Genomic DNA, 144,179 nt, shown 5'->3' with positions numbered 1-144,179 from the left:
AGTGAATCTAAAACAACGAGGTACCATTTTTAAAAGTCAAGATTAGTAAAGACCAAACATTAGACAATATGTTGAGGTGGGAAGGATTAATAAAAACAGCCATCTTTCCTATTGTTTGTGGGAATGTAGAGTGAAAAGTTAGTGATATTGCAGCAGAAGCTGTTGGTATCTTGGCTATATCCTCCTGCCGGTACATTTCAGTGCATGCTGGCCTGATTTCCAAATGTCACCAACACCTACTAAAATGGGTTGGGGTGTGGGATAAAGACCAGGCATTGGCTTATGCAGTATCTTTAGAATATAAGAGATAGGGGGTAATGGGAATTATAAGGAGAGTGGAGTTAGCTAGCTGCTGTTAGTGTCATAAGTATACTGAGGGGAAAAAATGACAGGCTCAAGTGTCAAAGAACTGTTTATCATTCAAAAAGCAGCTCTTGGTTTGCTACTGAACCTACTAGAAACTGAACCTGATCATGGGACACCAAGTGACAATGTTACCAGAGCGGCTTAGCATAAGCTGGTTATTGGCAGATCCTCCAAGTCATTAGGTGGGATAGGCACAACGTTAACCCACAATACAACGCATGGGACACATAGGCATGAACACGTCCGGAGAGAAAAGCTAACTAAATTACATGAACCGACAATCCAGCCCTCCGTGCTCCCTAACTTGTTAAGCCAATGAATCTCCCTCAGGCTGTACCGGTGACTTCACAGAGTTCCCTTGACCAGTTTTCAGAAGACAATAAAACCAAGGTCTGACTCATAGGTGGGTTGGCTCAATGTATCATGTGAGCTGAAAATAGACGGCTTGAAACACAGCTCCACTCCAGGTGGTCATGAAAGACAGTAGTTAGGAGAAATTCTCACTACTATGGGCTCTCCATGGAGTGGGTTCAACTCTAGCAGATGCTGTTGGTACACGGACCATAGCCTCTCTTCCCTGCCCATTAGTGCTTGCTGGCCAGGCTTCCAGTGACTGTCAGCACCTGCATTTCTTTCCTTCTCTGGACAATAAAACCTGCTGTGCCTGCCTGTGAGTAGGCCAGAAATGTCGGGGAATTAATACCTCCCAGGAAATAGGGAAGCAAATCAAGGAGTGAAATACTCCTTGAGGAGAGAAATACTTTATAACTAAGGGTATGGAACAGGGGTGGGCAACCTTTTTGTGAGTGCGTGCCAAAATCAGCAAAATCTCTGACTCAAAATTCTTCTGCATGCCAACCCTAATTTTTTGAGAACATGTTAAGCCTTCTTGATATCTCTTAAAGTGTACGTATGTGAAGAACCTTGAAGAAATAATAAAATTCATTCAAGCGACAAAAACACAGTATACGATGATGAAAAATACATTTATTTTTTAATGTATATATGTACACTGATAGTCTGATAGAAACCTTTATGACTCCATTTGATATTATCAGTGGGACTTTTGCTGCTGCATCACTGATGACAGAGATTTTACATCAGGTTTATATTTCTTGACCTTCAGAGATATGCACGAGCTACTACTTTCATCCGTCAGGCTACTCCTATTACGAGACTTAACAAAATTCATCACTGAGAACAAAGATTCACAAGCGTATGTGGATGAAACCAAAACACTGGTCGGATCTAGGAAGGCAGGGAGAGTTAAGGCAGAGGCATAGAAATTGCTCTTCCCCTCTCTCATCAATCCATGTCTATGGTCTTTAAGATAACTTGTTATGTAAAATTATTTATTTATCTAAGATGCACCTACACTGAATTTATCTGAAAAATGAAAAAGTCGATATTGAGAAAAAAAATTGTAAATGGAAGATTATAAGAGAGGGTTTCGTGTGCCAGAAAAAGTTACTGGTGTGCCATGTTTGGCATGAGTGCCAGGGGTTGCCCACCCCTGGTATAGAGAATTCCCAGCACATCATGATGATGAAATTAGAATGACTTTTAGTCAATTTTGTTACTATTTATTTATATATTTATTATTTTAAAATTTGTTTTTATTGATTTCAGAGGTGAAGGGGGAGATAGAGAGAAAGAGAGAGAGTGAGCAAAAGAGAGAGAGAGAAAGAGAGCGAGCTACATCAATGAGAAAGAATCATTAATCAGCTTCCTTCTACCAGGGATCAAACCTGTAACCTGGGCATGTGCCTGACCGGGAATCAAACTGTGATCTTCTGGGTTCATAGGTCGATGCTCGACCATTGAGCAACACTGGCCCAGCATTTATTTATTTTTTTAATTTTTATTGTCGAAAATATTCCATATGTCTCTTCTTTCCCTCCCATTGATCTCTTCTAGCCAATGCCCACCCCCACCCCAGGCCTTCACCACCCTATTGTCTGTGTCGTGGGTTATGCATATGTGCATACAAGTTCTTTGGTTTATCTCTTCCCATCCACCCACTGCTCTACTCTGCGATGCCACTACTCTCAGGATTGCACAGTGGCCCTCAGACAATGATTGTTGGCCTGTCAAGGCTGGAGTCAGTATACCAATAGCTGCTCCCTCACCCCCTGAGTAGGAGGGATTAAGCAGGCTCCTGTCAATACTCGCTCCTAGAGTTTTCTAGAGCTTCCACAGGATGGAGCTTCAAGCACCTGAAGTGGTGATGGGCTTGATAGTCCACCCATTATTGGATGCCTTTCCTTCCCTGTCTTTCACTCCCAGCCCCCTATTTGGTTTTCCTTCACCACCTAAATAAACTATTTGTTTTTGGGTCTTTGTCTCATCTATTTTTACAGATACTCAATTAACATGGGCACCTATAAAAATTGTCAATGCACATACCCTTTGTCCCAAGAATTACACCCAGGAATTGATCTACTCAAATATGTGCCTGAAGACATATGATCTTTATAATAATAGTAGTAAACACCATTGAGTGCTTACTATATACTAGGCATTAAAGCTCTTTGCATGCAGTAATTCAATCCTCAGAAAAACCTTATAAAATTATCAAATTCCCATTTTACATACAGAGAAACTGGGGCATACAGAGGTTAAGTAACTTGATTAAAAATATTAAGAGCTAGTAGTACAGAACCAGGGTTCAAACCCAGGAAATCTGACTGCACTCTTCTTTTATCCTCTCCATATAAACATACAAACAAGAATACTTATTGCCGAAATCGGTTTGGCTCAGTGGATAGAGCGTCGGCTTTCGGACTGAAAGGTCCCAGGTTCGATTCCGGTCAAGGGCATGTACCTGGGTTGCGGGCACATCCCCAGTAGGAGATGTGCAGGAGGCAGCTGATCGATGTTTCTCTCTCATCGATGTTTCTAACTCTCTATCTCTCTCCCTTTCTCTCTGTAAAAAATCAATAAAATATATTTTTAAAAAAATATATATTTTTTTAAAAAAAGAATACTTATTGCACATTGCTTGGAACACCTAGAAACCATTCAAATGTCCATCATAGGAGAACAGTTAAGTAAATTATGGTATGTCATATTAAAATATTTAGAGCTATTTAGAATAATAAGGTTTATATACTAATATAGAAAGAAGTCCAAATATTTTAGGTTAAGAAAAAAAGGCAACGTGCAGAACACTGTGTTGTTAGGCTTCCAAACGTGCAAAACGTGAAGAGCTCTGTGTATGTGTTTCTCTCTGTGTTAACTATCAGGGGAATAGTTACTGACTTAGGAAAGGCCTGTGCATCAAGCATGAGAGGTTTACTGTACATTGTAAACCAGGTTTTTACTGTTTTAATTCTTTAGTATTGATTACAAAATACTAAAAATGCTGTGCAATCAAGATATATATGAACTGACATGGGATAGGAGAGGAAGAGCAATTCATTCTGCCTGAAAGAGTCTCAAAAGGCCCATAACAGGTGCTCATGCATGAGTAGATACGGAAGAAGGTTGCTGACAGAGCATATTTGAAGGTCCAGAGGTGTGAGAGCTCACAGGATGTCGGGAACTGTACACAGTTAAATGTGTATAATTGGCAGGAAATGAAGCTGGGAAAAGGTCGATATCAGATGGTCTGTAGATACATTAATTCACAAGTGAAATAAAATATTCTGGCTCGTCAATAGCCACTTGACAAAGGTGGTTTGTTGTAGGCTTTTAAAAATAGCTTTTAATGTCATGTGTGACACATAGTTTACTACAAGGAAGGAAAAGAAAAAGATCTCAAGTTAAGGAAGACTTCCACAAAAAGTATTAATCTTCTTTGTTCTTCTTAATGCAGAGGTTCGGCAAGGAAATAGATCCATTAAGAATCAGAGGATTCATCCATAAAATATAATGAAATCTTATCTTTTTTTACAGCATGAATGGACCTAGAGGTTATCATACTAAGTGAAATAAGTCAGATAGAGAAAGACAAATACCATCTGATTTCATTTGTATGTGGAATCTAATGAACAAAATAAACAAACAAAATAGAAACAGACCCATAGATACAGAGAATAGACTGACAGCTGTCAGAGGGGAGGGGTTGGAAAACTGGGTGAAAAACGTGAAGGGATTAAGCAGTACAAATTGGTAGTTACAGAATAGTCAGGGAGATGTGGATATGGTTAATGTCATGATGAATATGTGTAGGGGCAGGTGGTTACTTGAACCAGTGAGGGGATCACTCGATTAAGTGTGTGATTTTCTGGTCACTTTGCCATGCATCTGAAACTTGTATAGAATGGTATTACATGTGAATTATAATTGAAAAATAAAAAAATAAAAACGATCCAGACGACTAAATTGAAGTCCCCACTTCACCACTTACCAACTGTGAGCTCAATGTCTTCATCTGTACACACATTAAAAATAGTTCAGCTTCATAGAATTAATGTGGGGATCATTTGGGATAATTCATGTAAAGCTATTAGTATATTGCCTGACATTTTAGTGGGCACTCAATAATTATTACCTATTATCATCGTCAGTAAGTGCTAATAAATAACAATTTCAACTTGAACACACTCTTAATGATACTAAAAACATTAAAATGGAAGCACTTCTCTAGGGAAATGAAGTTCTGCAGTTTGCATCCAAAAGAATGTCCCACACTCACATTTGTCTCATTAGTCTTTCTGCTCCCTAAAGCCACATGTCTGACTGGAAGTGTCACAGCTATGGAATCTATCAGCTCATCTTCAATACATGCTCTGTCCCACCAGTTGCTTCCACGATACTACTGACTGATGGCTGGAAGTGTTTGACTGTGGTTTTGAATAAATACCTTAAAGATTCAGAACATAGCCCTAACTGGTTTGCCTCAGTGGATGGAACGTCAGCCTGAGGACTGAAGGGTCCCAGGTTCGATTCTGGGGAAGGGCATGTCCCTTGGTTGCGGGCACATCCCCAGTAAGAGGTGTGCAGGAGGCAGCTGATCGATGTTTCTCTCTCATTGATGTTTCTAACTATTTTTCTCTCTCCCTTCCTCTCTGTAAAAAATCAATAAAATATATTTTTTTTTTAAAGATTCAGAACATAAGTTTGTCCAGGGAAATACAAGGATCTAAAAGACATTGGACTCAATTATGTCTTTAAAGGAGTATTTCACCCATGCTTTCTGCTGAGAACGCTCATAAAGAGGTGACATTTACAAAACGGAAGAAACTAATAAAACAAGCACTGGTTTAAAAAAGTCATAAACATCCTGGCGGTAGGATACTAATTGGCTATCATAAAAGCCACCAAAAAGGATGTCAAAGACATAATATTAATGCTTCTAAATTGCAGCCCAAATGGGCTTAAACTGAACAAACTTTAGATTGGTAGAACTATAGAGAGACAATAAAACAAGCTAGGTTAGAGGAACTTGTAGCTAATATTTTATTGTGTTTTGTTGTTGTTGTTGTTAATCCTCAACCGAGGATATTTTTTCATTGATTTTTAGGGAGAGTGGAAGAGAGAGGGAAAGACAAAGAAACATCAGTGTGAGAGAAACACATCGATTGTTCGCCTCTTGCATGAGCCCTGACCAGGGCCTGGGCCGGGGAGACGTCTGCAACCAAAGTACAAACTGGAATGGAACCCGGGACCTTTTGGTCTGCAGGCCGACGTTCTATCCACTGAGCCAAACCAGCTAGGGCTGTATCTAATATTTTAGACTTTATGACTCACTGTACTTCTTTTTTAATACCTATCTTCTGACTTTTCTCTCATACTCAGTCATATACACCCAAGAAATTTCCCTCTCCATAAAGCTCATGTTTCAACAGATTTTTATTAAGGAACCTTCAGGGAAAAGAGAGACTCCCTATGCTTTGTAGCAGAGCTATAAAATTTATTAATACTTTCATGATCCTAAATATTCATAATCCTTATCAGAGAAAAATGCATTCCTTAAGAGATAGATTATAATAACATCAAAAATGGCTCTAATGTTTCTTTGAGATCTGAACACATTGTACAGACTCAAAGAAATATTGACCATGGATCAAAGAACTCAAAGTTTTTGGTGATTTGGGTGTTCTTCTGGAGAAAAACATAATTATAAGATGCTACAAAACCATGAGCCATTTTCATATTTTCTCAACATCTACACAGCTTTGAACTCTGATTAAGGATCCAGGAGACGCTTCCCTCTTCAGTGTAACACCTAGCTCTTTCCATCTTATGAAAGAACACACAATAGAAAATGTCTCTGCTCTATGATCCTTAAAAACTGTAACATAATCAAGAGCTTATTTATTGGATTGGTTTAAAAGGAATTTGGTAGAAGATGTTTATATTTTGAAAGGTAGAGATTTTAGACTCTTCATTCCTTAGTGATGGCAACTCTAAGTTTTACCTGGGTACCTGGTAGCATAGTTAAAAGATTCGATCTCCTGGCCTCCTTTGGTAAATTGTGGTCATGTAGCTCAGTTCAATAGGATGTCAGCAGAAGTGATGTGGTCAAAGTCCAGTTTATGGCCTTAAAAGAAAGACTGACTTTGACTTCTCTTTCCCACCAGCTATCACGGACATAATGGAAGTGGCTGGAACAGCTATGTCATATTGCAAGATAAAAGCTGCATGTAGAGAATTTCTGAGCAAGAAGATAGTAAAAGCCTGAGTCCTGGACACCACATAGCTACCATATCAGCCCTGCAATATTTATGTTCGATCTGAAATTTGAGAGAAAAGAACCCATCCATTTTATCTTCTTTTTGTTTTTATTTTCAAAATTTATAGTTTCATTGAGGTATCAGCAGCACAAAACAAACTGTACAAATTGATGCATACAATTTGATAACTTTTGACATAATCTATATATACATGCATACATATATATAGATATATGTATTTACACATACATATATACACATCATACTTCCATATGATCAGGAAGTAGAACAGATACTTCCGTACAAAAGTTTCCTGTGTCCCTTTGTAACATTTCCCTCCATAATCACCACCTTCCCCAGTCAACCAGAGAGCTTTGCTTTCTGTCATTATAGATTGCATTTTATAGAATTTTATACAAAGGAGTATGCACTTTTTTTTTGTCTGGGTATTTCATGTACAGTGATTCTGAGACGTATCCATACTTTTGTGTATATCAATAGTTTGTTGCCTTTTATTACTCAGTAGTATTCCATTGTATGAATATGCCACAATTTGCGTCTTTATTAGGGGCTTTGGAGTTATTTCCAGTCTTTGGCTGTTACAAATAAAGCTGCTAAGAATATTTGTGTACCAGTTGTCGGGTCAAGACAAGTTTTAATTTCTCTTGGGTAAATAACGAGAATTAGAATGGCTGGTGATCTGGTAAGTGTATTTTGCCTTTACCTTTTACTGGCAAACTGTTTTCCAAAGCTGTGTTTCTATTTTATATTTCCATCAGCAGTGAAGAAAGTTCCAGCTGTTCTATATCCTCAGCAACATGTGGTACAACTAGTCTTTGTTTTTAGTCATTCTAGGGGTGTTTAGTTACTTTCATTTCCCTAATGACTAATGGAGTTGTGTATCTTTTCAGGTGCTTATTTCTCATTCATATAACTTCTTAGTGGTTATTAAATCTTTTGTCCATTGTTTATTAGAATATCAGTCTTTTTATTATTGAGTTATAAAATATTTTGTATGTTATAGACACAAATCCTTTGTCAGGTATATGTTTACACACCTTTGCTCCCATGCTGTATCCACCTTTTCATTTAACAGTGTCTTTGGAAAAGAAACATTTTAATTTTGATGAGGTTCAACTAATGGATTAAAAAATTTTAATAGCATGTATGTCTTATGTCCTTCTTAAAACACTTCGGCCAAACACAAGGTGTCCATTTGTTCCACTTGGACCTTCCTTATGCTGTATTTCCCCTAGAGTTTTATGCTTTTAACTCTTAAATATTTGTCTGTGACCCATTTTCACTTACTTTTTGCATGTGGTATGAGCTATGAGTAGAGAGTTTTTGTTTATTTTGGTTTTATTTTATATTTTTGCATATGTCTATTTCATTGTTACAACATCATCGTTAGAAAGTTATTCTTTCACCACTGAATTGCTTTAGCACCTTTGTTGAAAATCAGTTGACTATTATGGGACTATTTCTGAATTTCTATTCTGTTCTATTGATCCAAATGTTTATCATCATTTCAATATACTGTCTTGATATCTTTAGCTTTATAATACATTTTGAAATCAAATCATATAAATCTTCCAGTTTCACTCATTTTTCAAAGTCATTTTGACAATTCTAGGTTCTTGGCATTTTCTTATAAATTTTATTAACAGCCCTAGTCGGTTTGGCTCAGTGGATAGAGCGTCGGTCTGTGAACTGAAAGGTCCCAGGTTCGATTCCGGTCAAGGGCACATGCCCGGGTTGTGGGCTTGATCTCCAGTGGGGGACTTGCAGGAGGCAGCCAATCCATGATTCTCTCTCATCATGGATATTTCTATCTCACTCTTCCTTCCTCTCTGAAATCATTAAAAATAATTTTTTAAAAATTTATTAACAGCTTATTATTTTATAAAAAATATCTGCTGGGATTTTTTAAAAAAATATATATTTTATTTATCTTTTACAGAGAGGAAGGGAGAGAAATAGAGAGTTAGAAACATCCATCAGCGGCTTCCTGCACACCTCCTACTGGGGATGTGCCTGCAACCAAGGTACATGCCCTTGATCGGAATCGAACCCGGGGCCTTTCATTCCGCAGGCTGATGCTCTATCCACTGAGCCAAACCGGTTAGGGCTCTGCGGGGATTTTTATTGCAATTACCTTGAACTTATAGATAAATTTGGAGAGGATTGATGTCTTAACACTACTCAGTCATCCATTCTGTGAACGGGGTATATCTTCATTTATTTAGTTTTTGTTTAATTTCTCTCAGCAGTGTTTTTGAAATTTTCAGTGTACTCATTTTGTGCAACTTGGATTAAATTTATTACTACTTCGCATTTTTTATGATATTATAAGTGGCATTGCTTTTTAATTTCCATTTGTTCATTCCTATGCAAAAATGTAATTGATTTTTAAAATTTAATCTTGTATCCTACAGCTTTGCTGAAATGACTAGTTAGTTCCAATAGCTTTTTTAAAAAATGTCTTAAGATTTTATACATACATGGTGCATCATCTGTGAATAAAGTAAATTGTATTTCTTATTGCCTTAATTCCCCAGCCGTGATCTCAGTACGTGTGAAATACAGAACAGACACCTTTGACTCATTCTTGATATTAGGTGAAAATTTTTCAATTTTTAACCACTAAGTACGATCTTAAACTACCAAATTTCATTGATGCTATTTATCAGATTAAGGAAGTTCTTTTTAACTTCTAGGTCACAGAAAGATTTATCAGGGATGAATGTTGGTTGTTTTCCGGTGGTGTTTTTTTTTCCTGCATGTATTGACATAATTGTATGTGTGTTTTTTTTCTTAGACTGTTAATATGATGAATTACATCAATTAATTTCTGAAAATGTTTACCCACATTGTTTTTCTAGGACAACTCCACTTTGTCATGATGTATTATGCTTTTTAGAGTTGACTGACACTTTTAAAAGAATTTTTGTATCAGTGTTAATGAAAGATACTACTCTGTAATTTAAATTCTTATGTCTTTTTCTGAGTTCTGTATCACAGTTACATCAGCTTCATAGAATGAGTTGGGAAGCATTCTATGGCCTTCATATTTTGTTTAATCAACTTCAATATTAATCAACTGCCTAGTCTTTAAGTCCCAGTTACTGTCCAAATTTCTGAATTTTTCCCCCCAGCAATGAAAATATTTGGACAGAGAAAGATATCCCTAAACGTAGTTTCTGGGTCTCTGATGAATACCCCCATGCCTGCTAAAAAGAACATTCATTTCATATAGGCCCCAGCACACCTTATTTCCAAGTGTGGAGAAGGAAAAGGAGCTGTGAGGCTAGAAATTCCACATGACACGCTCACACCCAGCTTCCCTGTAATGCATATGTAATGAAAAGTTCTCATCGGCAAAATATTTTTTCTCTCTGGAACAAGGGCTTCTTTTGCCCATAAGGTTTAGTTCACTTTGAGGTAGCAGTAAAGTGTCTGGAGTTGAAAACTATCTACTGACTTCCTGTGTCTGTGAGCTTTGCGCGATGCGTTGCATCCTGTGTCGGTGGTCATGCAGAGCTGTGGTCAGCGGTGATTTCAAGACACACGAGCACATGTCTAAATAAGCTTGTCCAGGCTCGAAAGCTTGCTGTGTGTTTGGGCCGACCTTGATACCTCTACCACCTCAATGCCATTGGTGTCTTCCGTGAGCTCTGCTGCAGGGCTGCAGGTACCGACAATTGGTGACGATACCCTGGGAATCTGCCCTCTTCTTCCATATTGCTTAGCAGTGGTGACTTCCTGACAAGGATTTTGAAGGGAAGGATTGAACCACCCAAATAAATTAAGAAGAAAAAATATTTTCTAAATAAATACAAATTCAGAAAACAAAACAAAATAAATTCAGCTAGCTCCTCACCCCTACCTACCAATAGGATTGTGTACTACTGTGTTGACATTCTAAAGTCACCACTGTTGTGACGGTGTGGGACCGTGGCAAAGAAAATAGTGTATGGAGGAAACACAGTGCCTACATCATGTGGTCACTTCAAAAATTAAGTAGATCAGTTATGTATAAATGTAGTTATTGGTACATATTAAGTATTATGTAAATACTAGAGGCCTGATGCACGAAATTCATGCAAGGGCCTAGGCCCTGGCCCCCGCCCGCTGCCACTACCGTGTCCAGGGGCCTCTGCCACAGCCCCTGCCTGCTGCGGCTTTGTCCAGAAAGAAGAACGTCAGGAAGGACATCCGGTCTAATTAGCATATTACCCTTTTATTATTATAGATTATCCATTATTATTGTTATAAAACATTCATCATTATTACAATTCTTATTGTCAACATCATAGTTATTTCTAGTTAAAATGTTTCTATGGTAACCATTAGCCCAGTAAAATAACCCAAACTTCAAAGTCCTTCATAATCTGGCTCCAATTATATAGGATTATCTATGGTGAATTGTCCTTATTAGCTAAAGTTGGAAAGAAGACAAATATCCATCAATGAGAAAGTGCATAAAGAACTTTTGATGTATTTGCAAAGTGGAATATTCTTCATCAGTAAAAATTAATGAGCTACAGTTTCATGCAACACTATAAATGAATCTTTAAAATGTAATTCTGAGTAAAAAGCAAGTTATAAAGACCAATCACAGTCTGATACCACTTTTTAAAAGCTCAAGAATAAACAAACTAATATATTATTTCCAAATAAATATATATGCCAGAAACCAATGAAAATGTAAGGAATTATAAAAAATAAAATTTAACTTGGGTGGGCTGAGTTAGTGGAAGCAGGGGGAGGGGAGAGGTGAAAGTGAAGGCACATGAGAGTTCTGGACATATTCTAGGGTGCAAGTCAGTATTGAGTTCACAGCACTTATTTTATTATTATACTTTACCACTTGTATGTATATCACATTCTTTAGTAAAGATCAAATATGCTTAATAAAACCAGAGTAAATATATTTAGAAGTGCCAACATTTTCTTCCTAAACCTTAACATAATCCCTGAGTGCTGCTAAATGAGGCAATGGAGTGGCTGATATTTCTCTAGTAGGGGAATGCTCTTATTCCTGTTTTAAAAAGAATATATTTTAATGAACATTGTAGAAGATAGAAAATCCATGTGAGAGACCCAACACAGTGACTTTGGGAACAAATTGTATGGAGTGAGTTTGAGAACTATTTAAGAGGTAGAACTAACAGGAATTGGTGGTATGTAAAGAAGATGGCAAATATTTAAAAAACCATTAGTTTTTAGATGAAACAACTAATGCCATTAACCAAGTTAGAGAATACAGTAAAAGAAGCACCATTAGGGAGTATAAGAGAGGACAGTGTTCTGTATCTGAGAGCCTGAAGCATCTAAATAACATGAAAATGAAGTTGTCGGGCAACAGTTAGAAATACTTTCTGGAACTCAGGCGCATGGTGGACTCTGGAAATAAAGGATGCAGATGTCACCAACACACTAGTAACCAAAACCACAAAAGTAGATAAGATCATTTTTAAAAAGAGCATTTCAAATTAACAAAACAAAACAGGAAGCTATTCAGGGTTCCCAGAAGTAGTCCCCATGAAGGAGGTAGAAGAGACACCCTCAGGGATGTAGAAGAGAGCCAGAAAAGAATGGGAAAGCCAAGTGATGTCAAGTGGCCCCGATAAATCAAGTGAAATAGGGATTATAACCGAAACAGAGAGGCTTTGCGAAACTCAAACCTGTAAGTCAGATGGCTTAGCACCTTTGTGGGTACCCTGTCCACAATCTTCTGGTTTTCAAATTGTGTGCCAGGAATGCTAGAGCTACTTGGAATGATTAGAGGTATATTACTCTTCATTCCACAAATATGAAATAACTTTTCGCTATCAGATACTATCTAAGGTTATGCTCCTTTAGTGCTTAAGGACTAGTTTATAGTTGCAAAAATTAGTTATGAAATACTATCTGTCAATGAAGGGACCACTTCATTATCATTATTTATATATAAATTAATAGGATTAGCACTGGGCCAGAGACTACTGATAATAGAATGATAGTGACTCTCTTTGCCATAAGGAACTGACAACATTTAACCCCCCAAATCTCTCAGGAATTAATTATTAGTCTAGTTTATGGAATAAAAATGACTTCCCAGGGGAAGTGACATTCAAGTTGAGACCAGTCTTTAAGTGCTATCATTTTCATAAGAAATTTAATTTGTAAAAAAAACGAAGAAGAAGAAGAAGAAGCATTCTGCTATAAAATGGTTAAAAACCACTACAGGATATGGAAATTCCAGATTAGAGATCATGTTGGCTATTAGAAAAGCATCTGACTTTGATTACTAACGTAGGAGGATATATTTTAAAAGTTGTGGAAGGATACTTGCTGTTCTTAGAAAGGAAGGACTTGGAACTAAAGAAACACGATAGTATTTTTCTTTACATGCTTCTAGATTGTTTGGCTTACACCGACTGGATGCACTAATATCACTTATAAGTCAAAAACAACTACTCAGTAGAAAAATTTAGAAATTCACATTGTTTCACTGCCCTGGTATTTTATGCCAAGAATTCACAGATACAGTATTTTTTAACACACATAGTGAAAATCAAAGAGTTAGGGAGCCCAGGTCTAAAATTAGATTTAAGCAAAATTTCTGCTAGTTGCTTTGAGAAAGCCCAGATCACAAATTTTGCAGTCTCTCATTCCCCGGGAGTCCTGCCAAGGAGAGCTTTGTAAATTGGCCTTTTATATAATTTTCTGTTCAGATGTAGAAAACATATGACCCTTTGGCATTTTTAATGACTAAACCAAAGTTATGAAATAAAGTAGCAATAAAGACTAATAGATGCAGCTGTGCTTTGATTTTGCACTTTTCACATGAAATCCACTCTCAGGGTCATTTTCTCCATATACCTTCAAACTGTAAAAGCTGTCACATCTCAATATAGGTTTATTTAAAAGTTTGAAAGAAACTGGCAAGGTTTTTTAAAAAGTCAAAGTAGTGGTTCTGAAAGCATTTTTTTCCCTCTTTTTTTTTAGTGCAATCAACATGCTTAACTGAATGAGGCTAGGTACAAGTTTCTGATAAAATATGATTTAATCTTTGGGCTACCTTTTGCAAGTTGATTTTATAGTTGAAGCACATTATTGTAAAACATCAGATGTGTAGATGAGAAGACTAGGAAAATAAAGTAATCAGCAACAAAATGGGTAATAACAGAAAAACCTAGTAAAATATTGACCAAATAATTAACTTTGTTTTTGGCTACCCTGGTTAATCAAACACTTTGTGACACACATCACTCTGTACAAAATGACATTGCTTTCACCCTAAACCAGGTTTCTCTGAGCAATGTTTATATCAGAGTGGTGGACTGGGAAATGAGTAGAACAATAATATGTATTTTCCCAAATTCCCAGAAGTTCACAAGGAAGGGCTCTTCAACTACTCCTTCAATTACTGGCAACTCTATGGAGAGATACATCATACTTTCAACTTGTTCTTTTATGTCCAATGCTTTATTTGATTTCAAAAATATCCAGTAGAAAGGGAAGGATAAAAAATATTTGCAATAATACTTTTACCAGTGGGGAATGTTAGTGAATTAAATAAATAAATAAATAAAATATGGGCAAATATTCTAATGTTCCAAGAACAAAGAAAATTAACTATTTTAGCCTTAGCCAGTTTGACTCAGTGGATAGAGCATTGGCCCTTGGACTGAAGAGTTCCAGGTTTGATCCCTGTCAAAGGCATGTACCATAGTTGCAGGCTTGATCTCCTGCCCTGGTTGGGGTGCATGTGAAGGCAACCAATCAATGTGTCTCTTTCACATCAATGTTTTGCTCTCTCTGTCTCTCCTTCTCCCTTCCACTTCCTCTAAAAATCAATGGGAAAATATTCTCGGGTAAGGATTGACAAAAAAAACAAACAAAACAAAATAACAACAACAACAACAAAAGAAAATGAACTATTCTAAACAACTCAAGATGGAGGAAACCATTCCTGAACTATTACTCAAAAAATGTAAATTTCTCTTATTAGGTTAAAAAATGCTTTCACCTATAAAGCCCTATTTTATGTCTCTTGATTTTCAGACCTAAATTATAGCATATATATCCAAGATGAAGCTAATAGTTCTGAACTAAGTAAAAGGTTATGTTACCAATATATTTCAAGCGCTATCAATAGATATTGGCCTCATGGCTCCTGAAATTGAGGGTACATATTTGCATGATAGCTAGCTGGGAGTGGGAATGAGGGGTGGCTGAAGCTGGGCATAGATGAACCAGACTACACTATGATGACCCAGATTCACTCATGGTAGGCTCAGCCACTTGGCTAACCTCAGCCACCTCAATGACTTCCTGTTGCTTAGTAAAAACCTTTTATGATCTTGTCCTTTTCTGCGTTTTAGCTTCTTCTCCTGTATGTCTAAATCATAATTCACATGTTTGTTCCCACTCCAAGCTCTCACTTCCCATCTCCTTATACTATACTTCATACATTCTCTTTGCAATTTCCTAAGGAAATTTAGTTTCCTTTTTTCTCCCGAATTGCTCCTATGTCTCTGATCTGTAAGGCAGCCTGCAGAAATCCTCCTTTTCTTCAGTGAGACTTAGTTCAAATGTCTTCTCTAGGAAGATTTTCCAGATCCTCCTTCTATACACATTTACATAGACACAAACATATACGTACATATGATTGTAGACCTAAGGTAGAGTCAGGGATTCCCTCAGTTATATTATATTATAAACATATATCAAATAACAAATTAATTATATTTTAATATTATCCTATATAATAAAGAGGTAATATGCAAATTAACCCTCACGCTCTCACAAGATGGCTGCCTACAACCAGGCCTGCAGTGGGGTTAGTGAGGGACAACCAAACGACTGAACAGCAGGCTGTGTAGGGCGACCAAACTGGTGGGGGGCCATGAGGGGCGACCAGGCTGGTGGGGGGAGAAGTGGGGACAACCAAGCTGGCAGGGAGGGGCAGTAAGAGGCGACCAGGCTGGTGAGGGTGGCAGTTAGGGGTGACCAGGCCTGCAAGGAGGGGGAGTTGGGGGCAACCTGGCCGGCATGGGGGGCAGTTAGGGGTGATCAGGCTGGCATGCAGAAGCAGTGAGGGGCAATCAGGCTGAGGGGGGCAATAGTTAGGGTGACCAGGGAGGCAGGCAGGTGAGCGCTAAGGAGCCAGCAGTCCAGGATTGTGAGAGGGATGTCCGACTACCGGTTTAGTCCCGATCCCCGGGCCTAAACTGGCAGTCGGACATTCCCCAAGGGGTCCTGGATTGGAGAGGGTGCAGGTTGGGCTGAAGGGACCCTCTTCCCCCCGTGCACGAATTTCATGCACTGGGCCTCTAGTAAATCTATAATATTGTAATTATTTGCTTACATGTCTGTCTCTTCCATGACTAGAGCATGAGCTCCTAAAGGGCAGAGCTGTATCTTCTATGTGTCTCAGAAACTTACCATATAGTAATGATTCGACAAATGATTGAGGGCTGAGTGAATGAACTTATTCTCATCTTTCAAGATCCATATCAGTTTCCCTTGCCTAATTTAAGCCTTGCAGATTTATCTAAGGAATAAATTGGGGTTGGTTTTTTCTTTTTTTTTGAGTTTTCATAACATTTTATTTATCTCTTGCTCATAATTAAGAAGGTAGGGAAGCACTAACTTTATTGTTTGCTGCCATATCCCTTTAGATAGTCACAACACTGCAAGCAGTTGGAAATAGGTGAGACAGTCTCTTTTATGGCAGCTGACTGAGAAGTTGAAGTATGCTTTAAGCACTGACATCATAGCCATATAGAAGAATGGGATGGCTCTAGTTACTGTGAATAAAAAAACTTCAAAGACCTCATTGTTCTCACAATGCTAATGTAGCCTCCATTATTGAAAACTTTTATATGCCATCCTTATGCTAATCTCTTCATATATTCTGATTTAATTAACTTGACAATTCTGTAGACAGACCAAGCATCATTACCTTCTTCTTTTTTTTTTTTAATATATATTTTATTGATTTTTTACAGAGAGGAAGGGAGAGAGAGATAGAGAGTTAGAAACATCGATGAGAGAGAAACATCGATCAGCTGCCTCCTGCACATCTCCCACTGGGGATGTGCCCGCAACCCAGGCACATGCCCTTGACCGGAATCGAACCTGGGACCTTTCAGTCCGCAGGCCGACGCTCTATCCACTGAGCCAAACCGGTTTCGGCGCATCATTACCTTCTTTACACAGGGGAGAAAACTGAGGCTCAGAAAAGTGCATCAATTTACCCAACATTATGTAGCTGCTAGTGGCCCAGTGCACAAATTAGTGCACATTGAAAGAAAATTAATTAGAGGAAATATTTTAATATCGCTATTTGCCCTTTCTCTATAATAGAAGTGTCAACCAAATTCATGATCCACAATGACAGATGGAAACATATGCATGCGATTGGCGCCAGTGAGAGCTTTATATGTGTCATGCATGGGCGAGTCAACTTAGCTTTTTATGTATAGAGAACAAACTTGCTAAAATAGACCTGCTTTCTGATTTAGCTAAACTTTTTCCAGCCCAGTGAAGCACCCCAACTTCTCTTCCAGGTAATTGTCAGCAACACAGCAGTAAATATCAATACAAAGCAGATTATTGTCATAGATCACGCAGGGAGAACCAAGGGTAAAATATTTAACTGCAACAGTGTTTGACTATATTCTGAGCAGTGAGAAAACCTGAAGTCATTTTCAAGGTCCACCATTTCTTACTTCTTTTCAGTCAGGTTAAGTTTCTAAGCTTTTTAAATCTCCGTTTTCTGGCTAATGAAAAAAAAAATAGGGGAAGCTGAGTATTGCCTTGTGGGTGCCAGGTTCTTGGTGCTGTTTATTGTTAAATGGCCTGTTGCTAGGGAGAGGAAGCTTGGCATTGCTGCGTGACATCATTACCTGGTGCCCACAGCCACCATTTCTGGGCTGGGCTGGGCTGTGAGCCGCGTTTTGCACCATGAAGTCTTGGCAGTGTCAGCTGTGATTTGTTGGGCTGTCTCTCCTGAGTGGTGGCGTGGCCTGTGTCCCACTTGGGGGAAGCCAAGTGTTGCTTTGTGGGCACCAGGTCCAAGGTGCCGTTTCTCTGTAAATGGCCAGTGCATGTCACTGCAGCTCCTGCATTGAATGTCTTCCCCCTGGTGGTCAGTCAGCGTCATAGCAACCGGTTGGATGGCCAGACACTTAGGTTATTAGCCTTTTAGATAGATAGATAGATAGATAGATAGATAGATAGATAGATAGATAGATACTGCCTTTATCACAGGATGTATTTCATTTCTGATCTGGTTGGAAAAGTCTTTTTTGACTTTCTCTCAGGGCCATATTGTGTTTAGTAAGTGACCCATACATTTCTCTATGACTTAAGAACAGAATTTTATTACCCTAGTTTATCAGAAGGACAGATAAGTCTTAGAAAACTTAATTCTTCATTACCAGGAAAGGGGGATACATTGACCTCACATTGAACTATCCACAAGGCAAAATGACCTCAACCAACAACTTCACCCAATACATTTACCAAATGTATAGACCAACAAAATAGGCCTTTTCAGTTCTATTTCTTTTTTTTCTTTCATAGTCATGTGTCTCTAAGCATACACATGAGTAATATACTTCACTGTGAAGATGTTGCACCATAAATAAAACTCATATCTCCCAAAGTGACTGGCTTCACTTCAAGAATTCAGCTACTTATACCAAGGAAAGTTATTTGGGAAAAGCTGAGCTTGTTTTTAATCTTCTATATCCTCTGACTCCATAGTTCACATTAACTTTATTTGTGCTTAAGAAAGTCGGTAATATTTACCAATCCTTGCATTTGTATTTGCGTTATCTACTAACATGGCAGTTATGATAACTAAGATAGAAACGGCATAGTGATGACATTTCCAAAGAAAATGTCCTCTGAGTACTATATTGTAAAGCAATACATTTTATTTTTATTTTACCGATTGTTAAACTTTATTTTTATTAACTGGAATGTATTAATATACAAGGGCTTGGTTCTGAATAAATTAGGGTTCCTTATCATATTAACAGTGGGAGATTTGAGAATCCTTTGAAGTTATTTTGTGTGTATGTTTATATTTAAACTAGAGGCCCAGCACACGAAATGCATGCACTGGAGGGGGGAGGGGCCCTCAGCCTGGCCTGTGCCCTCTCGCAATCAGGGATCCCTCAGGAGATGTCAGACTGACTGCTTAGGCTTGCTCCCCGCCTAAGCCATCAGTCGAACATCCTTAGTGCTGCTGCAGAGGTCAGAGAGGCTCCTGCCACTGCTGCTGCGCTTGCCCGCTGTGAGCTGGCTTCTGGCTGAGCGGCACTCCCCAGTTGTTCCCCTGTTTGGTCGATTTGCATATTACCCTTTTATTATATAGGACATTTGTAAGAATAGAGCCCATAATTGCCATCAATATTCCCAAAGAGGTCAATGAGTATCTGTGCTGCCCACCAAAAAACAGTGAAGGGCTATGAGTTTACAGTAATATTAAAGTGAACATAGTCTCTGGTGGTTACAAAATAGTCACGGGATGTAAAATACAGTGTATGAAATGTAGTCAACACTATTGTACTAACTATGTGCATGGGTCATTTGGGTACTGGAAATATCAGGGGAAATTCTTTGTAAAGTATATGATTGTCTCACCACTATGTTGTACACTTGAAACTAATACAAAATAGTAGTAAATATAAACTGTAATTGAAAAAACATATTGTAAAATTTTTTTTAAGAAAAAAGGTGAACATTGCCTCCCAAGTTAAAAGGTGTTATTTTTGTTACTATATTAAGTAGTGTTTCCTTCTTCTCTTAAACTAGGGTTCTTTTCTCCCAACGCTATTCCATTCATGGGCTTTTCCAAATGTTTTCACTACCTTTTTCTAACTCTACATATTTTTACATCTACCTATTTGTCATTTGCCATTAAGATATTAAATTCCTCATTTTGCACATTTTTGCTACATACTCCATGTTATATTTTCTATATTTACAAAACACACTTCCTTACTTCTATAAAAACTTTTAAGTAATATATATGAAAACTTGTATGCCATATGTACGAATAGCCAAAATAAAGAATAAAAGATATAAACAACCAGGTACAGAAAAAAGGAGGAAAATCTCCCAGGAACAAGGAGGAGATACACAGCTATTAGTTCTTAGGTTTTGGCAGCCAAGGAAAAACAGAAACATGAGTGATTACATAGCTCTCCATATCTGATAATAAAAAACAAACCTATTTTTCAGAACAGAAGAATTTTCTGGCACAAACTTCTATGAAGAATATTTCCCAGGCCTCCTGGACATTGCTGACACTCCTCTCAAGAAGTTTATTAGCCTCTCTTCTCTTCTACCATGGCCCTTTCTGTCACACTAGTAAACACTTGACTGGGTTGCAAATTATCAACAGTTTTCAGAACACTATTTCTTTCCCACAGGTTCATGGATACCACTAAGATCTTTCACTGATCAACTCGTGTTCCTGATCAAGTCTTCTTGGCCATCCTCCTTGATAGATGAAGAGATGCTTCACCTGGGAATGTGGCCTAGGAAAAATGAGTTTGGGAAATATTATTAGTGAGAGCATATATTTCACGTGTCTCTTTTGCTTATTACTCATCATGCACATCCTTTTTTTTCTAATTAGGAAGTAACAGTCATATCAACAGTGAGCTTTCTGGAGACTTCCTGAAATGTATACCTTCAAGGATGTTGATTAGGAAGAGATTTATTAAACCAGTTAGGGGCCAGTCAGTTGGGAACTGACATTCTGCTATGAAACATAAGAAAAATGACTTGCATCTCAACCTAATAAAAGACTATCATGTCTTTACCCAAAAGTAGATGGCCAGAAATTTACAATCTCTAATGCTCTTTCATGTTCCTGTTAAATTTCATTTACAAAAGTCATCTCTTGGCCACCCACTCCAAGACACTGAATATACCAGGCAAAATTTCTAAAGTGTTTCCCCTCCAATGATGCCCTGCCTTAATCCCCTGAGAATATAGAGATTCCCATGATTATGTTGCCATATGACACAGCAAATTATAAGACAGGGAGATTATCTATGTGGGCCTTATCTAATAACACCATTTAAAGCAAAGAACTTTAAAAAATGCTTAAAAATATATTCTTATTGATCTCAGAGAGGAAAGAGGAGGGAGAGAGAGAAACATCAATGATGAGAGAGAATCATTGATTGGCTGCCTCCTGCATGCCCCCTACTGGGGATCGATCCCTCAATCCAGGCATGAGCCTTTGACCAGAATCGAACCAGGGACCTTCAGTCCACAGGCTGACGCTCTATCCACTGAGCCAAACCGGCTAGGGCAAGAACTTTTTCTAACTGGTGGCAGAAGAAATCAGAGAGATGTGAAGTATGAAAAGGATTCAACAGGCTATAGTAGGTTTGAAGATGGAGGGGGTCATGTGAGAAGGAATGCAGGTGGTCTTAAGGTGCTGAAAGAGGCCCCAACTGAGAGCCAGCAAAGAAACAGGACCTCAGTCCCACAATAACAAGAAACTGAATTCTGCCAATAACAGATACAAACATGGGAAAGGACCTTGAACACAAGATGAGAACGTTGTCAACCAATTCTTGATTTCTGCCGTGTAAGACCCTGAGCAAAAATTCTAGCCACGTTATCCTAGACTTTCAACCTGCAGGAATGTGAGAAACCAAATGGGTGTTGCTTGAAGCTCCTGAATTTGTGATAATTACTTACACAGCAATAAAAACGAATGCATTGTGGCTTGTGTCTTTTTTCACTGAAGTCTAATCTCATGCCTATGCGCTCTGCTATGGAGGGTACATTTATGGAACTGAACAAAGAATAAAATAGAGGGATAAAGGGCTGCAATTATTAAGGGAAATATATGTGGTGCTTATAAGTTTGGAATTTATTCTAGGACAAGTGAGAAACTATTAAAACTTCCAGTCAACAATGTGCCGAGGTTATGTGTGCGCTTTGGAAATATCTCTCTGGCTGCACCGTGGAGAACTGGTGTGGAGGAGAGGTTACTTTGGCTGCACAGTGAATAGATTCTGGTGGGGGAATCTGGGGCAACAATAAAACATTAGAATAAGCTGTTGGATAGGGTAGCTTGGACTAATTTAGCTGCAATGAGGAAAGAGACAAATAGATTGATTCAAGGACATCAAAGAGGCAGAACTGGTATGTGGATATAATGACAGGAAGGTCTGTTTCAAACTGAGCCTTTCCCCTACCCTGTCCCCCTCATTCATCTCAACACTCCTTCCACCACTCTGTTCTACAGGAGCTATTTCCAGAGACGTGAGCCTGCTCTAAACGTGGAGGGGTCAAGGTTCTTATACAGCTGTGGGTCTAACCCAGTCTGTATGTCACACTTGGTTGGACTGGGGTGGTCACTAGATCCAAGTTTTACTAATAAGATTCTGTTTCATAAGTTTTGAATTGAGAGTAAGAGAAGCTAATCTTGGTCTCTTTTGATTGGTTGAAACTGAGGAAATATAAACTCCAGAATTGTGGGATAGTCATGTGTGTTGAGAAATGGAGTCATTGGACTGAAGAGCAAGGTATAGCCAATATATATATATATATATATATATATATATATATATATATATATATATATATATATAGAGAGAGAGAGAGAGAGAGAGAGAGAGAGAGAGAAAGAGAAGAAAGAAGAGAAAAAGGAGGAGAAGGGGAGGAGGAGGAGGTGGAGGAGGAGAGGGAGAAAGAAACAGAGAGGTAGCTGTGAGCCCAATTAATTTTCTTTCTTTTTTCTTTTATTTCCCCTGTGAGATGCCCCTGCCCTAGCCCCTCCTCCTGCACTCTGGAACAGTCTCTGGTGTCTGTCCTGGCTCTGCCCGGAACTGCAGGTCTAGGATGTCTCAAAGCGACCCCTTCCCCCCTCTGTCTTTAGTGTCCCCAGAGGGCTTCCTAGGAGAGAGGGCTTCCCTGTTTCCAACATCCCTTATGGAGGAAATAAGAGATCCAAGTTTCACTACATCTTTTCAGGGAGCTTTGTTTCCTGCCCTGGGGCTGGAGTGGAGGTGAGGCCTCATTGCTTTTTCTTCATCAGTCATTTGGGGGTGGGGGGTGTCGGAGTCAAAAGCAGTCTTGGGGAAGACTGAAGCCTGAGGACTGAAAAGCCTTAGTGCAGATGAGCAGGGTTAGAAAGCCCATTTCTTGTCTGCTGCGTTCTCGGCCAGCCGTTTAGTCAAGATCAAGGTGGAATGTGCTGTTCAGGGCTCTCGGAGCTGTCCCTCACCCAGCAACTTCCTGAGTCCATCACTGATCTCGCCAAGGTGCTGAGTGAAGTCAGGCCCATAGAGGGCTGTGAGAGGGCCTAGGCCAGAGAGGTGGTGGAACCCGCAGCGGCTGTGGCTGTGTGGCTTGGGCATGAGGTGGTGCTGTACCAGCACCAGCAGTATGTCCTGGCATCACTCAGCAGGCCAGCCAGCACCGCGGCCCGAAAGTGAAGTCCACCTCGCCAAAGCTGAGCGCAGTCAAGGCGGGTAGCCAGGGCCAGCTCACTGGGGCCAAGGCATCCACTCCTGGGCAGCTCGGCCACCTTGATGAGGTCCTTGATGACCTGCTGGGCCTGGGGCCGGCTTTTCGTGTACTCTCTGGACACACGGTAGAGCTCATCTAGCACCTCTAGCACCTTGCTGCTTGTCTCGTGCATGAAGAGATGAGCCACAGACCGACCTGCCATCTTACTCAGTAGCTTCTCTGCATGAAGTGCCAGACTGTTTGAGCTGGAGGACTCCATGGTTCCTACTCTGGGCTCAACCTCTGGTTCTTCATACAGTCACCAAGAAAGTGCATGGCCCCAGAGCCTCCTAGAAGTATGACACAGGTCAAAAGGAATAGATTCTTTGAGATGATAAGGAGGGGTTTCATATGCCCTGTTCTCAAATTGTCTGTTTCTTTGCTTGCTGCCCAGTTCCTTGAAATTTTGTAAAGTACAAATGGCTGGTGTGTGGGATCAATGGAGAAAGTTCTGAAGATTGAATGAACTTAAAGCTGGAGAAGCCAGAGGCAAGCCAGAGACCAGCAGACCTGAGTGTGTTCCTGGAGTCTCCAGGGAAGGGTGGTACATGAGGCAATGTTACCACCAGCATATGCTTCCAGTGCCGAAGGCCATTCATTTTCATTTCCCCATTTCAATTCCTGGTGAGGTCCTATTGCACTCCCTCCTCTTGGGTTGTATGAGATTCTTATAACAAATCACATGTGGGTATAGAAATGGATTCCTGTTATTTGTAACAAAAGGGGGCCTTGCTTGAATCATTTTGATAGTATTGTTGTCATCTTTAATTTTTGATCACTCAATTCATCCTCTCATGATTCTAGCAATAACACTTCAATCATTTTTTTTTTTTGGAGCCTCTTGCTTTTATTCTAGCCCATAAGGTTCATCGGGGCCCATCCCAAGCCATAGTAATTAGGTCAAGAAGGGAAATATGATCCAAACTCCATCAGCAATATTTGCTAGAACTATTGAGAGGTGTGAGAAGTTGAAGCATCTTGCCCCCCGCCCCCCCGCTACCCCCCTACACACACACTGAGATCACTTAACTAGTAAGGATGACAGCCTGGTGCAGCTACTGATCATTTTGCAAACAGAAACAGAAAACCCTCCTGAGAATTAAACCAGTACAGAAGGCAGAACAAAAGGCAGAAAAAGCAAACACACATTCTTCATACATCACTTGTTCACCAAGATCCATGTTTCTAAAGCTCTTTAATTAATTAATTCATCAATAAAAGTTCCTTTTTTTTAAAGCTAGTTTGAAGTGAGTTTTTTGTTATTTATAACCAGGATGTTCAGATAAGCATGGATATTATTTCTCTGTATACCTTTGAATTGGTGAAGTTTTATTATATATACCTAGCACCAAATGCCTAGCACTCTATGCAATCTAGTAGATGCTCAAGGAATATCAGCTGATGCTGAATGAAGACAAATGCTGCCCCGCATGTCATTCTTGGACATGTCTTTTTACAGTCTTATACCTCTTCATTAGAATAGTCTTCCCCATCAGTGTCCCATCATCAGTGGATTTCAGTCAGAAGGACTAGATGAAAATGGTTACTATTTAAGTTCTTGATATTTCTTGCTACCATAGCCAATCAGTTACAGCATTTATCCTCCAAATGCCAAATTCTAAGTAGTGTTTCTTTCTCCATCTCCCTGGCACCAGAGTAATGAGAACGCCCCAACTGAATCAGTGTAATAGCCTCCTGATGGATCTCCATGTCTCCAGACTCTTCTCCAACCCATTTAACACGATGTAATAAGCAACATCTATCTAGTCATGGTTTCTGGCTGTGATCGTTACCCAAATTATTGATTAAAATTAAAATCTCCACATCTGTGAAATAAGCACAGTAATATTAACAGGTACTTACATTTATTTTAGTACTAGCTTTATACTTGGTTCTTTATCTAATTTAATCTTTTACTTTAAAAATTTAAGGACATATATATATATATATATATATATATATATATATATACTGATTTCTGAGAAGAAGGGAGAAGTAGAAAGAGATAGAAACATCAATGATGTGAGAGAACCATTGATAGGCTGCCTCCTGTTCGTCCCATACTGGGGATCGAGCCCACAACCTGGACATGTGCCCTGACAAGGAGGCGGGGGGTAGGGGGGGAGAATCAAATTGTGACCTCCTGGTTCATAGGTCGACCCTCAACCACTGAGCCATGCTGTCTGGGCAATAATTTGAGGTACTTTTAAAAGTAAAGAACCCAAAGTTTAGAGAGCTTAAATAACTGAACTAAAAGTCACATAGTTAGCTGATGGCTGAGATTATATTCAAACCCGGGTGCCTGACTTCAAAGTCTTTGCTTAATTCCCTTGCCATTACCTATTGCATCCCTCACCTACATAATTCTTGTATTTTATGAGCTAGAAGACATACTAAATATGACCCTTTTAACTTGGAGAAATTGATAACAGTGAGTCACAAAAGCTGATTAAAGAAAATGCCCCAACACCCTGCTGCAGATATTCCACATACTGTTGTTTTCACAGGTTTGCAATCTTGTGAAAAGTAACACATGAGAAAGTTTGCTCTCAGAACTGTGGGATGTGGCCTTTACTCCAAAATGCCTGCTCTCAAATTCAGACCGTGTCTCTGCCCACCAGGCATGTGTCTATGAATATGAAATCCAGAGAAGGTTACTCCAATGGACTAAACTGGGATGCTTTCCAAGGACTCAAAGTCATTGGCCTACACATCTTAGACAGCCTAATTTGATTTGATTTGGCAGAGCTAAAATGTTTTTTTTTCATTCAATATATGAGTTTATGTTCTCATATAGTGGTGAGACTGAGCAGATCTAGCTATGTATTGCTATTATTCGCTTCCTGCCCAGTTAAGAAGAAAAAACTCACAAAGCAACAATTCCTTTTTCACAGAAAAAGCTATATTTATTTCTTAAAATACCTGATTTTTGGAAGTTCAGGGAGAAAACCTGTAATGGCTCTTTGAAAATCTCATTTCATGATGTGAGTGTAAGGCATGTTTCTTATCATGGAGAAGGGATTACTGGTGCAGACAAACTCAACAGGATTCTGTATATTCTGACTTAAAAACTCTGGCTAGAGTCCACCATTATTGATTCCTCAGAAGGCAGAGGGTACTAAGTATTATTAAACTTTGATGGAGATGAATTCAGAAGTGGATACAAAGTCAAAGATTACAAGTGCTCAGTGGACTCTGGAAAGGGTCTTGGGCAAAGGAGATTCTGAAATGAGTTTCAAATATGTCATGATTTCCATTGAGATAGTAGCCAAGATGGGATGAGAGAAAAATAAAAAGGAATCCTGGGATCATGTTGATATCTGCTTTCCCAGGTCCCCGCACAGATGAAGTTTCTGTGGTGTCTCATGTGCAGAAACAGACACCTCTGCCTGATGGTACCGATCCATACACCCGCTAAGCTGGGCTGTGAGCGTGGGCTCTGGGCTCATGTCATCTGTTCTTGAGTCTCAACTTCGTGTATTCCTTTAATGAATTCGTGCAAGTGGCTCAGTCTCCTTTATTTACCAAACACTTGCCTAGCAGTTACCCTGATCCAGGCCCTGTTTGAAACTCTTCATACTCTTCTAACAGCCCCCAAACATTGTTATCATTCCCAGTTTACAAACCAACTTGGTCATAGAGAAAGTAAATTTCCCGAGATAGAGGGTGACAGAGCTAATGGGAGCCCACAGTCAGCCCAGGCAGTTTGGCCTGGAGTCCAAGCCCTTTACCACCATGTTGAACTGCGGCACACAGCCATTCTTCCCCAGGGCCGCGTGAGGCTTAACTGCGCGAATGCACACAAAACGTCCTACAATAATAAGCACGCAGCCACTGTCAGTGTGTGGGGTCTGTAATTACTCTGTTGAGGTCTGGAATTACTCTGTTGAGGTAAAGCTACGTGTCTGCTAGGCCCTGGGTGCCACTGAGCTTTTTCAAACAGTTCATCCAACTGGCCCTGTCCGCACACGTGGACTTCTGCTTTAGTTTTCCTGTTTGACATTTCTGTTTCCAATGGGACGGTGACCCAGGCCTGACCTCCAGTGCATTTGGCTGGGCTTCCGACTGTTTTTGTCCCTGGAATCAGGTGTGCGTGGTCACAGGTCTGATGTTCCAGGTTTAGCTACACTTCACTTGTTGATTTACCCCTGCATGTCCTTGAGCAGGTTTATATTATTCCAGGTGTAACTACATAGGAAGGTTTTCGGTGACCTGAAGTAGCCTGGTAAATTAGAAAAGAAATAAAGTCAAGAGTCCCAGACGCAGGTTTGAATCTCAGCCTCAGCAGTGTGTTCTTGGGAAAGCCAGTTACCTGCTTTGGGACTTGGTTTTCTCATTGGTAATGACAGGAATAAGAATTTCTATTCTCCGGGTCATGGTTAGGAATTAAACATGATATCGTATGTGGATGGTGGATATATCTAGCACTGTGATCAACAAATTTCCATTCTCTCACCTTCTAAAAGTAAAGAGGAACTCAAATCTGGAAAAATAACTTAAGTTAACCTTTGCATCAGACAATACACTCAGGTTCTCATACTGCTATAGACTGGGATTGCTGAGCAATGCTGGGGGACTCACCAAAGCTGATGGGTCATGCATGGCTTACATCACTTTTGAGTACTTGCAACTAAAATATTTAGAAACCATTACACTCCATATGTTTGTTCATTTATCTATGTATATGTGTTCTGAATGTTTATACTTATAATGCTATTGTTTGCTTTGTTTTGATAAGATGCCCAGTTGTTTGTGCTTGGGAATTCTAAGAAACAAATTGTTCAAAAGAAGTCCAAGTAAACAAAACATAGCATAAATGCCACAGAACACAATCATGGATTTCATCAGGGCTGAGAACATGGTGAGAGTAATGGAATCGTAGGGTTTTCCAGTGATGCCTGAGAAAGAGCCTGGGTCACAATTCACTGCTGGCAGGGGGCAGGGGAGGGGGCGTTCAGTAACTGCAGTCCTGCAAAACTGAGCAGGAACCTCTGAGCTTTACTTGTTGCCATTAATCTGAAAATAGCTCCTTACTAATTTACAGTCATTTTTTTGGTGATATTTAAAGAAAGTAGAGAGACAATCTAATCACTGAGACTGGAGACTGGCATATCTCCATGTGCAATTGGTTTAGTGAGTGTGTCTGACTATTCTTTATGTACTTCGTTCTTTGTACAAGATATTTCTTAATTATGCAGAAACAGATAAACATGCTTTATGGAAGCTGGCCTTACATGAACTGAGAAGGAAAAATGATCAGTGGCACCTAATCTGAATTGCAAATACAGTAATTCCTCAAGTTGGTCTACATTCTTTTATAACTAAGATTGTGAGTTCTTGGTTCAAGTGCCAAAAAATTGAGGTGAATAGTCTGATCTTGGTCAAATTAGGTTCTATTGAATGGAATTCATGAAATCTTTGTTATAGTTACTGAATTTTCAGGATGATATTGCAACTATAGGTATTTTATAAAAGTTAAGTTTTCTGTCCATTTCCTTACCAATTTGAAACATGTGCATCAGGTTCAAATTTCAAGTCTTGAGTAAAAGTATCAGGAGGGGGTCCTTGTATTTTTATCATAAAGACATTTCCTGCAGAGACTTTTTCAGTCTCTGGACCCAAACAGGGAGACAGGAAGACCAGGGGAAGATAATGAAGCTTATTATGTGATATCCACTCAAACATATTAGTATGAACATATTTTAGTACTAGGAATTCTCTTCTATGAGGGTTCCTCAACTCTCTGGCATTCTTTGCTACAATTCAGCTTTGTCTTTAAAGGCTCCTAAGCAAATTGGGGCCAGGTGTGAATTAAAGGAAGGACCAGAGCCCAGATGGAAGCTGGGCTGCTTCTGACAGTCTTGATCTTGTTGTGGGTGGTTCTCCTTCCCAAATGTTTCTTCTAGATCAGTGATAGTGAACCTATGACACGCGTGTCAGAGGTGACATGCGAACTCATTTTTTTGGTTGATTTTTCTTTGTTAAATGCCATTTAAATATATAAAATAAATATCAAAAATATAAGTCTTTGTTTTACTATGGTTGCAAATATCAAAAAATTTCTATATGTGACACGGCACCAGAGTTAAGTTAGGGTTTTTCAAAATGCTGACACGCTGAGCTCAAAAGGTTTGCCATCACTGTTCTAGATGATCATAAAGAAAAAGAAACAATGAATTAGAGGATGTCTCTCAAAGGCTCTGCTAGTATTAAAAGACATTATTAGAGTTAAGTATTGGAATAGAATCAAATATAGTTTGTGTCTTGTCCACTGAGCTCTTCCATTGTCCCTTCATGTGTGGGGTAAAGCCATTGAGACAAGTTCTTAGTGACGGGGAGGAAGTCACAGACACACACACACACACACACACACACACGTGTGTGTATGCATGTCTACCGATAAAGATACAAATGGTTTGCTTCTTACAAAACACTTGGACAGTTTAAGTCCCCCGGGTTAATGTCTCTTCCCTTAAGCTTGGTATTTCATCATTTTCTATGTACAAAATACAGTTTCACATTCTCCCTGTGCCCTACATTGCTTTCCAATATTGAATGATATGAAAAGTCAAGCAACATTCAGTTAACCCACATCTCTAAGTTGTCCACAGGGATTGAGCACCTCCTCTCAAAGTGCCCCACAACACAGAGCATTCTCAAGACGCTGACTGGGAAGGGAAGAATATTGCAGACAAAAGGAATAGCAAGTTTTCAGATGGAGTCAAGAAAGCAAAGCAGTTCAAAAACGTACAGTTCAAGGCAAAGAGGAACGCTGACGTTAGTTAGACAAATGGTACACCAAAGGTCATGATGGATTTTTGTAAGCCTAGCAAAAGAGTCTGGAAAGCAATGAAATGCATCATTAACTGAAAAAAAATGTCAAGCACATTTGTACTGAGACTTATTTTACTAAAGAGTTGTGTAGTCATTGATGCATTCCAACCTGGGCTGTTTTGATCAGGTGGTCATTTGTTGAGAGAGGGGCTGGTGACACAGATAATGAAGATATGGACACTCCAGAGCAGTGCTGTTTGCACACTTCTATACTGTCAGTAACCATCCGTCACATGCCTACTGAGGACTTGAAATAAGGCTCCTGCAAAGAATGGTGATTGCCTTAAGAGCAGTGGATAGTGAAGGAAAAACAGAGACAGCTGTGTTGGGAATAAATGTAAGAAATATGGCAGAATTCCCAAATACATTGTGCAAATCCAGAGCAATATTACGAAGTCCAGTGCCACAGACACACCAAATCTACAAAGTAAATGTGTCAAAGTTCAGAGGCATATTCCAGCACAAGCTGGCAAGAGTTAAGAAGCAGGGCAGGCTTGTATAAGAGTCAGAAAAAGTCTTTTGGGACTGATTCATTAAAGCAGAGTTGTTTTAGAATCACAAGTTGTACTCCCATAGTTTTATCTTTACTGGTCTTAAAGGAGAAACAGACTAAAGTAAACACCCTTTTGCCTATAGGGGAATGAACTAACCAAGAGGAAAACCAACTAGAAGATACTTTGAGTGTCTTACTTCTTGTGCATCTACAACTGCTGGCTGTCCACTGGTAAATATTTCCCACCCCAAAATGAGCACCATTTATAAATGAATATGAGTCAGAACTATAAGGGGAGTATATGTGTGTGTGTGTGTGTGTGTGTGTGTGTGTGTGTGTGTATATATATTCCAGTTTACATTCAATATTATTTTCAGCATAATAGTTAAACAATTATGTACTCTACAAAGTGTTCCCCTGATATTTCCAATACCCACCTGACAATACATAGGTATTACACTATTATTGACTGTATTTCCAATGTTGCACTTTACATCCCTATGACTATTTTGTAACTACTTCTCAACCCCTTCACCTTTTCACCCAGTCCCCCAACTACCTTCTCCTCTGGCATCCATTAGTCTGTTGTCTGTATTATGAGTCTGTTTCTGCTTTATATGTTTATATTGTTTTTTAGATTCCACATATAAGTGAAATCATGTGGTATTTGTCTTTCTCTGACTGGCTTATTTCACTTAGCATGATACCTCTGGGTCCATCTTTGCAGTGGCAAATGATAAAATTTTATTTTTTAAGGCCTAGTAATATTTCATTATGTACATGTACCACGGCTTTTTAAATCACCTTGTCTATTGATGGGCACTTGGGTCGCTTCCATAGCTTTGCTATTATAAATAGCACTGCATAAACGTAGGAGTGCATATATTCTTTCAAATTAGTGTTCTGGGTTTCTTCAGATATATACCCAGAGGTGGAATTGCTGGGTCATATGACAGTTCCCTTTTTAATTTTTTGAGGATCCTCCATACTGTTTTTCATAATGGCTGCACCAATCTGCATTCCCAACAACAGTGCACAAGGGTTCCCTTTTCTCCATATCCTTGCCAACATTTGTTGTTTGTGGATTTATTGATAAAAGCCATTCTGATGGGTGTGAGGTGACATCTTATTGTGGTTTATGTTGCATTTCTATGAAGGGTTCCTTTTAAATAATTACTGGTGTTTTTGCCTGTATACCTAGACTCTGAAATATTTCAGGCAACTGATCAGGAAGAATTGAGGCAGGCCTGTAGAACTAATTCCTTCTCTTCATTGAGTCAAAAGTTCCTCATAAGCAAACTATGGGACTGGGTTTGTTAAACTTTCAGGAGGAAAAAGGAGCACGTTCTATCAGCAATTGAGTACTTTTAGACAAAATCAGATAAAAACACATTAGAAAGTCAAATCTGCTAGAGATATATTTTAGAGTGGGATTATGTTTCACAGAGAGCTAAAACTGATATAAAATTCTTAATCAAATCACTTTTAGACATAATACCTGATGATAGATTCCAGCATTTCCTGTTGTTTTTAAATGTATTCTTTTCAATATAACCATAAAACTAAATGTTAACCATCTATTGCATGCTTACTTTCACCTTTGCCCTAATTATAATGTTTCTTATCCTGACTTTTAATCATTGGTGTATGGATTTTATATTTTTATTTTTCATTCATTTTTAAATAATAAGAGAAAGTGGTAAAAAATATTCAAATAATTTTACAACACCATTGCTCAGGATAAATTTAGCAATATTGCATGACCTATAAGAAGAGATAGTAGAGAACAAGTGTTTTCCAGTTGAATACAAATCCCTAAATCTGGTCTAGAAAGGTCATGTTAGGGTGTCAGTACATAGTTTACAAAACCACAGATGTGTTAAAAAGCAATATATCAGAGTCACGAGCAACCTCTTCTGTTCTCTGTACTTCAATATATTTTGACTTTTAGTTTAGATTTCTAAGACATTTGTATGTGGCAGGAATTAAGAGACAGAGGGTAGCTAGGCAATCAGGAATTGGGACCATGGGGGAGGGAAGAAATAAAACCAGGAAACACAACTAGGTGGAGTGACTAAGGCACCTCAACTGGGTGGGAAAGGAAGGGCACACATGAAGGGCATGAACTTTAAAATCCTATCTAATAAAGAGGTGATATGCAAATTGACCATCACTCCAACACGCAAGATGGCCGCCCCCATGTGGTCAAAGATGGCCAGCAGGGGAGGGCAGTTGGGGGTGATCAGGCTGGCTAGGGAGGGCAGTTAGGGGCAATCGGGCCGACAGGGGAGCAGTTAGGCATCGATCAGGCTGGCAGGGGAGTGGTTAGGGGGTGATCAGGCAGGCAGGCAGGTGAGTGGTTGGGAGCCAGCAGTCATGGATTGTGAGAGGGATGTCTGAATGCCCGTTTAGGCCTGATCCAGGTGGGCCTCTAGTGTATAGATATTGCTAAGACAGGCAGCATGCAGATAACCAATCAAAAGGCAGTAAGGCTTATAAACCAATCCCAAGGATGTTGCTAAGGCAGAATTCTTTAAAAAGACCAATCAGGAGCTAGCACAACTGTATCCACCCCCTAAATTAAGAAATGCAGACTTCCTCTTCAGCTCTCTCTTCTCCTGGCATGCAAGGGGTTCCTGAGGTTTCTGTGGCAGGGGAGCACATCCCTGTGCCCACGTGGCTTATGGCCATGTGGGACTCTACCCATGGACTAATAAACTTTAATTCGCATGGATGCTCTCAATAAACTTTGGTTCTGCTAACCGTTTTTGTCTGCGACTTCATTCTTCGATTTTGAGAGACACCGAACTTGGACTCAACTCCCGACATTTTGGTTTCAGGGAGACAAACCAGGGGATCTTCAGTAGGGGATGTTTGGGTTAAAAGAGGTGGATATTGATTGGGCAGCACAGGTAAAGGAGCAGGGAAGAATAACAAGGATTACTGAACACCACCTGGATACTTAAAGATGCACCTAATTACCTCACTTATTCCTCACAGCAGCCCCTTCACTCATCACAGAAATATTCTTTATGCACCTTTAATGTGCCAGGCACTGTCCTTGATAGAGACAAGGCTGGACAAGACCAAACCAGTTTCTACCCTCGTGAAACTCATATCTAGTATAGACAACAAACAAAGAAGTAAATAGACAAACAAATTACAAATTAGGATTGGCACCATGGAGGAAACGAGTGAGTTGAGGTAGCAAATAATACGAGGAAACTACTTTCTATAGGAAGATCCAGAAAGACTATTTTTGAGAAAGTAACCAAAGGAAGACCACCCAAGAAGTAAATAGAGCTGTCCATGCAGGACACAGAAAAAGAGCAGGATGGCATGTGCAAAGGCCCTGGGATGAGAGAGATAGTATGTCTACTGAGTAATGAATGGGGTGGGGACTAGAGTAAAAGTGGAAAGATCATTAGGAGGCTGTTGGTGTAGCTGAGAGATGAGATTTGCCAGATTTAGAATAGGAGTATTAGAGATAAAGAGAAATGAACACTATTACTGAATATATATTTCCTGGTGGTACTTGCCCATATACTTATTAATATCGCCTGCATAACAGTTGAGAAACAGCCTAAAAATTGGGAAATAAACAAAACTCCTATAGTAAGTAACTTCCTGATGGGTTATGAATGCTGCCTTCCTCAATCCCTGTCCACTGCATCACACTCCCTGGCTTTATTAATTCAAAATCAATGTTGGTTTTATAGAGTTCTAAAAGTGAAAGCTTTTGGCAGTCTAATGATTTTGAATTATAATTTGCTTTATTAACCAGGACAGCTTATCGATTTTCATTTCGTAAATTCCTAGCTTCATTCCATCTGAAAGAGGCACCCAATCCTAAAAGCTCTCCAGATACATTTCTTCTGTCCAAAATGTCAACACGCTTTTGCATTTCTTCCAGAAAAGTGCTGTGTTATCACCAGCAATGAAAAAGTTTGCATTGGCTAATGCAGAAGTCTATAGCAACTCTGAACCATACGCTGCTCTTACCATAAATCTCAACTGGGTTACTTGAGTGACCAACCTGCTTTGTCAGCTTTGCTAAAATTATACCTGGACCTGCCCATGTTTAAAGTGGCCCCAGGGCTAGTAATCTTCCACCTCGCCAAGTAAACCAACACATGGAAAAGGGTTGGAGTCAAAAGCTGAGCTGGAAATTACCCTGCCCTTTTTAAACTCAGAACTTCTGTAGTTAATTTCTTCCCTTTCATTCTGTTTACTGTTGAGACTCTGGGGCGTGTGCTAGTGATGCTCACCAGGGCTTCCATTTCTCCTTTTTCTTGGCTCATGGCAGGATTGTACTTCCTCACGCTCTGTGATTGGGAAGGCACACCACTTGTTCTAGAAGTATCTAGGAGCTGCTGGACAACTCCCCTTCCCCCCTGCCTCCTGCTCCTGACTGCTGTACAACCTGGTCTTAGAGAAGCATGATCATCAGAAAGGGAGGAGGTGAGATACAAGTGGACCTGGTTTTAATCATTCTTCACACCTTACTCCCTCTCTCAGCCTTCTTTTGTTCAGCTGTAAAGGAGACAATAGCAGAGTTTGATATAACAATGTAGTATGCCAAGTGCTGAACAGAATGCCAAACGATAGATGATGTTCAATGAAAATAGGTGGTTTTGTGATGGATAACGATAAATATACTAAAAGTCTAGACACTGGTTCTCAACCTGTGGGTCGCGACCCCTTTGGCAGTGGAACGACCTTTTCACAGGGGTCGCCTAAGACCATCCTGCATATCAGATATTTGCATTACGATTCATAACAGTAGCAAGATTACAGTTATGAAGTAGCAATGAAAATAATTTTATGGTTGGGTCACAACATGAGGAACTGTATTTAAAGAGCCAGAAGGTTGAGAACCACTGGTAGGATATGCTATGAGGCAGAATGGAATCTGAAGAGACTACAGAAATGAGAAAAAAATTGTCATTGATCCCTTCTCACTTCCCTTTTCTCCCCGCACACTTCTTCCTCGACACTGCCCATCCCTCAGTGTACCCTGACGCTGTCTCTCCTCTCCCCACTCCTCTGTCACAGCCGCTCCCAGGAAAGCATGTCTCACTCATGAAAGCACTCATTAAAATAGCTGCATTCTAACAGGATTTAAGTGAAAGGACTAAAGCACCAACATAATGCATATGTTTAAATATTGTAGACATTCTTTGTAAATTTTTAAAAATGTCACTTCTCTTTCCCGTTTGCACCATATGTATTCACATTTTTCTCTGATTCCTGCACCCAAGTAACACACAATCAAGAGGATTTCATTCACTGAATACGTAGAGGAGGAAAGAGAGACAGAGAAGAAAGGAGGGAGGGAGGCAAGGAGGGAAAGAAGGAAGAAAGGAAGGGAAAGAAAAATTCCTATTAAGAAAAACAATTCTAAAATCAGGTAGAGATACTTACCTTTCTCTGAATGACCTGATAGTGTTCTAGCAGCAGAGATTGGGAGGTCTTGGAGTTATTCTGTCCTTGTCCTTTTTCTCAGTAAGTACAAGGGGGGGCAACAGTAGGTTTACAAGTTGTGAATTTGCAGAACAAGAGTTTAGTCTTGAATTGCTATTTATTTATTATTTTCCATATCCACAACTGCAAACCTACTTTTGCCCACCTTGTATAGAAGGGATGGGAAAAATTTTTATAACACTTCTTATAACATCACTAGAAATTGGTCATTTATTCCCAAAGCAGAACCTCCTGCTTGAAAGAGTTTAGCTCTATTTGATTTTGTCATTTATTCATGGGTAGAATTATTTCAGAAACATATTTTAGGACCACTGATCTCATCACTAATGAAATTGTACTTTTGTTCTTTGAACAACTAACCATATATCTAATGTAAACCAAAGGGACAAAAGAATTTCCTCATACTTAGTCTAGGATTGGTCTTAGCCGAACTTTTCCTGCTTATGCCATGTCAGGTAGCCATTTTCATCCTCACCTGAGAACTAGTAGGACCTCTACTAGTTTGGGCAGCTATCTCCCTCATGGGAGAGGGTTCATTTTTTATATAGTTGCAGAGTCTGGAATGTAAAATGTAAAATTATTAAGTACATAGTGTTATCAAATAGATCATATCAATGCAGTCCCTCTAATTCCTATAATTATTAGCATATAGAGATATACCCTAAGTAATTATAGGCATTTACATTTAGGTTTCATTGTGAAACAATTTCTAGAAATTGATTTGTTCAACTGTGTACCAGATGAGTAATAAATAACTGGGTGCTGGCAAAATCTCCCACCGTGACTGTGAAAATGCAGCAAGAGTGTTGATACAAAAATAACTTTAGAAATATGTTGAAACATTCACTATTTTTCCAAAAACAATTGCATCACTTCCTAGAAACATAAGTACATGGCTTTTCAACCATTGTGTGTGTGTGTTTTTTATATAAAGTATGGGAGGAGTCTTTAAATACAGTGATGAAATGAAAAAGTAGTCAATGGAATTTTGCTAGCACAACCTAGAAGTCAGGATCAGATCAACAATGTATGCACAAGAAACAAACACTGAACGTTGTTCTGTGTGAGCCCTTGGAAGCCGCCAAAGCACAAACTGGAATTGCACCATATGTATTCACATTTTTCTCTGATTCCTGCACCCAAGTCACACACAATCAAGAGGATTTCATCCACTGGACTGGACATCAGAGGGACTATGAGAGACAGTTGACCTGAAACCCAAGATGATACTTTTATTAGCAGATAAAGCAGATTCTTATGCCCTTTTGTATATTTGGTTTCCCAACTTACGGTATTCTTATGCTCTTTTGTAAGTTTGTCTTCATATAGGCAGAACACTGTAAATAAAAGTCCCAAATAAGCAAGCCTGACTCAAGAAGGCAATAACTGGACCACCACTACCATCTGTGTTCAGGAGTACCATCACATACCTGCGTGAATGCCCTCTTGTTCAAATAACTTTAAAAATCCTTAATCATCCTTTTTCAAATGGGTAGCATCTGGGTCCCTTCAGATTTCAACCATTAGATGAGTTTATTGCTGGGATTTAAAAACTACCAGAAAAGAAATCTGAGTGTTCAAAACAGTGAAATCAACCTGTGTTCATAATGGAAGTGTAAGAATTCCTAAAACCTCTTGCCCAACATAAATAGAGCAATTTGGTTTTAGTCAAATTTGATTATCGTCCCCACCACTTGCTTTATGAAATGTGTACTGTTTGTTTATTTGTTTGTAGGAAAAACTTGCAGCTATTTCAGCATTAGGAATCTGACCACTTTTGAGTTATCTTTCTTAATTGGAGCCAAGGGTTGTGTGCATCATTGAGATTTTTTTATTCAGTCCATAAACCTGTTAAATCCCAGAAGCTATATCATGTTAGATCTTATGATTTTGGAGTTTAGATTTGGCTTCCTCCCTAGATCAATCAACCTTTCTGTAATGAATTGAATTGTGTTCCTCAGCCCAAACCAAATTAATATGTTGAATTCCTGACCCCCAGGACCACACATTGTAACTTTATTTGAAAACAGGGTCTTTGCAGATGCAATGAATTAAGATGAGGTCATACTAGAGTTGAGTGGGCCCCTAAACCAGCATGACTGGTGTTCTTATAAAAAGGGGACATTTGGACAGGAGAGAATACTATGTAAGACGATGTGACTTGCCTAACAAGCCAATGAATGCCAAAGATTGTGAACCTCTAGAAGCTAGGATTCTGCTAAGTTGGGAAACAAAATGGGATCCACAAACTCAGGCTACTCCTTAGAAAATAGAAATGGAGGTAGTGATGTCAGGGGAAGAACAGCAGTCAGCTACTGGATTGAGTGATGTCTTTTCTAGTCCTAGGAGAATAGGAACTAGATCAGTGGTTCTCAACCTTCCTAATGCCTCGACCCTTGAATACGGTTCCTCATGTTGTGGTGACCCCCAATTTCATTGTTACAAATTGAACATAATTAAAGCATAGTGATTAATCACAAAGCAATATGTAATTATATATGTGTTTTCCGATGGTCTTAGGCGACCCCTGTGAAAGGGTCGTTCGACCCCCAAAGGGGTTGCGACCCACAGGTTGAGAACTGCTGAACTAGATGAACTTCCTCCACTGCAGCTACATTCCCAACTTCCAGCTCTCTGGGCCACATTTGACAAATGTAGTTCTCAAGCTCTAGTGTGCATTACCAGGAGAGTATCTAAAACATAGATTCCTGGGCTCCAGCTCCAGCTCCAGGGTTTTTGATTCAGTAAGGTCCAGAGTGGGACCAAAGATTTTGCATTTCTGCCTATTGAAAATTATTCCTAAGTGATGCTAATGTTGCCAGTCCAGGCATGATACTTTGAGAACCACTACACTACACAAATGTTGTCAAGCCTCCCTGATGAAACAAATCACCTGGAAGGAACTTGTTTTTAAGAAATACAAAAACCCGCCCTAGCTGGTTTAGCTTGGTGGATAGAGCGTCAGCCTGCGCACTGAAGGGTCCCAGGTTCGATTCTGGTCAAGGGCATGTACCTTGGTTACGGGCACATCCCCAGTAGGGGATGTGCAGGAGGCAGCTGATTGATGTTTCTCTCTCATCAATGTTTCTAACTTTCTATCTCTCTCCCTTCCTCTCTGTAAAAAATCATTAAAATATTAAAAAAAAAAGAAATACAAAATCCCAGGTCCCCTGCCAGATTTTTTTCTGGCTCATGACCTCCAGGGAAAATACCAGGATTTTCTATTTTTACAAACGTTGTGCGATTAATATGATTAGGCAAGCTTGGGAAATGCTGCATCAAATCTCCACGAGTTTCATTTTAGCATCTGTCATTTTCCCACTTACCAATGGGTAGGTTTTGCAATATGGTATAGTTGTGTGATAAGTTAAGAGTAGCACAACCCCTGGGTTCTGTAACCCTAATATGCTGGCCCTATACCGACCAAAACCCCCCACTCTTCATTTCATGAACAGGTTCTCTGGGAGACAGTCTTAATACCAACTGGTCCCAGTAGTCCAACTCAGTCCAGAGACCATCCTGAAACAGGCTCAGATGACCTAGCCTTCACTGGCAACTCTCCTACTTCTTTTCAGCTCCTTCTTATCTCATAGCCCACTTCCTGCTCTGAATATTAATGGGGGCTCTAGCCTCAGGCTTTTTCCTCTTTAACTTTGCAAGCTCTTGCATGTAGGTTATGCTCTAGGAAGTTTTATTTCAAAATCACCTTCTCATATTTTGGCAGAAATAGTCTTGCTGGCACCTACAGAGGAAATCCCATTGGTTCAGCAGCTGGCTGATAATAATGCAAGTTAACCCTTTAAAGGATAGTTGGAGATTTGCAAAGAACTGGTAGTAAAACTGCTTGGGGCTCTTATACCATGTGCTGCTTTGGCATATGCATAATTCCTGTCTCTCAGATCCAAATTCCAACCACTTATAATTGAGGCGTTCTGTAAATGACTTTTTTGGGGATCATATTTTACCTCAGGGAATTTATAGTGGTTTTAAAATAATAATAGCATCATACATATCATCTTTATCCTTTGCAGCAAATCTATAAGGTAGGCTTCACTCTCTTTTATAAATAAGGACATGGAGGCTAAGTGAGATTAAATATAGAAATTTTCAACGTCACTCTCAGTAGCTGTGACATTCTTTCTCAGTTTTGTCTGCTACATACACCTGTGGGTGGAAGGTTGAGATTCAGCTCCCATGCCAAGATAAGAAATGACATCATTGACTAAAAGACACGTTATTTTATACACAGGAATATATTTATCTCTTTTATTTTTTTTTCTAAGAGCAATCATCCCATAATCAACAAATATTTACAGTTGTTTTCTTCAAGGAGTCTAAGAAGACTCTCTTATATGCTCAAATTTAAAGGCCGACCAAAACGGCACAACATCAAAGAGGAGAAATAAATAGAAAACCAACTCTTGACCCTTACGTATAGTGTATCCGCCTAGTCGTCTTACACATCACTCACGGAGACTGCAGTCAGGTCACTTGCACTTTCCATCAAGTTTTTACTGAGCACTTTCTATGTGCTTAGCACTGTGCTGGACTCTACAGGTACAAGATATACACAAAGCATGGGTCCTGCCCACAAGGAGCTTACAATATGGTTAAGTATTAAAAAACAATGGTGACAAAGCTCTTCAAATACACATTGTACAAATCATTTTTATATAAAAAAGCATTTCAGAAAATAAAAACAAAAGAAAGCCTTAGGACAAAAATGAAATGGAAAACACTTTTATCCATGGGATGAGCCTAGAGATAATTTGAATTAACAAAAAAATTCAGTAAAAAGCCTGAATTAATGGAAAATATGAGCACAATGTTTTAAACAGAGCTATTAAACATTTTAGTATTCATAGTACCTCAAAGTATATCAACCAAGGTATATTTTTTACAGATCTTTAAGGTACCTCGATAATTACAATCATCTTAATAACAGATCCCTTTGGAATGTGCTTCCAACTACTGAGGATGTTGATAAATTTTGTTTCCTTAAGTAGTATATATGGTTCCTTATAACCTGGATTTCATCATTTATTTAATTTTTAAAAGTTATTCTTATAACCAGTAAAACTGTGGATACATTCAACTTCGTCTAAATTTTTATATATTTCACAGACCAAAGTCCACTTATTAACTATAAGACACATAATACATATCCTATATAATAAAGAGCTAATATGCTAATTAAACCAGATGGCAGAACAACCTTCTGGAATGACCTTCCAGAACAACCAGTGGGCAAGGAGCGAGACTACGGGGCCTTGAGGCAGCCGGGGCCATGAGGCCAGGGCTGTCCCACCCTCTGCAGGGCAATCAATGGGGGAGGGGGTGCTCCGCAATTGATTGCCCCGCAGAGGGTGGTGGCAAGCCGGGACTGTGAGGGCCAAGCCCCTTGCAGGAATTTCGTGCATTGGGCCTCTAGTCCTAATATATGAAAAGCAAGGGGCCATCACGACCAAAACAACCAGACAGATGACTGAACAGCAGGCTGCATGGGGAGACCAGGCTGGCGGGGGGGGGGGCAGTTGGGGGTGACCAGGCCGGCAGGGGGGCAGTTGGGGGTGAACAGGCCAGCAGGAGGGGCAGTTGGGAGCAACCAGGCTGGCAGCAGGAGAAGTTGGGGGCAACCAGGCCGGCCAGGGCACAGCTGGGTGTGACCAGGTCAGCAGGGGGGTAGTGGGTGTGACCAGGTCGGCAGGGGGGTAGTGGGGGTGGCCAGGTCGGCAGGAGGGTCAGAAAGAGCGACCAGGCTGGTTGGGGGAGTAGTTGGGAGCAACCAGGCTGGCGCGGGGGGGTAGTTGGGGGCAACCAGGCCGGCCAGGGCACAGCTGGGTGTGACCAGGTCAGCAGGGGGGTAGTGGGTGTGACCAGGTCGGCAGGGGGGTAGTGGGTGTGACCAGGTCAGCAGGGGGGTAGTGGGGGTGGCCAGGTCGGCAGGAGGGTCAGAAAGAGCGACCAGGCTGGTTGGGGGAGTAGTTGGGAGCAACCAGGCTGGCGCGGGGGGGTAGTTGGGGGTGACCAGGCTGGTGGGGTGGGGGGGGGCACTGGGCCGCTAGTTTACATATAAAAGATAATGACTAATTTTCTCTTCCTTCTTTGAGAGAATTTGGACAAATATAGCTTCTGATGGAAGCTCAATCTTCTAACCCTAACTTTTCCCGTTTTTGTTAGTTTGTTTATTTGTTTGATCTCTCTCTGGGTCTAAGATCTTGGCATGGCTTGGCATGCCTATTCATATTACTCTGGAAAAACCTCTCTTGGGAGCAGCACAGCTGGGATTTGTTTGTTTTGTTTCACACTGGGTTGCAGTGGTGCTGAATTAAAGCACTGATTCTGAAATAAGGTGGAGGTGGGAGTAGGCAGGAGTTCATTTCTTCCAATGTAGAAGTCATAGGTCAAAATTACACCTATATATTATATGTAGTCAAGAGCCAGGTCTGTACAGTCCACTTATAAAGCATCTTAATACTGCATATTTGTTTTACATATGGATCCCATAGAGCTTTACAGTAATTACTAGAACTACAATAAAACTTAGATCAAGCACCATTTCTCACATGTAATTTTTTAAAGAGTTCTGAAGAAATTAATTTCATTTTGAGGTTTAATTCTATCCTCACTATAATGTATTATATAGTTATGAGGATCTGTGTTTACTGAAGACAATAAAGAAAAAAAAGATGAGAGCATTTGTTAAAAATAAGTAATTGTGTTACTGAATCATGATTCAGAATATTTGATGTTATAGAGCTTATTACTTTGGGTGAATTAATATGAAATGGATATTTTTCTGTGGATTAAGAAGTATTGAAACTATTTTATACTGACATATGCTGTCTCTATATCAGGTTTCAAACTTATTGGACAAAGATCGTTCCTAATTCAGAAATATCTTTACCAAATAGTCACTCTCTTTCAAATGTTTCCAATCATTTTGTTACTTGATTACTTTCACATATAGAGCCTCAATAAACATTATTATATCAATCTTCCTGTGGTTATTCTGCCTGGATGTAGCATTCTTAAATCAAGAAAGTTTAATATGGAAATTCCCAAGTTGGAAACATGGAAACAAAGGGCTTTCTATCACATTTGATGAAATTTTCAATGGCTGATCTTGTACATATGTTGTTCCTTTTTTGAGAATTTACCAAATAAATAGCATCTTTCTTGGTGTCAAGTACTGCACTAGTGCTAAGAGAGCTATAAAGAAACTCTGAGAAAAGGGTCCTGACCATCACTAAATATAATTTTGCCACAGGAAAAAGACATACATAGTGAAAATATTTATGGAATAACACAATACTCTTCAAAATGAGCACTATATGACTTCAGAGTCGTGGATAGCGGTAAGAGGAGAACAAAGATATTCAAATTATGCAATGCTGAAGGACAAGGTGAGATTTGAACAAGTGAGAGATGAGTAGGTTTTGCATGGGCAAAAATAATCATGAGGTATTATAAACAAGAATAAGAGCCAGGGATCTGAAGTTTATTCTGTTCATGACATTTAAACCCACACAGTAAAGAAGCCAGTTTATAGTTGAAATTGAGAACTCATATCATATAGTTGGAGATAAGTCTGGACAAAGAATTAATCACAGTTAGCACTTACAGAGTACCTTTTGTGTTACACTCACTTTACATACATTATCACAGTAATCTCACAGGTATTATTAGCTTTGGTTTATAGATTAAGTCACTGAGACTGCATGAGGTTAATTAACTTTCTCAAGGTCACAGAGCTAGTGAATGGAACAGCTAGACTTAAATCCAAGTTTGATTCCAAAAACCCATGCTTATATTACTACATCACATTGTCTTATAAATGGAATGTCATTGTAGCAAATCTCACATCTTGCTGGGCTATTGGGACAACCTGGAATCAAAATACTTGAACTTGGATTTGATTTCGTATATTAGTCATGCAACATTGGACAAGCCCTCTGTAAACTTTACCCTCGTTTGTAAAAATAAAATAATGAATAGATGACAGCTAGACAGCCACAAAGATAAATGATGGACAGATAGATGTAACAGAAGCATGAGCATTCTTATTATTGGATAATTCCACTTGATCAATAAAATGTGTTGAGTTAAATCTGAATCAAGGGATTGTGTACAGCATCTGACTTGTGATAGTTATATAAAGCCATTTCAAATACAGGTTTGAATGAAAATAATTGCAGTTTATAACTAATTCACAGCTGGTTCAACTATTTAAGAGAAATGACTCAACTATTTTTGGCTTAATTTAGTATAGGCTCCCATGACTCCTGATACTATCATCTCTTCCCCAAATGTTCTTGTAGGTGACAGCATGGCCCTTACTTAGCACAGTTCCTAAAGAAGAGACACAATAAATTAAATTAAAGAGAAGAGGAAAGGAAAGGAGGAAGAGAGGAGAGGGAAGACAAGAGATAAAAAGACTGGTTGAACATATAGGAAGGCAAGATCATATTATATGACGCAAAGTATTTTTTTAAAATTCTATAATTCAGACAAAATGGGTTTCTCCCTTTCATAAAAAGTCACAAATTTTGATATGTGATAACTGTGTTACTTATTAATATTGCCCTTTTTATGCTACCAGAGAATAAATTTTAAGAAATCCTGAATTAATAGTAGTGAACTGAAGGCTGTGCTTGGATGTCTATTGCTTTTACTCAATGGCTAATCATCTGGCCTCATTATTGTTTTCTATGACACTTCAAGAGAGCCCTTCATCATGCCTTTTAGTCTTCAAAGACAGAGAAATGAGAATTAAATTGATTCCAGAGTCACTAAGTGGCAGATAACCAGAATGTTGACGTAGGGACTTTGAGTTCCAAGCTTACCCCAGAAGGACATAACTCCAAAACATTAATCACACATTTTGCATAAATAACTTTTGTCATAGTATAGTCCTGCCTTCAATTAACAACTTTTCTGTCTCATTTAATTTATGTCCTACTAATTGAATTTTGCCCTCAATATGTTGATTTTACATTGTCAAAAGTGTATACTGATTTTTCAAACTCATATTGTAAAATCAAAACAACCACAAAATGTAAAGGTGTTTACATGGGTCGAAATTCAGGTAAAGGTTTGAAATTGGGGACAAACTCCTGGAAGATGGTTTTTTCTTTTTTTTTTCACTTTTTCACCAATCATCATCTATGTAATCCTGCCCAATTTCTTAAATACATATTCAAAATCCAGGTCAAGAAGTCAATTTAACGTTCAGAGGCAGGAATAAACCTATTCTCAGTGGGTATTACTGACAAGAAAAAAAAATTAAAGTAAAAAAAGATGAAAATTAAGAAACAATCCAAATCAAAATGTAAAATTCTCAGGTGGGAAGAAAAACACAAATTCGGGGAAGCAGGAATTGTAAGAAAAAGTCCATCTTTGTTCTTTCATGATCTGTTAGAATAGAGAGAGAAAGATGTAATAAGCATAAACAGGGTTTATTTATTTATTTATTTACTTATTTATTTATTTTTCTGGTGTGAGGCAGGGGTGGGGAGCCTTTTTTCTTTGAGGGCCATTGAGATATTTATAACGTCATTCATGGGCCATACAAAATTATCAACTTAAAAGTTAGCCTGCTATGTTTGACCAAACATTTAATTAACTCACCCCTAATGCAGGGCCAGACCAAATGTTTTCATAGGTTTTTATATGGCCCACAGGCCAGATGTCCCCCACCCCTGGGAGGAGTAAGATAGAAGTAAGCAATATAAATGTCTTAGACATTAAAACATTCTGGTTTGAAGTAATTACATGTGTGCTTTTGAAATAAAAGCTATTTAAATAACTCTGGATTTTGAACCACTTAAGCCTCTGGATTATTTAATTATGCTAAGTATATGCTTTTTCTGAGTAATTTTTCTGGTTTCCAAGTAATCCAGAAGAATAGTTAAGTCATGAAGCTATATCAATTATAGACACATCGAACAGTCAAATAATCTTACTATACAAATAACCCTAACCAGGATATAACTATACCCTAAAAATGTATAAGGAGGAATGCAAACTGAAATAGACATGATCTGCAATTTTTGTCCTATCAAACCAACAAAGTAATGTGTGTGTGTGTGTATGTGTGTGTGTGTGTGTGTGTGTGTTTTAAGATATACAGAGCTGGTTAAGGTAAAGCAAAGCAGAAACTCTCATTCATTGCTGAAGAAATTTTAAATCTCTAGAATTCTTTTAGAAAGAAGTCAGACTATATGCATCTTTAGAGAATATTAACCAAAGGACTTATATGCAAGCATATAGGCCCAATGGACACAGACAACAGGGGGGTGAGGGCCTGAGTGTGTGGGAAGGGGGGTAATGTGAGGATGAGGACACATATGTAATAACTTAATCAATAAAGAAATTAAAAAATAAAGAATATTACAATTTTGCATATTATTTATTCTTTAAAGTAAACTTATGGTAAAAAACAACAGCAACCAAATATATTTTTAAAAACCTCTGCATTTTAATTTTGGGTTATGATGGTCTATTCAACATGGTGCTAATTTGAACACAGGTTATGGTTAAGTAAGCTATAGTATATCCTTTTAATAGACTATTAATGAATATTAAAATTACTTTAAAGTAATTTGTAAATAATCTAGGGAATGTTTATTTTATGTTAAATGAAATATAATAGGATGCAATAATGCATATGTAATATTTTCATAAATATGTAAAATAAAATCAAGAAAAGTGCAGAGGAAAAATAAGAGAAAAATATACTAAAATGATGGTGGAGTTTTCTTGAGTAGTGGAAGTAAAGTTTAATAAGCTGTTTTTTTTTCCTAATGTCCTTTATTTTCCAAAGTTTCTGTAGATAGCCTCGCTTATTTTTTTATGATGAGGGGAAAGTATATTAAGATTTACTCTAAAAAATAAAAAATGAAATTAGAGTACATTTATCGATAAAGAGATGGGAGTTGGATATTTCCATTCTTTTTTGAAAATATATATTTTTATTCATTTCAGAGAGGAAAGGAGAGGGCGAGAGAGAGATAGAAACATCAATGATGAGAGAGCATCATTGGTTGATTGCCTCTTGCATGCCCCATGCTGGGAATCGAGGTTCAACCCAGTCATATGCCCTGATGGGGAATCGAACCATAACCTCATAGGTCAATGCTCAGTCACTGAGTCACACCAGCCAGGCTGGATGTCTCCCTTCTATTCCCTTCATTTGTTTTCCAGGGGAATCTGTGTGTAGAGTAAAACGGGGCTAGGTTATGTGTATCATATGTACATATTTAGGGAAAGGATATAGGACCATAAAGGTGAGTTGAGAAAAATGTTATTGGCTTTCTGACTTATAAGCTATGTTTCAGGATCAATTAGCTTATTCTTATCCTTCAGGCATTGTTACATACTATATCTCTATTGAAAAAGACACTTAAATCTTCTGAAGAACAAAAGTGATTGTCTTTCAATTACCCCAACTGTGGGAGAACTAATGGCCAAAGAAACTGAGCTACTTGAATGTCCACATCCATAACAACTTATACTGAGTAGCGGAGTTATGGTACCCAGCCTTAGACAGGAAATGAATAAAATGAACATGCTAACTTTTCATTAAAACGAAGACTTCAACTTATGCAAAAAGTCAAGTATGGAACTTTTCACATTATCTCATTAAAACAAAAACAATCCCACAATGCCAGAAGGCTATTCATGCAATTAATCCTACAGGTAACAACAGAAATATTGAAAAGAGGTGTTTGAGGGAGGAAAGTCAAGTGCTCAGAATTTAAAATGAGCAACTGTGCATCCTATTAGGTATGATGTTCTGTTTTCTGGAGGGTTTATTGAATTACATGCTTTATACAAAACAGATCTCATCAGAAGGGCAAGCAAGAGTGTGCTAACCATGTGGGGAATTCACTGAGTCCTGCTCTAATTAAAACCGGGGTAGCTTAGACTTAAAATACTCTCCAAAACTATTTTTACTATGAAACATCAGTGACATGCAGGCTCTTTCGGAGCATGAAAATTGGTCAGTCACATGATCAGACTGGATCCAGTTTCAGAAAGTTCTCAGTTGAAGGAAATCTAAGTGATTAACAACAGCTCCTCTAAGGAATCTGGTCCTCCTTCATCAGAGAAGTGTGCTTAACTTCCGTTTTATTCTTAGAGCTACTCTCCTTTCTAACACAAACTCGGGTCAGAGCAAGGAGGTGGGGGCGTCTGTGCTGTAAATCCAGGCGGTTTCTGATCTCACCTTTCCAAATGGTCACTCCACATCGATGTTGAGGAGCCCTGGTGAGGTAAGGAGGTGGAGCTGGACACATACTTGTTTTTGTGGTTCCTGATCTGTAAACAGACAGAGATATCAGTGGAAAGAATTCCTTTTTAAAAAAAAATATATTTTTATTGATTTTTTTACAGAGAGGAAGGGAGAGGGATAGAGAGTTAGAAACATCGATCAGCTGCCACCTGCATGCTCCCTACTGGGGATGTGCCCACAACCAAGGTACATGCCCTTGACTGGGATCAAACCTGGGACCCTTGAGTCCTCAGGCCAATGCTCTATCCACTGAGCCAAACCGGTTAGGGCAGTTAGGCCACAACACTAGTAACAACGAAACAGAATTTCCGGAGGATGAGGCCAGAAATCAGGATTTTAAAAAGATTCCCAGGTGATTCTAATGTGCAGCCAAGGTTGAGAACCACTGCTGTAGAGCAAGCAAACTTGCGGCACTCAGGCTGCATGAGGCCCACAACCAATATTTTTGCAGCCCAGCCAATACAACGGCATGTAAGAAACGTTTTAATAAAATTTCATAACTTAATTTTTACAATGTCCTGTTATACATAATTATTAATAATGAACTACAATGCTTGCTAATGACTGATTACTATGACTGTGTTGCATTCATTTCCTTTAGGCGCCCTACGCGCAGGCGCACCATTTCTCTCCACTAATACTAGCAGCGAATATTTCAGCAGCCCATTGCCACGTCATTAGTCTTGGGTTGTTTGGTGTGCGCAACAGGAAATATTTCACTTTCGGAGAACAAGAAAAATAGGTTTATTTGTATTATGCTTATTTGTGCAGTTATTCAGTGTCTGATAAGTTAATGTTCAAGGACAAATATTAATTTTTATTAAAAGGTTCTATTATTTTATGTTAACGATTACTCATTTATTTCAGTCCTTTGTATTCAGCATGTCTCTATCGAAATAAACCTACGTTTCTATGAACATTGAAGCTTTTGTTGTTTTGAACTTGACTTTTGGACCAAATTATTTTCCTGTGGCAATAGTGGGAAAAGGATTGAAATATGAGTGGTCACACTACTGCATCTGGACACAGCCCAGTTGTTTGGTCTACGGCCATGGCTTGGTGGCTGCTAGGCTGTCTGTGGTTTGGCTGAGAATGTCTGATGCCTGTGTTCCTAAAGCCACTCTGCCCTGTCTGGTGACCACTGTGCTGGTTTAGCTGGGAGGTTTCTTCCAGGATGACCCAGGTGCACCACAGAATGTAGCTACTCATTAGCAGAGTTCCTTCTGCTCGCCCCACATCAGCTAATTTCTCCCCATCTACTGAACAGCTGAGGGGTGTAGTGGTCTATTCCGAATTTCAATGCCAAATTTGTAACATATTATAAAGGCTTGCTGGATTCCTGAGGAATACAGAGAAAACTATTCAATAATTACTTACCTCCTAACACCTCGAATTACCGGTGCCCTTATTACAGATCATCCTGCCCCCACAGCTATCCCTTCCCTCGCCTGCCTTCCTGTTAGTTGGCTCCATTCCATCCACCTTCAAATAGTCACACGCCTCCTTATCTTGGGAAGTGAAATACACAGAAACACCTGTGCTTGACTGCTTTATTCTTCCCCTTCCCGAAAGTGTGGCCCAATTCCTCGCCTTCCTTTACTACCAGCTTCTCTATGTGACGCATCTGCTCTTCCTGTTTCCTCTCCCCTCAACTCCCTCCTAAATAATAATCCAAATTATAAAGTACTTTCTTTTTTCCAGGCACTGTTCTAAATATTTAACAAATAGTAATTTCTTTTATTCTTCCAGGTTGGTACTAGGATCATCCCCCCTGGACAGATGGGAAAACTGAGAGGTTGAGTGACTTGGCCAGGGCGATCCACTGGGACGTAGCAGAGCTTGGATTAAAATGCAGGCAGTCTGGTTGAGAATGTGTGCCAACAACACTTGACACTTCCGCACTGTCCCCACCTCCTTGCAACTGGGTTTTGTCCCCATGACAGTAAAACTAGGCCCTTGGAAATGTTAGGTATTTACTGTCGGCTCTGATACTGCAATACTGAGGCTAGATACACCTGCACTGCATGGGATGATCTAATATTTGCAAGATTGTCCCTCTCTTGTTATGCAAGATAACAAAACTTCATTAATCTGGGATGAACAAATCATTCTGATGAGGGCTGAACTAAAATTTATACTTTTATGATCTATGTTCTATGAAAAGGGGTTACTTGGTCAAGGTAATAAGTAAACCATATGAATCAGCAGAGGCATAATTTGACTTACCCCAGGGGGGATAGGAATACTTTTAGAATGTTTAAATGCAAATTTAGGTTTCTGATGCCAAAAGAGTTTTGCCTGCTCCAGACAATAACATATATTCTGCTCTTCTTGATTCCTGCCTTGAAGCAATGTGCAATCTAGAAGGGAAACTATTGAGATAATAAGAAAATGGCAGAAAATGGCATGTAATCATGCTCTGGAGCATAAATGGTGACTTTTGCCATCATCTAATTTGTTGGAATTTGCGAAGCATGTCCCGAGAGCTGGAGAGTTCTCAGGCACTGTGCCAGCTGTCACCAAGAGAGTGGTGAGCCCTGCAAGAATAAAAAAGACTGCAGCTTTTCAAGCTGAAAGGTGTCTTAGAGATCAGGCAATCCACTCATTATGGAGGAGGCTATGAGGGCAAGGTTGTTTTTTATAGTCACAAAGCTAGTTTGCAGCAAATTCTTGTCTGGAATTCTGCTTCCTTATATTTTTCCTTATTTGTGTTCCACCACGAACCCCAATAGTTAAGCTGTAGACTTGATCCACTTGTAATCACCCCTAGAGTAATACAGTTATTCAGCAAACATTTATTGAGTGAGAGACAGAGAGAGACAGAGAGGTGGATAAATGAGCAGAATGAAAAAGGAAAATACGTGAATGTGACCTGGCAGTTAAACCAGTCAGCGCATGAACTCCATGGGGACAGAGATTTTGATCTGTTCTTATTCACAATGCATTGCACCCTTCTTGACCAGACCAGGCCAGCCACAATGCAGCATAATTACTACTTCATATTTTAATGAACAGTTTCCTTGTGTTTTTACCTAGAGTGTCTGTAAGTGAGTGGATATTATTCCCATTTCATAGGTAAAAAACATTAAAACTCGGAGGAATTAATGATTTGCTCATCTAGACCTAGAATCAAGACTAGAAATTAGGCCTTTGCCTCCTAATTCATTACCTAACTGTAAAAATATTGCTTTCTAACTAAAACAGTCAATTAGCTTATTATTCATATAAGGGATAAAGATAGACATGCAACCTTCAGCAAACCCTAAAGAAATGCATATGGGTGGTGTCATTTCTGCCCCGGGTCCTGCTATCTCACACTAGCTACAAGCACTTCTTATGCTTCAGAACATGTCTTCCCTTCTTTGCTTTCTTCTCAGAGAATGAAGAGTGGTAGCGAGTGCCTCTTCTAATGAGGGTCTTGGTGGCTCTCCATGAGGCCCTGAGCCGTTACAACAATAAAGGTTCTAATGTCTTACAACCTTTTACTCAATAGACCATCATCTTTTACAGCATTATTGTCCAAAATGATTGCACTATAACCAGACTGTGTGGCCTGCCATACTTCTACTTAAATCCTTGTCTTTTTAAGGCATCCTACCTTTTCCCCTTCTAAAACATTAAAATATATTCCAAAGAGAACAAACTTTAAATACGGTTAACACTGGTTTCCTCACAATAGGAGAGATTGTAGAAACCTAAGAATTTAGAGAAAGGGGAAATAAAGTGATTAGGGAAGGTGGGGGGATGAGGTTTCATAAAGAGGTACAGGGTGTGAAGAGAACTGGTAGGGAGGAGGGTGAAGCTTGAGCAAAGACGGAGGCCTGAACAAGCAAGAGTCAGAGAGAGAAACAGAGAGCAAAGATGGAGGCCTGAGCTGAGACTGGGTAGAGCTGGGCATCAACTGGGGCTGCAGAACTATGACCACACTCAGAGGAGTCTAAGACGTTGACACAATTTGGGGGGATTACAGACTAAGGATTAGTAGCCAAAACCCTGATGCAGGAGGAAGGGTCCATATTAAAAATGCCTTTATTGGGAGGGCACTTAAAATATTTTTCATTTGAATATCCTCTATAATAAAACCCTAATATGCAAATTGACCCAACAGTGGAATGATCGGTTGCTATGACGCTAACTGACCACCAGGGGGCAGAAGCTCAATGCAGGAGCTGCCCCCTGGTGGTTAGTACACTCCCACAGGGGGAGTGCCACTCAGCCAGAAGCCTGGCTCACAGCTGGTGAGTGCAGCAGCAGTGAGAGGAACCTCTCCTGCCTCCGCTGCAGGCAGGTGGTAAGGAGTGAGGGGTCCTGGGACTGCAAGAGAGATGTCTGACTGCCGGCTTAGGCCAGTGGGGTCCTGGACTGGGAGAGGGCACAGGCCGGGCTGAGGGACTCTTCCCCGCCACCCCCACCAGTGCACGAATTTCGTGCACTGGGCCTCTAGTTTATTTTAAAATCCCTGTTTTAACTTATCACCAAATACAAGTGTTTCTTGTTTTCGGATGTATCTGATGAATCCCTTCATCCCTAACCATCTGCACCTTTCTTAGTTCCTCCTTTAGCATCCACTCCCAGAATCACTGCAACTGCCGTTAGGCCCCTCAGTGACTCTCTGCCTCTAGTTTCTGCTATAACCCATTCCCCATAAAAACCCCCTTTGAGCCACATGGCCTAGTAAACAGTGGGATCTACAACATACCCCTGGAAGAATCCTGGTTCTGCTAGTTATTAGCTCTGTGGCCTTGAGCAAATTACTTGAACTTTCTAGGCCTCAGTCCTCCTCAGTTAAGGAGAAAATGAGGACAATGGTAGTAACTAACTATCCAATAAAGCTGTTGATGGGATTAAAAGGATTATAATATAGAAAATTCTTAGACTAGAGACTGACACAGTGACATAGAGTAAGCTCTTGGGAAGTATTAGTTATTGCTACTTCAGCTACATTGGACATTGTCATTCATTATGCCAGGCTCACCTATTCCCCTAACTCAACCCCTGCTAAAGGGGCATCCACAGGCCACCATATTTTGTACAGGATTCTGTACATCGCAGGTGTACCCAATTGGACAAGGTGTGTAAACTTAAGCCATAGGCTAGCCACTGACATATGACCTGCCAGCAAAGGAACGGTGAACTCTGACAAGTCAGAGAATTCCTCTCTTGAAAATCTAAATTTAAAAATGTTGAGAAAATGAGGAACTTAAGCCGAACCACGGCCATGAAGAAGCAGATACTGTAAGCAAATAAAAATTACGAAACTAAGGAATGTATTAACAGTAGAGATAAAGAATTGGCAGTTGGTAATGGAAACACAATTACACAGGTGGGAAATAGCTAGGGCCAGTGATGGTGGAGAACTAGCATGATTTTTCATTTATTTCAAGTGTTGATTCTCTGCATCCTGATCTACATTCTAACTCCAGCTGAACACACTCCAGGCCATACTAATCCATTACAATAAACCTCCCCTCTCTTGCACTAACCTGAGGGATGCTATATACCTTCCATGCCAAAGAACCTAAATAACTAAACAATGGCCCTGCAGACATCTTAGATCGGCGGTTCTCAACCTGTGGGTCGCGACCCCTTTGGGGGTCGCCTAAGACCATCAGAAAACACATATATAATTATATATTGTTTTTGTGATCAATCACTATGCTTTAATTATGTTCAATTTGAACAATGAAAATACATCCTGCATATCAGATTCATTATGATTCATAACAGTAGTAAAATGACAATTATGAAGTAGCAATGAAAATAATTTTATGGTTGGGGGTCACCACAACATGAGGAACTGTATTAAAGGGTCACGGCATTAGGAAGGTTGAGAACCACTGCCTTAGATGATGAGCTGGGAAATATGTTCTCAACTGTAGAGACTCCGCTGTCTATCAGTCAATCAACTCGAATGCACCCCATACCCTGTCCCCACAGCTTTCCTCATCGAGAATTGGTTCCCTTTTGGCATATGCACAGCCTAATTTTCTTTCAAGGGCTAGTTCAGATCTTACTTTCCCCATGAACACCTGGGTACCATACCACTTCTTCTTGGATTCTTTTATTTATAATAAAGGAAAATAAGTCCATATGACTACAATTGAGAATACTTAGATACAGAATCATTTACTGGATATCAATCCCTCTGATTATAAGCTCCATAGAAGCAGGGCTCATATCTATCTTGTTTCTGTTCTGTGCCCACATGTCACATGAACTCAATAAATATTTGATGAATGAATGAATGAATAAACAGATGAATCATCTTTTCAACAAGACACTAGCTCTTTAAAATAAGGGACTGTGTTGTCAATGTCCTCTAAGAGCCCAACATGTCTGGCACAGAGTGGCACTCATTAGTATTTGCTGGCTGGTTTACGATGCACTGTATATGTAGAAGGGAGTTGTTGTTTTTTTTAGGCTTGGTGATAACGATGCACACCTGGTCAAATTCACATCCTGCCTTATCTTTCATGTGCTCCCTCAAACTAAATCATACAAGAGAAAGAACAATTCATTGGTATCAGCAAGACAGTGCACTAGAGACTAACATTTTCCTGCGCCATCCTTGCCCGTAGGCCTCTGACTCATTACGTTTGGTTGACTTGTTCCATGTCTGCAGTTTCCTGGCTCTGATAACCAGGAAGATGCAACCCTAGCCCTGGAAGTAGACTTTAACCAGAGCCTGGCTCCTAAAAGATCCTGGGCTGCACAACTTATTGTCACGGAGAACTAGAGCTGGTCAGGGGCCTATTTATGCCCATAAATTTTAGGTTGAGCTCTGAAAGCTTGTTGTTACTAGATATACAGGACTCTATGGCTTAGCGATTGCAGCTTTCTGTTGCATTGGTAATTGAATTAAAATAACATTATTTAAACTGATTAAAACAACAAAATCATTTTAACTGTTCAAAATTATCCTACTAAAAAAAGAATCAGGGCAGCCTGGAAACTCATATCCTACTTATGAGAAAGAATGAAGTTGTGTTTTTCAGAAAAAAATAGGGTATGTATTTTAACGACACCGTAACAGTATTCTTTAAATCTTTAAATACCTCTTAAGTATTTTCTTGGATTGGTAACAGTATTGTGTCCAGTCCCCTCCCCTCACCCATGGCAACCTTTCCATCGTTATAGCCGCAGGGAACTGGGAGAGCAAAAGCCAACAGGAGGGAAGAGCCTTGCAAACAAAGCTCTTCCGGGTGCTAGGAGGGGCCAGCATAGGAAGAGAAGCAGGAGATGATGTCCTTACTTCTCCACAACTGCCTCCGCATCAATCTCACAAATGAGAGGGTGGAGAACAAATATAGACCCCGAATAGAAAGAACGGCTCCAAGCCACTGAGGAGACAGCCTCACAGGGATTCTGGCACAGATGCGTGGACACTTCCGGAGAAGGGGAATGGCAGAGAGAGGGCCACGATCATCCCCTAAGTACTTCCCAGCCCCCCCCCCCCCCCCATGTGGAGAAGCACCCTCCCAACACCAGCGTCTCCCTGAGGTCCATGGAAGAGGGAGACAAGCTGAACACCAGAGACACTGACACAGAGCTGCGGTGTTCAGGGCCGGGTGACACGCTGGTGGAGACAGCAGTTCCCATGGAGTGGAGGGCTAAAGGCGGGGCACTGACGGAAGGAGGTGGCAGAGCCTTGAGGGTCTACTGTGCCAGGGAGAAAACAGTGGGTCCAGTCAGCAAAGTGAAACCACAGGGCTCAAAACGTGCTGAAGAAACAGCTCACAGGTTTCTCCAGCCCTGAGTATAGGGTGGATGCCAGAAGCTGCCCAACAAACAGGAAGACCTAAGTGAACTCGAGGGAGGGTAATGTGAGTGTGTGTGTGTGTGGGGGGGGGGGGGGGGGGGAGGGCGGCGGGGTCCAATAGGCAGGACCAGGACCTGCATGTGGACGAGCTGCATCTCCTTATCTCCCCCATTATCATCTTGGCTAAGAGAAGGTGCAGCTGAGAAAACCCATGAAGAACATTTCCCTCAAAAAGATTGCTAATGCAACTGCAAAGAAAAAACCAAAACCAAAGAACAGATGGACAAAATACCGTCAACCCTAAGTCTGAAGACCTCTCCTCTACTGTCCCACATCCAAGCCCCTGACCCAGTCAACAGAGAGCTTGGATTGGTGAGGAAGGGTTGTTCTGTATAGAAAAACTTTAAAAGACATTTTTTAAATTCCAAAGTGTTGACTGTACAATTTTCACCCTACCCATTAGCAAAATTACAGGCTCTAGGAGCCAAAGAGATGCAATGATGCTAAATAAATATGGCGATTCTCCCTACCTTTATACATCTGTGAATATGAACTGCTTTCCACCCCCCACCCCTCCCCCCCGCCGCCTCTCCCCCCCACTCAGTTTAATGCATTATGAGGGTGACCAGAAAGAAAACTGAGTGCCCAGGATGACTAATAAAATAAGGCCGTACTAAAAGCCAAAGTCAGGAGTATATTTCTAAAGATAAATTAAATCTGATGATAGGTGAAAGTTTTGTTCTGTTGTCTAACTTGTAATCAGAGACAGTCCCTAAAGGGCCTTATGCATTACAATTGTGTCATTACAAGACATGTAGCTCAGATACAAAGAAAATGATCAAGTGTGCTCTTATAGTATACCAAGTCGATATTTGAAAGGATTAAGTAAGATTAAAGACTGTCATAAATATGTAATTGCAGTCAGTAATGAATTCTGTGATAGTCCTTATTCTCCAGGTGAGAGCTGATTTGATTGACATCAGTGCACTTCATTATTCTGAAGGCTTTCCTAGTCCCAGAGGCTGCAGGTGTGGTCACTGTCAGAGGCAACATTTACATACCTGGGAAGTAACCTGATCCCCTGCGGCCTCTTCTATGCATAGCAATAACCCACAGCCATCCAATATAACCAAATTAAATCAGAGTCAGTGTAACACTGTCAGGAGACTAATGATTGGATATTAGCAGAATCTATCAAGGGTCTTTTATCTATCAGGCAAATAAATTCAAGAGAGTACTGAAGGTCAGTTCAATTTAGCACTAATGCAAACTTTAAAAAGCAGATCATAGATTACATATCTATTATGTGGAAGACACTGTGCTGCTAGGCATTAAAAGAAAATCTTTTTTTAATATATTTTATTGATTTTTTTACAGAGAGGAAGGGAGAGGGATAGAGAGTTAGAAACATCGATGAGAGAGAAACATGGATCAGCCGCCTCCTGCACACTCCCTACTGGGGATGTGCTCGCAACCAAGGTACATGCCCTTGACAGGACTCGAACCTGGGACCCTTCAGTCCGCAGGCTGACGCTCTATCCACTGAGCCAAACCGGTTAGGGCTAAAAGAAAATCTTGATTCATCACCAATGCAAATGTTATAAACTGTGTATCATTAAATAGTAGTCATTATGTAGTATAAATTGTACATATTTAATGGTTATGATAACTCTAAATCCTGAATGCATTCCCATTTCTTTCTCTAAGTGATGAAAGCAAAGAAAAATGACTGAAGTACCATTAGTCACAATTTGGCCATTTGAAATCTGAATCTTATACAAAAGTAGTTGAAAAGCCAGTTGCTTCATGTACCAGTAAATGCAAAATATTATAGCAAATTATTTATTATTCAGCTTTTCTTGTTCTTAGTAATATAGTAACTATGATCCTTAGGCAGAAACTTAATAGATTTTATGACATAAAAAGTTTTTCCACAGCAAAGACAATTTAAAAGCCATACAATGCAGATACATAAAATAATTAACCATCTTTAACTATAGCAGAGATTGCCAGTTGCTTCCTAGTATCTATTCTCCCCTTCTTTATGACAGAACCCTGATTATCAGTGAGGCACCAATTAAAACACTACATATCCAAGATTCCCAAATTAAGTATGGTCACGTGACTAAATTCTGGCCAACATACGCAAGAATTCCTTTCTCTTTGCTGCTCACAAGAGGCAGATTAATGGCTGGAGCTCAAGCACTCATATTGGACCATGAGGCAATACTCTTAAGAATGGCATAGCATCAATGTCTGATGATTAAGCCATGGCCAGATCAGCCCTGCACTGCTGTGGAGAAGACACTGTTCCATAGTGTGACCACTGCTTGTCCCACAAGCTGGACCTGGGCCAGAATGGAGGTTGCTTTCTACAACCCTCCCCCACACCCTTAGAGACTATTCTATATAATAAATAGGTAATACGCAAATTGACCAGGCTGGCAGGGGAGGGCAGTTGGGGGTGATCGGGCTGGTAGGGGAGCAGTTAGGTGTCTATCAGGCTGACAGGGGAGTGGTTAGGGGGTGATGAGGCTGGCAGGCAGAAGCAGTTAGGGGCAATCAGGCTAGCAGGCAGGCGAGCAATTGGGAGCCAGCAGTCCCGGATTGTGAGAAGGATGTCTCCTGTATTGTGAGAGAGATGTCTGACTGCCAGTTTAGGCCCTGTGGGATCAGGCCTAAACTGGCAGTCGGACATTACCCGAGGGGTCCCAGAATGGAGAGGGTGCAGGCTGGGCTGAGGGACACCCCCCCCCCCCTTCCGCCCAGTGCATGAATTTTGTGCACCAGGCCTCTAGTATGATCATAATTGATGTTCATATTGACATAAATCAGCACCCCTTCCAAGGCTTCTGTTATGTGCTGGTTCCTGGAACAGGTTGTTGTCCTGACCTGGTCAAACTATAAAGTAATTTTCCAGACCTGGTTGCTCCATGTACTAGTCCTTGTTCCTCTTTTTACCCAATATAATTCCTTGGCACCTGCCAGGCAGCATGGGGATCCCTTTTGTCTTACAGCTGCCCAAGATATGCCTCATATAGTAAGTACCCTTTAATAAACTCTATTTAATTACCAGACTGGAGTGGGCAGCCTCTTCTTTTGGATGTTCCCTGCCCTGCACTTAAAAGGTAGATTTTCTGTCTTGGAGCTTTATCCACTAACACTTGGTGAACCAGCCAATATACTGAAGAAAGAGACATCCATGGGGGAAATCCCTGGTTGACCATCAACCTTCATATGGGGAGGGGTGGCCTGTATGCCAGATGTATGTGGACTATTGCATGAGTATGGGAATCTCCTGAATATGCCAACTGATTTTATGCATTTGTTTGAGGAACTACATGTTACACGTTGTGGCAAGGAAGGAAACGTTATGGCCACAGCTGTGGGCTGGCCGCTCTTATGGGAGTTTTGCTGACCACTGACACCCAGCTAGAGGCAGAAGAGAGGGTTAGAAAATTAGAGGAACTGAAACTAGAAAACTGTATTAGAATGTCTACAACTCTGTTAGCATCAGGACAGGATGATAAAGGTTGGTGGGGGGTGGGATGGGGAGAAAAAGGTCCTTCGAAAAGATCCCACTGCTTTTATGGATGACATGAGATCTCTGTTTGCATCTGTATGTACATGTGTCTCTATATATGTGTTGTATTTATGCGGTATTTTCTACCACCAAATGGTATTGTTAAGTTGTAAATGAGCTATGTTTAATTGGCTTAAAGGAATTGAGTGCTTATATAAGTTAAAGAGAGGGTACTCTAAAATTCTCAGACATATGGAAACTAACCCAAATGCTTTTCAGAATCAAGTGATCTTAGAAATATTTGATATTAAAGCTAGTTTAAGTTTATTGGTTTAGTTAAAATAGACATGTCTTTAGAGTTATCAGAATTAAAGTTATCAGAATTAAATATAATACCTTCATTTTACCCAGGCTTAAAAATTTATCAGCAAAAATAATAACTTAGAATGATGGCTGATTTTATCTAAAGTGTCATATATTTGGGGGGTAATCTAAACATAATTAAGAACTAATAAATTAAATAGATTTAAGCAGAATAAAATGTTTTAGGTAAAACCTTTAGCAATAATTGTAGAGGTTTATAAAAAAAGAATGTTTGGGAAAATTTTTAATGTATGGTCAAACTGCCTGTTGTCAATTAGAATGGATTTATTAAGTGGATTTAAATATGAAAAGTAAGCTGATGTAAAATGAGAGTTTGATTCTCTTTTTCTCTGTTCAAATGACAAAGTTATCTTGGACTATAGTTCTTTTCCTGATAAAATATTGTGACAAGTTTTCTTCTTAGAAAGCAAAGATTCTATGTTTTATCAAATAATTTTCTGCATGCGAGCTTATCTCTATCAGCCCTTTATTTACTTAAAAAACTGAATCTTCTCAATAGTAAAAGCTAAAGTTTTCTATTTGAAATGCCTTAGCTGACTTTTATAAAAAGTCAGCAACAACAAAATCTATAGACTGTGGTGCATAAGAATAAAGTCCATTCTGCTTCTGCAAAAATGACCCCTCATTGCCAGACTGTTGCCGTCCTGATGTCCTTGTAACATGGCAACAGTTTGCTCCTGAATCAGGGAAATTAAGATGGGAAAACAATGGTTGTAAACGAAATAAATAGTCAGGGCTATGGGAAACCCAAGATGGCCGTTTGGTTCTTCCAGACGCCTGGGCAAACCCAATTTTTGCATTCTTTCATGCATCATCGTGCATTTAAGCTGGGCTTCATTACACTGCCACTTGGTATGAGTTGTTCTCTCACAGAGATAAAGAAACTGTTAGAACATGTTTCCCACTTGGGGTATAGTTTCCAAGTGCTCCCTCAAGGCTATTTCCATGGCCCCACCATGCTCGATGGGATGGTCACTGTTTTCCTTCCCAGCTTCTGTGAAACTCAGTGTATTGATGACATAATGTTTACCTGTGATTTGCCTCTGCTGCAGAAAACCTTGCAGGCCTTGCTGAACCATCTACAACAGAGAAGATGGACAGTGAATTCACACAGAATTCAAGGACCAGGCACCACAGTGGAGCTGTTGGGAGTCGTGGTCAGCTAACACCCATGTTATCCCTGAGGCCATCATAGACAAAGACAAGCCTCCCCCATAACAAAAAAAATGTGAAAAGGGTACAGGCTTTTGTGGGAGTTTGGGGGTACTGGTGAACATTTATATTCATTTAGCAAATGTCTTTGCCTATTATAATGCCTAGTTACATAAAAAGGGCCATATTATGGGACTGGGGAGCTGAACAACAGGGTGCCTTTGATAAAGCAAAAATATGGACCAAACAGATTAAAGGCCTTGAACTTTCCAATGTGGGGCTGCCATTTGGATTAGATGTTTCAGTAACCCCTGAACTGGGCGTTATAGTGAAAAGCAGCAAAAGGAGAGAGTGCCCTTGGGAGTTTGGCCCCAATTGTAGAAAAGGGCAGAGATCAGATACACCCCAATAGAATAGCAATGATTGGCAGTGTATACAGTGCTCCTGCAGGTGGAGCCTCTTACCAAAGAGCACCCATTCACAGTAACAACCTCCCTACGCATCAAGGGGCGGGTAGACAACATGTTCCACCAGCCTGCCTCTGCCAAGGCTCAGACTCCTACGTGGACTAAATGGCATGTCTATCTAAGCAGAAGAGCACGCTGTCAAGTAGGCTTTTGTTTTCAGAGATGCAGTCATTGTTAGGCTCTGTTGAATATGTAGACCCTCCAAGTGCTCCTGCTCCTATCTCTGTGTCAGCTCCTGCAACTTGAAAAGACAGAATGGGGGAAGTTCTGGCTAGAGCTTGAACCGTCCTAGCCCAGGAAATCCATCTACCTGGATGGCAGTCATCCAACCATCCACTGACACTATGTGGATGGAAACAAGAACAAACCACAGTAGTCAGTGGGCTGAATGAAGAGCTGGCTGGTTGTTAATCACACTTGATCCTTGGTCACTGATCTTGTATACTAGTAGTTGGGCCCTTTTAAAGGAATTGACATTATGACTTGGACAATGGAAAAGGATGGGTGGATGGTTATGAACAAAACTTCATAGGGACAAGAGATATGGAAAGATACTGGGGCTCACTTACAAGAGCCTGAGGCAGATCTGTTGTCTTCCATGTCCCTGCCCATAAGGTGTCTACATCTCTAGATAACCAGGAAGCAGGTGCTTTGGTAAAAATGCACACTTTAGCAACTGACTCATCAGTAGACACTGTTGATTAAGTACACAGAGAGAGTGGTGCATAGCTAAGGAGTCAGACTGGTCAATGTAGTTATTGGGAAGTTCCATCTCCCATATAACACACAGGGTTGTCTGTGAAATGAAAAAATGATGTCCTTAAACAACAGATAAAGTTGGTCATTTATATGACCAATCCATGAGGCCAATTGGTCCATATGCCAGGCTGGGAACTCAGGCTGAGGCATCCCATACGGTAAAGTGTGGAAAACAAATTACACAATAATAATCCTGATGCTGGCCAACAAGCTATGATAATGACAGCACCATGCCTTATTAGAACAGGGACAACTTACTGAAATGTGCAATGGGGCGTTGCATTGGGGATGGGTTAGTTACTTCATGCCCCTGTGTGGAGAGGAACTGCTCATATCCAGCAGGATCCTGTCATTAAATGAAGTCATGATCTATGGAGATATACTTTATGTGGACCTGTATATGTACTATTGAAAGAGAGGAGATGGTAGGCATCCTAGTCTGACATATTCCTCATCCTACTCACTTCTTTACACCAGAAAACACCATTTACTCCCAGCCAACATATATGGTTTAGCCAGTCTGTCCAGGTTAATGTAGCCACATTAACATCTAAAGATCAGGCTACAGGTTTAATTCTCATAGACGGAGATCTCTCAGCTCAAGTTCCTGCTCAATATTTGTCTTTCTAATCTTATTCTTCTGCTGTTGCTGTGGCATCCAGTTATGGTGTGGAGGGGTGTATGGGCGGGCACCTATGCCATTATCCAAACTAAATGTGTTTTTATACCAGATTAATCTGCTAATATGTCTTCGTTGTTAACACATATGAGAACTCAAGTAAATGCTTTCAACAAACAAGCCCCAAGCCTAAGTGATCCTCTGGTTCACTGGTTGGTTCTGGGGATGAGGGAAAGCATGAAAAAAGTTATCACTAATACTTAGACTGCTTCTTTTAATTTGTTCCTTTTCGTGTGTGTGTGTGTGTGTGTGTGTGTGTGTGTGTGTGTGTGTGTGATGTACTGTTGCTATAGACTGTGTCTCCAATGCTGTCAATTGGCAACTAAGTGAGCTACTGACTTACTACTGAAGCCCCTCACTGACCACTTAAGGCACCTCAAAGAAGAGGGGGGCACGTTAGATTGTAAGAGATGCTCATAAGGGGTCGAGTATGGAGGAGAGACTGTTCCATGATGTGACCACTCTCTATCCCACAAGCTGGACCTGGGCAAGAATGGAGGTTGCTTTCTGCCGACTCCCCTTAGAGAATGATCATAATTGATGTTCATTCTGACATAAATTAGCACCCCCACCCCTTGTCTCCTGTTGATGCTGGTCTGGAATAGGTTGTTGTCCTGGTCTAGTCAGCCATGGAATACCCTGTACCTAGTACCCATTACTATACCACCCTGTTACCCTATATAATTATTTGATGCTTGCCAAGTGGTGCATGGATCCATTTTGTCTTGGAACTGCCTAAGTTATTCTTCTATGTAAGCTTCCCTTAATAAATTCTATTAGTTACCAGACTGAGTGGCCAACCTTTTTCTTCTATTATTCCCTGCCCTCTGCTTATAAAGGTAGATATATAGTTTCAGGGCTTTTCCCTGGGTCTGTGTGAACTGACAATGGCCTACCTACAGAATTTATATAACTAGAACAGAAATATGCTTCCATATTCATTTAGCCATTATTATTTTGGATTTTATTACAGTCAACTAAAACCTAACACACTAATAAAGCTATCCCATTAGTCAAAGAAAATTCCGGGCAGTTGTCAAGAGAAAACCTAAAGTAATGCAGAGAGAAGCCATACAAATAAAAGGAAACTAATAATTTTTCCATCATATCTAGCTCAAAATGAATTGATTATCTAAAACGTGCAGTCCTCAACACTTCAGAAGTTGACATAGGAGACTGTTTTTTGGGCCCTACTGTAGATCATGCCCAGATGTTCAATAGTGACTTCAAATTGTTAGCATGTCGTTTTCACAAAATTTGTACAATATTTCTGCATTTTCAAAGAAAAGAAGTAGCATATAATTATACCACTGTGCAATACAATTCTGCTTCCTCACCATAATGGGTTTAAAACCCAGATGGTGGCATTGAAATGAACTCAGAAATTGACATCATAAAAGCTGGGCTTAAATCCTAACTCACTCTAAATCTGGACAAGCTTGCTCAAATTTTATAAATCTCCATTTCTCCATCTATGATATAAAGACATTAATAACATTGGCCCCATTTCCCTCATAGTGAATTTGAGACAATCAAATGAAATAAATGTATGTCAAATGTGATCATTGTTACTTAAAATCATTTTGTTATTCACTCAGATTTCACTGTGAAAGGCACTCTGATTTTAACTTTCTGGGACAATTATCTTAAAAAAATCAACTCTTTTTCCTACATTAACCTCCTTTCTCTAATCCACTGTTATAATTCTGTAGAATAATTTTTTATATATTTTTAAGATTTTTGATTGATTTTTAGAGAGACAGGAGGGAGAGAGAGAGAGAGAGAGAGAGAGAGAGAGAGAGAGAGAGAGACATTGATATGATACCAGGGAACAAGCCCACAACCCAGGCATGTGCCCTCATCAGAAATCAAACCGGCAATTTTTTGGTGCATGGGATGATGCCCAACCAACTGAGCCACAAAGACCAAGGCAAGAATTTTGTTTATATGATGTCTGAGTTTTTATGAGCTTCATCTACATAAATATTTAGATTAAATAATATTATTGGGAATGAGTATTTGGCTAACTTACAACTGTTTCTTTTGAAACCAGCAAGTAAGAAGTACTTAGAGAGACACTGAAAATAAAAATAAGTTTATTAACTAAATTACAGAAGATTTTACAGTTACATATAGTAGAAATTATTTTCACAGTATTGAACAATTATCAAGGATCTTAAAAAGACTTTGGACCTACAAAATTTGAAGTACATTCTGAACTATCAAGGAAAGATTACCAGTAAATGAAAACAAAGTATTTCATTAACTGAAGTGTACCATGCCATAATCTTATTAACAGGGAGGTTAATAGCAATAAAAACACTAGATTATTGAGAACTTCCAGCCAAGATAGTGCTTGCCTCCTCCCACAACCACAACAAAATTACAACTAAACTATAGAACAACCATCATTCAGAACCACCTGAAACTGAGCTGAATGGAAGCCCTACAACTATGAAATTAAAGAAGCCACATCAAGACAGGTAGAAGGGATAGAGACTCTGAACTGGCTGGTCCCATACCCATGTGTGGAAAATGAAAATAAGGAGGGATACCTTGTCTGTGGAGGTCCCCTCTGAGGAGCAAGGTGTTTCAGGCCCACACCATGAACCCTGGGAATGGAAGTCTCCTTAACTTCTGGCTGTAAAAATCAGCAGGGACTATGGCTGAATGACATGGAGGTTGCTGGAGTCCCAGGCAATTCCTCTTAAAAGTCCCAAGCATGGACTTACTCAGGCTCACTCTCTCTGAGCTCAGTGCTGGGGCAGCAGCTTAAAAGGCACCAGGGACATCAGGGATGAACTGAATCAGGGTAAGATCTGGAGTGGCATCTTTCTCCCAGACAGAAGTGCTGGCAGAGACCATTGTTTCTTTAATGAACCCTCCCCCACAGAGCTGGCAGGTGGTGCCATACATGAGTCTCCATCAACTTGGCTCACACTGTTTTCCCTACCCTGGTGATTCCTTGAAACCCCGACTCACCCAACTTTTAGGCCCACTCAAACTGTTTCCAGTGACTTTACCATAGGAATGACTCATGCTTCAGATTTTTCTAAAATCTCTCAAATCTGGCCTCAGCAAGCCCTGCACCTCTAGCTAAGTGGCCTCAGCCACAGAACCACCAGCATCTAGCCTTGATTTAAAGCTTGGCCTTGCCTAGTCACCTCTACACCCAGCACAAGAAGCAGCCATCTGCAGATTGCTTTGTAGTTTATGCCTGGTGGACCTAAGCAGAACACAAACAGTGGCTGACCTTGGCCTGCATCTCTTGGGAGGCCCCAGGGCCAATGTACCCAGTGGAAAGCTTCAGACCATGTATAAGTACCACCACCCAACCACCTCCATAAATGACACACTCAAGGGCAGACTCAGCAGTTACCAGAGCCCTGCTGAAGTAAGTCCTACTCTGTACAGTGGGCCCTCCACAGCTAATCCTCTAAGGTGATTGGTGGCCAGTGGTCACAGCCAGTCCTTGCAGCTGATTCGCCTGGGTAAACCCCTCCCATTGATGTGCCAACAGCAATCAAGACTCAACTACACCAGGAGGGTGTTTAGCCCGCACAGAGGGCACACTTCGAATATCCAGCTGGGGTGATTGGGGAGGCTGTGCCACTGGGCCCTACAGGACACCTACTACGTTAGGCCATGCTACCAAACCTGGGAGAGGTAGCAACTCTACCTAATACATAAAACAAACACAGGGAGGCACCCAAAATGAGACAAAGAAACATGGCCCAAATGAAAGAACAGAACAAAACTCCAGAACAATAACTAAACAAAATAGAGCTAAGCAATCTACTAGATGCAGAGTTAAAACCACTAGTTATAAGGATGCTCAAGGACTGTAGTGAGGACCTCAACAGCATGAAAAAGAACCAGTCAGAAATGATGGATACACTAATTGAACTAAAAGGTAATTTACAAGGAATCAGCTGTAGAGTAGGCGAAGCTGAGAATCAAATCAGTGATTTGGAATAAAGATAGCAAAAGACACCCAATCTGAAGAGCAAAAAGAAAAAAGAATCCAAAGGAGCCTTTGGAACGACTTCGAATGTACCAACATTACATCATGGGGGTGCTGGAAAGAGAAGAGAGTGAGCAAGAAATTGAAAACTCATATTAAAATACAAAAGTTTAAAGACAAACAGAGAATCTTAAAAGCAGCACGAGAAAAGCAGTTAATTATCTACAAGGGACATCTCATAAGACTGTCAGCTGATATCTCAACAAAAGCCAGAAAGGAGTGGCAACAAATCTTCAAAGTGATGAAAAGCAAGGACCTACAATCAGGATTACTCTACCCAGCAAAGCTATCATTTAAAATCGAAGGACAGATAAAGAGCTTCCCAGGTAAGAAAAAGCTAAAGGAGTTCATCACCACCAAACCAGTATTATATGCTATAATATAACAAAATGTTAAAGGGTCTTATTTAAGAAGAAGAAGAAAAGAAGATAAAAATTATGAGCAATAAAATGGCAATAAATACGTAACTATCAATAATTGAATCTACAAACAAAATGAATAAGCAGAACAGAAACAGACTCATAGAGACAGAGAACTTTTTGTTGGCTGCCAGATGGGAGGGGGGTTGGGGACAAAAAAGAGAGAAGGTATGCAGGAGTGAGCACATGGAGACCCTGCACCAGTCTTTCTGGAAACTGTGCGGAGATTCATTCTGTGCCTCAGTCTCTGATGTGGGCACAGAAGAGAACTGTGAAAGGGGCCACATTTGTTTCAGACATCTGATTTCTCTTACTGACACCTTGTCTCCAGACTTGCCCTTCTCTCAGCCTTCGTGCCTTTCCTTCATTTTCCTACAAAAAAAAAAAAAAATTCCTATCCCCATTTCATCATTAAAACTTATGGGTTCTATGACTCATTCTTGTAAGGTTCTACTAAGTGTTTAGACCTAATGGAAATAATTGTTTCTGAGACATTAGAGAGTGACAGTGCTTTACTGTGCTATTTTTATACAGATAAAGCATTTACTTTCCCAAAGGGGTTTCCCATGTCATTTCCTTAAAGAAAGGATGATTCCAGGATTTTAGGTTCTATAAGAAAATGTCCAAAGCCCACAACATATATAACTGCTACATAAATTCTACTCTAGGCAGAATTCTTTGAGATTAATTCTATCAGATACTTGAGAATAGATTCCATTCACCTCACTTATTTCTTCTCTTCAATATAAGCACATATGAAGCTCTTCAATATTAAATTCCTATCTCTTCTAACACTGAATGTAGATATTAGAGCTGGATGTATTTACTTCCTTCCCACCTCCAGATAGTCTCCTAAGAACCTCATCCTTTCTTTTCTGCACAGAGCAACACACTCATCTTTTATTCATTGATTTCTCAGTATGTTATGTATTTGTTTTGTATTCTCCCCCTAAGTGGGAGGAATAACAGATGATCTCCCTGTTAAAAGGTAAGATCCTAGAGAGACCACGAAAGATCCCTCTGTCGTTGGCTTGCTTTGTATAAAGTGCCTGCCTCCATGTGGGACCCTGGTGAACTCACCTCTGTGAAAGAACCTATGATAGAGGCAGAAGCTTCCAAGTGCTAGACTCACTTTTTTAGATATTCACTACATATTGAAAAGTGAAGTGGTCTTAGGCAGAAATCCACATTTTGTGCAGTTAGGTGAAAACATCCAGCACGTGTTAGATTTTCTTTCTGCTGCAGCTTGTTAATAAACAGGGGGTGTGGTTTAGGAGGGTTGGGGGACGCAAGGTCTGAAGCCTGTCTTAAAAGCCCAGAGGAGTCTTTCAGGAATGACAGAGGGAGGCTGCTCAGATGTGCTTTGGGGTGTTTGAGTCGGAGGTGTGTTGTACCCTCCCCAAGGGCAACTTGTCCCCCTGTGAGGCCCAGCACAGTAATAGGCAGACAGGAGGAGCTGAATACAACTGGCTGAGTGAGTGAATGAAAGACCAAGTGAGCTGAGTAAGTGATAACTAGAATTGATGGGGAAACTGCAGTCTAGTGATATGAGCACCTGACAGGGAGCAGAAAACTGTTTCCAAGTGTTAACCTACCAGAGCCTTGGAGCCAGGCGGACGGGACATGTCTCAGTTCAGCTTCCTGCATGTCAAAAGGAGGTGGTCTGAATTTGTTTATCTTGAAAGGCTCTCAGTTCTTGGAAAGGAAGTGTCTTTCTCAGTGTTTATCAGCCTCTCAGTCCCTGGCTATGTGGCTGAAAGGGCTCGGAGCAAGCACAAGGGATCAGAGCTCAGACTGCGCTCCTCATACTCTCCTGCTAACCACAGTGCCCTTCTCTGCTGGCCTGGACCTCCGCTCCCAGCCTGCCCATTCCCTAGCTAAGGTCGTTCCACAGACAGAAATCAGCACAGACAAGGTTTTCCCCCCATATTACATGATAAACTTCACATGCATGTAAGAAGTGTTGCGTTCACTGTGACTAATTGTCCATACGATTTCATATTCTGCCAATGATGGCACCAAGGGATGGCACCTGGGAAGGGATAAGAAGCATTCAGAGCAACATCTATGCCAAAAGTTTGGACACCGTCATCTCTAATTTCCGTCCCTTCTTTGAAGTTAACCACTACCTACTGAAACATGCACTATATATCTAGTATTGTGGTAAATTCTATAAGACTTAATTATTTTCAACTTAAACCTCTTCTTGGACATCCTTGCATGTTTGATTCATACTATTCATATTGTGGTCATTAAAATAAATTTCAAAGGGATTTCTATGTACACTGTGTGTCTACACTTCAGAGTCTGCCCTGGCTTGGAGGCTGAGGGTCTGGGGAAGAGAGGAAATGAGAGGGTCTGTGGCAATAAGATTAAAAAGATGTGGTCTCTCATTCAAGGGTCTCACAGTCTAGCAGAGGAGCTAGAAGCATGTACAGCTGATTATAACACAGTCAGCAGTGAGAAAGCAACCAGAGGTGTAAATGAGGTAAATGGATGCACTAGAGAGGAGCTGTTAATTCCAAATCAGGCATCATGAGAGAATTCTTAAGCAGGTGCCATTTGAGTGGGGCCTTGTTGAATGAGTAGAATTTTCTCAATTAAGAAGAAGATTCAGGCAAAGAAAACAATGGGAACAGAATCATGAAAGTACATCATGTGTTTGGGGAAAGGACTCCCAAAAGGCTGGCATCCGTTGGCAGATAAACCTGGAAAGGCGTGACGGGACCAGCTTACTGAGAGCTTTGGATGAGTGAACGCCTGCAGGCTTTGTACGTGGGCACGGGGAAAACGCGAAAGGGTTTTCAGGATGCTGCTATGATCTCCACTCCAAATGAGAAAGCTGAAGCGTAGAAGGGGTCAGGAACTCACTCCAAGGCAAGAGTGTATGTGATAGCTGAGCCGAAGTTTACCTCTGAAGCTCAAATCCCACGCCTAGTCTTTTTCTGAGATATAATTGACATAAATATTGCTTCAGGTGTACAGCATAGTAATTTAACATTTGTATTTATCAGGAAGTGATCACCACAATAAGCCTGGTAACCATCTGTTACACACACACACACACACACACACACACACACACACACCAAATGGAGTCACTTGCTGTAAACCCCACCTGAGCAAACAAAGACTTCAGTGCAGTTTCAGCCTCTCTCGGGAATGTAACTTTAACCAGTCAATCGGCAGTTATCTGGTTAACACCAGCGGGGCAGTCTGCCTGATAGACCTTTTGCCTTCCCGGCCTAAAGGAAGGTGACCTTGCCTGAAACCGTTCACTCTTAGGTCATAACTTCCTCATGTTGCCCCCTTTCCATTTATAGAATCATTCCATTGCAAGCCCCTTGGAACTCCTTTCTATCTGCTAGGTAGGATGCTGCCCGATTCATGAATTACCAAATAAATAAAGCCAAGAAGATCTTTAAAAGTTACTCAGTTGATTTTTGTTTTTAACACATCCATCAACCCACATAGTTACAATTTTTTTCTTGTGATAAGAACTTTTAAGATCTACTCTCTTAGCAAGTTTCAAATATACACTACAGTATTGTTAAGTACAGTCACCATGCTGTACACTGCATCTCCATGGCTTATTTATTTTACAACTGGAGGTTTGTACCCATCTGCTCTGTCTTAATTATCTATAAAGTGGGAATAATAACTACTGCCTCACCTACCTAAAAGGTTTGATCAAATGAAATAGATGCTAAAATGCCTTAGAAATCTTAAAAGAACTCTACAAGTGTTAATTATCAGTATTAGTTTGTAGTTATCACAATTACAATTAATATTACACCTGAAGGTAGCATAAATGTATTTTGTAAAGGCAAGTAGTGTTATTCAATATTAACGATGGCTATAAATATTGAGTTCCTACTGAGCCTTGTGCATATATCATTTCATCTCACCATCCTGTGAGATAGGTATCATTATCTCCAATTTAAAGGTGAGTAAACAGAGGCAGGAAGAGATTAGCAAACTGCCCAGTCACACTACTAGTACGTCAAGAACCAGGCCTCAAATCTATGTTTTTAAATCCCCAAACTTTCCATAGGGTGATTCACTGCCTTCCTACTGATAATGTCATAAACCTTTCAGGTTGCAGTGGCACAGTGATTCGATGTCTTCAGCAAGCAATTAATGATGTCAATAATTTCAACACTTCCAACAAAGATGTCAGCGTCAGACTGTGTTCCGAAAGAGGTGACTATTTCTAACCGTGTTAAGGACACTGCTCAATAAATAAGTAATATGCTTCCTTTAGACTTGATTGTCTAAACCCGAAAACATATCCTATTCTGTCCCAGTCTCTGAAATGAAATAATGTCTTTCTTTAAGATGAATTCTTCTGTTGATTAAAAACAAAACAAAGCCAAAAAAAAAAAGACTTCCTATTTATGTAATGGTATTGGTTCCTTATACTTATTTCAAATTTTAAAAGCTTCCCTAAACATCTGTCGAATCATTTGTTTCTATATTTTAAAGTCTATTTCTCTTTTCTTCTGATCAGAAAACTTTAAAAAACACTAAATGGGATTGGTAATGTCCAAAAGATTAATGAATATTATTTACACTGAGTTTATGCCTCTAAAACAGTGGCTCTCAACCTTCTGGCCCTTTAAATACAGTTCCTCATGTTGTGACCCAACCATAAAATTATTTTCGTTGCTACTTCATAACTGTCATGTTGCTACTGTTATGAATCGTAATGTAAATATCTGATATGCAGGATGGTCTTAGGCCACCCCTGTGAAAGGGTCGTTCGACTGCCAAAGGGGTCGCGATACACAGGTTGAGAACTGCTGCTCTAAAATATATGCTGTATACATAGTAAAAAATGGTCATAAGCTGAGTTTGATCAAGTTTATATTCTTGGCAGCTTTTCATATTCAATAAGGACAATATGATACTCCAGCTAATGAAGTCATTGGTAATAATGGCCACCAAATATTCTGATATAAGTACTGGAAAATAATTGCTATTGCTCTTTGTTATGACTTTTTTTGTTGTTGCTGTTTTTCTGAATAGAGTTTTCAAAAAATGTTGTGAACTGATAAGGGTGAACATAGAGACTTTGAAAGGTTGGCCTTGAAATTAAGTCCTACAACAATTCAGTTTGTGTCACAGGAGGAAGACGAAGCCACGTGTGAAGGGGTTTGAAGCAGGGCCCTAAGCTCAACAACTAAATTCAGATACACTGACTTCTTTCACCCCATTTCAAATATTGTAGACATTTTCTGACTAGTTTGATGCATAAAATCATAGGATCCTGAGTTGGAAGAAGATGTTTGAGATGAAGATGTTTGTATTCCTCTTTCTAAAGAAAGCTTCCTAGTGGTTTCCTAGTGTTGCTTGATTTGTGGTAATTCAAGACTAAATTATTACTTTATAGGGTAGTCCTTTTCCCCTTAGACCATATAGATTTGGCTTCTCTTTAGATTAAGTAAAAATCTTTCTGTAGCTTTTCCCTGTAAGTCAGGGAATTTGGAAAAAATCTGTTTCATGTCACACTCCTTAAAACATTTGAGAGAATCTCACCAGGGTTCTTAGATGCAGCCAGGTTTGAGGAGAAATGTGCAAAGACAAGTATTTGAAAAGATATTAATTGAAACATTTAAATGGTTGACTTTGAGTGGCAGAGTATAGAGAATTTTTCTTTGGTGTTTGTGTTCTTGCATTGCTTGAATTTTATACATGAATATATATTCTAACTAGAGGCCTGGCACACGAAATTTGTGCGTGGGTACAGTTCCTAGGCCTGGCCTGCGATCAGGGCCATCGCTGTCCCCGCTCCCTGCCACCACCCACCCCTGGTTCCCCACTCGCCTTCGGGGGATCGGTGCTTGATGGCTGGGGGAAGGAACGGAGAGGTCAGCTGTTCCCGCCCACTCACCAGCCCTGCCCCCGCCGCGGGTGGCCATCAGGAGATCAGAGCCTGTTGGCAGGGGTAAGGGACCAAGAGGTGGCTAGTATGCCTCATAGTGATTGGCCCAGAGGTCGTTCTGGTTGTTCTGCCATTAGGGTCAATTTGCATATTACCTGTTATTATATAGAATAGAGGCCTGGTGCACAGGAGAGGGCTGGCTGGCTTGCCCTGAAGGGGGCCCTGGATCAGGGTAGGGGGGGTCCACATGGGGCAGGGGGGGTGGCCTGGGCAAGGGGCTGCTGGAGATTTGCAGGCTGGCCACGCCCCCAGCTTTGTCAGGAAGGACGTCCGGAATGATGTCCAGAAGACGTCTGGTCTATCCAGTCTAATTAACATATTACCCTTTTATTAGTATAGGTTAGAATAAAAAGAAAAAGTGAAGCTATTTATGCTTTGGGAAATGATTTAAGTCCTAAGGTAATGAATGAAAATGGATATTTTACTTTGAAGAATCAGAGAATGTTAAATCCAGAATCTGTGAGTGATAAACCTCAGTCCCCTAGGACCTAGCCCCGCATGATAGCGTCTCATTAAAGATGTGTGAATGACTACCTAAATCAAGCAATCACTCATTTAATTGATGATCAAAAGTTATAAAAACCCAACATAGTCGTTCTCATTTTTTTCTTAAAGACATAGTCATCACCAGAGAAGTAACAGTTCCACTAAGGCTCAAGTTGTTATTGCTCTCATTCCAAGTAAATTAAAATCACTTTGATCTTAATTTAAACTGATTTAATGCCTCTTTTGTTATTTGTCATCTTTATTGATTTTTTTCTTTATTGATTAAGGTATTACATATGTGTTTTTATCCCCCCATTACCCCCCCCAACCCCCACTCATGCCTTTACATCCCTGGTGTCCATTGGTTAGGCTTATATGCATGCACACAAGTCCTTTGGTTGATCTCTCCCCTTACCCCCACCCTCCCTTACCTTCCCTCTGAGGTTTGATGGTCTGATCGATGCTTCTCTGTCTCTGGATCTGTTTTTGTTCATCAGTTTATGTTGTAATGACTCTTTTTATTGTGTTTTTCCCAGATGCATCACAGTCCAAAAATTCTCTGGTAGTTCTATTTTCTAATGACTTCACAACTAGCAAAATATAAATGACTTTAAGGTACCCAGGAATAAATTATTGTTCTGCCTGGACCCTACTTAATCTTTGCACTTGAATTGATGATGATAATGATGGAACTTGGCATATATACCAAGTGGTTGTGCATACATTATCTCTTCTAATACTTGCATATATCCTATAAACTAGAAATTATTATTCCCACAGTCCCTTACCCATTAGAAAATCAAGGTGACGGGTGCATGCTTTACCAGTCTACATTAGAGAGCAGTGAGAAAGCATTAACCACTTTGACAGATCCTATTTGTTGCTTCTCAGCCATCCTGAGATACACTTCTCTGCTCATATGTCTTATTATTTTTTTCTTCTGGATTCCACTTGAGGAAGTTATTACAGGGACTTTTCAAAATACCTCTTCTGGGTTCCTCAAAAATTAAAAGTAGAACTACCATATGATCCAGCAATTCCACTTCTGGGTATATATTTAATGGAAACAAAATCACTATCACAAAGCAATAGCTGCACTCCCATGTTCATGGTGGCATTATTTACAATAGTCAAGACCTGGAAGCAACCTCAAGAGTCCAATGATAGATGAATGGATAAAGAAAATAAGATGTATATAATTCAGCCATAAAAAAAAATAATACTGCCATTTGCAACAACATGAATGAACCTTGGGACTATTATGCTAAGTGAAATAAGTCAGACAGAGAAAGGCAAATACTGTATAATTTCACTTTTATGTGGAATCATTAAAAATAAAACTCATAAAGCAGAAAACAAATTGTTGGTTGCTGGAAGAGGTGGGGGGAGGAGGGAAGTAGGTGATGAAGGTGGTGAAAAGGTACAGACTTCCAGTTATAAAATAAATGAGTTCTGGGGGAGGGGGTAATGTATAGAATGGTGACTATAGCATTTATACAGTCATGCACTGCTTAATGACAGCGATACATTATTAGGTGCTTTTGTCATTGTGAGAACACACACAAAGCTAGAACGCAAAGCATACTACACACTAGGCTATATGATATAGTGGTAGCCTATTGTTCTTAAGCTACAAACCTGTGCACAGCTAGTCACTTACTATATTGTAGGCAATGATAACAATAGTAAGTACTTAGGTATTTGAACATATCTAAACGTATGAAAAGTACAGTAAAAATAAAGAATAAAAGAGATAAAACGGTACACCTGTATAGGGCATTTATAATGACTGGAGCTTGCAGGACTGGAAGTTGCAATGGCTGAGTCAATGAGCAAGTGGTGAGTCATGTGACAGTGTAGGACATCATGCCACACTACTGTAGACTTTATAAGCACTTAGGCTATCCTAAATTTATAAAACAGCATGAGATCAAATGAAGCACAAGTGAAAATGATTCAATTAAGAGATATGAGAAGTATGAGGTTGCTGCTGGAGTGACATGGCATACTATTTTATGGCACTTTTTGTTAAGTAGGAAGAGTACACTCTAAAAAATAATTAAAACATACAGTACAGTAAATACATAAACCAGTAACATCGTCATCTATTATCATTACCAAGTATTATGTACTATACATAATTAGTGCTCCACTTCTATATGAATGGCAGTGCAGTAGGTTGGTTTACATGTGAGTTAACACATGTTGCTACAATACAATGGCTACAGTATCACGAGGTGATAGAATTAGCCCCATTATAATCTTATGGGACCACCATTGTATATGTGGTCCATTATTGACCCAAATGTAGTTATGTGTTATGTGACTGTATTCAAAAGTTGCCAAGACAATAAATCTTGAAAATTTTCATCACAAGGAAAAAAAACTATGTGGGCTGATGGATGTTAAGTAGACTTACTGTGGTAATCATTTTTCAGTGTATACTTTTATAAAATCATTGTATTATACAACTTAAACTAATATGTCAATTTTCCTATCTAATAATAGAGAAACATGGTAATTGGCCATACCTCTGCAACCCTTCCCATTGGCTAATCAGGGCAATATGCAAATTAACTGTCAACCAAGATGGTGGCCGGCAGCCAGGCAGCTTGAAGCGAACAGGAGGCTTGCTTGCTTCAGTGACGGAGGAAGCTAATATTCCCTGCCGGCCTTGCCGGCCTCTGAGCTTGCAGTTTAAGAAACATTGTTACCAATATAGACGCTAAACAAAACCCCAGAAACCTGCTTTCAGCCAGCCGGGCTTCAGCCAGCAGGACCGCAACATTGTTTCAATTATAGAACAAACGCAGATCCCTGCTTTCAGCCAGCCGGGATATCAGAGCTGGAGTGAGCAGGACCGCAACAGTGTTACAATTATAGAACCCAAACAAACCAGATATCTGCTTTCAGCAGCCGAGACCTCAGAGCTGGAGCCAAGCCTCAGAGCTAAAGCTGACCCAGAATAAAAAAAAAAGAAAAAAAGGAGCAGTTGGGAGCTTCAGTCACCCACCAGCCTGAAAACAGCCCTCAGCCCCTCACCCAGACTGGACAGGCACCCCAGTGGAGACCCCAACCAGAAGGGTGTGTGACCAGCTGCAAACAGCCATCATCCCCTCACCCAGGCTGGCCAGGCACCCCAGTGGTGACCCCCACCCTGATCCAGGACACCCTTCAGGGCAAACCAGCCGGCCCCCACCCATGCACCAGGCCTCTATCCTATATAGTAAAAGGGTAATATGCCTCCCAGCACCAGAATCAGTGGAGCAGCGAGGCCTCCTGGCACTGGGATCAGTGTGACAGGGGGCAGTGACCAAACCCCCTGATCGCCCTGCAGCTCTGTGTGTGACAGGGGTGGGGCCACAACCTCCCTATCCACCCTGCTCTGTTCGTGACAGGGGAAGGCGCCCAACCCCCTGATCAGTCCTGCTATGTGCCTGATAGGGGGTAGCTCCCCAACCCCCTGATCGCCCTGCGGCTCTGTGTGTGACAGGGTGCGGCGCCCCAACCCCCCACCCCCTCCACGGGCCCTGCTCTGTGTGTGACGGGGTAGAGCCATAACCTCCCCATCGGCCCTGCCCTGAGTGTGACAGTGGCGTCGCCCCAACCCCCTGATCGGCCCTGCTCTGTGCATGACAGGGTATGGAGCCCCAACCCCCTGATTGGCCCTGCTCTGTGCATGACAGGAGGTGGCGCCGCAACCTCCCCATCGACCCTGCCTTGAGTGTGACAGGGGACGGTGCCCCAACCCCCCAATTGGCCCTACCCTGAGCATGACTGAGGGTGGCATCACAACCTCCCAATCTGCCCTGCTCTGTGCATGACAGGGAGTGGCGTCCCATCTCCCCAATTGGCCCTGCTCTGAGCCGGACCAGGGGCTGCACCTAGGGATTGGGCCTTCCCTCTGCCACCCGGGAGCAGGCCTAAGCCATCAGGTCGTTATCTCCAGAGGGGTCCCTGACTGCGAGAGGGCACAGGCTGGGCTGAGGGACCCCCTCTCCCCCCTGAGTGCACAAATTTTTGTGCACCGGGCCTCTAGTCCTATATAATAAAAGCCTAATATGCTAAGTGTCCAACCATTAGTTCGACCATTTGACCAATTGCTATCATGCACACTGATCACCAGGGAGCAGACACTCCCACCAGTAGGTTAACTTGCTGCTGGTGTCTGCCTGATCGGGACTGGGCGAGACAGGCCGGACACGCCCTGGAGTCCTTCCACAGTCTCTCCCCAGCCGGCCCATATTGCCTAGTGCACCAGGCCTCTAGTATCTCAAGAAGATGGGAAAATACATACATACATACATACATACATACATACATACAAAATGCTTCCTCTCTGCTACTGGAATCATGAAAATATACACTTCAGCCAGAAAAAGAACAATTACATTTCTTTATTTTGCTGTTACTTATTAGTTCTACTTCCTATGGTGTTGATTCATATCCCTATTTTCTTATCTTAAGTCTTGAGAATGTTGTGTAAAATTTGTATGCTTGTGAAGACATTCAGCCTCAGTTAGTAACTGAGCCAACATAAGTCTTCTGAGTTTGATTTTAATTATATTAATTTATAATAACATAATAATAATTTATTGAGTGCTTTATTATGTGCCTAGCACTAGGTAAGCATTTGCATGCATTATTTCATTAAATGTTGGCAATAAATTTAGATAAAATTATGATCTTCATTTATAGCTAAAGAAACTAAGGTTTAGAAAGGTTGTTAGATTAATTAAGGTCAGCCTAATAATAAATTAACAGAACTAGGATGGACCCCTACATTTAGTCTAATTTTAGTTCTCATCCTCTCAAACATGATGATATATGTTTGGGTCTCCCCAAATAATATCTAGGAATGAATACAGAGGGTGCGATGCCTTTTCCACGTTACCAATATGGCTTATGGATCCCTCAAGCAATTAATATTGCTATTGTAGCACCCATTACCACTATTAATACAATACCAATAACAGTGCCCCTTGCATATTTATTGTACCCATCCTCCTTCTAAGATATTTACATATTTAATCCTCACAACTACCTTATAAAGTAAGTGCAAAAAAATCCAATTCTTCATGTAAGAATACAAAAACCTCAGAGAGTTTAAAGAATTTCTTTCAAGTTCCACAGCTACTCTCCCAAAGTTGCTCACAGATCTAACTCATATGCCTGAAGGTAAATGGACCATGGCACTTCTCATCCAAAAAAATCCTCCTAATGTACTTGGCATCCTAGTTGCCTCTTGCCTTTCTCCAAGAATGTTCCTCCCTTTTCTCTTTTTCCAAATGGTGGTGTTGGGCAACAGAGCAAGAGCCCGAAGTTTGAGTGGAACATCCTTCTATCATCTGATGAAATGGAGAATGGTGTCTCCCATAAAGAAACTTCCAGCAATTAATCATTGTTATTTTAATCTTTTTCTGACCCACTCTCATTAAAACTTACTCTCATGAAATAATGTCCATATTATTTTTTAAAAAATATTTTTATTGATTTTTAGAGAGAGAGGAAGGGAGAGGGAGAGAGAGATAGAAACATCAATGATGAGAGAGAATCATTGATCCCCCGCCTACTGGGGATCAAGCCCACAACCCGGGCATATGCCCTTGACCGGAAACGAACCTGGGACCTTCCAGTCTGTAAGCCAACACTCTATCCACTGAGCCAAACCAGCCATGACCATATTATTTTCTAAATTATATTATCATTAACAAACCATTATGAAGATCTCCAGGTTCATTTCTAATGCAAAATTACATAAAAGATGGCTAGGTGGACTTTGGTTTTCAAACATTTCCTTAAGCAATGACTCGTTTAATTTGGTTTCATTAACTCCAAGTTAGTGAAAAAGAAAATTTAATAAAATTATATATAATTAGGTGCGCCCATTCTGAATAAATGTTAACTGACCCCTGAAATATCTGAGACTTGTTGACTTTTGTTGCATTTATATTGAAATATTCAAAAGATAATGTGCAAAATGAGACTAAAGATAGACTCCAAGATGCACCAATTTTTAAAGTTATACAGATATGGTGGGTTGTTATTTCAATTTAGCGTTAAGAATAGAATTTGAGTTTTGGAGATGCCGAGATTTTATTCCTCTGAACGAAATGTTCTGTACTGTTCTGTCTAACCTGTTCTGTGGAAACCAGAGTAGCCAGGTGAAGAGAAAACTGGTGAATGAATGAAATATCAGATCAACCAAATCAATTTTTCTTGCTAGCAACAAGGGAAGAAAAACTCCAAAACAGGACACAGGAATTTTTCTTTCTTAAACACCAAATATGCTTCACTCCAAAACTGCTTTGTATTTTGCATGAAAACACTGGAGCAAATTTCAAAATTAAACAGAGAGAGACAATGAATAAAATGGTTTCACTGCTGACAAAGGGCCTGCTTGTGGGCTCTCTCTCTCTCTCTCTCTCTCTCTCTCTCTCTCTCTCTCCCTCCTCTTCTGTCCTGTATTTTACAAAATCTCCCATGGGTTTCTCTGTCATTAGGAAGCAAGAGCCACCCTCTTGCTTTCCAGCTTCTCAGTGAACCTGCTCCCTAGTCACTTTACAAGCAGGAGAAGAAGTATGGAAGGAAAATAAAAAAGGAACCGAGAGGAGAGAGAGAGAGAGAGAGAGAGAGAGAGAGCGAGAGAGAGAGAGAGAGAAACCCAAATTATGACTAAATTCTTAGCTTTCAGAGAAACCCACAGGCCTGGGCAGGAAATGGAAGAGCAGCCCTTCCGTGCAACCCTTTGCGGCGAGATAGCCAATATTCTCTCCACTGCAGAGCGGGCCGGCATCTACCAAGGAAGGGTGTGAACATTGGCAGAAGTGCACACAACCCCGATTGGAATACGGACTTTCACATCTTTGCTGAGAAACTTGTTGGCCCGATCTAATTAGTACTTTTGCAAAAGCTGCCCAAGCTTGTTTCTGGCTGTTGGGAAATGTCATTCATCCAAATCCTTTCTCTCATTGGGCCGTGGAGCAGCCCTCAGAGATAAACTTGAAGCTTTAGAAAATAATCACAGTAGTAATCTTTGGCTCAGAGATTACACAATGATTATAATCTAACCTAAAATCAGGGGTGAAACCTCAGCTACACTTCTCACTAACTTAGTGGGACTGGCCAAGTGATTCACCCTTCGTGAGCCTGCCTTCTCACTTGGAAAGTGGTGATAACACCTACATCTACCTTGTGGCATTGGCATGAGAATCTGATAACATATGTAAAGTATGGTGTTCATAAAACGTATTTGCCACTGTTATTATTATCACTGTTTATGTGTGTTTATGTTTATTTAAAACCATTCTCTTTCCTTGCCTAGGGGTTTGGTTTGTTCGTGTGTGTTTTTCCCTATCAAAAACCCCATTTTAAAGCAGGTGTGGTCATTCAAGACATGGGATATAGAAACAGGGAATCCACTAAAAGGCAGAGAAATCTAAGAAAATGGTGAACTCTAAAGACAGTAAAAATTATCAGATAGGTTTTGGCAGTTGGAAAACTGTTACGATTTAACACCTGAAAGTAATACAATCTGTAGAGCAGAGTGGTGGGTATAGGGTAAGAATGAGGAGTGTGGGTTTCATGATTAGCCTTTAGCATTGTTGGACTTCTTAAAAGTACATAATATTGTGATTAAAAATTAAGCTTATTTAAGAAAATAAATGCACACTTAAGATATAGCAGATCGCACAAATGGATAAGTTCATGTATGAAAATCTATACAATATAATCTATTTTATGTAATTTCTTGAGCAAAAAAATAAGTAAATAAGACCCATCATCTAACTTAAGTGATAGGATTTTGGTAGTTTCGATGAGAAGCAAGGAAAAGGAAGCAGAAAAATTTTAATGGAAGGCATGGTCTTTGGATTCAAGGATCTTGCAATTTGGTTGAAAGAAGAGAAGAATCTCATAACTGAGGGAGAATGGGAACCTAAAAATTATTTTTAGAGAAAAAAAGGAACAGAAAGTTTTTATGTGCCTTGCTATCTAAGTCTCCTAGAGGTTTCCTAGGAGCTGTTTTTCAAGATTCTGAAGAAAAAACTTGTCTGTGTTTAGCTGACAAGAGGAGCTGTATGACACCCCAGAGAGAAAGGAGAATCGTGTTTTTGTAGTTAGAAGAACTCAGATAGACTCACCCCTGATTGGACAGAAGAGGCAACTAGCCCTGAAGGAAGCTATGTAGCTTTCCCTACGTGGAACCAGAACTAATCTTTTAATATCCCTTGCATGTTCTGGTTACTAAGTTAGTAAGACTATCTTGTAGTTGTTTGAGATGAAAAATATCATAATCAATTTGTAGTGTTGTTCCATTAATGGAATGAGGAAAATAAAATAATGTTAACCATTGACTACTTGTGTAGTCCCTTCAAGTGTTCTTATCTTCATTGTTGTAACCCCAACAATCCTGTGCTAATGAGAAAATTTAAATTCTGTGAGGTTTACTGAATTGTCAAGGGCAAATAGCCAGTGAATAGAAAGTCAGATAATTGGACATAAGTGTTCTGATTCCTTGCTCAATGTTGGAAGTTTTCCTCTTCCATTATGACCCATAAAACTTTAGAGAGCATTGTGGTGAAATGACTTTGTTTTAAAAAATACTTTAAAATATTTAAAATTACATATATAATCTCTCAGTAGTGAGGAAATAGTAATTAGTGAGATTAATTAACTCAGCTGTCAATGAGAATTCTGCTGAAGGGATAGTAGCAGGAGTATTCAAGATGACCACCGTGCGAGAAAATCTGGGATTAGGATGGGAGCTATGCTGGTCTAATTAAGGCTACACAACATTTAAAGCAGAGTTTGGCAATCAATCAATATTATTTCTCCAAATATTTTTAAGTAAAATTAATTGTGTCACTGCAATTCTTAAGATAAAGGTGCCAGGCAAAAAAATAAATAAATAAATTGTCAAGCAATTTTTAAAATAAATAACAAAGTGCAATTGCTTTTCCTCTAAAAAAAATTGGCTTTTTGTGGATCTTTTAAGGAGAAGATTCCAAACTACTGCTTCATGAAAAGCAAGTTACAACTTCATTCACACTTGTTCAACTGTCCAATTTATGTACACTCATTCAGAATGCAGGATGCATTGGTATCAAAGAGTTCTTTCCAATAGACAAACACTCCCGTGCTCTAAGAGTTCATTTCCATCTACTGCAATAAGGCAAGAAAAATGCAAAGACAAATGTCATAATTGCTCCACACTTTTCCCTCTAGAGAAATAAAAGCTGTAAACATCAATACAGCGCTCTACTGATAAGTGTTGGCTTAAAGCATCATTAATTTTACATTTGTAAGCTCTGTAAATGTATGCCTTGCATTCTCACTGAAGGGATCAATCAATAGGGTCCTTCTAACTGCTTTTGACCTAAATAGCAATGCAAAGATGTAGTGCCTGCATAAGTGTAAATATATACTAGTATGTATCTTCACAGACATAGATAACAACTTAAATTTATGTAACAAAAAGTAATAGAAAATAACAGTTACATCCTAACCATTTAGTTGGTTTGTGTATAGTCCATTGCATTTTTCAGAGGGGGTGATTTTTTTTATTGACTTTTTGAAAAGCTTCATTTTAAATTTCTCTTGCTGGGTCAGCATAAGGCAAAACTGAAACAAATTCTTTTATATATGTATATTTTATTGAGCTTAGAGAGGAAGGGAGAGGGAGAAAGAGATAGAAACATCAATGATGAGAGAGAAAATCATTGATCGGTTGCCTCCTGCATGCCCCTTACTGGGGATCGAGCCCGCAGCCCAGGCATGTGCCCTTGGCCGGAATCGAACCTGGGACCCTTCAGTCTGCAGGCCAACGCTCTACCCATTGAGCCAGACCAGCTAGGGCAACAAATTCTTTGCTGTAAGGCAAATGCCTCATTAGATAACTTGTATTTTATTTTTTAATGGGCCTTTCACTTTGGACCTGTTTTTGTGAATAGCCTGTTTTGCTCCTCTTCTAACTGAGATTGTGTTGTTTCCTTCTTCCATGGATGGTAATTTTAAAAAATGACTGTTGCTCTTTTTTAATAATTTACACCCCTGATTATGTTGATTTATTATTGCAGCATATAGTGAGATGTCAAGGAATGTTGGCATTCACACGGAAGTCAATTATGTTGACTTAGCTCCAGTTTTAGATTTTGGCTTTCTAACCAAACATGGAGACTTGTGAGGTTCCTTGAATCATAACAACTCTCTCACAGTGGGAATTCTTAGCCTGTGTCCATAAACTTCCAAGACTTCCACCGACAGGCTTCAGGGGGGCTGTGCAACCCCTGACACTGCATGAACATTCTTAGAGGAATCTCTGATCTCACAGTGATGAAGAACCAGTGTCCCACTGGGTATAAATGACCTCAGCTGGTGGTAGTGGTTTCAGAATTACTTTCTTCCGGTGTTGTTTTCAAAATCAGATTCAAGGAACATTATGTATTATATTCAAAGTCTTCTTTAAAAGCAATTGTGTAAGAAATTAGGCATAAACACTGATTACCCAGAGATGTGTCTTACTTGCCTCAGAAATAGGCCAGTGAATACTCTCACTCTAATTTCATTTTATGTTTTGGTCAGATTTGGGGGTTAAGCCTTTCACGTTTCCATCCCATACAAGCATAGAGATCATGACCTGAATTCCGTCATCAAACTGTGTGGTAGCAGCCCTACACTTGAGGTTCCACAGGCTGGAAGAACTGAGGAAGGCCCAGGCTAATAAGGACGTTTGCCTAAAATTTGACTGCTCTTCGCTAAAAACCCTTCCAATTAAGTAAAGCTGCTTACAGCTCTGTTACACAGACGACATATGCAAAAATCCCCTTAAAGACAGAGTTTGGTAAGTTAGTTCTCTCCTACTAAGGCAGCTGTCTGGAAATGTGAACTTAAGAAGAATTATAGCAGATTTTCAAAGGTCCTGGGATAAATAGACTCCCTCTCTTTAGCTTTCCCTTGGAGAGATATATAAGCCTAACATATAAGCCTCGGGCCTCCTGGCAAGAACAAAACAGGGATTGGATGGTTCAATAGAAAGGCGATCCTTTCTGGAAAATTGTACCTCTTCGTTCGTGAATAGGTGTATGTGATTACAGAAGTGGCTCAGGGCCTGGGGTGACCCCCGCATTGTTGCAGTGGGAGTGCCGCATTTCTGTGCAGTCAGACACAAAATGGCCTTCTAGTGCCTGCTGCCTTCGGAGATGCCAGAACGGTGCCAGTCAGAACTCAGATCTCACGGGTGGCCTTGTCCTGGCGCATGGCACCCTCTTGGTGGCCACAGCCCTTGCCCTAAAGCAGAGGTTTATCCCTGGGAGCAATTAGGCCCCCCAGGGTACATCTGACAATGTTTGGCAACATTTTTGATGGTCATAACCAGGGAGGTGTTACTAGCATCTGGAGGGTAGATGCCAGAGATGCTGCTAAACCGCCTACATTGCATAGCATTGTCCCCCAAAACAAAGCATGATCTGGACCAGGGGTGGGCAAACTTTCTGACTCGAGGGCCACAATGGGTTCTTAAACTGGACCGGAGGGCCGGAACAAAAGCATGGACGGAGTGTTTGTGTGAACTAATATACATTCAAAGTAAACATCATTACATAAAAGGGTACGGTCTTTTTTTTCAATAGTTTTATTCATTTCACGCGGGCCGTAGTTTGCCCACGGCTGATCTGGCCCCATGTGTACGAATGCTGAGGTTGAGAAACCCTACCGTGAGGCCTGCCACTGCTGCCCACTCTGGGAGGTTATGGACCCACACTTTTCACAACAGGCACTAGAAGGTAGTCCGTTTGAATGTCTTGGAAAGTGTAATGCTTTCGGCAGAGCAAAATGGAAAAGTACCCTAAAATGCTGTCCTGGTGAACACCTACTCCTTTCTCCAAAAAGCAGATTAAATGTCACTTCCTACAGGAAACCATTTCCTATTTTAGCATTACCTCCCCCATAGGCTCACATAGTGCCATATGCTTAATCACAGCTCTGATCAAATTATTTTTTCTTCCCCTACTAGATTATAAATCTTTTGAAAACTTTTTTTTAAAAATCCTTATGTCTTAGCACCAACAGAATGTGTGGCACATATAGGTACACAGCCAACATATGTTTAGGAAAGAACAGCCTGGCTTGGAGGACGGGCTTGAATTCTGAGTACCCACCCTCCTAACTGGATTTGCTCAAGACTGTTTTAAGTGAGCACAGTGGCCCCCAAGAATATCTAAGGATATCTGACCCCATGCCCTCCAAGGACATGAAATTGGACAATGTTTCATTTCATGGTATGTGTGTTTTTAAAGATACCATTTTCTTTTTAAAATGTATTTATTTTTATTAATTTCAGAGAAGAAGGGAACGGGAGGAATAAAAACATCAATGATGAGAGAGAATCATTGATTGGCTGACCCCTACTGGGGATCGAGCCTGCAACCCAGGCATGTGCCCTTGATCAGAATCGAATCCAGGACCCTTCCATCTGCAAGCTGACGCTCTATCCACTGAGCCAAACTGGCTAGGGCCATGGCTTGTTTTTTCACCAGCATTGTGGTGGCACATTTTGGCCTACTGAAAGATAGCTATATGATGTTTACCTGAAATGCTAAAGAACACAGACTGTAGAGACTATAATACCTGTTTGGGGGCCTAGGACAGAGCTTGCTCTAAACTCCTTTTCTTAGGGTGATAGAGAGCCAGTGCAACGTGCTACTTTTAATTAGCTTGGCGTTGTAATCTACATTATACAGAACTCCCTTCACTGAAGAAGGAAGAGGAGGGTGACCTCAATGAGCACATGAACTAGGGTAGTGAGGCAGCCCAACATTTGTCTCCACTAGTAATGAGCTCACACCAGTGTCCAGGTATAAGACTGGTAAAGGGTCTCACTGCACCCAAGGATGAATCTGATGTTGGCTGCCAGTAGATTACACTAGAATCCATAAGAAAGTGAAAGAACTACATTTAGAATAATTTATAAATGTGCTTTTATATGAACAACAAAAATTCTAGTATTATAACACGAGTAAACATCATGTTGAAAATGGGGAAAAAAGCACCTGTCAGATTAATAGCACATAAGTGATCATTTGCATTGTTGGTGATTATAGAACATAAAACAAAATTATTTCATTGTTCCAGATAGCATGATACTGTTGCATCACCTTGGGCTGTTATGTTGACAAAGCATGTCAAATAGGATTTCGGTAAAATAGTTAATGCCATGATAATATTCCTGACATGAGTTGACATCAGGAAGAAAAGACAGGAACATTTCAGAACATTCAACTTTATTTTTCCATTGACAAACACCACATAAATAACATACATTAATTAAATACACAAACTAGCTGTGACTCGAATGCCATCAAAATTCTGATGCACTTTTCGTGGTCTCTTTTTATGCTTTGTCTCCACAATATTGAAGCCCAGCCTTTACAATGTGCTGGAAGATAGATGTAAATGCACGTACGGTAACTCCCCAAAAAACTTTACACAGAGGTGACAGAAGTACACTTTCTCACTTAACCAAGTGTAGAGGGATGGTCCACTGAGTAGGAGAGGTGGGAAAACTATGCTTTCATCTCCAAAATGCTGACAAGCCTTTAAAGGTTGATTAAAAACCTTTACATTATTGATTAAAGTGCCAATGATTTCAGTTCCTACTTAGATACACTATGTAAACAGTACTTATTTTTCTTTGTTGTTACCAGATTAAGATAATCAGTGCCTATTTTCAGTTTGCTTGCTTAAAGAAATGTTCAATTTTCTGCTATTTGTATAAACACATTTAGACATTTAAATAAAGAGGGAGAAGGTAAAATATCTAATACATACATATAAATTTATGTATAGAAAGAAGAGCGTTTAGCAGTCAGTGATGTGACTTGAGTGAACTTAACACCTGCTCTTATGAAAAAGAACACCATGGGCCACAGCTTGCTTCGTCCTACTGAGTTCCAGTGTAGAAACAAATGTGGTCCCTTCCTCTCTGTGGAATGGGCCTAAAAGGATGAGGATTTCTAACAGGGTTGGAAAGATACAGGTTTTCCTCCATATCTTTCTGTGTGTCCTCTACCCCACCCTCCATGCCTGCTCCACATAAATAGTATCCTTTCAAAGGTTGAAATAAGAATGAAGGAAGTGTATCAGTAAGTCATAAGCATTTTCTCTGCTTCACTTTACTGAAAACTACATAAAGAAACTCATTAACTCATTTCAAATAGCGATTGAAGTTTGGTGATTGGCCAGCTTTGGGGTAGATATCTGACTCACTTTCCTTACAAGGCCACAATATTCTAATTCTAAAACAATTGACAAAAGAATTTAAGAGCTGTGCTTTTGAAAATAACTTCAGAGGTGGAATCATCTTTAAAATGCTGAAAAGCCTGAAAAGGTTGATTTGTTCCTGATGGTGATCTCTTTCCTTCCTATCTTTATTCCAATAATAAAATTGTGTCATCATAGCAGACATTAAAGACAATACTCAGATCTATCTCATATATTAGGATGTTAGCATATTAGAACTATGAAGCCATTCTCTTTCCTCTTAAAACCAATCCCTGCTTTCACCAATGGGAAATATTTCTGTTATTTTCTATTAAAAAAATGAATAAGCAGGTTGAAAGCAAGGGGCCTAGGGGGAACAAGCTTGTTTCCAGTGAAAAAAAATATGTAAAGCAGGAGATATTTGGAATGCTTATGATATGATACTGATGTGAAGCTTCTGAAAAGAAAATAATTTTAATTCTCAGTAAAGAAAATGTAATGTATAAATTAATGTAGTATATATCCACTCAAATTGTATTTCTCAAGAATCAAAATGTACTCAGCTGATAGTAATATACGTAATGGTTTACAACTCGACTCGCATAAATTATAAGCCTTGAAATACAATCCTTTTAGGAATTATAAAACAGAGAATATATAACATGAGAACTTTCTGCTCTTTCCTTCCTTAAAAGAATAGAGAACAGGAGCGAGTGAGAATGGAGTTGTTAAGTAGCATGTTTTGAAGCTCTCTTTCCATCTGACTTAAAAACTAATTGTTGATCTCTTTTTGGAAAAAAAAAATGACTTTATTCTAGAGTTGTTAAAGCCTTCATTGATACGTACAGTCTCAGTTTTCCCTTTGCCACTTTGAGGACAGACACCTAGACTGCTCCTTTTTTACTCTCTGCATTTTTATGCAAGGTGGACTCCATCAACAAATGTATCCAGGGAACACAGTACAAGACTGTACTTGACAACCATAGATACAAAGTCATAATAAAATGAACACCTTTCCGGTTGTAGTCATTCAGGTGAATATGAATTTTGCATGAGATCAGTATCTATGTAAACCGGGGGTGGGGGACATCCGGCCCTCTGGCTGCATAGGCCCGAGAAGTCATTTGGTTTGGCCCTACCTAGGCAACGCCAGGCAGGACTCGAAATTCAATGAATGTAGGAGCTTTTTTCATAGCAACATAAACTTATATTAAGCAAATGATGTTCTAAATATCCAAATGGCCGTTGGCAGAAAAAAAGGTTCCCCACACCTGATAAATTATACTAATATAATGGAATTCTATGAAAAAATGTTCCCTAAGTCTCTGTTTCATGCGTCATATGTAATCACCACCGATTAGTTGTCTTAGAATGCTGAGTTTCAGCTTCTTAACAAACGTGTATATGAGCTTTAGATTGGTTTTAAATTTTGTACATTGGTTCTATCACAATCTATGTGAGGACACCTCACAGATATATGTCACCTCTTATGAGCATTTTATCGCAACTCAGAAAACAGTCCTATGTACTTAGCCAGAGTATTAAAGTCTTCATTTTAAAAACAATGTAATCTCATTCATTAAACAATTCTGTACACTTATTTAGACATCAGTTTTAGAAATTTTGAGACATATACAAGCACAAAACCAGCAATAAACAAGCTTCTGTGAAGATTTGGCATGATTGATGGTCTAAACTTTTCCTAGAAATTTTGATTATTCCATATAGTTTTAGAAATAAATACTCTGCAGACTCTCTGTGTCACTCATCTTCCAGTGTTCTGTATATTTCAAAGCAGCTTTTGGGGTTAAAGTGTGAAAATAAGTAGTAAATATATGTGCCTAAAATTGCAAAGCACAAAATTTTCCTATTTTCTGTCTCTGACTTGATCCAAATACAAAATAATTATTAAATGATTATTGTGCAAAAGATTGAAAACCAACCACTAATTTGGGGTCAAAAACAATGAAAATATTAAAAGTATTAAATAAATAAAAAGCCTAATTTGCTGGGTTGCTTGGCTCAGTTGGTTAGAGCATAATCCCATATACCAGAAAGGTCAGGGCACATACCAGATTGTAGGTTTGAACCCAGGTCTCTCTCTCCCTCCCTCCCTCCCTCCCTCCCTCCCTCCCTCCCTCTCTCACCTCCTTCCCTTCAGCATGGTCACAGGGTCTTTTATAGTTCAGTTTTACAAGAGCTTCTGCAATTCTTTTTTCTGTAACATGATCCCAAGATCTTTTGTATAACCAGAAAGTGTTAAGTAGAAATATATGTGCACTTTTTAAATAGTCATTTACATCTGGCATGATTAAGCACTTATGTTTACTTGAAATATCTTGGATGTAGCAGTAGGTAAATCTGATAAGTTTTGAGGTAACACTTTTTTTTCAACTTAAAATATTTTTAAGAAATCCACCAAACCTATGTACTTTGATAAGCAAACTGTTCTTATTGTATAGTATGTCATCATTTTCTTCTATAATTTCATGGTTTAGAAAATCAGGACTCATTTGTAAAATCTATGAAGGCTGATTTCACCTATACTTCCACATTCTACTCACTCATTTCTTTCCATGTAGTTTCCTAGATATTTATTTATGTATTTATTTTTACCAATATTGTGAAGTTTAGAAATTGTGCATGTATTTGTCCCCTGCTCAGATATAGGCATAAACTAAGTACATATATGAGAGTGAATTTTAAGGCCAATGAACTTAAACTCAGGAACAGACATCCTCTTGTGCAGTGCCTATAGATGTCCACTTCCTAACCACATCCAGGGCCTCTCCTCAAATTCCCTGAAACCTAACCGCAGCTCACACGCAACGGCTAAAATTATTTGTGACTTTTATGTCGTGTCAGGTTTTCCTGGGCTAACAAATGGCTGCCAAGGTAACAAAACTTATATGCCATTGACATGATTTCTTCCTTTTCCACTTGCCATTTGTCCACTTCTACCAGGAATTTATTTTGTGGGAATCAATTTCATGCTCTGTTATCTTGATGTATTTCTATGCTTGGGTAAGAAGGGATTTTTTCGTTTGACAGTAATCTCCATTACCATTTGGATTTATCAGTCCCTTAAATTATTAATACAAATAAAGCACTTTGCTGTGCAGCAATAGGACACTACACGTTGAAGATAAATTCATATTTCTGTAATTAAATAAGCAGGGATCATCCACTTTATCAGCTTGATCAACTGTAGTGGCATAAAGCACTTCAACCGTATGGCGGTGCCTCGCTGATGGCACTCGGGTTTGGCAGGCATTTATTCATTCATCCACTGAATAAATATTGAACACTTTCTATATTCCAAGTGCTGTACTAGGTGCTGGGAAAAAGTAACCCAATCGTGCTCACACCGCTCGAATCCACGTGCGCGTGCACCTATCCGATTGTAACCTAGGGTTAGAGGGCCACTCAAGAGGCAAAGCCTTTTTATTACAAGGCCCTCCTAAGAGCACTTTCTTTTTCTAAAGTAGGTGGTTTTGTCTTTTCCCCCATGAGGTGACCTGAGAGATAATCTGATTAATGGCATAGAGAGATTTGACCATGGGTTTTAGGATAGGTTACTTAACACCATTTTCCCCAAAACCTAGACTCTTGGAACTATCATGATTAACATAAGCACCCCAGCAGATCTTGTCTTTTCGCTCAGTGCGGCATGGGCATTTCAACTGATGATTCCTCATTGGACGGGGCTGGTGAACAGAGTAATCGAATAGAAACACAGTACCTGTTAAGGTTAATTCTTCTCCAATTGCCTACTAAACTCAAAGGAAAATGTAGTTACTAGGAAGAAATATAAATAAATCATAAGGTGTTTGTTTTTTAACCATGAAAGCAATAATGTAACCTGAAAATTAAAATCTTCACAAGAAAATGTTAATTTGTTTACAAAATGAATGCTCCCAAGAATACAAAGCACATTTTGTGTAGGCCTAACTTAAAAAACCGTTGTGTTTGTTGGGAAATTTTTTTAAAGTGCAATTCTCAAAACTGAATGTAGTAATCTACTTATGCTGAAAAGATATGAAGCTTAGCTATTAAGGTTAGTATAGATGTAGACGGTAAGAAAAACATTTCATAATAAATATTTAGATATGCTACTCTGAGGAGAGGGCAGAGAAATTGCTGTGAGGGAGTCAATAGTATTGTTTTCTTGTCCAATAAATAGGTCAAACTACGAAAATTCTTTATGGAACCCTCAACATTTTATTGGTTTTAGAATCTGAGTTAGTGTTTAAATATCCAAAAGACTGGAGAATACTTTTAGTGAAACTAATCAGAGAAGATAATGAACCAGAGTACCTATATTTAGCACTCAAACCAGTCCTTAAATAGCATTCTGAAAAGTCACTTCACTGACTCTCAAGATCAGTTCCATGAATCTTCTCCAGGCTTGTAGGAATTAACAATGTATGCAAAAAAGGGAACATTTAGCAATATGAATAGTCACAAGTCCTCCCATATTTAAAATAAGTAAAATTGGCTCTTATTCAGACAATAAGTAAACCTAATTCCAACCCAACTAAAACTTAAACTTTGTAATGTTAGCAGCTAATTTACATATTAAACAATACCTAAATAACAGCAGTACCAATGAATATTGTGATACATTTTTTTTGTTAATCCTCACTCGAGGATATATTTTTTCCCCATTGGTTTTTAGACAGAGTGGAAGAGAGGGAAAGAGAGAGAGGGAGAGGGAGAGAGAAAGGGAGAGGGAGAGAGAGAGGGTGAGAGAGAGAGAGAGAGAGACATCAGTGTGTGAGAGACCCACGGTTGGGTTGTCTCCTGCCCTGGGGTGGGGATCCTGCAACTCAGGTAGTAGTACCCTTGACAAGAATCAAACCCTCGACCCCTTGGTCCAAGGGTGGATGCTCCAACCACTGAGCAAAAACAGCCAGGGCTTATGGATACATTTTAAAATCTTAATTCAACTTTTTTTTTTTAAGTAAGGGGGCAAAAGAGTGACACAGAAAAAGAGAGAGAGTAAAAGAGAACACAGAAGATCAAGGACTTTGAACAAAAACAAATGGTTGCCTTATCTTTGATGATTTGCGCATTAAATCCCCCATGTGCTCAGTATACGGGAATATTAACTTTCCCCACCCCACCCCCACCACAGACTAAGATGACTTATAAAGAATCACATATTCAGCTACAAATGGCAGAGACTCAAAAACATTAGATTGTTATTAATATATTTCCCTTGTTTGTATTTCAATACTTCTGGCACACAGGGGATTATCTATGCTGAGACCATTTGTCCTTATATCAAAAATTCTACTTCAATGCATAAACAGTGGCATACCAGAGATGCCTAAATTCACAGTAAGTTTTAAGGCTATTTGCTGCCGAAAGCTGTGAACATGCATGTTGACTAAGTGTTCGCATTCATGCTCCTGTCTGTATTACTTCATTGGATAATGAGATAGGTTGCCCTTTCTGTCCATCATTAGAGCAGCTGGAGACAGCATTTGCTACCTGGCAAAACTTCCGAAGAAGGATCTTTCTTAGCAGCAGATAGACCCAGGGATCCAAGATCTGGTTCAGTGAAGCCAGGCGCACAGCTATTAAGAAGAAGTTGCATTCCTTCTGCTTTTCTGGGTGCGTCTTGCAGTGTTCAACTGATGTCTGATTGAAGATCATTTTCAACATCATTATCTAAGAAAGAGGGACAAATAATTGTTCCAAAGATTAATAAGGTCATCCGCGTTTCCTTTAAATAGCACTTTGCACATAGTCAGTTTACAGTACATTGGTGGTTGCAGTGAAATGAATTCCAGCAGCATTTGTGCTCACAGAACACAGCCCTGAATCATACAAGACATTCCTGTGGATGTTCCCACATTTCTGGCTATTTTGACAGGATGCAGCTTTTTAAAAAGTGTATGTTCTCAGGCTCTTGATCCTTGGGATTTGAGAAGATTCAAAAGAACACATCTCAAAATTAGCTAAAGTTATCTGTCTTGTTGCAGAAAACACAGCATGCTGATACCCAGATGAGAGCCAGCACTTCTACATAATCAAAGCATATTTAATGTTAAACTCCAGTAGTTATAACTAAAAAAAATCACTGAAGAAAAAGAGAAGCAAGAAAGAAGGAAATAATAATAATAATAATAATAATAATAATAATAATAATATTTTCTGAATCCTAACAACAGTTTGACAAAAATGAAGAAATGTGACTTTTCCAAATGTCAGTGAGAATGTGGAACAGCAAGGACCCTTTTACACGTTACTAGTGAGAGTGTGAGCTGGAGCCATCACCTTGGAAACCAACGGGGCACTATTTCATCTGCTGCCTCCCAGCTGTCCTGCTCCTGGGAACATACTGGGCAAGAGCAGCCCAAACACAGGTTCACGTTCACAAGCAAAGGAAGGAGCTGACATTACAACTGGTTTCTAAATTCATCTTTCTAGGTGCCCGGCTATTTAAAGTGCTTGCAATGTGACCAGAACAAATTGAGATGTTGGAATATGTAATGATTATATAATAAAATGCTAATATTTTTGTATATTGTGTTAAATAAAATATAGTATTAAAATTAAGTTCACGTTTTTTTGGTTTTGTTTTTTACTTTTTCTATTATATTCTACTATATAGCTACTAGAAAATTTAAAATGATATACGGGGCCTATATGTGTTGCTCACAGCACATTTCTATTGAAACCACTGGCCTCTGGAGGCCCACACTTCCTGGGATGTTCTGTCCTCAGTTCGCACGTCCCAAATTGAAGTCAATATCACTGAGCATCTGAAACACCCGAACCACAAACCCTCATTCTTACACAGTCGCCCTGGCCCCACATGCCAGCGACCTCTTTGAATCCTCCTTTGCTTCACCCTCTCCACTGCCTTTTTTCGCTCTTATTCCAATCTCATCCTAGTTCAGCTCCTCCACGCATGTGGATTTAGTAATAACAGACACCCAGATGGTGGGTTAGCACATCACAGATGCAGCAGCCTAAACCCCAGCTCTGATCAATCAGCTATAAAAACTTCAACTTGGTCTTATTGGACTAGGTTGAATCATAGGTAATTCTTAAATCAATTATTGGCAAAGGAGATAGAAAAAGCCAGGTTTGGCTTATCAGACAAATTTATTCCCTGGGGCTTAACCTGTGGTCTTTGACCAAACTTAATACCTAAACAAAATTATGGACCTATAAATGAGAAAAGGGGAATGGGTAGGCAACCAGTAATTAGACAACGTATCTTCTGAGTCCATAATTTCTTTCAAATGATTTTTTCCAAGGGATTTATTCAATAAAAGCAATAAAACAGCTGCACAAATAGACTGTTCAGTGAAGCATTATCTACACCATGAGAAACTGTGAACGCATGAATCTCTAACATCAGGCGTGCAGCTTGATAAAAGACAAATATTTCCTTCCTTCCGTATGGATCTCAAAGCTCCCTTGACCAGTTCGTTATGAGGCTGATCAGAAGGCGCGACCGTGCAGCATATCCATGCACCGGAAGGGAGGCTCTGGCTGTCCAAGTGTCCTGTTCTTTGTTTGTCCTTCTCCCTTGCGTAAGGAGTAGAATAGCATGTTTAGTTCACATAATAGTGCATATAAGACTTAAGTGAAGAGAACAGATTATAAGGTAGTATTATGTACATAAACATTATTCCCTTCATTAATAAATATGAATTTATCATACTCATGTATTATACACCAAATGTGTTTTAAATTAATATATCTGCATGGTATCTTCTAATGCTGGTTCATAGCCCTGTGAAATGAACACTACCTCCCACTGTGGTATGCAGATGACCCAAAGATATCCAGGTCTCATCCCGGGAACCTGTGAATATATTATCACACATGGCAAAACAGGACATAGCAGCCCTGGCCGGGCAGCTCAGTTGGTTGGAGCATCGTCCCAATATGCCAAGGTTGTGGGTTGATTCTGGTCAGGACATGTACAATGAATGCATAGATGAGGGGAACAACTGATCAATGTTTCTCTCTCTCTCTCCCTCCCTTCCTCTCTCTCTAAAAATAAAAATAAAATTTTAAAAAGGACATAGTAGATGTGATTAGCTTTAAGGGCCTTGAGGTGGGGAGATCGTCCTGGATTATCCGGGTGGGTTCAATGTAGCATCACATGGGTCCTCAATATCTGAGAACCTTTTCCAGCTGTGGTCAGAGGAAGACATGACTACAAAAGAATGGTCAGAGAGATAGAATGTTGCTGGTTTTGAAGATGAAGGAAAGAAGCTATGAGTTAAGGAATGTAGATGGATGGCCTCTAGAAATGGAAAAACGCAAAAAAGTCAGTCTCAGATTCTCTTTCAGAGCTTCCAGGAAAAAAATGCAGCCCTATGGACACTTTGATATTAGCCCAATGAGACGATGTCTGGCTTCTAACCAACAAAATTGTAAGAGAAATTTGTGTTGTGTTGTTTTAAGCCACCAAGTTTGTAGTAATTTGCTAAAGAGCTGCCGCAGGAAACTAATACACCCACAGAGTGAGCGCTCAGCAACTGTTGAGAGGGATGGGGAGGAATGAGCTTGAAAATGACTTATTCCCTCTCATAGATAGCACATCCTGGCAAGCTTGTTCACTTTCTTAGGAAACTTTAACCTAAACAAAGTAAAAGTAAGCTTCATCCTCACCCCTGTCTAAATTATCTCAATTTCTAAATTTGCAACATGTAAAAGTGAATTCTTGTTATTCTAGTGACATCAGTTAGATTTCATTGTATTTGACTAAAAGGTATAAAACTGTATTTTCAATTCAGTTGTCTTTATATAAAAAAATATGTGGCTAGTGCCCTGCCAGTGTGGCTCAGTTGGTTGGGTGTCGTCCCATGCACTGAGGTCACGGATTGATTCCCAGTCAGGGCACATGCCGGAGGTTGCAGGCTTGATCCCCAACAGGGGTCATACAGAAGGCAACCAGTAGATGGTTCTCAGTCATTAATGTTTCTCTCCCTCTCCCTTCCCTCTCTCTCTCAAATCAATAAGTATATTGATTTGAAAAGTAATTGCTAGCTTTCTCTCAAATCATTTGGGAGAGAGCTAGCAAGTATTTTTTCTTCTTTTTATAAACAATTGGAAGGTTTCATCTAGCTCTTTCAGCCCTTCATCTTGTCTAATAATTAAATACATTTCATCATTAACCATCTTCCTGAAAGTGTTCTGAGCCTGGTCTAGAAAGATTTAAAAACTTATTTAAATTACATTTCCATTTTCCCTTATATAATAAAGTATTGAATTTCTCCAAGTTTTTATAATCAGGAAAATTTACCAAAATCACTTATTAAAATGAGATTGAAGTCACTTTATACAGTTCTCCTTAATTATTATAAAATTAATTTTTATGAGGCTAGTAATACTAAATAATTTTCATTATAGGTTTCATATGCCTTACATGGATTAGTCGACTGTAATTTCCAGTGATTTCCTATTGACAATGCAGTGATTATGGCATTATAAAGCCAAGCTCTGTGAGCAAGAGCTGGCACGTGAAGAGAGACACTCCAGCTTTCCCCAGGAATAATGAGATGTGCAATAGGAAGATAATTTGAATTAGAGGCAGTGAGTATGATAGTGCCATTTCCAAATGGCAGCAAGGATGGAAGTAGGACCCCAATTTCCTCATCTAATTCTGAACATAAATGCAAGCTAGCATCCATCTGTTGAGGTCCCTATGTTCAGGGAGCTAACCGGTCATTATGATTTTTGCAAATATCTTTTAGATGGCCCAGACTTTGGGAGAAAAACTTTGGTGTGAATATGCAGATTTCTGATGGAATTAATTATTCCTGTTAAGTCCAATTCTACTCCTTATAAAGGGAGGGCAAACAGGAAACAGGATGCTGGGACAGCACAGAGGCTAGTTTTTATTTTAGCGAACACATGTACACGCTGTACGACTGCTCCTTCCAATCAGCCTTGTATGATGAACTAGCTGTCATAGGAGCCTTGGGGCCAATTCTGGCTGATAGAGGGGCCCGCTCTTCCACCAGCATCTTCCCCAGGGTCCACGTGACGCTCCCAGACCTCGAGCCTCTCCCCTGATTATCAGCAGGAAGAGAGAGCTCTTTCTGTACCTGTGATAACCAGGAACACAACTCCATCAGTGACTGCTAAATTCGCTACCCCTGGTTAGTGTCAAGGGCAATTACCTTGCTCCATCCTCAATGAAAAATAATGATTCACCCCTTTGCCAGTGATAAGGATCTTTTCAAATGTGCAAAGCACACACCAAGGGAGACTGCTTTTCGCATTCTGCATTTGGATTTTATTTCCTGCAGCAGGGTTTGTACCTACACATTCAAAAATCTTCAGTACTTCGCTTCTTGGTTCAAAAGTACCTTGGCTTCTAGGCCATAAATACCCATTGAAGATGATAAATGGGTGAACCCAGAAAAATTAATGGCGGGGGAGGAAAATAAAATTGGTCACTTGCCCTTGGGCTCCATTATGTGGCATTTATGCATTCCCCGGTTATATCTCATGTAAGTGGATGAGAGAACTTTGCTCCCCAGCCAATTTTGATCCATGTGTTTTGTTTTCCATAACGTCCTGTGGTTAGGCCTGGGAAAATAACCTGCTTTACTGGAAATTCCCCCTCTAGTTTGACAAGTGTGCTTTATATTAGAATGCACTGGAACCAGTCTGGGCCCTTTAAAGTACTTAATTACATAATTTGAAGGATTGTCCTGGGACTCAGTTTCATTGTAGATTCAACGAATAGCTGTTGTCTTTCCAGTCTGGTCACCACTCTGCTTCCCAGTTGCCGAATTGTCTCGGCATCAGGACTACTGCTTCAGACGCTGCTCCTGCACTATCTAGTCCCAGACCTTCGGAAATGAAGAGTTCATAGACATTTTAAAAATTACTAGAAGTTGTGTAATATCATCTTTATTAGTATGTGATTCGATAAAATTTTTCAAAACAACAATGAACTAAGAATTAGAAGAAGTAAATCCTCCTAATGGCTCTGCCACCATTTATGGCTTTAGGCAGATCATTTGTTCTGTTTTAATAAGCTCACTCGTAAACAGCCCTTGGACCGGATGGCCTCTTACATATCCTTCTGTGGTTAAGTTCTGTCTGATGAATTTTGGGGCAAAGATGGAAATGGAATAAGGACTGAATTTGATAAAGAAAAGACACCGAAGGTAAAAGGTGTGGAACAAAAGACAAACTTCCTCTTCAGGACAATGCCAAGGGTGTGCTTTGGTAAACAGAGGAGAGAGGAAAATTGCAAAGTTAAGAAGTGGACCATGGAAGGGACGAGATGCTGGAGTCATCAAGCTTCAGGGGAGATTATTTTAGAAGTAACCGAAAGGCAAACACACTGACCAAGAGTTAAAGACCTGCCACACATCTGACTGGGCTCTGCTTCTAGTCTGGGGACCAGTTACCTAACTTTGAATCTTAATTTCTCCCTTCTCCAAAACATGACTAATAATGCTTACCGATATCTCCTCCATCCAGCAGTGCAGTTGTAGAAGTGAAATGAGATAAGAATAATTAACGCCTCCCATTTACATAGCACACCTATTCCCAAGCCCCAGGCTATCGCCCTATTGCCTATGCTTCCCTGACAGAATGCTGTGACATTCAGAGACAGCGGTGGATGCTCAGGGGAAATAGTGCAGGGAAATGAAAGTCTCATCTATGCCTGATTTCCTTACATCTAATAGGGTCCTTCAAGAAAAAAACCCCTGCCATCACAGCATTTCGTAAGGAAGAATTACTCTCTCCTTTCAATTATATGAATTGTAAATTCTGTGTGATTCGGTACATATGTTATATTTAGATAAATATTCATCTTTCTATTAGAATGGGCAAAAAGAAATGTTAGTAGCTAATAAGTATTCAAAGTCTGGCTGAAAGGGAAAAGAAAAAATCTACTCTATTGAAGTATTCATTCCTTGGATTATAAATAAAGGATTAGCTTTGTGATACACATTTCACAAGAGGTATCTTTACTATATTTCAAACCTTTATATCTCACATGTCAAGGGAAAGTCTACAGATGTGTCTCTGCAAGGTTCAGCAAACATTAATCTTTGAAAATATTTATAGCTTAAAAAGAGTTGTTGTTGTTTTTTTTTTTGCCAAAATATAGTTTCATTTAAGCCCAAAATGCCACAGTGAACCATAGTGTTAGTGACAATTAAGCACAGCAAAATGATTAAAGAAGAAATCAGAGGTGTGACCTAAGTAAGGTGTTCAGGACTATAAGCCTCAATATAAAAGAGAAATAGAAAAACTTAAATAGCCTACAATAGAGGACTGTTTAAATGATGGAATACCCATCGAGCTGCATTACATATATGTGATGTACATACTCTAAATGTATTCTAATTATGCTACTTAAAATCATGTTTCTGAAGAATATTTAATAGCATGAAGAAATGTTTAGGATGTTAAAATAAGTATGTATGGCATGTTATAATCCAATTAGCTAAAGAACAACTCTGCCCTAACTGGTTTGGCTCAGTGGATAGAGTGTCGGCCTGTGGAATGAAGAGTCCCAGGTTCGATTCCGGTCAAGGGCATGTACCTTGGTTGTGGGCACATCCCCAGTAGGGAGTGTGCAGGAGGCAGCTGATCAATGTTTCTCTCACCGATGTTTCTAACTTTCTACCCCTCTCCCTTCCTCTCTGTAAAAAATCAATAAAATATATTTTTAAAGAACAACTCTGTGTGTATGTACAGAAAAACACTAGAAGCAATGATCTCTGAGTGGGAATTAGGATGATCTCTATTTTCTTCTCTATATTTTTCTTTGTTTCCCAAATTCCCCAATAAACATGCTATTTCCACACTGAGAAAGGATGCACTAAATTTAGAGTAGTTTGAAGCTTTGATATAAAGTAATTTATTGGTAAAATGTTAGTTTCACACTTCATTCTAAAAACCATCATGTGGTCATTTTAGCTCGAATTCTTAGGTAGTTGATGTGTGCATAACTTAACAGCTAAGAGATAAATAATCGGATACTATAAGTAATCAAAACATTTATCTTAACAAATTAGTTATGGCTTATTAAAGAGACTGTGGTGTTTAGCAGTAAATTATGGTTCCCGGACAGTACAGCCACGACAGGCAGAAGAACTCCATCCTGTGCCACAGCCACATACAATGCAGGCTAATGACTGCAGTCCTAGCTGATATGATAATTCTCATTTAACTTGGTCTTATGTCAACATGACATTCTCTTTTGGATCTATGCCAAGGAAGGACCTCACCTTATAAAGGGAAACAAATAGGCATCTCTTGTACTTGGCATGCAACTGGCTGAATGTGGCAGATTGGGATCGCTTTTGTTTTTTGTTTGTTACTGTTGTTACCTCTTACCCGAGGATGTTTTTCCATTGATTTTTTAGAGAGAGTGAAAGGGAAGGGGAGAGACTCGCAGAGTGAAATATTGATGTGAGAGAAACACATCGACTGGAACCGGTACATGTCCTTGCCTGGAATCAAACTCTTAGGCCTTCAGTCCACAGGACCATGCTCTATCCACTGAGCCAAACCGGCTAGGGTGGGAGCTCTTTGAATTCAAGGTCCCTAACTGGTCTCATTCCCTAGTATGATATCTCTCTTTCATTTACCACAGCAGCTATTTCATACAGTTGTATTTTTGCCATAAGCATTTCTACCATAAATATCTTTACTGCAAGCACTGCACAGCTAATTGGCCGTAAGACAATTTTACCAGAAAAAAATAAAAATAAATAAAAAAGGGATATTAAAAAGGACACAATGAAACATGAAAAATTAACAAAATTTAAAAGGCTAAGGAGAAACATGAAAATACATTGTCTTCAAAGTCTTTCCTTTAGAGTATTACACATTCTTTTTTTTGCTTGTTGATTCCTCTTCCTCTTTGGCATCACACTTTTTTTCTCTTTTGCTAAAATTTCTTCCTTCTTTAAGAGAAGCATCAATTTGCACCTAAGAAATTGATCACTAATGCTCTTCAAGACTGTTGTAAATTAATAGCTACCTCTTGCATACTTGCCATAGCTTGGTAAACTATTGGTTTCGATGGTGGGAGGGATGACTGTGCTCACTGAAGAATTTGCAAACTGGTATGTTAACATTTTCTAGTACTGTATGCAATCTGGCTTTACACATAGCCTTGCAATCTGACAGTAAACATAGTCGTTATCATTCACTATCTTAAGACTATCACATTTACTTGTCACTGTGTAGACCATTATGAGAGCTAAGATTTATATAATATAAAAATGGGAGTACTTCGAGAACTTTGTCAATGGAGAAATGAAACCATATTAACAAGTAGCTTAAATATATCAAGTCTGCCCAATGAAAACCACACTGTCAAGTTATTTTATCGTTTATGGCAAAATTGCCTTATAGCCAATTAGTTGTGTGGCAAAAATGTATATGGCAAAAATTCTTATGGCGAAAATACTGAACCAGTTTTCACACATTCTCCACTGTCCTAATTCACCTTACAGAGGAAACAGCTTGTTTAGATGGCTTCTTGCTTATGGCCAAGTTCAGAACCTGCAGCTGTCCATTACCCCTTTTCTCTTGTTCAATAGGAGAGGTGTCCTGGCTCCTATCTCAGACTAACTCTCTTTCTGTGCCCTAGAACCCATCCAGCATGAAATTCAGAGGCATTATTTTCTCATTTAGCTCCTTCTTTAACCTTTAACTTTTGGCTTTTTTACATGCTCATTTTAGCATATCTAAGTTTATCCTACCTTGAGAAAATAAAACGTTCTCCAGATTTCTTAGCTCCCTACATATACTGCTCCACAAGTTACTGTTGACCTCTCATAAGAGTTGTCTACCCTCCTTACCTTCAAATTTATTCCTAAACCTCCCATGGCCTGGCCTCTATGTCCACAAAGCCTCAGGATGGGCTGTTCCCAAAGCTACCAACTGGTTTTAAAATCCACTGGACACCTACTTAACTTGATTTTTGGAACATCAGATCTAGTTGACTATCCCTTTCAGGAAGTATTCTCTTCCCTAATATTCAATTCTCTTTCTTAATATTCAGGTTGCCATTTGTTCTGGTTTTATTACTAATTTTCCTGGTGCTTCTCCTGGGTACTCCTCTGCAGTCTCTTTTAAGGTCTCCTGTTTCTCTATGCATCTATTCATCGTGAAAATGTTAATATTTTTGGGTCCTACTTTAGGTAGCTAACTCTTCTTGCTGTGCATAAACTCCTTGGGTGACCTCTTCCACTCCAATGACTTCAAAACCTATCTATATGATATAGGCTATCCCTCTGCTCTGAGCTCAGACTAATCAATTTAGCTGCCTATAGCACAACTCTTTCTAGATATCTCACATCCCAATTATCAGATCCAAAACTAAAATCATTATCTCCTTCCTCAAAGATGCTTCTCTCTAATCTTCCCTATCTCTGCACCAAGTCCCTAAAACAAGATCTAAGATTTATCCTTGATTCATTTTTCTCTGTGTGTTTCTCTCACTGTCTCCCCTTTTCACATCATTAGTCATATTCCTCACAGTCAATTAATCACAAAGTTTCCAATCGACTTCCTAATATTTTATTAATCTATCACTTCCTTTATCTTCACTTGCATGGACTCTAAACCCAGACCACCAGCGTCCTGTGTCTGAACTACCACAATTGTCTATTACATGATTTCTTAGCCTCCACTCTGGGCGCCTCTATGCTGTTTACAAAGAATGCTCTTAAAATAAAAATTTGTTGCGTTCACTTGAAAAATTATTCAGTAACTTCTCATTTCCCTGAGTACAGTCTAAACGCTTTAAATGGACAGTCAAGACTCATTACCACTCGGCCCCAGTTGAGCTCTCTAGCCCCAGTTTTCACTGTTCCTTATTCTTGCATTTACATCACCTTGAACTTCTGTGAGTTCTTTAAAAGTGGCAGTTCTTTTTGCCTCTGGACTTTTATAAATGTGGATACCTAGGTCTTATAATTATCACTCCCTTCTTCTTTACTTGACTAATGTAACTTACTTTTTTGTGTAGATTTAAAACATCAATTTATCTAGTATTTCCCTTCCCAAAAGCCTAGTAGATAAGTATTAGTACAAACTCCCCAAATCCTTGACTTTATCACCCCTAAATATTTTTATTATTACCTACTAGAGGCCCAGTGCATGAATTCGTGCACCAGTGGGGTCCAGCCAGCCTGCTGGCCAAGGGGAGGGGCCGCGGGTGGTTGACCAGCTGGCCCTGCCCACCTGGTCAAACTCTCGGTTGAACTCCTGGTCGAACTCCCGCTCGAGGGGACAATTTGCATATTAGCCTTTTATTATATAGGATTTTTAATTATTAGTCTTTCCCAACAGATGAAAATTGTTATGAGCAGTGATCATTTCTATCATTGTAGGTATAACACAGGAAAGCCCTAGAGCAGAATATGAATACATTGTAGATTAATAAATATATTTGAATTAACAAATAAATGAATGATAGCAAGAATGCACTGCATCCCACCCATTTAGGGGTAACAGATCCTAATTACCTAATAGACAAATCTACCAGTATTCATCCCTATTCAAGACTCTGGCCTTTTTATTTCCTTCTGTCATTATAATTAGCCAGAATGACAGTTTCAATTTAGGTACTATTCGCACATCTTCTTTCACTCATAATTTTAAAAAGAATGTCCATAGGTAGGGCAGTAATCCTGAAGCTGGTAAATTGGGCTGTAGAAGCAACAGAAGCAAATTGAATCTGGAAAAACATATTGAATCTATAAGAAAGGAAGAATTCCTGTTGCATATTTATTTAATATTTTTCAAAAATACTGGTATAGCTTCAGACAAATACAAAAGAAAACATGCATATCAACACAGTCTTTAATAAGGATATTACTATCAAATTTATAATACATATTAAGTCAAAAGTCCTTCTATTGCTATGTGTTACATATGATTTGAGAGCTCCTTGCTTATAGAATTCTTACCCACAAATATGAGACTATATCTTCTACCTACATTATCATAAATATTTTTCTAAAACCTCCCAGTCTAACAGATAATAGATCAATAACCTTTTTTTTTTAAATATATTTTATTGATTTTTTTACAGAGAGGAAGGGAGAGGGATAGAGAGTTAGAAACATCGACGAGAGAGAAGCATCGATCAGCTGCCTCCTGCACACCCCCCACTGAGGATGTGCCTGCAACCAAGGTACATGCCCTTGACCGGAATCGAACCTGGGACCCTTCGGCTCCCAGCCCGACGCTCTATCCAGTGAGCCAAACCGGCTAGGGCAGATCAATAACCATTTAATATACTTGCAAAATCCCTTGCCAATGTTAGGCTTCTAGGCAGTATTAGCATAGGAACTTCTTAACATTATATTAATTAAATATCTTTTTCCCAACACAAAACACATCCACATAAAATTCATCAGCTTTATTTATAGTTAACTCTTGCTCTGTTGACTACAAACAGGGGCTGAGTAATTGTGTGTTGCCAGATCCATAACTTGAGGGGCTTGAGTGTCACACAAAGGCATCAGTTTTTCTTTGAGAACATTCTGTGACTTCAGGGACATGATAGGAAGTTAATCTCCAATGTCTTAGCTGTGTTGATAGGCATGATGGCATATAGTAATGTGTAAAAAACTCAAGAGTCCCTAACTTTTAGTAATTACTATGTAACCATTAATTGTTCTTCCCCTCCTCCTTTTCCTCCTCCTCCTCCAGATGTTAAGTATAGTAAAAGGAAGAACTGTCACCTCCTAGGTATATGAATTCCAATTAAGAAGACTGTGGCTATGACATACCACCAAACAGTAACTTGCTGTGTCTAGTAGGAGCACATGTTCCTTTTTAACCCCGTCATCCATTAAGGCTTTTGTAGCAGCCTTGTACTGCATCTGCACAGTCACACTTTCCTTTCATGCACTATATAGAGGGCAGGGGAAAATCAAGTGCCATGTGATATTTACATCACAAATGATAAACTGTGTTTTCAAAATGCTCATCTGAAAAAATCTTGCTTTTCTTTTTCAGGAAGTTAGACTTTACAAAATCACTTAAATTATGGTTAGCACTTAAAATTTGTACTAGGTTTAAGGAAAGTTTGAAGAAGATTAAATTCACATTATATGTTATGCAGAGAAATGGAAGCATATAACCTACTAATCTTCTAAGTTTCCCCCTTCATAGTGTTATTTTGTCTCATCTGTTGATTTATTTAGATTCTTACTATTTGATCCAACCACAGAGTATTTCATAGGAATCTGAGGGAAGCAAACATGAAGAAGAAACCTATTCTCTCAATCCCTTACTCCTATGAGGATTATAGGCTCCTATGAGATGATGCACCGATCCCAACACTTGAATCTATTAGCACCCTCTTTTTTAAAAAAAAAAAAAAAGAATATTTTTATTAATTTTAGAAAGAGAGGAAGATAAGAGGGATAGAGAGAAACATCCATCAGCTGCCTCCTGCATGCCTCCTACTGGGGATCGAGCCCCACAACCTGGGCATGTGCCCTGACCAGGAATCCAACTGGCAACCTTTTGGTACATGGACGGCACTCAACCAACTGAGCCACACCAGCCAGGACCATTAGCAACCTCTTAACATGTGAATCCACTGAAAGCAGTTTTACTCACTATTTAGCTTCCTAGAGAAGACCTTAAATGAGTAATATAAAAGTATTCCTGGAGAGTACCAGGTATTATGCTGAGCGAAATTAGCCAGTCATAGAAAGATAAGAATCACGTGATCTCATATGTGGAATGTAATGAACCAAATAACCTGATGATTAAAAATAGACCCAGAGACACAGAAGCATGAATAGACTGTTGAACATCAGAGGGAAGGCAGGGGAGGATGGGTGGGAAGAGATCAACCAATGAACTTGTATGGACATATGCGTAACCCATGGATAGACAATGGGGTGGTGAGGGCCTCGTGGTGGGGAAGGGACAGGAGTGGACTGGAAGAAGTTAATAGGGGGATTATGTAATCTTTCAACACTAAAGATTTTTTCTTAAGTATTCTTATTATTATCTTAGAAAAAATGATTTTGGTGATTTCATTTTAAAACCTGTACCTGGTATTTGATGTGAAGTATTTTCAAGAATAGTTTTACAGGAATTGGTGAATAGATGTTATTGAGACTTGGAAATATCCAGTTCCCAACCCTGTTGAATCAGAACAGCTCTGTTTTTGTCTGTTTCTCTAAAAAGATTTATTGAAAAAGTTTCTCCAATTGGAAAGTCATTGGTCTAGCGCAGCTCTATCCAAAAGAAATGTAATTCAAACCACAAATGTGAGGCACATATATACTTTAAAGCTTTACAGTAACCACATTATAAAAAAAAGTAAAAAGAAACATGTCAAATTGATTTTAATAATATATTTTAATTTACCTAATATATCTGAAATCGTATTTCAACATGAGCTATTTTACATTATTTGTGTACTTAATCTTCAAAATCCAATGTGTATTTTATACTTATACTATAGTTCAATTTGGAGTAATCATATTTCAAGTGTCCAATAACCACCTGTGACTAGTGGCTACCTGAACCGTGTCCAACACGGTCAGTGGTGAACCTGAGTGGGGGGGAGGCGTTGAAGGATTAAAGAAAACAGACAAAAGAATATAGCTGGGCCCAGGTGGGACACTGCTCTTGGGTGGAGAGACAGTGCCACAGCCTGCAAGCCGAGTCTTTATTTTATAGTCAGATTCCACTAGGCAAAGCAAGGGCATGGTCAAGATGTTTACAATGTTCTTGCTAGTTTCGAATCTACTTGATTACATGCACCTGAGAACTCTATCAAGCTTTGTTTTGGCAGCACTTGCTGCACCTCCCGCAGCCTACATCACTCAGCCACCCAGGACCACAGGCTCGGACCATAAGGTAAAGCTTACAATCATAGCCTTTGGCTATAATTGCGCTGGGAGGGCTTTGCCCTCCAAGCTGGGACCTGCACGTGACTTTGCCATGAGAGGATCGTGCCCTCTCATTAGTCCGAGACTTGAACCTGTCCGAACGCTGTAGCTGCTCTCCACAGCTACCATATTGGGCAATGCAGATCTAGTGCCTTATACTTTTTGAAGTTCTTCCACATTTATATTCTCTCGATTAAATTGCATAGGTGTCGTCACTGTAGTGTTCACTATTCATTGCCTACCCAGCACCCATTCTCCCAGCTCCCCTTCCCATTAGCACACTTATTTTCATTGGAACCTAAGGGCTTCAGGGCTGACCCATCCCTAGCTACCAGAATGTGCTTCGATCAGATTTGATGTAGTGACCCCATAATAGGCAATGTGATCCCAGAGAAAGTTCCCTTAAATAATCTGGGGGAAAGTTTCTTTATCTTTAATAGAGGTCCATAGAAAAACACCTCTTCTCTCTCCTGCTAGAAGTGAACTAAGAAGTTGTACCAGCAACCATCCCACCAACTGAAGGGAACAAGCCATAAATAGGATGAGGCCAATGTCATTGACTACAAAAGGTGGAACCAGCCTTGGTCCTTGAGCCAATGCTGAGCTTCTGGATCAGCCAGCGGTGAAGGCTGCTTTAACTCTGGATTTGCAGTTATGTTTTTTATTCCATAGCCACTGTATTATGCCATCTCTAATAATGACTACAAGCAACATAAATATACTGAGATCTGCGAGCATCTTTTGAAGCACTGTTTTTCCTTTTCTTGGTTATTTTTATTGTTTCCCTACTAAACAATAAAATCGCTTACTGTTGGATTGTTATCCCCAGGCCACCTTCCCAAACATTCTTGTTGGTTTTTCTTCTTTGGACACCAGGCATTAGAGCAGCTATTTCTACTGCTTCTGTCCACTGCTTCTAATTAACTTCCCTCTTCACTACAAAAACAATGTTGTGTCTCTCATCCTTGTCTATCTGGAAATTAGTTTTTATTCTTTATAAGAATTTTTATTACTATCAACAATGATAAAAGTAACAAAAAAAGCAAAAGATATTGTGTTTTTAGAAACAAAAGTTTTACTGTATGAATAGTACCCATTAGTCATTAGTTATAAGGTGAATGGGTGGTTTGAAAAAAAAAAAAATACCTGGTTCATTTTTCTCAGTACCATTTATCAACTGTGAACCTTAAAGCAAGTTGCTTACCCAGAAAATAAAAAAAATAAGGTAAAAGTTTAAAAAAGAGATAAATACCATGTGCCGTGAAGATTTTTGTCAAGACTAAAAACCAGTTAAAATGTATGTAAAACTCTTAAGGACAGGATTTATACCTTGATTTTCTGATTCCAATTCTAGAGTCCTTTCCACTTTATTATAACTTTACAACTTCCTTTTTCCAATCACAATAATTTATTGAATGGTTGCTATGGTCCAGGAAGATTTACCGACAAATATGGCAATTTACAGAGAATTAGACAAATAAATGGCTATTAACAAGAGGGAGGCCATTTAGTTGAGTGGTTCATCATGTAGGCTATAAAATCACACAAATCTATATTTGAAAGTCAACTCTGCTTTTTGTTAACTTTCTGACCTTGGAAAAGCTACTTAACATCTCAAAACCAACTTCTTCATCAGAACAAGGCAATAACAATGTCCCCTCCAAGTGTTGTTGACAGAACAAAATGTGATATGTCTGTGAAATGGTTAAATATTATGACAATTGTAAATATAATTGTGCATAATTAAGTGCAAAAAGGTATGCACAGGAACTATGGAGTCCAGATGCAGGGGGGTGGGGGGGTGGGGGGACACTGTCCCCTAAAAGAGCAGATACTTCTGGAGAGTTTTGAAAGACAAAGAGTTCATACTTCTAAGTGTGAAACAGTGAATCATTCTAGGAACTGCGAATAGATCTTTATGACTGAAGGCAAGGATCCTGGGGGAGAAATGGAATATGAGTGGTAAATGTGGACAAGTCCAAGATTTTAAGGATTAAATTAAGGAATCTGAAGCCTTTTAATCCGGGTGAGAGGGTGCTAGACAGTAACATGCTTGAGTTCCATGTTAGAAAGGCACTGTGAACACACTGGGTTTTGCTGAGGCTCCTTTCTCTCCTCTATAATTTTAAGAGAAAAAGATGAAAGCAGGTTTGCAAGGATGCACTGTCCTCATGCTGGAAGTTTTTAAACTGTCAAAACACATTTTCTAAATTTGACTGTAGTCAAACACTTCCCCACTAAGCAAAGGGAACTCAATAAACAGTTGTATCTATATATATAAAAACCTAAGCGACTGTTACTACCAGTCAGCCGCTTGACTGGTCCACTCATCGCTGTGACTTGCACTGACCACCAGGGGGCAGACGTTCAATGCAGGAGCTGCCCCCTGGTGGTTAGTGCGCTCCCACAGTCAATCTCCCATGTCTGGCCAACCTCCCACAGCCTCCCCCTGGCTGGTCAGCCCCTATTGGCCCCAATCAGAACTGGGCAAGATGGCCCTGATCAGCCTCAATAGCCAGCTAGGCCAAGGGACCTCACCCACGCACAAATTCATGCACCGGGCCTCTAGTTTGTTTTATAAATAGTTTAGTAAAAAAGAATAATATTTGTGAATCATACTAGCTGAAAAATGTTTGCCCAGTAAAACTTTACCACTGTGTGTGAATATTCTAAGCCTGGACAGACAGAACTGGATTAAATTGATACCACACCTTTACAGAAAACAGGAAATTATAGTATGACAGTGAATGAAATCACAGGGTTTGTAGAACAATCAAAAATTCTTATCACCTTCTATGGAGATACTCATAAAATTGTCTGTAGAAAACCCAAGCTCCTAAGAAAGTCCGTCACTTCCTGAATCAACAGGAAATCTTTAATCACCTTGATTATCTGACCCTGTCAGTTTCTGTGGTTATTGACTATTCTCAATCAATCTGCTGGTTGTTGTTGGTTTGTGTGGTTTTTTTGTACATTTTCAATGATATAATTTGAAAATGTTTTAATAAACTAATGAAAAAGAGGCAGAGCATAATAGCATTAAATGATTAGGAAAAACAGTCTAATTATTTGAATCTTAGTAGGTATAACTGAAAGATGGAGATAAAAAATATCCAACTGATCAATAACTATGAATATTAAATAAGATAATATATATAAAGGGCTTGCCCTGGCCAGGTGGCTCAGTTGTTTAGAGCATCATCCCGATAGGCCAAAGTTGTGAGTTCCATCTTCGGTCAGGGCATGTACAAGAAGCAACCAATGAATCTAACGAAATGCATAAGTAGAACAACAAATAGATGTTTCTCTCTCTCTCTCTCTCTCTCTCTCTCTCTCTCTCTCTCTCTCTAACACACACACACACACACACACACACACACATATGCTATATTACTGTTACAATGCTTCTAAAAATTAATTATATGATAATAATGAGCTACCACCTTTTATATTAATACTCCAATTTTGAAATACCGCTTCTATGTATTCTAGGCAGGAGAGAAATCCCAGCATTTACTTCACACTCTTAGTTAAAAAACAAGATGCTGCAGGTGCTTGATCCTTCTAGTGACCCCTTGGCATAGCCCGGGGGTAAAAAATCCCAAGCAAAAGCAGCCAGGTTTGCACCCAGGACTTTGACTGTTAAGAGTGAGAGAGCAACACCAAGGAGTGGCAGCTCTTAGATACCAGATTCACCCAGCAGCAGGTAGCAACGGACGCTCAGCGTCCAGAGAGCCTGGGTCCTGCCTGCCTTCCAAACTGGCCCGCCAGCTTTCTGTGGCCCCCAAGCCCCCAGTATCCTTTCCTCATGTGCCCTTTGTGCTTTGGATTCTGGTGTTTGTGACCAAGGACCAAGTTTAGGGAGGAGACTAGAGCTTTGAAGTCAGGAGATATTCCCATACTTCCTAAAACTGACCTACGGCAAATTTAATTAGAAATAGATGCTAGGGAAAAAAACACACCCACATTTCAAAATGTTCCCTAATGTCTTTTATAGAACAAAAGCTAACATTAAGAAATTTATTTCTGAATCCAGGCAAATCCTTAGTCTATTCTTGGAGGAAATTGCTACCATTAAATAAATTTAAACGTCTACCACCCAGTATATTGGCTGTTACCACATCTACTGAGAAAGCTGCCAGATTAACATCAAACCCAGACTATAACTCACCCTTTATGGAAAAATAAAGAAAGAACTTTTTCTTCTCTGGTCTCCTCACTATGGTTCTAACATAGTGTGAGCTTTCAAAGCCTTATACAGCTACCTCTGTTTCATTGTAAAATTAACATTACACCCTCAACTCACTTCTGGACAATTCTCTGAGCCTAAATCTTTCATTGTAGCTCAACAAAATGCACATTAATCTTTGTAGATGAGGCAGGATCCTGAGACTTTGTCATGTCTGTTTCTTGTATTCACAAAACAAAACAAAGAAAAGAGAGAGAGAGAGAGAGAGAGAGAGAGAGAGAGAGAGAGAGAGAGAGAGAGAAGGAAAGAAAGATCTATGTTGAAACTGCTTCAAAATGACGTATTCACTGAAATATTGTATTGCCATGAAAGCAAAATTAAAACTCTGCATGCAGACTGGAAATATAAACCTATTAGCCAAAGGCTTTGAAATAAAGAACATAGTACTGGGCCAACGAGCTGAAAAGCTATGTCCCTGGAAACAGAACCTGAACTGGGGATCTGCCACATGGCAAGAAGTCAAAGTGAGAGAAACAAAGGGAGCCCTGCTTCAGCCGTCCACAGGGCCACCTCCACCCTGGCGATCCCTTCGATTTAGGTGAGTCCAGTGACCCCGTTCCTCTTTCTTCTTTTTTCCGTAAGCTAGCTCGCTTCAGCTTGGTCTGGATCTTCTTCTGGGGGATCATGATTCTTGTGGCATCCTATTATGCTGGTCACTTGAAAAGAGGTAGACCATCATGCTCAGGGGTCTGAGGGTCTTCTGGGGGGAAAAAAGGCCAAGACCTACCCTTTTCTCCCAAGATCTGAAGCCAAGAAACTCAGAGAAGAGTGCCTTTGGCTCTATTCTTGAGGGAAAAGACATGGAAAGTCTTAACAATTCATTGGAAAGCAAAGGCAAACATGTCAGAAGGTGATGTGAGTACAACCCAGAGCCTAAGAACCCCAAAGGGAAGGCTGATTCTAGACAGTGTGTGGCCTGAGGCCAGCTGCCCTCTGGGACCATACTCTCTAGCACCTTGGCTGTCCTCCAGGGAATGACTGCTGAGCTTTACGGCGGGAGTCATGGGTGTGAATTCAGGTTCTCTAATGGTGGCATCCAAGCACAGACCCACTACAGCTTGGGCAGGGACACACTCCAGCAGCAGTGGACCTGCACTGCCCTTCTGCCCAGACAAGTCCAATCTGAAGTAGCGGAACCATGTAGCTACGAGAAACCACAGCAATGACCCATCAGACTAGTTACATTGGGGTCTTGGCAAGATTGTTTATTGACTGTTGCCTAGTACCGTGGTTGGCAAACTGCGGCTCGTGAGCCACATGCGGCTCTTTGGCCCCTTGAGTGTGGCTCTTCCTAAACCTTAGGAGTACCCTAATTAAGTTAATAACAATGTACCTACCTATATAGTTTAAGTTTAAAAAAATTTGGCTCTCAAAATAAATTTCAATCGTTGTACTATTGACATTTGGCTCTGTTGACTAATGAGTTTGCTGACCACTGGTCTAGTATATTGAAAGCTTTGTGAAAGAGGATAGCATGTTTGCTTGGCTTACCATTGGGGCTACCAAGGAGGGCACAGGTTGCAAACTGCTCAAATAGGAGCAGCATTCGCATAGGATACAGCGTAAATAGGGCCTCCTAGAATTACGTAATGCTCAATGCGTATAACCATATAATTCAGCCCTGGTCACCATTGTATAACCATGATGAGCAGAGTGGCAGGCATATAGCAATACTCAATAAATAGTTCTACAACGATTTCATGAAAGAACGCAAGATCTACTCTGTCTATTTGTACATATTTCTATGCTTCTTCCTACAAAGTCTTTGGGTATTTTCCCCCATGCATCTAGTATAGTATCTCTGACAGGGATGATTTTATCTACTTAGAGCCACAGGAAGTCAGAACTGAAGAGAGGGCTAGAGTTGATAATGTTTGATCTCACTGACAAGGAAAAGAAAAGCCAGAAAGATAAAGTGACTTCTATCATGTGGCTGAAAAGCCAAGACCAGAATCCAGGTCTCTGGCCTTCCAGTGCCTTCATCTCTCTGTGGCCCTCACCTGCTTCTTCAGTCATTAGATTTTGTTCTTCTCACAAAACAGGCATGCTCACTAGTCAACGATCACTTAATCACGAACCTCCACTGCTGCCTTGGGACTATTGAAGATGCTCATCGAAATGGGGAAATGGGAAGTGCATGCTCTATCTAACTCAAGCAAGGTGGCTGTTAGCAGGACATTCCCGGGAAAATTTCATACAAGACCGCGATAAACTTTGCCGTGTGGTGAATTGCCCAAAATGCATCTAATTTTTCACAATCTCGCTTTTGTTATTTTCAACATTAACAACATGCTTCTTTTTCCAATTTTTTATGAATTATACCAACAGTCGCATATTCACAACCACAGAAAATGACACTTACTACGTATTCAGAAAGAGGAACAAAAGGATAGATCAAATCTACTTTCAGGAAATATCCAAGGATTAGTGAAAAGTATATTTTAAAAATTATACTTGATTTTTTTGGAATCAATAATTGCTTTAAAAAAAATAGGCCTCCAGCTCCAACTTGACCTTTTGTTTTTGCATTACCAAGATTTGTAAAAATAGTAATGATGTTTGTTATAGGATTTGTCCTGTGGTTATCTTACATGACTCTTACATAAATTAATAACTTTTTAATTTTTAACAGAATTAAGGTGTGAAAAATCAAGCCCCCTCCTCCATCTCTGCCACCGTCTTTCATTTTTAGATTTATGATCCTTAAACACCTATCATAAAAATCAGTACTGGTGAAATAATATGTAGATTTTGAATAAGTGCCAAGATCAGCCATTGAAATCTCCTCCTTTTGAATGTTACCCAAGAGAAAGTCTGGGTGGGCCATTTGAGGGTGAAGTTATAGGCTGTGCTATTTGTAGGCTGCAAATAATATTAATGCCCTGCCAGGATCTGGCCAATCTGCGGAGCAGTTTACAACTGTGTGATGCTCATGCTGTGGCCTGAGTTAACTCTTGCAAACTCAATTCTGAGCTGTGAGTCAGTGGTAACAATTTTGTTCAACCAAGGCACAGGCTATCCCCTTACGTTTGCAGACGATCTCACCTAGGACAACAACTAGAATCACAATGAATTTGACTCAAGCATTTGCATGAGGACACATCTGAGCATATCAAAAAATACAGGGAGAAGTGCCACATTGGAGAGACAGGTGACATATTTTAGATCTGTGGCGAGGTCCTCAGAGCACAAGGTGGTGGTCACTCCTCAGGTTTAAGACAGAGGGGAGATGGGATCCAGCACTTGTTAGATTTAGAGAGTTCACTGGCAGCTGTGAGGGAAAAAGGGATTCCAGAGCTGAGGGAATGCAGGAGAGCGAGAGTGATGGCAGCAGGGGAGAGAAGGAGGGATGAATTACAATACCTTGTAAAAGTTTAAGCACATGTGGTTTACCATTTTTCTTATTTTATTTTTTTTCTGAAAAGTTATATCCTCCTCCACATTCCCTCCCCTCCCCGCCCCCAACAAGGAACTATAACGAATTAAGCTGTAAAACATCACTTGTCTCTTCTCTCCAGGTTCCTGGGGAAAAGGTCTATCTGAACACAAGTCAACATTACCATCCAGTAAAACACCAAAGTAGTGTTCCTAATATGGGGGGAATATTCCCAATTATTCTCATATACATTTATCTTGGTTTTCGTTATTGTCCTGTGAAATGCACTGAGTAGGTGTTTTTATTACTATTTTACAGAAGAGAATAGATCACAAAAATATCAAATGAATTATCTGCCGAAACCGGTTTGGCTCAGTGGATGGAGCGTCGGCCTGCGGACTGAAAGGTCCCAAGTTCGATTCCGGTCAAGGGCATGTACCTGGGTTGCGGGCACATCCCCGGTGGGGGATGTGCAGGAGGCGGCTGGTCGATGTTTCTCTCATCGATGTTTCTGACTCTCTATCTCTCTCCCTTCCTCTCTGTAGAAAATCAATAAAATATATTTAAAAAAAATGAATTATCTAAGGCAGGGGTCCTCAAACTTTTTAAACAGGGGGCTAGTTCACTGTCCCTCAGACCGTTGGAGGGCCAGACTATAGTTTTAAAAAAAACTATGAACAAATTCCTATGCACACTGCACATATCTTATTTTGAAGTAAAAAAACAAAACGGGAACAAATACAATATTTGTATTTGCATGTGGCCCGCGGGCCGTAGTTTGAGGACCCCTGATCTAAGGTCACACAATTAGTTGTTTCTGTAACTGGGACCAGACCCTGTCTTCTGATTTGGGTGCGTAGATATTCAGTTAATAAGCATGTACTGGGCATACCTGGATGGCAGGCAGTTATAGTTCCTACAGGGGTGGGGAACCATCAATGCACAAGCAGATACTTTACCTGACCTCAGGAGGTCAATTACACAATAGGTCCAGGAAGTGTAACTCAGACTATGACAGGGAAATGCAAGGTGGGTGCTGTGTGGCCAAAGGGCTGGAGCACCCAACACAGCCCAGAGAGGACCCCAGAAAAATGAACCTGTGGAAACTCATAATTGAGTCACTGACCTTCCCAGCTTTTTCAAAAGAGAAAGGCCAATGAGTCACAGTTATGCTACAACTCTAGACCATCTGAATGTCTTCCAATCTACTGGCTTAAGGACTGTTTAATTCTTGGCTCTCTGATAAACTCAAAAAATAAAAAAAAATCTGTCTTTTTTTTTTTTTTCTCTGATTTATCTCAGTCTTCAATTTGTACTGGCTTCCTGGATATATCACTCAGATAATCCACTATCTTATATAGTGTCCGAAAGCCATAGTCACTCAGAATCCCCCATTCTTACAAAAATAAAACAAATCCTAAGTTTCTCATTCTGATTCATTGAGCCACGATCCTCCCAAATAAGAAAACCTGAGAATAACATAAATATTATTGGATATTTATTAGTCCTACTGCCGCACTTACAGACGGAAGGATAAATAACTTACCCAGTGCCATGATTAGCAATAGAATTCACGGCCTCCATCTAAGCTCATAATAAACAACAAAAATGGAAAATAAACTCAGAGCCAGATATCCAAAATTATTCTAATTCTAATATACTTTATACTTGAGTTATTCACCTGAAGGATTTAGACAATAGTGGCACTTTTACAGGACGCAGTTAAATGAGGTAATTTACCCCAGTAAATAGGACATAGTAGATGTGTAAGAAATGCTTGTCCAATCACTCACTCCTTAAATTGACCATTTCTAATAGCATTAGTTCTCTCTTACCTTTCCTTCTCTGACTCATCTCTTCCCACTGCCTCTGACCTAAGGCCCTACCCAGCCTGCAAAAGCAAGCTGTGACTGATCTCGCGTTCCCTTTTCTAGCCCGAATCTACCCACACACTATTGCACTGCCAAACTTTTAAAAATCCTCTTCAACGGGGGAAAAAAGGAGACATATGTAATACTTTAAACAATAAAGGATTAAAGAAAATAAAAATAAAAATCCTCTCCCCTATTAAAAAAAAAAAAAAAGAGGTTGTACTGCCTACTGGCAAAAGAACACAAATTTCATCCTATGTTCATCTTAACTACCTCAGTTTGGCCCCTAAGCCTTTTCAAACCATTTTTCCCATGTTTCCAGTGTGCACACTTTATTTCTCTGGCTGGCTTCTTGGGCCACTCACTATCAGCCCTGAGTTCAAGTTATGCCATCTCACCACCTCCTAGAAGCCTACTCTAGCAAGTTTAAATGAGCTTTTTTTCTCAGAATCAAAGGCATTAATGGCATTTGATCTTGTATTGTTCTCTAATTGTTTTACTCATAAATGTGGCAACTCTGGTTCTCTGAACAGATTATAACTCTGACCAAGTTTTCGTAAGTCTTGTACTTAACATCCCTTCCACAGTGCCTAAAATGTATTATAGTATAATAAAAAATGTAAAGAATGCTAAATAATCTCAATTCTTATAAAAGCAAGTTATAGAAGATTTTCCCTATAATGCCAATTCACACAGTTAATCATTTATTTCCCCAATCATTTCAGAAACTATATTCTGAAATTTATAGGAAGTGAAAATTAGCAAGTGAACAGAACATTTTAATACTATAACACAGGATTATTTCTGTAAAATAACCTGGCACATATAGTATATTTCAGGCAAATTTCGTTTGTCAAAATATATCAGGGATTCCTTTAATTAAAAAATACAGTTACGTCTACATTGTGAACTATCTTCTGGAACCAAAGCATTGCTGTCTGCATCTGTGGACACCGAGCAGGGAGTGTGCTGGTTTAGGGTTAAAGGCAAACATTTCTAAGGCTGCTTGTATCCAGTTCCAGAGTTGTAAATGAGAAATCCTGTCCCTCATACCTCACTTTTCACAAAGTTGAGAGTTACTTTATATTTACTGTTTTTAAGAGAGCTTCAGTATTTGCCACACTCTCCCTGTTGGGGGAATGCTTTGGTTTACAAAAGCACTCATACAAAACCCTCAGGGAATGCCTGCTTCTGGAATCTTGGCTCTCATCTCAAATAACTAAACTAGTAGGTGACTGTGGTTCATTAAAAAATAAGATAATAATAATAATAAACACCAAACAGATTGCATGCCAAGTCAACTGGCTAATTCTGAATGATGGCAAATTAAATATAAATGGGGCGAAGGATCATAGACATGATGACATTGGTTTCCACTGTATTTTCAATTTCACATCTTGCTTTTGTGAAGTTTCTGGGAAAAAGAAAAGTACAAAAGCTCTTATTTGCACCACAGATCACCTAAATTTAAGTATATATGTGGTGGGATCTTGTAGCAGTTGAGGTGTTTTCTTACTCTCTTCTCTCCTAAGTTTTCTAGCAGTAACAATGGAATATTATTATAATCATGATAAACTTCCAAGAGAAGATATACTCAGGGTCCTTCTAAGGAGGGAGTTTATATCATTAGATTAGTAAAGCTAACAGGGCATCTATATTTTACCCAGAGTTAAGAAAAAAAAAGTATAGACTATGACCTCTCACTTTAACATTAATACACTGAAAATTCAATTCACTAAGTTCTAGTGTTTTCATTCTTATAATTTTCTCACTTATTAAGAAAGCAGTTTTGCCAGTTTCTTTCCTTTGAAATAATTCCAGCTCTTTACTGATATTTGTACAGTTAATTCCAACAGGGCATAAAGCAGATGATAGACCCATTTGCTTTAGTTTTAAAAGTACCTATTTTGCAAATCTTGAATTTCTCCTCTTCGATTTAATCAATCACGTTAATTTTTTTTAAGCTCAATGTTTTTATGATAACCAAATTAATAACATTCCTGATAAAATAATGCAAACCAATAGATATTGTTTGAATGCAGGTATTAACTGAAATTAAATAAGACTTTCCAAATACCGTCTGTCTTAAGAAAGTAAGTTTGGCCATCGTTGGCTACGATTCTCAGAATTGATCTAAATTCTTCCTAAAGTCACTGAGTTCATGATATTAAATAAAAGTTTTAAGATAAAAGACACACTACTATCTCATTTACTTAAAAATAAAAAGACAACTATAAGTTCAGTTAACTGTATGAATAAGCATTTTATTCATATGACTTAAGTGCATTTTTTTTCCAGGAAATAGTGTGATAGAGCAAACTCAAGAACCTGGAACTCAAATGACAGTTGGGAAAAATTCAGAATCTTGGTTGCCTTTAAAGTTATGTTCATTATCATAGTAAAGTGTTCATTAGTTACAACTCCTTCCCCCCTTGTTTGGCCACCTACACACTCCATTCCTCAACCATAGAAGTAAATATGTCTAAAAGTGGTGTTGGTTTTGATAAGCCATGGTGATGACATCAGCCTGAATTCTGTGACCATGCAGCAACTTATGGGCAGTTAGGTCCCAACATAGCTCTCCTTGTCACTACTCGTCGTCACTGATTTGTAGCCAAGATTTGTGCTCTAAATATACTACACCAGTTAAACACAGGTATTCTGGAATATTTGCTTTGTCAAATGAAGGAGATGTTGGGAGGGAAAAGGAACTAGGGGTCTATTTTTAAATACAAGAGAGTTAAAAGTGAAAGTGGTACACAATAATTTTCTTTAAAAATTTTTTCATTGATTTTAGAGAAATAGGAGGGAGAGGGAGAGGGAAACATTGATTGGCTGCCTCCTGCAAGCAACCCAGGCATGTGCTCTGAACAGGAATCAAACTAGTGAACTCTAGGTGCATGGGATGACACTCAACCAACTGAGCCACACTGGCCAGGGCAATGCCAATGTATTTAATGTCACTGAACTGGACACTTAAAATGTAAATTTTACCACAATTTAAAATATATTTTACCACAATTGAAAAGGAAAAACTACATGCGTGTGGGTTCTGAAAACTATATCCATGGGTTTCAGAAGTTTCTCACAACTGTCTAATAAATTTCCAAGTCCAGTATAAAAATTGCAGAAAACTCTTTCTGCAACATAGCTCCCATTAAGCCAGTCTGCTGGAGGCCTCAATAATCCTCCATTCACCAGGAACTGGAAAACAGCATTTACCCACAGAAATCTCCAGCTAAAAGTAACAGAGGAAAGTGTGACGTAAGAGTGGCTGTTAGACAAGGAGCCTGTGGCAACAGCATTTGCTCCCAAACTGTGCGCCCCTGTGCGGAGCTGGGCAGCGCAGAAACCTCTACCTCCTACCCCAGGATTGGCCTTACTCCCAGTCCTGAATAGTTGCCAACAGGGCAAGCAAAGGCTGGTGGGCAGGAGTGACAAGGCCTCCGGGCCCCCTGACTCACTCTCATCTCAAGTGAGCCTATTAGGCAGGTTAGTGCGGGCTGGGCTGAGGGAGCGCTGAGAGGCTCCAAAGCTGCAAGAGCTGTGCCTGCCTGGGGTCGCAGGTAGAGGACTTTTGCAGACTGATAATCCCTTCAATGTGCAAGAGGTATTTGAAAGAAGGAGAAAGCCCAGAGCCACAGGCTCCAGCTGTCATTGCCATTCTGTTTATAATGCACCCAGGAGAAAACTTTACCTCTGCACAGGCACTGAACTCAGACCGGGGTATCCTCTTACTCTCTCCGATCAAAGTGGGTACAACCAGAACCTAATGCCATGTATGGGACTTTGAAGGCGCTCAGCAAGTAAGTGAGGAACTCAACTATGAAGCTGCAACCAAGAAAGCGCGGGCAGAAAGGTCTCCCCAATGTTCTCTAGATGCAAACACACCTCTGCAGGTGCTGTCACTTTGAGACGTCTCCACTGTGTGCGGGTGCCCCACCCAGACTTCTGCACACCCTGGAACTACCTACCAGCAAAGGTGACCAACAGATCGACAGCACGCACATGATCCCCATGAGCTGGATGGCCGTCTCAGTGGTGATCCTACCCCACTGGGCGCTGGACTGCGATGCCATGGCCTTGGCCCGGCAGCGGGATACCAAGGCCTGAATGGTGGCCAGGTTGCAGGCGAAAGTGATGGTCAGCGCAGAGAGCCCCAGGAAGGCAAAGGTGGAGGCGAAGAAAAGGTTGCCCCAGTTGTGCGGGGAGCTAGTCCCGTTGCCGCCGCCCCCGGTGCTAATGAAGCACCACGTCCCGGGCCACTGGACGGTGTAATGGCCCACGCCCAGCACGGGCAACAGGGCGAAGGCGAGCACCGCCAGCCACACGCCGAGCAGCACCCAGCGGGTGGCACGCGTCTTCATGTGGCTCGCGTACCAGTGCGGCGCCCGGATGGCCAGCGCCCGCTCGATGGCCATAGCGCTAGCGACGAAGAGCGAGGAGAGGCCAAAGACAGTCATGGTCAGACCAAAGAAAGTGCACAGCCTCCCCGAAGGGTCCAGGTGCTCCCAGCGCTGCTTGGACAGGTACACGACGATGACCACGGGGCTGGTGAGCAGCTGCCCCACCATGTCCGTGAGCGCCAGCCAGCCGATGCACAGCAGGAACGACTTCTTGCGCTTGCTCTCCCGGCGCCGGTAGCTCCGCGACACCAGCAGCATGGCCAGCGCGTTGCCCACGAAGCCGGTGATCAGCATGGTAATCGGGTACACCACGGACACCGAGCGGCAGTCCTCGCCGGCCTCCGGGGAGCGCGTGAGGTTGCCCCGCGCTTCCTGGGAGCGCTCGGGCGCCCACATGCCCGGGAAGGAGTGGTTGAGGCGGGTGCAGAAAGGGGCGCTCCCGTCGCCCCGGGCTCCCTTCATGTCTGCTTCGAGGTGAGGGTAGGAAGGCGCCCAGAGAAAAGCAGCGGGTGCTGGCAGGCGGGGCGCGGGAGGCGGCGGAGGTCTGGAGCGACCCGGGCTGGTGCTGGGGTGGGGCTGCCTTCCATGGTGCGGGCGCAGCCGCCGCCTCACTCGGCTACATTGGCCGCGGCGGCGCCTGGGCTTTCTGGCCAAGCTGGCAGCCGCGCCGTCGGCTCCGGGAAGCCTGTAGCTCCCGGGCGCGCCGAGGAGCCTCGCCCCTTCTATAAGGATGAGGGGGGCGGGGCGCCCGTGGGTGTGGGCTTAAGTGCGGTGGGAGGAGCAGGGACCAGCCACTGAGCGCGGCTCTCCGCTGCGGAGTGAGCGCGACCCTGGCCGCGGGAGACGGGAAAACAAAACCTCCGAGGGGGCGTCCTGTCGAAACTCCCGGCTTCTGGCGGGACCGGACGCCCTGCCGGCGCTGCGATTCCTCCTGTCTCTGCCAGAGGAGCGTCCAGGGTGGAGGGGGCTAAAATGTCTTGCTGGGCTTCCCAGCCCCAGGCTAGTTGCCAAGCCGCGCCGAAAGCGCTCGCCCTCCTTCTCCACCCACAGGGACTGGATCCTCCCCCTGAAGACCTCTTGTATCCCTGGCAGGTGTAACTCAGCCGTCCCAAAGTATTCTAGGCGAACCACGCTCCTTTGCAAAGCTGAGTGTGAACTTCTTTCCTTCCTACTTCAGGACTCTGGGATGATCGCGAGCAGGCCAGGCTGCTCTGTCCCCCTGGGGTGCACTGAAACTTCTAAAACTAGTAGTGCCTTGGGACTCAAGGAGATAGGTACAAGGAAACAAAATAAAATCTGATGGTCGAATTACAAAATGAAGATATCCCAGCTCCCACCTCCCAACTAAATTCCACCTCCCCTTATAAACAAGTCAGATAAAAGTCAGTGGCTAGAGGCGGGTGGCCTCCTCTTGCATACCTGCGATCCTGCAGTCAACTGCTGCTAGCTGTGGGAAATGGGGGTGAGGGTGGGGGTGGGGGCGCAGGAGGGAGGCATGCTCTCACAAAGCCTCCAACCATTCTTCTAAATTAAGACTGGAAACGGTATTTAGATGTTAGGAAGGCCTTTGCCTTTAGTGAAATGGGCATGATTGCCTAGTGTTTTATTAAGACAATATTTCGTTTTCACAAGTATTTTCTCATTTTATCAGAGATCCTCCAAGGTCCCCTTGCTCTTGTTATTACTCCCTTTTATGGTGAGGTAACTGAAGCTCCATAAAGTTAAAATACATGCCCAAGGTCTTTCAGCAATTCCCGTCTCTTCTCATAGCAGAGCTCTTCACATGGATACCACCAACCCTCTCAGCAGACGAAAACCAATGTTAAGACCAGTTGTTGCCAAATCTAGAAAAGGCTCTTTTGTTTCTCCATGAGAAGATTGTAAAAATTATGTTCAAACTTCATTTTTCTTCATATTTAATACCTTAGACCTAATCAGAACTATGAAGACCACGATTCAGACTTCAGATAAGACTTTTAGAGTTGGTCATATTAGTTTGTCTTTTCTAGTTGGTATCCTTGGAGAATGTAAATGAGTGGTAGATGATGAGAATGGAATATGTTCTCCTGCATTCTTTCTGGACTATTTTCATTCTGAGAGTTTGAAAAAATATATCTTTATAAGATGCTATATTTTTTAAAGGAGAAAACCCAAAATATAACTTAAATGCTATTTTAACATGAATTAATCCCATTACTAATTTCATTTGTGATTTGCTACCATATGAAAAATTTCTTACACTTTTGAATTTTATTTTTTTAAATGTCACATTTCTAATGAGAACAATAGCAAGGAAAAAATAGTGAAGTGGTTTGCTTTCTAAATGGTCACTAAACTTTTGTCTTACTAGTTTGGATTATTCTTAACCCCCAAAATGAGAAAGTATTTTTCTAGAATGTCATTTGAAAAGTAAAATATTTGATGGCATTCTTAGATATAGACTTCATCCAAAGAAAATACACATTAAATTTAATTTTCAGCAATAAATTTCTATTTTAATTATATATTTTAAAAATGTAAGACCTTTTCATGATTTATATAGCTATGAAAGCAAAGCTGAATTATTCTTACTTTATTTATGAATGAGACTTCTTTAAAATTTTACTTTCTCAACGAACAAAATTGAAAAAGACTTACAGCCACAGAGAATAGACTGATGGTGTCAGAAGGAAGGGAAATCGGGGGGCTGGGTGAAAGAGATAGAGGAATTAGAAGTACAATCCCTTTACAAATTGATGGTTAAAAAATAATCGCAGGGATATAAGTTAAAGCATAGGAAATATAGTCAATAATATTGCAATAACTATGTATTAGAAATATTAGAGGAAATACTTTGTAAAGTATATGATTGTCTAACCACTATGCTGTACACCTGAAACTTACAAAATAATATTGAAAAATGTAATTGAAAAATAAAATCTACAGTTCTTTAAAAATAAAAATGTGAAATCCTAACTTAAAAAAAAATTTCTCCATTGCAATGCATGCTGTAGCCTATTGGCCTTCATATAATAGGAACAAACATCAGTCCATATAGTATCCAAGAATTAATGTTAACCCCTTTACTCAACTCCACACGAATGCACCATTAGATCTCTTATGTAACACTTTCCTTCTTTCAGTGTTTTCCTTCATTCTATTTTTGTCTGTTTTGTAGCTATTCACATTGCTGTGATTTGGGGGATCTGAGGATTCACACAAATAGGACACTGGCAGTTGGATTGTTTGGCATCTTTTAAAAATATTGATTTGAGAGAGGGAGAGCGAGAGACAGAAACATCTGTAGGAAAACATCCATAGGCCGCTTCTTTTTCTCACTTTGACTGGGAACCAACCAGGGACTGAACCTGCAACCCGAGTCTGTGCCGGGACCCACAACATAGTTAGCAGGCCAGGTGCCTGTTTGGTACTTTCTGATGTTAGAGCAGAGAAAGTATGAATTTCTGAATTTTGGTCACCAGCACCCTCTAGTGACCAAAAGTTCTAATAAGTTCTGAAAGATGTTTTGCTTAACACATTGCGTACCGCTCAGGAGCTTTCTCGTGTTTCGTGCCCCATCTGTTAAGGACCGCTCACGAGCTTTCTCGTGTTTCGTGCCCCATCTGTTAAGGACCGCTCACGAGCTTTCTCGTGTTTCGTGCCCCATCTGTTAAGGACCGCTCACGAGCTTTTCTCGTGTTTCGTACCCCATCTGTTAAGGACCGCTCACGAGCTTTCTCATGTTTCGCACCCCATCTGTTATGGACCTTAGATGTCAACACACTGTCTTGTCCACTGTGGGACTCGGCTACAGTGTTTTGGCCAGGTTCAAACCTCGGACTAATGAAAGGACAGGGTCCTCTCACTGCCACGTGCAAGTCCCAGCTGGAGGGCAGGGCTCTCCCAGCACAATCACAGCCAACAGCTGTGGCTGTAAGCTTGAACCTATGGTCCAAACACGTAGCCCCACGTGCCTTGTGCTAGAGTTTGGGTGCATGTAGTTGAGTAGGGTTGAGACTGATGAGAATGCTGTAAACAACGTGATCACCCCCCTACTTTGCCTCGTGGCATCTGCTATAAAATAAAGACACGGGGCTGGCATTGTCTCCTCTTCAGGGAGCAGCGTCCCACCGAGACCCAGCTATTATTCTCTTGTCTGTCTTTCCTTAATCCTTCCACACACACATACACCCCCCCTACCCCCCACCCCCCCAATCAGAGACACCCTTGGCCATGCTGGCGCGGCACAGTCCACATCTAATGAAGCGATCTCATTGGTGGAAACCGTGCAGGTCAATCTACGAAAAACTATGTAATTGCACGAACCCATAAAGCATTGCAGTTACACTGTATTTTGGTCATTTGAATAGTCTTCATCTTCAAGTTCCTGGCGCTTTTAGAAATGCCCTCTCTCAGAAAAAGGAAGGAAACCAACAAAACTGATACACTTCCGGAAGTATTTAACGATAATTTATCAGATATTCCTAGTGAGATTGAAGATGTGGATGACTGTTTTGACGATTCCGGAGACGATTCTACTGACAGGGAAATTATTAGACCTGTAAGGAAGCGCAAGGTGGCGGTGCTTTCAAGTGATTCCGACACTGGAAGCTACTGGTAATTGTTGGTCTGAAATTGACACACCACCACGCTTACAAATGTTTGAAGGTCATGCTGTGGTCACTACATTTCCGTCTCCGTGTGATTCTGTACCCTCTATGACCAATCTCTTTTTTGGTGATGAATTGTTTGAGATGTTGTGCAAAGAGCCTGTCCAACTATCACGATCAAACCGCAAAGAAACGCAAAACACCATCTAGAACACTACAGTGGTCTCAGGTTACACAGAAGGACATCAAGAAATTCCTTGGCCTAATTATTCTGATGGGTCAAACAAGAAAAGATAGCTTGAAAGACTATTGGTCAACAGATCCTTTGATATGTACCCCTATATTTCCACAGACAATGAGTCGCCATAGATTTGAGCAAATATGGACATTCTGGCATTTCAATAACGCCAAAATGAACAGTCGCTCAGGGAGACTTTTCTTTTTAAAATATATTTTATTGATTTTTTACAGAGAGGAAGGGAGAGGGATAGTTAGAAACATCGATGAGTAAGAAACATCGATCAGCTGCCTCTTGCACACTCCCCACTGGGGATGTGCCCGCAACCAAGGTACATGCCCTTGACCGGAATTGAACCTGGGACCCTTCAATCTGCAGGCCGATGCTCTATCCACTGAGCCAAACCGGTCAGGGCATCAGGCAGACTTTTCAAGATCCAACCTGTGCTGGATTATTTCCTGCATAAATTTCAAACAATATACAAACCAAAGCAACAGTTGTCTTTGGATGAGGGAATGATTCCATGGAGAGGACGTTTAAAATTTCGCACGCACAACCCAGCGAAAATAACAAAATACGGTTTACTTGTTCGGATGGTGTGCGAGTGACACCGGCTATATCTGCAATATGGAGATATATACTGCTGAAGGAAGGAAATTGCAAGAAACTGTTCTTTCAGTCCTTGGACCCTATCTTGGCATATGGCACCATATTTACCAGGATAATTATTACAATGCTACATCTACTGCTGAATTGCTGCTACAGAACAAAACTAGAGTCTGTGGGACTATTAGGGAGAGTAGAGGTTTACTGCCAAATTTGAAAATGAAAACATCAAGAATGAAGAAAGGTGACATAATATTTTCAAGAAAAGGCGATATTCTTCTCCTAGCATGGAAAGACAAGCGGGTTGTTTGAATGATATCAACGATCCATGACACTTCTGTCTCGACAACAGGAAAAAAAAAAATAGAAAACCGTGAGAGAATATTGTAAAACCTACCTGCATCAAGGAATACAATGCCCACATGAAAGGCGTTGACCATGCGGATCAATTCCTTTAGTGTTGTTCCATTCTAAGGAAAACGATGAAATGGACAAAAAAAAGCAGTGCTGTACCTTGTAAACTGTGGACTTTCCAATTCATTTAGAGTGTACGTCCTCAATCCACAAGCAAAAGTGAAGTATAAAGTTTCTGCTATCGGTGGCAAGAGACTGGATAACGGATGACAATCATGAAGGCTCTCCGGAACCAAAGACAAATCTGTCCAGCCCTTCCCCTGGGGGTGCAAGGAGAGCACCTCGTAAAGATCCACCCAAAAGGTTGTCAGGTGATATGAAGCAGCATGAACCTATGTGTATTCCAGCGAGTGGAAAGAAAAAATTTCCTACGAAAGCCTGCAGTTTGTGCCACCCATGGAAAAAGGAGCGAATCTAGATACTTATGTAAATTGTTTGGTCCCTCTTCACAGAGGAAAATGTTTTACGCAGTACCATACATTAAAAAAGTACTAGGAACTTTAATTGTTCTTGTAAATAAAAATGTTATTATTGAAAAACAACACCTAAAGTGCATTATGATCTGTAGTTACGATGATTTAAATAACGTGCAGTTTGCCCAAAAACGTCCAGTCCCTGGCGTACGTCTTAGAGATTTCTATGCGGTGCGCAATGTGTTAAGAATCCTCTGATAGCTTTCCTAGGGGTTTACTGACCTAACTCTGGTTTTGTTTTCCTTTGAGTGACCAACTGGCATGGCTGCTTAATCTAGCGGTTCTCAACCTGTGGGTCGCGACCCCTTTGGCGGTCGAACGACCCTTTCACAGGGGTCGCCTAAGACCATCCTGCATATCAGATATTTACATTACGATTCATAACAGTAGCAACATTACAGTTATGAAGTAGCAACGAAAATAATTTTATGGTTGGGTCACAACATGACGAACTGTATTTAAAGGGCCAGAAGGTTGAGAACCACTGGCTTAATCAATAAACCAGTGGAGGATAATTGAAATAACACTTTCAAATGCTTTTTAAAAATTTAAAGTATATATTCATATATTATATATTTTAACTTAATTTTTACCCTAGAAAGGATTTTAATCCACAAATTTAATTGTATTACTCCTGCATCTTACATTTTAAAATTCACAATTAATACTGAGCTATTTACTTCTACTGAACTGCTATTAAGAAATGTTAACATAGCCCTAGCTGGTTTGGCTCAGTGGATAGAGCATCAGCCTGCAGACTGAAGGGTCCCAGGTCTAAGTCCAATCAAGGGCACATGCTGGGGTTGTGGGCTCGATCCCCAGTACAAGTGCACGAGGCAGCAGATCAATGACTCTCTCATCACTGATGTTTCTCTCTCTCCCTTCCTCTCCGAAATCAATAAAAAATATATTTTAAAAAATATATTTAAAAAATATAGCAGATATTTTTTTAAAATATATTTTATTGATTTTTTACAGAGAGGAAGGGAGAGAGAGAGTCAGAAACATCGATGAGAGAGAAACATCGATCAGCTGCCTCCTGCACATCCCCCACTGGGGATATGCCCGCAACCCAGGTACATGCCCTTGAACGGAATCGAACCCGGGACCCTTCAGTCCGCAGGCTGACGCTCCATCCGCTGAGCCAAACCGGCTTTGGCAAAAAATATAGCAGATATTAACTGACTCCCTTGTCAAACATTGATTGCCTGACAGGCTGTTCGAAGGTCTATCAAGAAATTCACCTAATCCCTATGATAACTCAGAAGTACCGGGATGGCATTAGTATTCTAACTAGAGTTATGAAGGCCAAATGTGAAAGGGATGATAGTGGAGTGTGTGCAGGGCATTCATATCATAGGAAACTTGAACGAGTGTCTCTCGCAAGTAGTTCATATGTACCCAGGTATACTAGATTTCGAGTTTAGGAGGATGAGGTGGTGAGATGTCAGTACTTAAAAAAAAATGACCTTTTTATGACATATAAAAAGATTGTAGTTTAATCCTAAAAGCCATGGGAAGACACTGAAAGAAATGACATAAACAAAATTGATAGTTAAAAAGACCACTTTGGTATCACTGTTTGGTGAAACAAATTAATTCAGCAAATAGTATGGAAAACCTTGTATTTGCCAGACGGAACTGGAGGCCAGATGACCATTTAGGAGGCAACATAATATCTTAGCTTCCAAACCAAAGTAGTGGCAGTAGTAATGGGGCAGTGTGGGTTTGAGGCTTTGAGGTAGAACTATTAATTCTAAGTAAATCAGATTTGGTTTAGAATAGGGAAGCAAAAGAGAAATCTAAGGATTCCTTCCTATTGACCAATATCACCCCAATTTAATTAGAAAGACAAAGAGGAAAGAAAACAAAACAAAAATTCCCGAGTTACTGATAATGCTATTTATTGATATGAAATATAATACTGGTTTTGGTGGATACTGGGGGAATTTAGATATGGTGAAACTGACATTTATTTAAAGGGAGACAGATACACAGTGGGTAGAGATACAGATTTGGTGCTGTAGAAAGGAATAAGCAGGAAATAAAATTTGAGTATTAGTATTGTACGAAATATCTGAAGACATGAGTAGAGGGTAAAAATAACAGCCAGTATTTGTTATATACTTATGTGCCAAACATAAAGAACACGGCAGGGTCATAGAGCTACCATGAAAAATTCAAAGCAGGTACTTTAACTCTAGGGGGAAAAATATAGAAATCAATTATCACTGCCAATTCTAAACTGGATCACACCCATTAAAGTAAACATTACTAGTACTTCGTTACATTCAGGTTGGAGGTACTCAGTCTTTGTGATGACTCCACTAGGTTACAGATGTTTCATTTTGGAGATACTGTAAAGGTCTCTACCTCATCAGTTTCAATCAGTCAGTGTTCAATGTGGTAGTTTAATTCAGACAGCATTATTACAAATTCCTCTCATTTTCCAAGGTTTCCCATAGCCAGTTATTTTTGGTCCCCTAAGATGTGATCAAATCTTGAACCTTCACAAATTAGCTCACCTTATTAATCTGTAAAGTTTCATTCGGGCAAAAATGATTCTTCCCATTTTACGTTTTTCCCCCTACCATGAAAAATTCTATGGAATGTTCTCCCACTGGACTGAAATAATAGGAAAGGGGTTGTCTTATACATTTTTAGCTTTAAATCCAGGTCTTTTACTTGAGTAATGCTATATAACTATCTTCATAATCTTCTTCTTAGATGTATTTTAATAATTCATTAAAGTTTTTATGAATTTACCTGGTTATTATATTTTTCTTATGCTAGTACCTTTTATTTTGATAGACATTTAGGAACTATTACTTATTACATGTTTATCTTCTGTTTCTGTGTATAATGCAAGCACCCATGTGCTACAGTGTGGCTGGGGAAAAAATCATAACGTGTTTACTGGTCACTCTCAGTGACTACAAACTTAGTTCTCCTACTACATGGATCCATTCCTTCTGTTAACTCTAGTTAACTGTCAGACCCCTATTTAAGGTTGATGCCACTGCCACCACATTGCTAGATCCCCTTCCATTAAGTATTTGACGAACCTCTCTAACACTTCTTCCTTCTCTCCATCATTTACTTTCTGTTCTATTGGAGTATGGAGGCATGTCAAAGACACAGGAGCCAACCTGAAAAAATTCCCAATGGCTAAAGATGGAACAATTTGAACCATAAACTAAACACTGCACTGAACTATGACCTAAAGTCTAAAATAAATAAATATGCATGAGTCCATGCTGATATAAAGAAGTAGACAAAACTTTCTTACAGAAGAATCCAAATTATGAAGAGAAAGCCTTCCCCCACAGGAGATGGCATTTAATACTGCCATTCCCATGCCTACGCTGAAGGTGGGCTATACTTAATGATTTGCTACCAAAAAATGGGAGTAGGCTAAGAGGAAAGAAACTAACTACAATAGTGTATTAGAGCAATTCCTACCTTAACCAAATGATGAAGGTTAACACCTCCAGTGATGTCATATGGATACCATGTAACCCTGGTATGATGTGGTAAGGCATTTTTCCTCTATGGTATTCATATTCCAAAAACCCATACCCCCAGTCTAATAACAAGGAAAAATATAGACAAACTTAAAATAAGAGGACATTTACAGGATACCCGGCCAATATTCCTTAAAATTGTCAGTCATCAAAAGCAAAGAAAAAATGTCAGACCAGAGAGGTAAATGTGGTACCTGGATTGGATCTAAGAACAAAGTAATGGAAAAATGTTAAAATTCAAATCAAATCTGAACTGCAATATACCAATGTTGCTTTCTTAGTTTTGACAAAAATATGTGGTAATATCTTAACGGTGGTAGAAACTGGATGTGGAGTTTATGGAAACTCTCTCTATAATCTTCACAACTTTTCTGTAAATTTAAGGTATTCCACAAACTGAACATGTCTACCTATCTTCCCATACATGACTGAGATGATCACCTTCTTATAAAAATCACTGGATTAAAAAACATCTGACCATTTTGGCTTAACGTTATCTTCTCAAAAAGCTTATTTGGTTATCATAGGTAATACTGAATTTTGCCATCAGATTTGGGGGTTAATCCTCATTCAGCCACACCTGTGGCTCCCTTGGGAAAGTTTTTCATTTCCTTAAGCTGTGTAATCCTCCTTTATGTTAAATGGGACATATTATGTAAGGGTGACAGAGAAAATTAAATAATACCTGTAAACCACTTATTACATACCTTAAATGACTTTTAATTACCTATCTTCTTACCAACATCTATAAGGCAGGCTATGAATGCCACATAGCAAGAAGAGATGAGACAGGAAGCTTTTTTGAGACAAGAATTGTTTTATCTTGATAAATGTGCCTAGAGATGATCTTACATTTAGGGCTTACTCTGAACTTGGTGAAAGGACTGCAAATAGAAACTTAAGATAACTTAGCAGTTAAAAAGAACAGTTATTGAGTGCAATAAAGTGAGTTTTAAGAGTAATTCAGAGCCTGAACAGCATGGCTCAGTTGTTGAGCATTGATCTAGGAGCCAGGAGGTCATGGGTTCTGATCCCAGTCAGGCCATATGCCTGGGTTGTGGGCTTGATCACCAGTGTAGGGCATGCAGGACACAGCTGATCAGTGATTCTCTCTGATTTTTGAGTACCCAAGGTGATAGTGATGCTTTATAATGTTTTAAACCAAGCACTCCTATATGAAAATAAGATGAGGGGGTAAGTTGCTAGAGGCTAAGACCAGCAGGTCATAAATCCAAGAAGTCCTCAGAAGGCTGATGGACTTTGATATTCAGCAGGGCTGAAAAAAAAAAAATCAGCATTATATTACCCTGCTGCTGGCCAAATGGCTGAAGGCGATCTCCTAACCTGTTAATTTTTAACTGTTTATCAAACCTTACCAATGGAATGTCTGTTTGCTTTGCTAAAGGGCAAATGTATATATATATATTCTAGTAAATAAAAAGCCGTGAGTCCGGAGATTCAGAGAGCCACTCCACTAGAGGAGGAGTTCTCTGCCTGGCTTTCCCCCATGCCTTCTAAGTTTATATTTCTTGTCTAGTGTATCCGTTTATGTTGTAGGCCCTTCTCCAGATCCTTGAACCCTTGATGCAAAAGGCTGCAGCAGTAAGTGAATATAAAGAGTTTAAAATGAGAAGTAACCAACAAGGCTGCAAATAGCTTTAAAAATGAACATTAAATCAGCATTTAAAATTTCTAATTTATTTCTAACAAACACCACTTGATGCTTGACTCACAAGCTTTATTTACATTTGTCTACAGCATCATTTCCTTATGGACTACTACAGTTTAGTTAAACTAAATGAAATCATAATCATCTGAATTGTCTGTAAACAACTATTAGCTAAATTTATAATCTTGCATTTATTTAGTACAGCCAAAGTTTAAATACAGAAAGCACAAGAATAAACCAATAGTAACATGTAAAATCTAAAAGATCATCTGGGCATTTTAGGAGGTGGACTTTCAAGAAGTCTGAGGCACAATTACAAGAGAGAAAAGTTCTTGTGCAAACTACAGTAAATGTAGGAAAGAAAATTAAGACAAAAAAAAAACAAGGGGCAAGTTCATTGTAAAAATATTATCAAAATATTTCTACATAAGATATTTTGATTTTATCTTTAGATCAAGTGAAGAGAAAAACCACTCATTTTAAAATAAAGAAACAAATATAATTTTGTTTGGTCTGTCTACCAAATGCCTTAAAGCATTTTAGTTTTTAATTGCAGAAGACATTACTGTTCAAAAAAAACCCCCAAGAAACAGAACAAGAATAATGGGTATTGATCCCCATGACAAAAAGTCCTCAAGCACAACTGCTGATCTTCCTTAACATACTTACCTTGCATTGTCACTGAAGATACTGTTAAGAGAAACCTTTTGTTTTTAAACCAAAAGACATAATAAAGCTTGTGACCAGATTTTAATTTTGAGAAATAAAACAAACTCTGAAAGTATTTTAAGCCATAAGTAATTTCAAGTGAACAGGAACAATTATTTCTGCTTGTGTTGTGCAGAAATAAATATTCATTTATTACTCAAAAAAATTTTTATTAAGTGTTTAAAGTTAAACATCTCACAGCAAAGGTTTGCTTAAATTAACAATGTCTCTGTTGGTCTTTCACCCAAAGAGAACTATACTTCAGGAGCTTTCTTCATTAACTATAATTTAGCTTTGTCTACCCTATCATGTGTGATAATGGATTTTTAAAAGACATCACACAAAGCTTCTTAAAATAGTAAGATAAACATTGTGAACATAAGATGTTTTCCTCATCAGACAACCGTATCAGCAGATTAGAAATGAACTGTTAGATATTCTTGCTCAAATGATGTGTCAGAGTGAGAAATATGGAACACCTTTCTCCTACAATTCACAAGATTTTTCTGCATTAAATGTGGTGCAAAAAGCAAAACTGAATAAAAGACAGAATAATTCTAAGGCACCCTTAGCATAGGGAATTTAAGAATAAAGTTTCTAGTTGGCTGTTTTACAACTAGTTTAACTTTTTCTGAGAAGAATCACTTTGACATAGGTTAACATACAGAGGCTGACTCCTTTTCTCAGATTAACATAAACAGACTGTTTCCAACTACTTCACCACAGTCTTGCCTCCATGCCCAAAGTTCAGGCAAGCCTAAGGTAACCATAAGTCACTAAACAATTCCTATTTGGAAATGAGGAAAACAAGAGTTCAAATTAGGAAACAAAGTAAACAAAAACAAAAAACCAAAAGAAGCAAAGTACTTCGTTATAGATGAGATGGTTTTTTAAAAAAAATGACTGTAAATAAAGAACGATAAATAGAGCATCTATTTTGGGACATTATGGCTTAAAATACTATTTACTTTTAATTTCACAAATAAACACAGCTGTATTGTTCTGAAAGCAATGAAAGGCATGCACCTCTACTAGGAGACTTAGCACTTTTGACCAAGTAAGACACCAACTTCTTAAAAAATATGCTTCATGCACTGTACTGGATTTTTTTTTTTTAAGATGTAAATTTTAATACATTATTTCTTTTTTGAACTTGAACGGGAACCAGAATGGGATGATCCAGAAGATGACCTGTGGTGCCTGTAAGACATAATAGAGAAAGCAGGTAGTCTTAATAAGTTGGAGTTGGATATCATCATTCATTCATAAGACTTTGAGAATATACAAAAATCAAACCTAATTATACTAGAAAAAAATAACAATTAAAATCTAAGATATAAACTTATACACATAAAATTAGTGTTTAGACCTTGGATGTGAGCCCAGTAATAGTATAATTTAAAATCCTCTATAATTAAAAAAATCTCTCATTTCAAGATATAGCCACCTCTCAATTATTTAAGGAAGAAAAGCCTTGCAAAAATAGGTAAATTACAGATAATATACAACAAAGCCATATAAACTTGTTAATGGAAGAGTAACTAAAACAATCTCTGTGATAACATTGTAGATAGTGTGGTAGGTCTATATGTAAAACAGATACAGCAAGGCTTCTGACTGTATATAAGAATATATATTCATAAATAATTACATTTTGGAAATCTAGGTCTCACAAGATGATTGTACAATTAGTTAAATGGTTATATTCATGCAGCTAATATGAATAAGTCAATATATCAACCTGGGTAAAGTAGTGGTGTTCCGAGGGGTTGGCCCTGGGCTCAGGGTTGTTTAGTGTTTTCACCAATCACCTGGCTTATGGAATAGAGAACATGTTCATTAAGTTTAGATGACAACAAACTAGGGGGATTATATGTGGCTAAAATAAAAATTTGCAGAAGTAGTAAGAAATCAACAGAATGAATTTCACTCAAGTATGGAGTTATTTTCTTACAAAAAAACAAAATCAAACCAAATGCAGAGAAAGAAGACTAGTTGTGTGTAACCTTAATATCTAAACTTCAAAATGTGAAGCAAAACTAATCATTCTGTGCAAATAGGAATCATGAGGCATCCTACCACTAAACCCAGCAATAATCAGATTTTACCTAATCATTACTTTCACAAGCTGAAAGGGTAAGAAAAATTTTGCCAAAGATACAAAGGAAGCCATTAAACTGACTGTATAATTAGACGTTGAGAATCAAGAGGAAAATTAATTAATTAATTAGTCTGTTGTAGGAAAGGCTGACAGATGACATGCTCTCCAAACTAAAAAATGTCCACATAGATAATATAATCAAGTAAAGGTCTTTCTCAAAAAGAAGAAAAAAACAACAACGGGGTTTGTACTGCAAGATGAAAAATGTATTAGCTACAAGAACAATTTCCTTATAAAGAGTATGAAACAATAATTTGCTGTGAAAATGCATTTACACATATTTAAATGAGGACAGATTTTCAATAATCTAGAATAATTATTTTTACTAGATGCCCTAGAATATTAATTTCTAATATTAATATAAAATTTATAATATCAACTAAATACATATAGAAATCAACTTCCAAATTACTTCAATACACAGCTTTTGAATTAAATCTTAAAAGATAGAAATAACCGAGAGTTGGCTATAATTATATATGAAAATAAGTATTTAAGTAATAAAATGAACAGATAGAAGAGCGGCTTGATCTACAACTTTTCTAAACAATCCAATCAAAGCACAAAGGATAAACAAAGTAATTGATGTTTTTTGAAGTTTAAAGTTGAAAAGTATAATTTAAAGTTGGACTAAAGGAGATTATAAAAATCTGATCCTTGACTAGAAGTTTAATCTATTAAACACACTTAAGAACACCCATTCTTATTTCTACAGAAACCCAAACCTTTCGGGTGACCGTGATCTTGTTCGTCTTTTTTTGCGATCACCAGATGAAGATCTAGAACGACTTCTCTTTCTGTTCCTCTCAGGAGAAGATGATGAACTTGAATAAGATCTTTTTCGTGGGGAAGAAGAGCCCCTGTGGGATCTGGAGCTGGATCTTCATTGATTGAGAAACAAATCAAACATTTCATTAAAAGAAGAAATGAGGCAGATATTTAGTTAACAGCTCCAAAAACAAAAAGGATTTATAACTGAAAATTTTATGAGAAGAATACTTACTGCTTACTCAACAGAAGACTTCTGGTTCAACCATAAAAACAATTCTATTTAAATACATTTACTTTAATCTCATCTCTTTTTAAAATTGTAAGGTAAGTGTTTACTTAACCAGCCCAATATATTAAAGTAGAATTTTTAAATTACTTTGTTAAAACTTAAGGCTTTCATTTTAAAGTATACATAAATAGCAAAACCAACAGGTAAACTGTGCATTTACACATTTTTGTCTAGAAAATACATCCTTCCATTTGGAGAAAAATATGTATCATATATACACAACCTCCTGAGAAAAGTAAACATAACAATTCCTTGTGGAATTATAAAACTTATTAGTTAAGTTGCTATAAGAAAAGCAGGGATAGGGGACAGAAATGAGAAAAACAGCAACTATTAAACTGCTAAATATTCAAAGAAAAAAAATGAGTAACTTTAAAACTTTATTTATATCAGCAATATTTATTTTTATGAAAGCCCACTATTCATGAAGTATGAAGTGTTGACATTCACATGTTTTAGGTAGTGGTAACCATGCAAATGTTTAAATGCAATTTTTTCTTCATTTACATTTTGGTTGAAGTAATTTAGCTCAAACTTCCCAAAAAATTCACCTTTGGGCTTAAAATAAACTTAGAAAGCCCAAAAGGAGAATTCTTTGGAAAGTTATAAGCAATGAAAAAATGTTTGGAAAGAATATAAAGGCTGTTCTGTAAACCTTATTACAGTGCTTCCCAAAGGGAACTAGGACTTATCTTCATCTAAGAAGCACTCAGAAGACTATAACAATGATAAATACACATCACCACCACAGTAACAACAACAAACTCATTTGCTCTCTATTTTCTATTGGCTTAAACAAATGTGCATATCATTCTTTTCTTCTTAACGTTGTTAAACTGTTGTTGCCCTCTAATACTATAGACTTGGCTCTAATAAACTATTAAGCCATTATTTTTACCAAAGGAGCTACCACTAAACTTCAGTGTAAAGTTCCACACAAGTAGAATTTTTTGTGTTTTCCTTATTCATGTTAGATGCCTTTACTAGATCAATAAATCAACTTAAAAAGAGAGACAGTATATTTTGAAAATGTTTAGAAAAACTGGTGTCTCATGTGCTTTTTTAGAAACTGTATAACTAAATGCAACCTAGAGTTAACAATAATATTACTTAAGACCACACTCTACTTAGACTAACCAACCAACTTCTTGATTTAGTTTGTGGAATTTAAGAGGAGTGTCTGTTCTCACACACTGTTTATAATAGTCTATGTAATATTACAGAGAAATGAAAATATGTATAAGACCCTCCCGCCCGGAAACTTTATCTGATATAAATAACAAAATCATTTCTATAAATATTGAAACAATTGCCTTTTAAAACAAAATCTGTTTTGAGGCGAACTTATTTTTTTTCCTTTTAAAAATGAGAAAAAAAGCCCTGGCCAGTGTATCTTTAGAGCATCAGCCTGTGTACCAGAAGGGTCACAGGTTTGAGTCTGGTCAAGGGCACATACCTGGGCTGCAGGTTCCTGCCCCCATCAGGGTGAATGTGGGAAGCAACGTGTGTGTGTGTGTGTCTCTCTCTCCTTCCCCCTTCTCCCTCCCTTCCAATCTCTAAAAATCAAAGGTGAAAATATCCTCCAGTGAGGATTAACAAAAAACAAAAACAAAAGAATAAACATTTCCTTTTTATCTGCATATCTCTAATTTTATTTGAACTACTACTGCAAACATAACTAATGTATGAGATATTTGGTAATAAGACCTGGCTCTGTCTTCCTACTTCATCACATTTTAGCACAAATAACAAATCTTGCACAATGCAAAATAACCTGAATTCAATCATGGGAATGTCTTGGCACACTGCAGGCAATGGAAACATCTCATGGTGAGAAAATTAAGCCAAGGCAAGTGCATTAGTTTTCTAATGCTAAAATAAAATTGACAATAGAAGCAAAATAAGGGGGGGAAAAGCAGCAACACTTTCTGCGGCCTTTAAATACTTTTTTCTCTCTGCTTTACAGAGAGATGCTACCTCATTCACCTTGATTTCGACCCACGAGATCTCGAATGTTCTCTGGAACTGGAACGAGATCTTGACTGCGAACTGGAAGAACTTCTTGAACGGGACCTGGAACAACATGGAAGGATTTTTTTTTCCAGGACCACTTAATTGAACTTTGTGATATGAACACTGAAAGAAAGATATGTATTAGAATTCATTTTCATGTAAAAGGTCAACTATTTTGATATATGTTTTCATAACATAATATTTTAAAGTAACTTTTTGTTTTGATATTTATGCAAAAACTTAAAGATATAGATAATTTTTAAAAAATAATCAACTATCACTTATCAAGTTTGACAAAATTACTCTAAATATTACTCAAGATTGTACAAATTAAAACATTCAGTATTATCACTTTATTAACACTGAATACTTTACATTTACAATATTTAAAAGTAACTTAACAGGACTTAACATATCCAAGGATTTGAATGTTGCAATTTACATTTAATTAACTTCTCTGAAATATCTATTAATTTTCCTTATAAAATCCTTTCCATTTCCTCATTCACTATTTAGTATGAAGCTTTAAATGTTGACATGTGTATGTTTGTTTAACACTATTTTTCTTCCTGCTCAAATGTTAGAGAATTAAAGGGGAAATACATTAACAACCCTGTCATTGTTTTAGGTAATTATATAATTGAAAAATGACACAGGGGAGATATGGTCCATTTAAATTTCAGAAGTCACAACAGAAGTAAAATTCAGTAGTAATCTTACACCTTTAATTTGTTCCTTAAAATAGCCTGCAGCAAAAGAATGTAACATTTTCATCTTAAAATTATCTTTAGAATCAATCACTTTTAAGCTTTAACTAAGTACTCAATTAGCTAATAATTTTTCCTAAATACATTAAAAATTCATTGCATGTTGATTAACTTAAACTGTGAATAAGAATTCTTCAAGGAAACAGTTTATACAAAGCACTGATTTTTCTCACATAAAATTTTATTTTTATTGTTGACTACTCAATCAGGAAATATTTACTAAAATTTTACATTACTAACAAAATAATATTCAAGTACACCACCAATTGACTCCTTTAATTTATTCCTGAACATCTCAAAATTATAAGCATTAAGCCAATAAAACTTATATGACTGAATTTTCTCCTTTATTCAGAATACCTATAACAAAGTAAATTATCTAAGCACTATGTAACAAGCAAAAACTTAAGGCCTAGAAAATTTCAATATTAGCCTTTACTAGTGAAAACAAATATTCACTTTACTTAAAAATTTCTAAATGTAAACTGTATAGGTAGATAATACACTTTATGTAATGATTTAATTAGATCTTTAAAGTCAATTTTAATAAAAGGTCTGGAGATAAATGGACTGAGGAAGTTTCATATTAAAATCTGCATTTCTGAAAATACTGGACAGTAACTTCAAGGCACTAAGAAAAAATTTATCTTTTAAAAGATGACTTGAATGAAATCTCTAAAATAAAAGGAAAGCTTATTCAGTCAATAAAAACAAAATTTATAAATAAAGAAGTTAGATACTGACATTTTGACTGGTGTTACCCTTGACCTGTACCCGTTTACCTGGACCTAGACCTTGAACTTGAGGGGGAGGATGAGCGTGATGAAGATCGTGAATGTGAAGATCGAGACTTTGAGCGACTTCGTCTATTAGATTTCTTTTTATTACTATCTTCTTCTTCACTGGCATCAAGATTATATTTTGAGAGATCAGCATCATCTTCATCCTCATCCTAACAAAAATTCAGAGTCAATTATACTGAACATTTAGATATTAATGCTATGTAATAGGAATAATGAACAGTTCTAGGTACTGGGCATCTCCATATGGATTTAAATAACATCATTAATGCCTCAGCAAATTCACTCTCAAGCTAAGCAGACTTAAGAATTATCTCAAATATTTCAAAGAAGTAAACCTAGTAGTACTTATTTCCTCTTTTTCTGTCATAAAGTAGTACCAAAGAGCTGTCAACAATTTTCAATTTTACTCCCATTAAAGTCATTGAATCCATATCCCTTACTACTTCATTCTTTTCTCTACTGATATTACAGTAACTTTTTATGTGATCTCAGAAAATCCATTCTGCCTCCCCAATTATCTCAATGTTCAAGTTGACCCTTGAACAATGCAGAGGTTAGAGGCATCAACCTCCCACGCATGATTTTTGACTCCCCTAAAACCTAAGTATTAGCCTATTGATCAACAGCCTTGCAGAAAACACAAACTGTTGATTAACGATTAACACATTTTATGATACATGTATTATATACTGTATTCTTACAATAAAGCTAGAGAAAAAATGTTAAGAACATCACAAGAAAAAGACAATACATTATAATATGCATTGAAAAATAAATCTGTGTATAAGTAGACTTGCACCATTCAAACCCGTGTTGTTCAATGGTCGCCTGTGCATATTGACACTCATCACTCTGAAATACAAGTCAGATACCTTATTTGTCTCTTAAAAATTTTGATTTGTTTAGTTGCATTCAAGGGCCTCTTATGATCTTAATCTAGACCTATACATCCAACCATAAAACTTTACACTCAGGCCCACAGAACAAACACCAGACCTCATGTGCTCGCTGCCCTCCCACATTCTTCCCTTTGCTCTAGTCACACTAGCCTATGTTGATTTTTTTAAAACGTTGCCAGCTTGTTTCCTATTCAGGGAACCTTTATTTGCTTAAGTTCCATTAAAAGAAGGGTGTTTCTGTCTCAGTCATTATTGTATTTCCAGAGCCAGAATAATGCTTGGCAGAGTGAAAGCTCAAAACCTTGGTGAGAACAAATGAGTACACAGCCAGAACATATCTTCACCACGGGCCAAAGGTCATCAAAAACATTCATATGTTATGTCATAACTGAAATAATACAAAGGGGAAAAAAATCATTTACCTCATCCAATTTATATTTAGAAAGATCTTCATCCTCATCCTCTTCTTCTCCCTCAGATTCTTTATCTTCAACTTCCTTTAAAATAGATGCTGGACCAACTGCCTTCCCTCTGTATTTTTTCTTTTTACGTCCAAACTAGAGAAAAAGTTTCATAAAATTTCTGTCAGCTAAAAATGTACTAATACTTTTTTTCTAAAAAAATTTGCATACATTTAAATTAATATGTATTTTAAGTCCATTATGCCAATTATATAGTCAATTATGATTTCCTAAAATATGTTTTTGTAAGATTCAAAGTGTACTTACAAAAATAAGATACATTTATACTTTCCTTTGCACTTAAGATACTTTCTAACATGTTTTTCTAATTTGTATTCAACCTGCACACTAATGCATAGCTTATTACCTCATCATATTCGCCATCAGATTCTTCTCTTTCTATATATTCAACATTTTCTCTTTCATTAAAACCGCCACCATATCCTAAAATAAGAAGGGCATAAATTGTTATCCTCTGACAATTCATTAAAATAGCAAAACAAAAAAAACTCCTCAAAATCATCTCCAAGCAACAGAAAAAAGAAAAATCTTGCCCTGAGATTTGCCTGTGCATATAATAATTACTAGTATTTTAAAAACAAAGAAACAAAAAAAAAAACACTACAGAGAAAAGTCTCAATGTGAGATACTTAAAGGTTAAAAGGTTAGAAAGTCCTGTCACTATACTTCCAGCTCTTATCAATTTCAAAGTGTCCTTAATCCAGCGGTTCTCAACCTGTGGGTCGCGACCCCTTTGGGGGTTGCCTAAGACCATCGGAAAACACATATATAATTACATATTGTTTTTGTGACTAATCACTATGCTTTAATTATGTTCAATTTGTAACAATGAAAATACATCCTGCATATCAGATATTTACATTATGATTTATAACAGTAGCAAAATTACAGTTACGAAGTAGCAACGAAAATAATTTTATGGTTGGGGGTCACCACAACATGAGGAACTGTATTAAAGGGCTGCGGCATTAGGAAGGTTGAGAACCACTGCATCAAAGAGGTAGAGCATTCATGGGAATATATGGGTGAAAAACATCTCCTCAAACCTCTGGTATAACTAAGTTTAAAAAGTAAAAAGGACTTTTCTCTGTAGTTTATCATAATTTTTCAGGTGAATTGGCGTAAACAAGAACCAAGAATCAAATTTCACTGTTTACCAACTGCAGATAGTCTGCAGTCTTGATATACTGAAATTTTGCTGGGCTAAAATTACAAATTACACCAGGCAAAATGATAATGGAGATCCAAATTGCTTTTAACCCTTTTCGGTCCAATGTGGAGACTGGCTCAACAGACCAGGTGCTAGGAGCAGGTCCAACGTCGAGGCTGAGGTCGACACCACAAACCGGTTCAACATTCAATCCCGTCAATTAATTTGGACCAGACTGTTTGAATTCCAAAAATAAAATTGGACCGCAAAGCGTTAATGAAATTGTTTTTAATACAAAGGTAAAAGTCACGGAGGGGTCTCTGAAGCAGCCAATTAACTT

General features: G+C 39.4%; 2 protein-coding genes and 1 pseudogene across 6 annotated transcripts in view; all 3 read right to left on the bottom strand.

Moving 5' to 3' along the window:
* Positions 1 to 23,221: 23,221 nt before the first annotated feature.
* LOC308515527 (tumor necrosis factor alpha-induced protein 8-like protein 2) lies at positions 23,222 to 23,751 on the bottom strand (annotated as a pseudogene). Its single transcript has one exon. The product of its transcript is annotated as a tumor necrosis factor alpha-induced protein 8-like protein 2 (transcript).
* A 21,743-nt stretch (positions 23,752 to 45,494) lies between these two features.
* Positions 45,495 to 122,972, bottom strand: PTGER3 (prostaglandin E receptor 3). Its single transcript, XM_081085894.1, has 4 exons — positions 121,852 to 122,972; positions 93,986 to 94,165; positions 48,572 to 48,663; positions 45,495 to 45,756 (listed from the first exon to the last, which is right to left on the bottom strand). Exons 1-4 carry the CDS (start codon positions 122,743 to 122,745, stop codon positions 45,750 to 45,752), a joined length of 1,173 nt encoding a protein of 390 aa, XP_080942020.1. The 5' UTR covers positions 122,746 to 122,972; the 3' UTR covers positions 45,495 to 45,749.
* Positions 122,973 to 132,930: 9,958 nt separating this feature from the next.
* Positions 132,931 to 144,179, bottom strand: part of ZRANB2 (zinc finger RANBP2-type containing 2) — a 19,967-nt gene continuing 8,718 nt past the window's right edge. Inside the window, exons 5-12 of one of the 4 annotated variants that reach the window (XR_013995650.1) lie at positions 143,036 to 143,112; positions 142,630 to 142,764; positions 141,288 to 141,457; positions 139,712 to 139,798; positions 137,391 to 137,546; positions 136,246 to 136,319; positions 135,531 to 135,704; positions 132,931 to 133,403 (exon numbers count right to left, since the gene is read on the bottom strand). Coding sequence is in view for 2 of the 4 variants with exons in the window: in XM_081085892.1 (XP_080942018.1) it covers positions 135,641 to 135,704; positions 137,391 to 137,546; positions 139,712 to 139,798; positions 141,288 to 141,457; positions 142,630 to 142,764; positions 143,036 to 143,112 (689 nt within the window). In the remaining 2 variants the exon portion in view is untranslated. Of the gene's footprint in view, positions 133,404 to 133,804; positions 135,705 to 136,245; positions 136,320 to 137,390; positions 137,547 to 139,711; positions 139,799 to 141,287; positions 141,458 to 142,629; positions 142,765 to 143,035; positions 143,113 to 144,179 lie in introns of those variants that run through there. The other 3 variants (XM_081085893.1, XR_013995651.1, XM_081085892.1) reach the window with 3 other exon arrangements.

Source organism: Myotis nattereri (genome assembly GCF_964212035.1).
Source record: "Myotis nattereri genome assembly, chromosome: 3".
In the NCBI taxonomy this organism is placed as follows: Eukaryota; Metazoa; Chordata; class Mammalia; order Chiroptera; family Vespertilionidae; genus Myotis; species Myotis nattereri.
Note: the sequence above shows the minus strand (reverse complement) of the source record. Positions and strands in the feature narration are given on the sequence as shown.

What these genes read in the sequence shown, in the direction of transcription:
- PTGER3 (XM_081085894.1), bottom strand. Translation starts at nt 122,745, where the DNA reads ATGAAGGGAGCCCGGGGCGACGGGAGCGCCCCTTTCTGCACCCGCCTC. An exon ending in TCTGTTGGTCACCTTTGCTG is followed by an intron (nt 94,166 to 121,851) that starts GTAGGTAGTTCC and finishes CCTCTTTCTTAG; the next exon opens with ATAATGATGTTGAAAATGAT. An exon ending in TTCTTCGGAAGTTTTGCCAG is followed by an intron (nt 48,664 to 93,985) that starts GTAGCAAATGCT and finishes GTCTGTTTACAG; the next exon opens with ATCAGGAACCACAAAAACAA.